This window comes from Carcharodon carcharias, chromosome 21 (genome assembly GCF_017639515.1).
Source record: "Carcharodon carcharias isolate sCarCar2 chromosome 21, sCarCar2.pri, whole genome shotgun sequence".
In the NCBI taxonomy this organism is placed as follows: Eukaryota; Metazoa; Chordata; class Chondrichthyes; order Lamniformes; family Lamnidae; genus Carcharodon; species Carcharodon carcharias.
The window spans coordinates 73,275,909-73,420,087 of NC_054487.1; the positions used below are offsets into that span (position 1 = coordinate 73,275,909).

Consider the following 144,179-nt stretch of genomic DNA (forward strand, 5'->3'; position numbering starts at 1 on the left):
GGCTTGGGCTGACAAGGCAACTAACATTTGCATCACATAAGTGCCAGGCAATGACCATCTCCAACAAGATAGAATCTAACCATTACCTCTTGGCATTCAATGGTACTACCCCCACTATCAACATACTTGGGGCTACCATTGACCAGGAACAGAACTGGACTAGTCATATAAATGCTGTGGCTACAAGAACAGACGAGGGTCTAGGAATCCTGTAGCTAATAACTCAACTCCTGAGTCACCAAAGCCTGTCCTCCATCTACAAGACACAAGTCAGGAGTGTGAGATGGAATACTCTCCACTTCCCTGGATGAGTGTAGTTCCAACAACAGTCAAGAAGATTGACACCATCTAGGACAAAGCAGCCACTTAATTGGCACCACATCCCCAAATATTCAGTCCCTCCACCACCGGTGCACAGTGGCAGCAGTGTGTACCACCTACAAGATGCACTACAGGAATTCACCAAGGCTCCTCAGGCAGCATCTTCCAAACCCATGACCACTACCATCTAGAAGGACAAGGGTAGCAGGCACATGTGAACACCACCACATGGGAGTTCTCACCAAGCCATTCACCATCCTGACTTGGCAATATATTGCCTTTCCTTCACAGTCACTAGGTCAAAATCCTGGAACTCCCTCCCTAGCAGTACTGTGGGTGTACCTATACCAAATGGGATGCAGCGGTTCAAGAAGGCAGCTTACCATCACCTTCTCAAGGACAAATAGTGGATGGGCAATAAATGCTGGCCTAGCCAGCGAAGACCACATTCCATGAATGAATTGTTAGGGGAAAATTAAAAATGCTAAAAGAGAACACTGTGAGAATTTATTGAATAACGCTTAAAATCCTAACAAACTTGATTGAATTTTTTGAGGTGACCAGGTGTGTAGATGAGGGTAGTGCAGTTGATGTAGTTTATATGGATTTCAGCAAAACATTTGACAAGGTCCCACATGGGAGACTTATAAAGAAGGCAAATTCACATGGATATAGGTTAATTTGATAAGGTGGATTCAAAATTGGTTTAGTTGTAGGAGGCAGAGGGTGATGACAGAAGGATGCTTTAGTGACTGGAAGCCAGTGTCTAGTGGCGTACCACAGGGATCTGTGCTCTATTATTTTTCATTTATATAAACAACATAGATGGCTATGTGGGGGGTAGGATTAGTAAGTTTGCAGATGACACAAAGATTGGCTGGGTGGTTAACAGTGAGGTTGAGTGTCTTGGGCTACAGGAAGATATAGATGGAATAATAAAATGGGCAGATAAGTGGCAGATGGAATTTAACCCTGAAAAGTGTGAGGTGATACACTTTGGAAGGAGTAATTTGACAAGGAAGTATTCATTGAATGGCATGGCACTAGGAAGTTCGAACAAAGGGACCTTGGCCTGTGTGCCCATAGATCTCTGAAGCCTCTTCTGCACTGTGATTCTGTGATTCTGGCAGACATGGCTACTAAGCATATTAAGAGTTGATGATTACCAGATGAACACTGCACAGCCTTGAGAGTCAGATTAGAGACACAAGGACATAATTTAGATTAGGTGTACTCCCCTCTCACATAGGGAAGGGGGAGATGGTTTTAGCTTGGATATGGGAAGACACCCAATGGACTAAGATGGGGCTTTGATGAAACATAAACAGTGTTGAGCTGTGAGAACCAAGATCTTTGCGTACGTGTTTTAATTTTGATTGGATGATATAATTATGTATACATCCTTTAGAATAATTGGTTAGCAAAATCACATGTTTATGTACTCAATAGGATAGTGTTAACATGGAACCTGTGTGTCGGTTACTGATTGGATGTGTTAAAATGTACTCAAATGTATTATGATAAGAAAAAGTACAAAAGTAATGAAATGTAATCAATCTGGGAGCTGGGTCTTCATTCTTAGGGATGATTGCAGCTCCCTTGCATATGCTTGAATAAAACTGGATAAAGGAAGCCTGGGTCTCTGTGGTCGCTGTGTGAGTGGGGATTGTAACTTCTCCTCTCCAACTGGCCTATGTGGTAGTTGCAGGATTGGAAGGGGCACCTTCTTCAGAATTTAAAAAAAATTCTAACTTTTCCCAGTTCTGATGAAAGGCCATCGACTTGAAATATTAACTCTGTTTCTCTCTCCACAGATGCTGCCAGGCCTGCTGAATATTTCCAGTGCTTTTTGTTTTAATTTCAGATTTCCAGCCTAGGCAGTATTTTGTTTCTCCAATAATTCTTAATGCCTGCTAAAGAAACTTTCTAACATTGCAAGGCAAACATTGGAAAACTAGCATATCATCGTCTGTTTTCTCTTTCATAGCAGATCGTTCTACATAACTCAATCTGAGTGGAGATTCCCCTTCCTTTACATTAGGAATGTAAGCACTCATATCAAACAGGTTGAGAGATGTACAAAAAAATAAAAGAATTTTTAAATTGGCCTGTACAAAGCAAACAATAACCCAGCAGGTGCTGGAAATCGGGAGTTCGAAAAATAATAACAACAGGTTTCTCAGCGTGAAAAAACACATTAACATTTAACTGGGGCTTCTTAGGTGTAAATCAGTGGGAATTCAAGATTAAAAGGGAACGAATAGGAAACTAGATGAAAAATAGCAAGAATAGTGGTTACTTGCCAGGGGAGAGGTGCATGGGTATAGGGAAATGCTGAGTAGAGGTTTTTTTTTTAGTGGATGAATCTATATTAGATCATATTCCAGCCCATAAACATAACATAACCAACTACATAATGCACTACATGTGCAAACATGTTATTTTCATGTGATAACAGGAGCATAACCATGCAACTGCTCAGGTTATCCTGCTTCCAGATTCATTTACATATTGTCAGGAAGATATAATAATTTTCGTAAATGTTATTAGAATTTATTGTAAAGTAGGATAATAGTGGGGTCTATGTGTGTGCGTGTGCATGTCTGTGTGTGTCTTAATTGAATTAAAGGCAGTGGGTCTGAAGGCTTTGATATAACAGAAGATAAACTAGGCTTGAAATGTTAAGTGTTAAGCAGGTAAACATAGAGGGAGTTTTAGGATGTAAGGTTTAAAGGGAACATTTGCACTTTTAAATAAACCAGAACAGCTTGAATTTTAAAAAGGTGAAATGTTATACCGAGCCAGGAGAGGTAAAGAAACAGTGGGCAGAATTTTCCCCCTGTTGGGGGGGGGGGCAGGAAGTTTAAGAGTGGATGCGCAGAGGTGCGCCTCCAATCAGTGCCCTCAATCGGGGGTGCGCCGCCATTTTAAGTGGGCGGGCCAATTAAGGCCCAACCAGCGTGTTGTCCGCACAGAAGTGCTATGTGCTCCCTATGTGGGCGGGGGGGGGGGGACAATTCCCTCAGCTGAGAGTGTGCTCTTTCGTGCATGTGAGAGAAAGAGTGCACTCATCTCCCTGAGACTCAGTGCTGCCTCAGGGAGATCGGCTGTATATTAAAAAAGGTGAAAAGTAGAAAAAAAAAATTCCCTGACATGTCCCCTCCAGTTGGGACATGTCCATCACTTTTAAATACACTTTAATTACATTTTTTAAACCTACACGAAACCTCATCCCACCCTTTGCAGCTCCAGCAACTGTGACATGACCGAGTCCAGAGGCTCATCATCTGACTCAGACTCAGCAGATTTCAGGCCTCCAGCAGTCCTCCAAGAGTTGGAAATTTGGGAATTCTCTGCTGCCGCCTGCTGTGGATCAGGCAGTGTGATGCACTCAACAAATTGTGACCCCAAGGCTACTCTAGAACTAAACCCCATCAATACGTGTGTCTCTGCGCTAGTGGAGGGTGTGGGTGAGCACTGTGATGGGTCTTCAATTAGGGTGTCATCAGATTCTTCTTCTGAGATGTCTTCAGGGCTTGGGTCGAGGATCTGGCTTGTGGACCCCCTCGGCTGCTTCCCAGACGTGCCTGCTAGAGCAAGGAGAGACAATTAGTGCATGGCAGGAGGTTGCGGAATAAGGGAACTGAGTGATAGCATGGTTGTCTGACAGATGTTGCACTGCTGGATCCTCACTTGGTTGAGCACCACCAACCTCACTATCAGCACAGGAATAGTCCAGATTGTCACTGACCAGCTGGATGGCTCTATTTTCACTCTGTGACTCTGAGGTCAGGCATTCCCCCACGAGTCTGCGACTTTTCCCTTTTGCTGTGTGCCAGCTTGTCCTTCATGAAGACAGATGGAGAGTGTGTAAGCAGGACGTCTGTCATGCCAGATGGTAAGGATGCCTGGCATGTGCGGGTTGTGAGCGATGCCATAGACAGGACGAGGACATGATCTGCAGGGCAGGTGAAGGTGTGTGTGAGATAGTGAATAGTGATGTCCCTTGAACTGGCAGTGAGTGAGATCCCTGTAGATGTGTGATTGGGTTTGTAAGTCTGTGAGTTGAGAGTGATGAGAACAGTGACTTACCCTGACAAAATGAAGGAGATCATTCATCCTCTTTCAGAATTGAATGGCTGTCCTCTTTTGCAGTGCATTGCCACTGACCATTGCTTCCCATGCTGGATTTGTTACCTTGCTTGCTGGTTTACGCCCAGAGTGGGATTAGAGGACCTCACGACAGGGCTCCACTGCATCCAGTAGGCGCCAAGGGAGGCATTGCTAAATTTGGGGGTAGCATGTTTCCTCCCTTTGGCAGCCATGACTTTGCAGCAGCTTCCGATCCCTCAGAGAGAGCTAGCTCTGTTCAGGGGCGCCCTTTAAATATGGTGCCCGGATTACTGAAGGCCTGAGGTGACGGTAGGGTAGGGCAAATCAGCGGCCAGCCCCCCAGCAATCCGGTGTATTTCCCAGGAATGCATTATTAAAGAGGAGGAATGCACCAGGAATAGGACAATACGGGCGCAAAAATCCACCATTGCGGCCGGCGGGGAAAACACCTTTTTCCTGCCCACTACGCACCTTCTGCAAATCTGTGACGGTTCCGCTCATTGTGTCTGCTACAGATGCACTTGAGGTATCCTTCAATTTCTGATGATCGGAAACTTGGAAAAGTGGTTAGTGACTGGGAGAAAGTTATCGCCATAGATTGTGAATAAATCTGTTGTAATTTTAAACCAAGGGTACAATGGAACTTCATTAGGGTGTAAGGGTTCTTTGAGTTAATGTGACTGGTCTCCCTGGCATACTTCATACTTCCTCACTGTCTTCTCAATATTGTTGTAGATCTCTGGCCAATATGCAGTGTACCTTGCCAGGTGTCTTGTTCACTGTATGGCCATACACTCCTGGTTTGACTGTGACAATATGTGATGAAGAGCTTTGGGTACAAACACCTGTTTTCCCTTGAAAATCAAGCCTCCAGAAATACCTAGTTCATCTTTGAATAGCCAAAAACGTCTGAGGGTATCTGGCCCTTGTGCATAGTAAAGGGCCAACTTTCTACAATAACTCTCCATAATACTTCAATTGTGGATCGTTTGCTGTTTCCTCCTGAAGCTGGTTGCACTTTTGCTGACCAAAGTTCATCAGATTGAGCTCGAGTACATCTTCTATGTTGATGTCTTACACCGTCTTCTTGCAGATCTAGCGAGACTTCCACAGTTTTTTTCTGAAGTAACCATTTTCCCACCAGGTTTGTAATGGACTTCACAGTCAGAGCCCTGTATTTTTACCAGATGTCATTGCAGTCTGAGTGGCACACTTGCCAGCAGCTTGTGCCAAATCATTTCCAATGGTTTGTGGTCAATTTCCGCAATGAATCATTTACCAAATAGGTATGTGTGGAACCTTGTGACCCAGTCCGGGAGTCTCACACTCTATGTTCAAATAATTGGATTGTGCTTACGATAGACTTTTGGAACCTAATGCAATTAGTGTGCTATTTTGCAATATGCATGTTCCTAACCCGTTTTGAGATGCATCAACCTCTAAGATCATGTCCTTTCTTGGGTCATGGTATTGCAAAACATATGTCTCTACTGACAATGCCTGTCCAAGTGACTCGAACACATGTTGATGGTCCTCCTGCCATACATATGGAACATCCTTAGCAGGTCTCTGTCCTCTATTGTTGCTTTCTACTTTTCTACTTCCTTTTACCAGTTTTGCTTCCCTCAAATCTGAGCTCCCTCTCAGGTTCTCAGCCCCCTGCCAATCTAGTTTAGACCCTCCCCTGCGAGGGTGTTGGTCCTGGTCCTGCTAAGTTGCAGCCCATCCATCTAGTATAGGTCCCACTGGCCCAGAAACAACCCCATTGCCTCAGAAATCTGGTGCCCTCCCTCCTACATCTGTTCTTGAGCCATGCGTTCAATCACTCAATTCTCTTATTTCTATGCTCACTAGCACATGGAGCTGGAAGTAATCCTGAGATTATTACTTTGGAGGTTCTGCTAATCAATCTCCTTCCTAGCTCCCCAAAATCTGCTTTCAGGACCTCACCCCCCTTCCTACCCAATACATTGGTACATACATGGACCGCGACATCTGGCCGTCCACCCTCCCTCTTAAGAATGTCCTGCAGCCACTCTGAGACATCCTTGACACTGGCACCAGGGAAGCAACACACCAGTCTGGAGTCATTTCTACTGCGACAGAAAGTCCTGTCTGTTCCCCTAACGAATCCCCTATCACTACTGGCCTTTCTCTTCTTCAGCCCTTCCTGTATAGCTGAGCCACCTGTGGTGCCATGACCTTTGCTTTGGCTCCACTCCTCTGAGCATCCAACTGGCACACTGATTATTCTTGGCCTCTTCTGCTGCGATTGGTGTCTTGGTAATCTCATGGTCACAATGTTGCGTTTCAAACATGCCGGTAACCCTGGTATTGCCAGTCCGATCGTGTCCATGCAGACTTGCCGTAGCTACATCACAATGTCAATGTACCTATGCAATGAATGGGTGACCCATTGTTTGCAGTTGGTTTGTCTGTGGTAGGTTATATCATTGATTTCCAATGATCCAGTTACATATCCTTCAGGATTCTGACTGGTAAGATATTTGTACTCACTCCCATGTCAACTTTGGCTGTGATCGTGTGTTTGCCACTTTTCTTTGGGCATATGATGTCGACAGTAACAAAAACTTCCAACTAACTTCACCTACACATTGTGCCACATTGATGATGTGGAAAGCCTATTCATTTTCCAGTTGAAGATCTTTCTGCTCTGCATCTTCACCTTGGTCTATCTCACCGCTAATCTTGTGTCTGTGTTTCTGCTTATGTGGGTTTCTGGCACATTCGTATCTTATCTCTGGCCGCACTTCCAGAACCAGATTCCCTGCATAGGTTAGCCCAAATTTCTTTTACACCTCATAACTTAGAGATCTTGAAATGCAGGACAGCTTTGTGCAGCAAATCTCACTTCCCACATGACTTGCTTGCTTTCTATGTCCTGGCTACTGTGCCAATACTGGTAGCTGCACCTAATTCTTGCAGGTGTTGTTGCCCAACTACAATGGCTTCACATTGCCTGACATCTTTTAGCAATGTGCCAATGCCGTGACATTTCTCTTTCTGTAAAGGATCTTTTTTGAAAGTTTTAATTAGCATTAAAGCTATGACCAGTTCCATTATTCGTTCGGACAACTCAGCTTCTGAGAATTCACGGTCCTTGCCCTTATCACCTCAACTGCTGACGAGCTATTGACTGATTCTTGTTGCTGTTGTCTATAAGCCATTAGCTCTGAACAGTGCATTCTAAAGTTCACCTTTACGTGAAACTGATCTTCCAGTATTCCAGGGACCCAGGATAATGCTCTGGGGACCCAGATTCGAATCCCACCATGGCATATGGTGAAATTTGTATTCAATAAAAACCTGGAATTAAAAGTCTGATGGTGACCAAAAAAACCATTGCAAATTGTTGTAAAAAAAATCATCTGGCTCATTAATGTCCTTTAGGGAAGGAAATCTGCCATCCTTACCTGGTCTGGCCTACATGTGACTCCAGATCCACGGCAATGTGGTTGACTCTTAATTGCCCTATGAACAAGGGCTGTTAGGGATGGGCAATAAATGCTGGCCTAACCAGTGACACCCAGATCCCAGGAACAAATTTAAAAAAATGTTCCATAGCTTGGCAGGATCCTTCTGATTCTCCTCAGACAGGCCCGAAGTGATGACCCTGTGCAACTCCTCTTTTCCAACGGCTATCTTTATTTTCAACGCTTGCTTATCCAGTTCCATGTTAGATAAATCTAAAAAGCATAGCTCCATCCTTTGTTTAAAAAGCCTAAATTCAGATATGAGGGTATCTGTGCCCTCCTAATTCATGTTGGGGAATTTAATGGTTATCTTCCCTGATGTTTCCTGTCTTTTAGGAATGTTGCTGATGTGTCGGGAATTTGTATCTTCCCAATTCCATGGGAGATTTAGCAATGCAGCTGCTGCGTGTTTTTTATTCTTTCCCTCTTTTTTTTGTTTGCTGGATCTCGGGCTGTTTCGCACGCTTTCTGACTTTTGTACGGGGATGGCACCCAAGGGGGCCGCGATAGCCCTACAGCTTGCACCTTCAAACTCAAAACTGACTACCTGATTCATCATCAATCCGGCTACCTCACAAATCAGATACTCACTATTCTTTGAAACACCATCTGTGAGTGCCTCTGCCTCTTGGCGTCTTGAATGCATATACAGCCTTCATCATAAATACCACACAAAATCATGTCTGTGGCTTTTTCCTGTGAGCTTCAAATCTTCATCATCTTGTCTAAGAGCTGCTGATCTGACTAAAGGCTATTTGGTTAGGAAGACAATAAAGATTTTTTTAAGAAAAGCATCCTCTGGGAACTATGAACTACTGGAACACTTGAAATGTCATGCTAAGGAATAGAGTTAGTCAGGGGGATGACCAACGTGCGATGCATTAGTTCGAGTGGCATCAAGTTGTTTTACTGCATTTATCTTGTAGTGCAGGGAGATGATTGGGGCCTCTTCCCCTCGGGGAATTAATAATGATGGGAGAGCATAACAGTCATAGATTGGAAACACATTACCGTCAAGAAAAACGTCCCTCTCATCTAAACATTTCCAATCAGCAAAAGGGGAATATTGCAAGCTATTGCTCAAGTGGAAAGACCTACAGCAATAAGAATACGTCCTTCATGATTAAAACTTGCACACTGGGCTCTAGATTTCCAAGCTAAATTCTAAACATAAGTCTTGTAATGAAGCTCAGAGCAGATTAAAGTACATTTATTGTAAATGAATTACCACATCACCAATATGTTGTCTTCATGTAAGTGATTCCTATTAGCAATAAATTTCAACTGAAGCCCAGCCAATTCAAGTTATTTGACTTTTTTTCTCATTACTTTTTAATTGTTATCTGTAAATCAGACTTCCATTCCATATAGATGTTAAGAACTTGGGCAGAACTTAATGATATACTTGAAGAAGCAATGTTGTTGCATTAAATATTGGCTAATTAAACAATTAATCACAGTTATTAGAACTATATACTTTACACAGAGTGCTTTCTTCCCTCTTCCCTCATCAACGTACCCCTCACCCCAGGAGTTTCTGATGTTTCACAAAATGGACTGGTCTTCATAGAAATCCTCCAACACACCAACTAAATTCTCTACGGTGTCCACTATAAGGGTTGCATGAAAAAAGGTTACACATAACCCAAGAGGATCTGTCCACTCAGTGAAAGATTGTACATCTGGGATGAGAAAGGCCACTTAGTCCATTCATTCCTCCTTCATATTAAAGCTTTTAATGGGAATACCTTCAATCGAAGCCATTCTTGCTCTGTAAAACACTATCCCACCTATGACTCAGTTTTAGTTAAATACTCTATTACCTTTTGAATGATCCAATTGAAAAGCACAAAGAAATACAAATTAAACTCATTCCAGACTAAGAAGTCCTTCAGCCAAATTTACATTATACGAATAACTGGCTGGCTGTGTGCATGTTCCAGACAATACAATGGTGGGTTTAGTCTCCGCATCTAGCTCCTTCCCAGTTTTAGCACCCAGCATCATTGCATTCAAACTTATGATTTAAATGTTGGAATTTCAGATCTAAACCAAGTTTGAAAAAAAGTGTACAGTAATTTTCATTTTGCAAACTTAATATTTAATGATACGAGACTGGTTATTTGACAAACTAATTTTCTGTTGCATAATTTTTGAAGTCATTATATGCGTGTGGCTTTGGTTGGTGTGTCCTGCATCACTAGCCCTTTTGCCCTTTAATCTCTCCTGTCTTTCACCTTCCTTTCTGCTCTTTTTACAACTCTGCATCCCTTTTCATTTGCTTCAAACCCGTTGCATTTCTGACTTTTTCCAGTTCTGACAAAAGGTCACAGGCCTGAAATGTTAACTCTATTTCTTTCTCCACAGATGCTGCCTGGCCTGCTGAGTATTTCCAGCATTTTTTTTATTTCTAGATATCCCTTTTTGTGTTTAGTGTCTTTAGTGGGTTAGGGTAAAGCTCGAGTTAGTGAAGAATTAATATTAGTGCAAACAAGTGTAACTCAAATGAAAATAAGATAGGCATTTAAATACTAACTGCATTTGAAGATACTAATAACTGATATAGCTAAGTGATTAATCACTAATTAATTAATCTATAAAGCTAAATCTACTTAATAAATCTAGACCTCGAGTGACCCATTAACTCAAGGACAAATAAATTTTAAAAATTGATTAAGAAATAAAGACATGGCAGTCCTCTTATTATACTTTCTGTGCTTAATTCTATATAGAATTGAATATTCTCAGTTCCTGACTGAGATGCGCAATCTGTTTGTTGGAAGAGATACACTATTGCTTTCTCTGCTCATATTCACAACTGATCCTCTGTAGAGGGTGCAATGAAGGATCTCCAATAACTGCAAGTTGCTGTGCAAATGGGCAACTATAAGTTTAATGAATAGCAAATGCTGTTCCTTCATTGTTGACCACAAAATTCCATGCCAAATTCACACTGAATTCAAAATCCATGCCATGCACACTATTTGCTTTCACCACTGGAAACAATGAAACTTACTTTCAAAGGCCACATGATTGACTTCATGTTATTGAACTCTTATTTGCAGGATTTCATCGGCTATTGCACAGTAAATTAGGGTATGCACTGCTTGTACATAGCAATTTTCACAAATGTACTGCAAAATAGTTCAATAAAACAGATGACAATCATGCTCCAAAAGCCTTGAAAGCATACTTACTGTCTAATTATCATTTTGCAACTCTATGTGACAAAATAGAAATGGCACAGGCATGCATCATTTTATTCTGCAGCTCACAAGAGCCAGCCCCCAGCAAACACTCTGACATCTGAAGTAATAGATTAAGATATATACACTTTGAATGCATTTGCGGCCTATGATGTAGCATGAAAAGATAAAGATACTGCATGCTACAGCATTTATTAGGCGGTAAACAGCTTCATCCTCAATATATAACAAAATCCAATTCAGGAACTAAAATAAGTCATTATTCAGGGTATTTGAGAATGTGTTAATGTATGGTTCAGCAGTTCTAAGTTTTGTTCTCAAAGCTTTTATAGCTTGATGTATTGTTAATGGAAAATTATAAATGCCACTTCCCTTTGTTATATGGAGAACTAGATATTCTTCTCATTAAACTTTAAAAATGTGAAACTTTGCTCATGCATTTATTTTCTTGCCTTCATCACATGCAATTATCTAAAGCCACTTTCTTGGAATACAGTTTCTACTCCCAGCATGATGACCTCTACTTCTCTGGGGAAGCTTTTAAAAACCTGTTGAAAACAACGCAAGAGTCTTAGAATCAGTATTTCAAGTATTTTCTGACCGACCTTCATTTACCTTCTAATGCCCCAATGATTATGTGGATTCCATTCATCCAACTGTACTTTTAAAAACTAAAGTTATTACCTTGTTGGAGTAGTGTTCTTAAGTTTTATTCGTTTGCTCCAAGACAAATCAGGCCTATATCGCTAAGTCCCACAGGCAATAGTTTTGAACATCAAGGCAACCCTTTGTAGCATTACCACAAGGAAAGGGCTTTCATTTTCACTGTTGTGTTTTTCCCCCTAAAAGGGACTGACTAGGATAACGGGTTGTGCTTTGAGATTGACTCCAGGAAGAAATTGCAACAGAAAATTTGCAGTCTTGACAAGCCTTTCTAACAATGCTGGGGAATTGCGGAAAAGCAGAAGACACACTGAGCAAGAATGAAGAGTTACTTGCTTCCACCACTGTCCTTATTCGCATGGTAACCGCAGGGGGAAACCAGACATTGGGCAGAATTTAATTAAGCCCAGAGGAGTGAGCATGATGGAGGGGTGGGGTAGGCGTGAGAATACTCACCTTGGATTCCTGGCATCAGGAGAACTGTCCCCAATTAAGACGGGGGCAGGAAGGGTCCGATGCAGGAATCACACCTGCTGGCGACAGGATGTCAATTAGGCTCATTAATGAGCCACTTGGCACCAATTATCCCTGATTCCATCAGGATTTAATGGTGTCTCAGTGATTAAAAATGACCCGCACACAGCTCCCCTATGTCTCCTGAAGGCTGCCCAGCAAACCCTGTCAGGGAAGCCAAGGACATCAGCTGACAAATGTATGCAGTCTGAAACTCCATGGGGATATTGCACTTTAGAATTGACAAAGGAATTTGCAGCTGGATTGAAATACCTCATTAAAGAGCCTGCCTCTCTAATCAGAGAGTTAGTGAAGCCTAAACAATTTACATTGTATTGTAGGGTGGCCGAGTAGTACTTCACCTGCTATCACCATCAAGGGTAGCTTTGCTGATTGGCTTCCATAATGGACAGTTACTCTGTTTATGCCTTTTACTTGAATGTCTTCACCCGTATATGTTTTTAGCTTGGCGGCTTTTTCTTCTATATTAATTGATGTTCACCACTATTCAAATATCTGAAGGTATATTCCCCAATTACTGCAGTAGGAGCTCCCTCATCAAACTTCAAATCAAACCGTGGGTTTTGCACCCAAAAGTACTCAAGAGGATTTCTCGCCTCTTCTCTTCCCCTGTAATCTCATTCTCTTGAAAAAAGAATGTGAAGCATTCTATGCAATGGGACCAATCATCTGTAGCTGGTTCAAAAGGATTAATTCTCCCAAATTGTGGCATTTTGAGAGAGGATAACTTCTTCAATTCTAATGGAGCTTGCTACTTGCAATCACTGGGCAAGGTAAAGTGTCAATTTCTTTTTAACTTGATTTCTTCTGTTTACTCCTGTTTTATTCTTGTCACCAGATTATTGTAGGGTGGCTGAGTTGCACTATTAATGACAGAGTTGAACTGCAGACACTTCTTGGGTGGAAATGCGAAGTTTATTTACAATATACTCAGCAGCAACTACACGTGTGCTTTCAACCCCAACTCTAACTCTACACTGACTGCTGAGGTAACCCACACTACTCTCCTATTGGTTACTACAGATCATGTGACTTCCTTAAGTATTATTCTTAAAGGTACATTACACACTAAATTAAACCATAATTACTGCACACTGACTCTATACTTGTATTGTTAACGCACTTCAAGGATGGTGCAGGGCAGAAAAGAAAGAAGTGGAAACCTTCATCACCAGTACTATTAGGTCATGTCATTAAAATAAACAAGGATCATGAACTGTTCACAATTATCAAACACGAACATTCTTCATGTGCAGTCTCAGGGTCAGGAACTGCAAGCACTGAGAAAAAATGGTACATAGATCAAAGAAACTTTGTTACTTCTACATCCCCGCTGAAGGCACTGACTCCTGTAGTTTTCGTGGCCCCAGCCACTCTTCAAGAACCTCAACACTTCCTTTTATCACAAACAGCAGATTTTGGCAAGATCCAGTCTTCAGATACGAAAGACTGACCAGACATCACTGCATTGCATTTAATCCCTTTAATTGCCTCAACTTTTCAATGCTACTCCATCTAAAGGTATGCTAATTTTAATTACTAAATATACCTTTTAAATCTAAAACAAAAAGAAACTTATCAAATTAAATCATAAAATTGTTCCTGGTGTCCACTAGGCACTCTAGTTCCTCCAGTACCTATTAACAATGGGTCGGAGATTACCGGCAGACATACACCACGAGCTCTCTCTCCCAGGATACCCGAGTGCAGGCAACGTCTTCTGTTGCGTATTTTAAATTCTTTTCTCAGGCTTGTGGTGATTTAATTCTTCACTAAAACTCTCTGGTGCCACTGTCTGTTTACTTGTGGTATTTAGAATTTCTCCAAAGGAGCTAAAAGGCAGAATAGGATCCAAGATGCATAATGTAAAGATGGGGCAAGAATTGCTGAATTTAGAACCACTTTACAAAAGGATGTTACACCATCAAGATTTTTTAGTTTTTATTCATTCACGGGATGGGGGCATCGCTGGCTAGGCCAGCATTTATTGCCCATCCCTAATTGCCCTAGTGAAGGTGGTGGTGAGCTTCCTTCTTGAACCGTTGCAGTCCATGTGGCTTAGGAACACCCGCAGTGCTGTTAGGGAGGGAGTTCCAGGATTTTGACCCATGACAGTGAAGGAACGGTGATATATTTCTAAGTCAGGATGGTGAGTGACTTGGAGGGGAACTTCCAAGTGGTGGTGTTCCCATGTGTCTGCTGCCCTTCTCCTTCTAGATGGTAGCAGTCATGGGTTTGGAAGGTGCTGTCCCAGGAACCTTGGTGAATCCTGCAGTGAATCTTATAGATGGTACACACTGCTGCCACTGTGCGTCGGTGGTGGAGAGAGTGAATGTTTGTGGATGGAGGTGCCAACCAAGCAGGCTATGTCCTGAATGGTGTTAAGCTTCTTAAGTGTTGTTGGAGCTGCACTCACCCAGGCCACATGGCTCTGAACCATCTTCAATGAAAAAAAAATGAATAAATGTACCAGCCTAAGCAAGAATGTGAGTGTGTTGGAACAAAGCAAGCAGAGAATAGGTGAGGAAATCAGGTCAGAAGTAGGTGACACCATTCTTCTTGCTCAAAAAACCTGAATACTATTGGGAGGGAGGAAGACTGCATTCAATAATTCTAGGTCTCAATCTATGGCTGAAGTCCTGAGAAAAAAGCCACAATAAGGTGATGTTTTCATTTCAACATGACAAGGATGAAGGGGGCAGGAAAAGTTGGGGGGATAGAGCAAGCAACGGATAGTGGAGATTGGAACAACACTCAGACAAGGCCTGATATTAATAAAATACAAGTTACACAAAGGACCCTGGATGTAGGACAGGTTCACCAGCATAGGTATTTAAGTTTTATTCCAAAAGTACAATGTACTGTCTGCACAAATAGGGCAAAGAGTATTCAACTATAATATCTTCCTACTAACTGTAGTCTAGGACAGGAAAAACTGCATATGCCGGGTACAGAAGTAGTACAGCTTTAACAATACAGGAGGAGAGAGACACACAAACTCATGAGGGCTAGGGACAAAAAGAGATATGAACAAGGAACAAAGGGGAAGAGGGTTAGATCCTTGAGAGATAGCTGAATTAGTAGAAACCGAAGTGTCCACGTAAGAGACAACTACAGCAGAAAGTAGTAAGAGCAATCTGGATAAGTAAGTTGATAGTTTTGTGGAAAGTTCATTTAGTGGTAGCTGGTTCCGAGCAGTGTGCCACCAGACCCCATCAAAGATTCTAGGAGATATCCAGGAAAATGATAACTGATCCATCCCAGTGCAAATGTCATAGAAAAATCATACTGATGATTGTGGTGTAATCAAAAACATTCAAGGCAATGGATTATTTTAGGGTAGCAAGGTGAGTCAAGATCTCAGGTGGCAGCCATCCTTGCCCTTTTGAGTGTTTCTCCAGGCCCAGGTAAGGGTCCCATGCTCAGGATTACGAGCCATGGCCAACGCCGTGGAACCAAAGAATTTTTGGTGGTGATGGTGGAAGAGCTAGAACATTGAGGGACAACCGTTGCTTAGAGGTGGAGGATCCACTGGGAAGAGGATTGTGTTTCCTTCAAGCATACATGAGGAAGGCAGTGGAAAACCACCTCATGCTTTCTTTTCCCAAGTCATATTGCTCATTGAAATTGAAAACGGAGAGCCCTAGGAACAACTGAAGAGGAAAGCACAAGACTGCGAGGCATGGGGAAGTGAGTAGAAGACCTGTCGTTAGGCAGACCACCACTACAATGGGTCATTTGTCAGCAAACAGCAACTTCCATCATACAAAGTGTCCATGTCAGGGCAATATGGCAGCCATGGCGTCTCAGAAAAAGCTAGCGTAAGCAATGTTCGAAAATGAAAGAAAGATGGAGTTAGGCAACAATAGTTTGGAATTGGGTTAACTTGGAAGATAAACATCTGGAGGGGGAATAGGCTAACCCAGTGATCAATATATTGTAACTAAGGGCCTCTTGGTAATTTTAGCATATTACCCCTTGCACAGCATGGATAGAAATATTTCCAATCATCACAGTCTGCCATGCAAGCGATCTTTTTCGCAATCAAATATTGTTGAGGAAAACACCAAACTGTACTCGCAATGATAGAAGAACAAGAGGGCAGGAGGGTGCACTTGAACTGACAGTGGCAGAAGAGTCAAAAGTAACCAGTTGAGGAGCAGATTTTCAGAAACCAGTGACTCAACAATCATATGAAGGCTGGTAACTGACTCAAAGTTCTGGCAAGCTTGTTTTTCCAGGATATCTGAGCATGAGTCAATGCTTCCATTGACCTAGAAAGAGGCCATAACTAAACAAACACCGTCATGTCCAAAACGTAGCCATGAATCACCAATTACAATTAGGGAATTATTCTATCTCAGACTCCAATGAATAAACTGAACACATAATCCCAGGAAATTACGCTTGGCCTCCCGCCAGCAGATTGGCGGGGTGGGTGGGTGGTGGGGCTACACTCTAGGCAGACTTAGAGGCTCTCCTAGTTATATCGCCCTATCCTTTCCATGCACCCCTAGTGGTGACCTGGCTGCAAAGGCCTTTTTTTAAAATTTAAAGTCAAAAACATTGACAAGCGAGCACTTCCATTTTGAAGCACCCTCTCCTCATTTACCTTGAATGGTATCCTGCTGTTGCTTTCCATTTGGAGAGCTTCCTATTGGTCCTTGTGTGTAAAACCTGCCCATCATCACTGGATGGAGAGACCACCTTCTGCCAGCAATTGGTCAAATCAGGGAAAAATCTTAGGTTGAGTGACTGTTTCCCCACAAAATGCAGGCTTCTGACCCTCATTTGAGTCTGACATACGAATTAGGAACAGAAGTAGACCCCTCGAGACCGCTCCACCATTTAATAAGATCATGGCTGATCTGATTGTGGCTTCAATGCCACATTCCCCGTTAATCTTTGACTCTGGGGTTCAAAACCCCACAGAAAACATATGAACATACAGAATTAGGAGTAGGCCATTTGGTCTGCGAGCCTGCTCCACCATTCAATAAGATCATGGCCTACCACTGGTAACCTTTCATCTCCTTATTTATCAAGAATCTATCTACTGCTGCCTTAAAAATATTCAAAGACTTTGCTTCCACCACCTTTTGAGGAAGAGTGTTCCAAAGACTCTCCACCCTCAGAGAAAAAAGTTCTCCTCATTTGTTTTATATGGGCGACCCCTTATTTTTAAACAGTGACCCCTAGTTCTAGATTCTCCCACAAGAGGAAACATCCCCTCCACATCCACCCTTCAAGGCCCCTCACGATCTTAAGGGTTTCAATCAAGTAAAAATCCTGTCCCTACTCACTGCTGAAAATTGAGCAAACCTTATCCTACATTATCTCCTCCTCCCTTTGCCTAGCAACATTTGGTCGCAGCTCAAGTTTCACTTCATTATTAGAATCCATAACCTACTTCAAAATTCCAGTGTTGTACTATACTAACAGGGTTGCTGCATGTTAAAGCACATGTTCACTGAGGTCACATCTGCCAGTTCATGTGGAAACTGAGTTAACATGGCATTATTTAATTCACTTAATATCCACGATAACACCCTCTCAGACAATTTCAAAGTATCAACTGTTCATTAAGTTCACTGCTATTTGTGGGACCATGCTGTGCCTTAAATAGTTGATAGACTTGCCTGCAGAGCAGCCAGTAAGCTTGACTGATTCATTTGTAGGGATCTGCAATGTGATAAGCTCGCAAGTTTACAATCCTTTAACCCCTCTCCACAAACAGCAATCAATTGTCAAGATTTTCAGTTTCATATTTGGCAACAACAGTTAGTTTTCGCACAGCGAGCTTATCTAGTGGCCAGTTAACCTGTTTAGTTTTGGGTGGGAGGTGGGGTGGGGGTGTTGGTGTTGGTTGTCAGGGGGATTGGTGACAAACACGCCAGTAAAACTCCCCAGCTCCTCTTCCAAAATTACCCTTTTTTATTGCTTGATGGGGTGAGAGTGTCAATGGCAAAGCCAGCATTTGTTGCCCAACCCAAATTGCCCTTGAACAGAGTGGCTTGATAAGGCATTTCAGAGGGCAGTTAAGAGTCAAGCACATTGCTGTGGATTTGGCACCACATGTATGCCAGAACAGGTAAGGATAGCAGATTTCCTTTCCTAAAGGAGGGCATGAGTGAAACAGGGTTTTTCACGACAATCAATGATAGTTCCTTCTTCCGTCATGATTTTAGCCACCTCGCAAACCACATCCATCCATGATGGTAAATTGCACAAGTGTGACATTTCATTCAAAACATAAAGGGTGCAAAATTCAGCTCCAGCGTGCCATTTGCTTTGGCACTCTGGCTGCCGGCTTCGTAGCAAAATGGCTGAGGTGCTCCTGCTTAGTTTTGGCATGAGACATTACAGCAGACGTTACATGTGCACCAAAAGAATGCAACATGTAGATCGCAAAATCAGTCAGATGATCCGAAGCCAGACCTGCCATTTTGGGCTTCACCCTTCTAATTAATGCCATTTCAAGCTCGCACAGCTGAACATGCGTTCAGCAGCGTGAAGGATGCTCCACCAGTGCTATTTACAGGAATCATCAAGAATTTGCTCTCAGTTGCTAACTACTTTCTACTGGCTCTGTTTGAGTTTGTGGAGGTACTGCGTGTTTGGAGGAGTTTAAAACTGTTGGCAGTGTCTAGAGGGGGTGATGCTGCATGTGGGGAATGTGTTGCTTGTGACAGTAAGGACTCAGACAGTAACGCTATATTAGTAATTCTCCTTACACCGCAGGATGAGGGGGGTATGGTACACTGGTATGCTGGCAGAAAATAAGATGACAAGCTGCTCATAAAGGGAGGAGGAGTAGAGAATGTTTTTCAGCAGGAAATCTTACCCATCTAGGATACGAACATACAAAATAGGAGCAGAAGGAAACCATTTGGCCCCTCGACCTTGCTCAACCATTCAATGCGATCATGGCTGATCTGAGTTTTGAATTCCACATTTCCATCTACCACCAATAACCTTCGATTCCCTTACCTAATAAGAATCTATCTACCTCTGCATTAAAAATATTCAATAATCCCACCTCCAACACCTTCTGAGGCAGAGAATTCCAAAATCACAACTCTGAGAGAAAAACTTTCTCCCCACCTCTGTCTTAAAAGGGCGACCCCTAGTTTTTAAAAAGGTGCCCCCCCCCCTGTTCTGGACTCACCCACATGAGGGAACATCCTTTCGGCATCCACCTTGTCAATATCATTCAGGATCTTGTATACTTCAATCAAGAAACCCCTCACTCTTCCAAGCTCCAGTAGAAACAAGCCCAGCCTGTTCAACCTATCCTCATAAGACAACCCACTAATTCCAGGTATTAATCTAGTAAACATCCTCTGAACCGCCTCCAACGCATTTACATCCTTCTTTAAATAAGGAGACTGAAACTGCGCACAGTACTTCAGATGTGATCTCAACAATGCCCTGTATGAGTGGAGCATAACATCCTTACTTTCATGTTCAATTCCTGTTGTAATAAAGGATAGCATTCCATTAACCTTCTTAATTACTTGCTGTACAAGCATACTAACATTTTGTGACTCATGCACAAAAACACCTAGATCCCTAGATCCCTTTGCACCTCGGGATTCTGCAGTTGTCCTCCGTTTAAGTAATACTCTGCTTTTTTATTCTTCCTGCCAAAGTGAACAACTTCACATTTTCCCATTCCATCTGCCAGATTTTTTCCCACTCACTCAACCTATCTAGATCCGTCTGTAACCTAATTATGTCTTCTTCACAACATACTTTCTTACCTTTGTGTCATCTGCAAATTTAGTTACCATGCCTTCGCTGGCCTCATCCAAGTCATTGATGTAAATTGTAAAAAGTTGAGGCCTCAGCACAGGCCCCTGCGGAACTCCACTCATCACATCCTGCTAATCAGACAAAGATCCATTTATACATACTCTGTTTTCTGCCAGCCTGCCAATCTTCTATCCATGCTAACAAGTTACCCACTACACCATGTGCTTTTGTTTTCCACAATAATCTTTGATGTGGCTCCTTATCAAATGCCTTCTGGGAATCTAAGTACAGCATGTCTATAGGCTCCCCTTTATCCACAGCACAAGTTACTCCTTCAAAGAACTCCAATAAATTGATTAAACATGATTCCCTTTCACAAACCTAAGCTGACTCTTCCCGATTACCTTGGGTTTCTCTAAGTGCCCAGCTATAACCTCCTTAATGATTGATTCAAACACCTTCCCCACTACAGACAAACTGGTCTATAAGTTTCCTGTTTTCTGCCTACCCCCAACCTCCCTTCTTGAATAGAGGGGTTATATTTGCTACTTTCCAGTCTGATGGAACCTTTCCAGAATCCAGTGGATTTTGGAAAAGTAATGCCAACACATCTACTACCTCATTAGCCACCTCTTTTAAGACCCTAGAATGAAGTCCTTCAAGTCCTGGAGACTTGTCAGCCCACAGCTCCATCAGTTTGCTCAATATTGCTTCCCTAGTGATTGTAATTTCCCCAAATTCTCCCCTCCCTTCCATCTCTTGATTCACAGATATTACTGGAATGTTACTTGCATCCTCTATAGTGAAGTATTAACTCCGCATTGTCACTCTCTAAAGGACAAACGCTCACTTTGCTTTTTTCCTTTTTAGATACCTGTAGAAACTCTTGCGATCCATTTTTACATTTCTAGCTAGATTCCTCTCATACTAATTTCTTTCTCCTAATTAACCTTTCAGTCACTCTCTGCCATCCTTTATATCCTGACCAGTCATCTCAACTGCTACTTATCCTTGCAGTTATATGCTTTTTCCTTAAGTTTGCTTTCCTTAATAATAAAAACAAAAAAACTGCGGATGCTGGAAATCCAAAACAAAAACAGAATTACCTGGAAAAACTCAGCAGGTCTGGCAGCATCGGCGGAGAAGAAAAGAGTTGACGTTTCGAGTCCTCATGACCCTTCGACAGAACTTGAGTTCGGGTCCAAGAGTTGAGATATAAGCTGGTTTAAGGTGTGTGTGTGGGGGGCGGAGAGATAGAGAGACAGAGAGGTGGAGGGGGGGGGGGTGTGGTTGTAGGGACAAACAAGCAGTGATAGAAGCAGATCATCAAAAGATGTCAACGACAATAGTACAATAGAACACATAGGTGTTAAAGTTAAAGTTGGTGATATTATCTAAACGAATGTGCTAATTAAGAATGGATGGTAGGGCACTCAAGGTATAGCTCTAGTGGGTTTTTTTTTATATATAAAAACCCACTAGAGCTATACCTCGAGTGCCCTACCATCCATTCTTAATTAGCACATTAGTTTAGATAATATCACCAACTTTAACACCTATGTGTTCTATTGTACTATTGTCGTTGACATCTTTTGATGATCTGCTTCTCTCGCTGCTTGTTTGTCCCTACAGCTACACCACCACCCCCCCCCACCTCACTTGCTTTCCTTAACTTTAGTTAACCATGGATGATACGTCCTCCCCTTAGAATTTTTCTTTATAGTAGGAATATACTTATTCTGAAATATCTCCTTAAATGTCTGCCACTGCTTTCCTATCGATCTATCCCCTAGTCTAGTATCCCTAGTACTTCAGCTAGCTCAGCTTTCATGCCCGCATAGTTGCCCTTAAGTTTAAATAACTAGTCTTAGGCACACTCTTCTCCCTTTCAAACTGCGTGTAAAATTCAATCATACTGTGGTCGCTGCTACCTTGGGGTGCCTTCACTGAGGGCATTAATTAACTTTGTCGCATTACATAATACCAAGTCTAATATAACCTGCTGTCTGATTGGTTCCATAATGCACTGCACAAAAAAAAATTCTCGAAAGCATTTTATGAACTCCTCACCCAGGCTACTACTGCCAATCTGATTTTTCCAGTTTGTGTGTAGATTAAAATCACCCATGACTATTACCATCCCCTTATCACACACACCCAATATATCTTCTCGTATGTCTTGTCCTATATCTTAGTTACTGTTAGGGGGCCTGTAGCCCACTCACACCCAAACTAATTCTACATCCTGATCTCGCAAACCAAGGTATCCTTTAACTATTGCATCAACGCCATCTTTGATCAACAGTGCTACCCCTCCACCTTTACCTAGCATCCTATTCTTCTTGAAGGTCATATACCCCTCTATGACTGAACTCCCTTCCTAACAGCACTGTGGGAGTACCTACAACACATGGACTGCAGCAGTTCAAGAAGGCAGCTCACTACCACCTTCTCAAGGGCAACTAGGGATGGACAATAACTGCTGGCCCAGCCAGCGAAGCCCACATCCCGTGAATGAATATTTTTTTAAAAAAAGTTCCTGACCCAATCCTGGTCATCCTGTAACTGTCTCCATAATAGCTATCAGATCATATTTATTTACTTCAACATGCGCTATCAATTCATTTACTTTATGATGAATGTTGCACACATTCAGATACAGAGCCTTTGGCTTTGTCTTTGTTATCTTTGTAGCATCTAATCTTCACTACTGGTGTATTCCTAGGTTTTATCTCTCATCCTGTTTTTCTATGATCCTCATTTCCCATGTTACCATTATGGTCCCGCCACCTTGATTTGCTACTCTACCCAAGCTTGATCCCAAAAGCCCCTTGCTTCGTATAAAGCCCTCTCTACTTCCCTAACTATGTGATTCGTTCATAGCCCAGCGCGGTTCAGGTACAGACCATCCAATGGTACAGCTCCCACTTTCACCAGTACTGGTGCCAGTGCCCACAAACCAGAACCCACGTCTCCCATACCAGTCTTTGAGCTATGCATTCAATCCTCTAACCTTTCTTGTCTAATGCCAATTTGCATGTGGCTCAGGTAATAATCCAGAAATTAACACCTTTAAGGTCAGTTTCTTAATTTGGTACCTAGCTTCTCATGCTGACTATGCAGAACCTCTTTCCTTGTCCTGCCTATGTTGTTGGTACCTACATGGACCATGACAACCAGGTCCTCCCTCTCCTACTGCAAACTCCTCTCCAGCCCCTGAGCAGATGTCCCGAACCCTGGCAGGTAACAGCCTTCTGAACTCTTGCTCTTTGCTGCAGAGAAGAGTGTCAATCCCCCTCACTATACTGTCCCCTATACCACTACATTCCTGTTTGCTCCCCCATCCCTGCTTAAATGGCTTCCTGTACCATGGTGCCATGGCCAGCCTGCTCATCCACTTTGCAGATATCGCTTTCGTCCACACAGGTTGTGAGCACTTCAAAACTATTTGACAGTTGCAGAATCTGAGGTTCCTCCACTACTGTCTGCTCAGTCCCTTTACATGCCTCACTCATGGTCACTCCTATCCCTCACTGCTGCCCCATTAGACGACCCTATTCTAAGAGGTGTGACCGTTTTCTGGAATAACATGTCCAGACATTTTTCCCCCTCCCTTGCGTTGCAGTGCGTGCAGTTCAGCTCCCAGATCACTAATCCTGATCCAGAATTCCTCTAGCTGCTTGTACTTTCTACTGACGTGCTTGTCATGGATTGCCTTGGTGTCTAAAAGCTCCCACATTCCACAGCTGTAACAGAGTGTGTGATCTTATAGAGCACTTCTACCTCTGCCTAGACCAGGGACAGTAGGCTCAACAGCTCTGATTCATGAAGGAGGTGGCCACAGAACTCTGCCACCGCTTAGAACCAGGCTTGCAGCCTCAGAGCAGTGTAAGAAAGGTGCTGCCAGAGGCAGCAAAGGTGACCATGGCCCTCATTCTTTACAACCAAATCCTTCCAGACTGGAGCAGGTGACATAGCTAACATCTCCCAGTTAGCCATCAACTGCTGCATCAAAGAGGTGATAGAGACACTTAATGCTGCGATAGGGGACTTGTGTTCTCTCTGAACAGAGAGAAATAGGGAGAGCACATAATGGCAAGCTTCCCATATGGTGCAGGGTGCCAACGACTGCAAGTGCGTAATTTTGCTAGCACCTCATCTCAATGTTGATATGTGCCAAAACTGCAAAGGTTACCAGTTAATATGCAGTTGGTGTGCAATCACACTCACCCACATTATGCTGATGTCAGCTATCCTAGCAGGAGTCATGATGCTTTCAATCGCGTCAGTCCACTATTCCGTTACTATTTTATCCAAATCAAACCAGAGCATGGCTGTTGGGCGATGATGACTTTCAGCTCTGTATCTGCCAAAGAAACCCCTCCACAACACATGTGGCCACCAGACACCAGAAAGAGGTGCTGCCATAGGGAGTATCATCGAGCAGATTATTGGGGTGCTTAAGCAATGCCTCAACCACTCTGAAGAAGTCTTGCAGTGATCTTCAGAGTTGGAGTATTACTCATGGTGATCTGGTCATTGGCCATCATAAGGGCACAGCCCTTGCCACCAGTAAATAGTGCTGAAAAGAGACATGATGCCAAAACTTTTCATCTTGAACTCATCAAGACAAATGCAAGAATGCCAAAATTCAAACAAGCACAACAATTTATACTACAGAAAAGAGGAATGCTGATTAGTTGGGAGGTTGACTATGATTGGCCGAGCCATTGCCATGGTGAAAACAACAGAAACTTTAGGCACCCGAAGCTCCTGGTAAGTCAAAAAAAGCTGCAAGACTTGGACATATATCTTGTTGGCAGAGAACAGGTCCTTGTGTATGAATGTACGTTGCTTAGAACATAAAAAATAGGAACAATAGACCATTCGGCCCCTCGAGCCTGCTCCACCATTCAATAAGATCAAGGCTGAACTTCTTGTCTTTCGTTTGCCACATTCCCATCTAACCCCAAAACTTTTGATTCCCTTGCCTAACAAGAATCTATCTACCTCTGCCTTAAAAATATTCAATGACCCCACCTCCACCGTCTTCTGAGGCAGAGAATTCCAAAGCCGCACAACCCTCTGAAAGAAAGTGTTTCGCATCTCGGTCCTAAAAGGGCGACCCCTAATTTTAAAACAGTGACCCCCAGTTCTGAGCTCACCCACAAGAGCGAACATCCTTTCGATGTTCACCTGGTCAAGACTGCTCAAGATGTTGTATACTTCAATCAAATCACCCCTCACTCTTCTAAACTCCAGTGGAAACAAGTCCAACCTTTTCTCATAAGATAACTCACTCATTCCAGGAATCAATCTCTGAACTGCCTCCAATGCATTTACATCCTTCCTTAAATAATGGAGGCCAAAACTGCACACAGTATTCGAGGTGTGGTCTCTCCAACGCCCTGTATAACTGAAGCATAACATTCTTACTTATATGTTCAATCCCTTTCGTAATAGGATAGCATTCGATTAGCCTTAATTACTTGCTGTACCTGCATACTAACTTTCTATGACTCATGCTAGAGCATCTAGGTCCCTCTGCACCTCAGAATTATGCAGCTGTTCTCCATTTAAGTAGAATTCTACTTTTATTTTCTTCCTACCAAAGTGAACAACTTCACATTTTCCCACATTAAACTCCATTTGCCAGATCTTTGCCCACTCACTCACCTATCTATATCCACATGCAACCTCATGTCCTCTTCACAACATAGTTTACCTATCTTTGTGTCATCTGCAAATTTAGTTACCCACCATGTCTTCACTCCCCTCATCTAAGTCATTGATGTAAATCGTAAAAAGTTGAGGCTCCAGTACACACACCCATGGGACTCCACTCGACAGATCCTGCCAATCAGAAAAAGACCCATTTATGCATACTCTCTTTCTGCCAGCCAGCCAATCTTCTATCCATGCTAATATGTTAGCCCCCCTACACCATGCACTTTTATTTTCCATAATAATCTTTGATATACCACCTTATCAAATGTCTTCTGGAAACCCAAGTACAGTATGTCTACGGGCTCCCCTTTATCCACTGCATGTGTTACTCCTTCAAAAAAACTCCCAATAAATTGCTTAAACATGATTTTCCTTTCACAAAACCATGCTGACTCTTCCCTATTGCATTGAGCTCTAAGTGCCCAGCTATAACCTCCTTAATGATCAATTCTAATAACTTACCCGTGACAGACATAAAGCTAACTGGCCTATAGTTTCCTGTTTTCTACCTCTCTCCCTTCTCAAATAGAGGGGTTATATTTGCTATTTTCCAATCTGAGGGAACCTTTCCAGAATATAGCTAATTTTGGAAAATTAACACCAGTGTATCAATTACCTCATTAACCACCTCTTTTAAGGTCCTAGGATGTAGGACCCGGAGACTTGTCAGCCTGGAGCTCCATCAATCAGTACCGTTTCCCTGGTGATTTCAATTTCACCAAGCTCCTTTCTCCTTTTCACCTCCTGATTTGCAACTATTACTGGAATATGATTCGTATCCTCTATAGTGAACACAGGAGCAAAATATTTGTTCATTTCTTCCGCCATTTCCTTATCTATTAACTCCCCATTGTCACTCTAGACGACCAACATTCACTTTACTTACGCCTTTCCTTTTAAAGTAGTTTTTACATTTCTAGTTAGCTTCCTCTCATACTGATTTCTTTCTCCTGATTAACCTTTTAGTCATTCTCTATGTTCTGCGCAATCATCTGTGCTGCTGCTCATCTTTGCAGAGTTGTATGCTTTTTTCTTAAGCTTGATGCTTTCCTTAACACCTCTAGTTAACCACAAATGGTGGGTCCTCCAATTAGAGTTTTTCTTTATAGTAGGAATGTACTTATTCTGAGTACTCTGAAGCATCCCCTTAAATATCTGCCACTGCTTCTCTACTGAGCTATCCTCTAGCCTAGTGTCCCAGTTCATTTCAGCTAACTCAGCTGATTGTCTTAAATCGGTTGTTAATATAGCCATTAGCACACTCAGGATTGTTCAGCAAGTTCTGCCCAATCACAGAATCACATCTAACACTAGACGTTTTGTTGAGTTTTGCAAGTGCAGGCTAGTTAAGTATGGTCTGTATTCTGTCTATTATGAACTGAAGGAAAATGTTGTTGGATTTGATCAATTGCTGGGACATGTGACCTACATACTTGGCATCACACTGGCACTGAAATTCATACATAATATTGTTCGTTTGTGCAGTAAGCAGAATGTCCTCTTGGACTGATGGCAGCACTCAACTGGAACATATTACTTGCGCAGTCACTGTATTGTAGCAGAGTGAAACAGCTTGCTTAACCTGTTCAAATTTATGAGATTCTTTGCCTCTCCAGACCATTGTTCACTATGCATTGTGGAAACTCTCTAATGGGCCAAAGACTGCCACTTTCAGACCCAAAAAGTGCTGAATCTACCTCAAATTACCCTGGAAAGGCATACTATCTCAAAAATTCTACATTGAGGGATTCCTAGTCTTAGGAGATCTGTAAAAACAAAAAAACTGCGGATGCTGCAAATCCAAAACAAAAACAGAATTACCTGGAAAAACTCAGCAGGTCTGGCAGCATCGGCGGAGAAGAGTTGACGTTTCGAGTCCTCATGACCCTTCGACTGAACTTGAGTTCGAGTCCAAGAAAGAGTTGAAATATAAGCTGGTTTAAGGTGTGTGTGTGGGGGGCGGAGAGATAGAGAGAGAGAGAGGTGGAGGGGGGGGGTGTGGTTGTAGGGACAAACAAGCAGTGATAGAAGCAGATCATCAAAAGATGTCAACAACAATAGTACAATAGAACACATAGGTGTTAAAGTTAAAGTTGGTGATATTATCTAAACGAATGTGCTAATTAAGAATGGATGGTAGGGCACTCAAGGTATAGCTCTAGTGGGGGTGTTTTTTTTTTAATAATGGAAATAGGTGGGAAAAGGAAAATCTTTATAATTTATTGGAAAAAAAAGTAAGGGGGAAACAGAAAGGGGGTGGGGATGGGGGAGGGAGCTCACGACCTAAAGTTGTTGAATTCAATATTCAGTCCGGAAGGCTGTAAAGTGCCTAGTCGGAAGATGAGGTGTTGTTCCTCCAGTTTGCGTGGGCTTCACTGGAACAATGCAGCAAGCCAAGGACAGACATGTGGGCAAGAGAGCAGGGTGGAGTGTTAAAATGGCAAGCGACAGGGAGGTTTGGGTCATTCTTGCGGACAGACCGCAGGTGTTCTGCAAAGCGGTCGCCCAGTTTACGTTTGGTTTCTCCAATGTAGAGGAGACCACATTGGGAGCAACGAATGCAGTAGACTAAGTTGGGGGAAATGCAAGTGAAATGCTGCTTCACTTGAAAGGAGTGTTTGGGTCCTTGGACGGTGAGGTGAGAGGAAGTGAAGGGGCAGGTGTTGCATCTTTTGCGTGGGCATGGGGTGGTGCCATAGGAGGGGTTGAGGAGTAGGGGGTGATGGAGGAGTGGACCAGGGTGTCCCGGAGGGAGCGATCCCTACGGAATGCCGATAAGGGGGGTGAAGGGAAGATGTGTTTGGTGGTGGCATCATGCTGGAGTTGGCGGAAATGGCGGAGGATGATCCTTTGCGGAGGCTGGTGGGGTGATAAGTGAGGACAAGGGGGACCCTATCATGTTTCTGGGAGGGAGGAGAAGGCGTGAGGGCGGATGCGCGGGAGATGGGCCGGACACGGTTGAGGGCCCTGTCAACAACCGTGGGTGGAAAACCTCGGTTAAGGAAGAAGGAGGACATGTCAGAGGAACTGTTTTTGAAGGTAGCATCATCGGAACAGATGCGATGGAGATGAAGGAACTGAGAGAATGGGATGGAGTCCTTACAGGAAGCGGGGTGTGAGGAGCTGTAGTCGAGATAGCTGTGGGAGTCGGTGGGTTTGTAATGGATATTGGTGGACAGTCTATCACCAGAGATTGAGACAGAGAGGTCAAGGAAGGGAAGGGAAGTGTCAGAGATGGACCCCGTGAAAATGATGGAGGGGTGGAGATTGGAAGCAAAATTAATAAATTTTTCCAAGTCCCGACGAGAGCATGAAGCGGCACCGAAGTAATCATCGATGTACCGGAGAAAGAGTTGTGGAAGGGGGCCGGAGTAGGACTGGAACAAGGAATGTTCCACATACCCCATAAAGAGACAGGCATAGCTGGGGCCCATGCGGGTACCCATAGCCACACCTTTTATTTGGAGGAAGTGAGAGGAGTTGAAGGAGAAATTGTTCAGCGTGAGAACAAGTTCAGCCAGACGGAGAAGAGTAGTGGTGGATGGGGATTGTTCGGGCCTCTGTTCGAGGAAGAAGCTAAAGGCCCTCAGACCATCCTGGTGGGGGATGGAGGTGTAGAGGGATTGGACGTCCATGGTGAAGAGGAAGCGGTTGGGGCCAGGGAACTGGAAATTGTTGATGTGACGTAAGGTGTCAGAGGAATCATGGATGTAGGTGGGAAGGGACTGGACAAGGGGAGAGAGAAGGGAGTCAAGATAACGAGAAATGAGTTCTGTGGGGCAGGAGCAAGCTGAGACGATCGGTCTACCGGGGCAGTTCTGTTTGTGGATTTTGGGTAGGAGATAGAAGCGGGCTGTCCGAGGTTGGGCGACTATCAGGTTGGAAGCTGTAGGAGGGAGATCCCCAGAGGAGATGAGGTCAGTGTCGGTCCTGGAAACAATGGCTTGATGTTCAGTGGTGGGGTCATGGTCCAGGGAGAGGTAGGAGGAAGTGTCTGCGAGTTGACATTCGACAACATTCCTCGTTGCAGTCCTACTCCGGCCCCCTTCCACAACTCTTTCTCCAGTACATCGACGATTACTTCGGTGCCGCTTCATGCTCTCGTCGGGACTTGGAAAAATTTATTAATTTTGCTTCCAATCTCCACCCCTCCATCATTTTCACGTGGTCCATCTCTGACACTTCCCTTCCATTCCTTGACCTCTCTGTCTCAATCTCTGGTGATAGACTGTCCACCAATATCCATTACAAACCCACCGACTCCCACAGCTATCTCGACTACAGCTCCTCACACCCCGCTTCCTGTAAGGACTCCATCCCATTCTCTCAGTTCCTTCGTCTCCGTCGCATCTGTTCCGATGATGCTACCTTCAAAAACAGTTCCTCTGACATGTCCTCCTCCTTCCTTAACCGAGGTTTTCCACCCACGGTTGTTGACAGGGCCCTCAACCGTGTCCGGCCCATCTCCCGCGCATCCGCCCTCACGCCTTCTCCTCCCTCCCAGAAACATGATAGGGTCCCCCTTGTCCTCACTTATCACCCCACCAGCCTCCGCATTCAAAGGATCATCCTCCGCCATTTCCGCCAACTCCAGCATGATGCCACCACCAAACACATCTTCCCTTCACCCCCCTTATCGGCATTCCGTAGGGATCGCTCCCTCCGGGACACCCTGGTCCACTCCTCCATCACCCCCTACTCCTCAACCCCCTCCTATGGCACCACCCCATGCCCACGCAAAAGATGCAACACCTGCCCCTTCACTTCCTCTCTCCTCACCGTCCAAGGACCCAAACACTCCTTTCAAGTGAAGCAGCATTTCACTTGCATTTCCCCCAACTTAGTCTACTGCATTCGTTGCTCCCAATGTGGTCTCCTCTACATTGGAGAGACCAAACGTAAACTGGGCGACCGCTTTGCAGAACACCTGCGGTCTGTCCGCAAGAATGACCCAAACCTCCCTGTCGCTTGCCATTTTAACACTCCACCCTGCTCTCTTGCCCACATGTCTGTCCTTGGCTTGCTGCATTGTTCCAGTGAAGCCCAACGCAAACTGGAGGAACAACACCTCATCTTCCGACTAGGCACTTTACAGCCTTCCGGACTGAATATTGAATTCAACAACTTTAGGTCGTGAGCTCCCTCCCCCATCCCCACCCCCTGTTTCCCCCTTCCTTTTTTTTCCAATAAATTATAAAGGTTTTCCTTTTCCCACCTATTTCCATTATTAAAAAAAAAACACCCCCACTAGAGCTATACCTTGAGTGCCCTACCATCCATTCTTAATTAGCACATTCGTTTAGATAATATCACCAACTTTAACTTTAACACCTATGTGTTCTATTGTACTATTGTTGTTGACATCTTTTGATGATCTGCTTCTATCACTGCTTGTTTGTCCCTACAACCACAACCCCCCCCCCACCTCTCTCTCTCTCTATCTCTCCGCCCCCCACACACACACCTTAAACCAGCTTATATTTCAACTCTTTCTTGGACTCGAACTCAAGTTCTGTCGAAGGGTCATGAGGACTCGAAACGTCAACTCTTTTCTTCTCCGCCGATGCTGCCAGACCTGCTGAGTTTTTCCAGGTAATTCTGTTTTTGTTTAGGAGATCTGTTCCTGGATTGCTGGCTTGCTTACTTTATCACCTTCACCCTGTGCTGGGCAGTAAGACAGCATCAAGTACCTGGCAGACAGGAGGCGCTAAGATCATCTCTTCCTTTTTCATTGTCAACCTTTACTTCTCCAGTTGCTTAAACCTCCAGATCAGATTCCAGCTCACCAGGTGCTGCTACAGAGAACTCAAGGGCAATCTGTTTGGCCGGCAGAGGAGAATTTACTGCAGTTTTTAAACTAGTTGTCTGGTGGACAGAAGTAGCCACATGGCATCAAACCCCAACCCCCATAGCAGGCAAATACCTTTGCAGATCAGAGAGGAAACCACACTCAGCCAGAGAAATCAGCTACCCCTTACACCAGGCACTAGTTATTGGGGGCTAGGAGGAGGCACCAGATGACAACCCTTGCTAACCTTTCCATTGAGGGAAAGCAAGTGACGAAGAAGAGTCCACTCAAACCTACGTCTGTCCTGGCACCAATTACCATTTCCACCTGAACGGTTGTGTTAGTTAACATTCAAGCTTGTTTTAGAAATACTTGATTAGCACAGAGTTAGCTAGCACATTCTGTACTAGCAGAAAGCATGGCACTATTTTTCTCATTGTAAAAACTGACAGCCATGAGTGCATTTTTTTAATGCCTTCCCATTAATATTGCATGATTATTCATAATCATCTTGCTGTAGAATACTTGACAAGGCTGCTATCATGTTTTATCCTGATCTCCACAATTACCTTGAGGAATTGTTAGCTCATTCTATCGTCTGGCTCACTTAATAGATGGTCCACTGGCTGACATTATTGCTGTGTGGAATTGCTAAAAAGTAATTTTTTCAAAATTCAAAATCCTTTTCTTACTGAGCAGGCAAAAGCAGTTACAATGGAATGGAAAATAAAATGTGTTAAGTACATTAAAACAGTCATTCTGCTTAGTGTTTGTACATTTCAAATTGACATTTGACATATGATGCAGTCTAACTGAAGAATAATGCTCAGTTACAAATCTCTCAAATTGGGATCCTTCCTGCATGTTTGTTTCTTTTTACTTGCATAAAATAATTGCCAGGACAAGTGATAATATTAGACAAAAGTTCCTGAAGCCAAGTTTATTTGCATTATTTTGACCAAGTCTCTCTCTCACTCTGAAATGCATAAGAACTCTCACAAATCTGTACATGGAAATATAACAAACGAAAACAGGAAAAAAATAATCAAAATTGGATTTAATTTTCCAAGGAAACCCTAATCAAGAAAAGCCAGGAATAAAAATCCCTACAACAAAAATAAAAAAGAGCGACTTGGTAGCTCAAGCAGTCAATATCTTACACTCAATCAGTTCCCTCAAGTCCCAAAATTACCTCTTTTGGCCATGTTCCACAGTCTCATCTGGGCTTGAGACTGAAGACAAATGTAGTTAAATTTCCAAAAACATATCTCCTCATGGCTGCTCAGTGGCATCATCTATAGCGATAAAAACTATAAAGCACAGATGATCCATCCTTACCAGCCAAGAAAGGAAATGGCTCAGGAGAAATACTGTACATACATGGGACAAACTTTATATTAAATAAATTGTAAAATGTCAGCTTAGGGAATTTGGGTAAATCAAGGTACAAATTTTGCCCTTTACTCTACTTATTTCTGTGCCAGAGAGATGTTTCAAACACTGTATCTGCTCTTCAATGTTTTAAGTGGTCCTTCTTCAACTCCTGATTTCTGTAGATGATCAAATAAATCTTTTACAACTGGAAAAAGGAATCAGAAGAAAAAATTAATCTTTTGCTTTATATTGATATTCATTAAGCACTGGCACAGTTTATGCACATCAGCAATAGCACAAAGGACAAAAGATATTACAGCTTATGAACTAGTGCAATTGATAAAGTGTTATAATGAAATATTAATCACATAGAACAACAATGTATTTAGACAGAGCCTTTAAATGCAGACAAATGTCCCAGGGCACTTCAAAAATAATTCTCAGGTTATTAGTATCGCTGGCAAGACCAGCATTTATTGCCTTTTCTAGTTGTCTTCAAAAATGAACATTATTAAAAGGACACTTGTGAACTAGTTAGATTCTAGTCAATCAGCTGAGTTTTACGACACTCCCACAGTTTCACGCTCATTTTTACTGATGTCAGCTTTTTAAAACTGAATTCAAATTCTAAAGCTGTAATAGTGGGATTTGAACTCATGTTCTCTGTTACTCGACCAATAACATAACCACTATACTGCTGTGCTATTAGCAAAGGCATAAGAAAATAAAACAGATGTTGGGCGAAAGTTGATAAAATTGAGGGGTGGCCAAAGTTTGGCAACTACTGCAACAATACTTTGATTCTATGTAATTTCTACAACACCTTTGATTTGTCTACCAACTAACAGGATAATGCTGATCTACTAAAAGCAAATGGCTTCAAATGATTGACACAATATGCAAAGGCAGAACACAGAAAACAACCATGGCATTGAATAATACAAGATCGGGTGGGCTGAAGTCCTAAGCCTTGTTCCTGTGATTTCCCAGTTCAGCAATTAGAATTATTTCTATTGCACAGCAAAGAAATGAATAAAGTTAGGCTATTGTTTTTATGTTGGTCATACAGCACTATCAATCTCAGGTCAGCTGTGAAGAGCATAGGCTCTTACAAGCTGCACCTCGCTGCTACCCATCCTCTGTGACAAGTTCTTTTTAAATTTGTTCATGGGATGAGTGTGCCGCTGGCTAGGTCCCTAACTGCCCTTGAGAGTAAAGAGCTTTGCATACGGCACAAATCCTCAACCACCTACCACTTATTGTTTTAGGACAGCACACGCAGGAGCGCCTGCTTTTTCACAACTTTCACAATAGGTCCATGCATTCCTTAAAACCATGTAACACCATTTCTGAAGCTACATTCCACAGTGCTTGATTTTAGTGCATTTTATAGTTATAATGCAAAAAAGTGCCATTAGGTCCAAACAAAAAAAGATTGCTATCTAAAGGTGAACAAAACCAAAGTAATTGGTCTGTTTTAAAGAGTCTTCTCATTCTTACTCCTCTTTTTATATATGAGTGTGCAGTTGATTTCTGGCCCTCTCAAGTCCTAAGTCTTTGACTGGGCTCTTATGCAATAACGTGCTTGGAGATGCTAAAGCCCAGAGGAAAAGGCTAGGATCCATGTGAGCAAACTATCAAGGGAGATGCCAAAGTTAGCAGCACATCATGCATAGAATTGTAATTGTAATCAGATCATATATTACTGCAACTGAACCATAATGACGGCTTCTTAAATTGTAGTTGACTAACTATAGCTTACCTTTTCTTTCTGATTCCGACATAAACATCACTGCCATATCAAACCTTTTCACATTTGCCAAGTTCCTTAGGATATCTAGAATAAGGGAAGGTTCTTCAAACCTATAAAATGCAATGCAAGAGGTACAAGGTTTTCTCAAGTTGATTCATCATAGTGATTAGAACCTAAGGAGGATATAGTAATATTTCTCTATCAAATTAAAATTTTTCAATGAACTTAAAAAGTACTTGATGATTCCATTAGAATGTTGTTAGAAATCAAAGATTTTTTTTTATTCATTCACGGGATGTGGGCTTCGCTGGCTGGGCCAGGATTTATTGCCCATCCCTAATTGCCCTTGAGAAGGTAGTCATGAGCTGCCTTCTTGAACCACTACAGTCCATGAGGTGTAGGTACACCTGCAGTGCTGTTAGGAAGGGAGTTCCAAAATTTTGACCCAGTGAGAGTGAAGGAACGGCGATATATTTCCAATTCACAATGGTGAGTGACTTGCAGAGGAACTTCCAGGTGGTGGTGCCCCCATATATCTGCTGCCCTTGTCCTTCTAGATGGTAGTGGTCACGGATTTGGAAGGTGCTGTCCAAGGAGCCTTGGTGAATTCCTGCAGCGCATCTTGTAGATGATACACACTGCTGCTATTGTGCGTCGGTAGTGGAGGGAGTGAATGTTTGTGGATGCTGTGCCAATCAAGCGGGCTTTGTCCTGGACGATGTCAAGCTTCTTGAGTGTTGTGGGAGCTGCACTCATCCAGGCAAGTGGGGAGTATTCCATCACACTCCTGACTTGTGCCTTGTAAGTGGTGGACAGGTTTTGGGGAGTCAAGAGATGGGTTACTCATTGCACGATTCCTAGCATCTGCCCTGCTCTTATAGCCACAGTATTTATTTGGCTAGTCCAGTTCAGTTTCTGGACAATGGTCACCACCAGGATGTTGATAGTGGGGGATTCAGTGATGGCAATGCCAATGAACATCAAGGGGCGATGGTTTGATTCTCTCTTGTTGGAGATGGTCATTGTTTGACACTTGTGTGCCTTGCCACTTGTCAGCCCAAGCCCGGATATTGTCCAGGTCTTGTTGCTTTTGGACATGGATTGCTTCAGTATCTGAGGAGTTGCAAATGGTGAACATCGTGCAATCATCAGCAAACATCCCCATTTCTGACCTTATGATGGAAGGAAGATCATTGATGGCGCAATTGAAGATGGTTGGGCCGAGGACACTACCTTGAGGAACTCCTGATGCCCTGGAGCTGAGATGACTGACCAACAACCACAATCATCTTCCTTTGTGCTAGGTATGACTGCAACCAGAGAGTTTTCCCCCCCGATTCCCATTGACTCCAGTTTTGCTAGGACTCCTTGATGCCACACACTGTCAAATGCGGCCTTGATGTCAAGGGCAGTCACTCACTTCACCTCTGGAGTTCAGCTCTTTTGTCCATGTTTGAACCAGGGCTGTAATGAGGTTAGGAGCTGAGTGGCCCTGGCAGAGGTGTCAGTGAACACATTATTACTAAGCAACTGCCACTTGATAGCACTGTTGATGACTCCTTCCATTACTTTACTGATGGAGAGTAGGCTAATAGGGCAGTAATTGGTCGGGTTGGATTTGTCCTGCTTTTTGTGGATAGGGCATACCTGGGCAATTTTCCATATAGCCGGGTAGATGCCAGTGTTGTAGCTGTACTGGAACAGCGTGGTTAGGGCATAGCAAGTTCTGGAGCTCAAGTCTTCAGTACTATTGCCAGAATATTGTCAGGCCCCACAGCCTTTGCAGAGTCCCGGGCCTTCAGCCATTTATTGATATCACATGGAGTGAATCGAACTGGCTGAAGACTGGCATATGTGATGCTGGGGTCCTTCGGAGGTCCGAGATGGATCATCCATTTGCACTTCTGGCTGAAGATTGTAGCAAATGCTTCAGCCTTATCTTTTGCAATGATGTGCTGGGCTCCTCCATCTTTGAGGATGGGGATATTTGTGGAGCCTCCTCCTCCAATGATTTGTTTAATTGTCCACCACCATTCACGACTGGATGAGGCAGGACTGCAGAGCTTAGATCAGATCCATTTGGTTGTGAGATCACTTAGCCCTGTCTATCACTTCCTGCTTATGCTGTTTGGCATGCAAGTAGTCCTATGTTATAGCTTTGCCAGGTTGACACCTCATTTTTAGGTATGCCTGGTACTACTCCTTGCTTGCCCTCCTGCACTCTTCATTGAACCAGAGTTGATCCGCTGGCTTAATGGTAATGGTACAATGGGGGATATGCTAGGCCATGGAGTTATAGGTGTGGTTGTATACAATTCTGCTGCTGCTGATGGCCCACAGCGCCTCATGGATGCCAAGACTTAAGTTGCTGGGACTGTTCGAAATCTATCCCATTTAGCACAGTGGATGCCACACAACATGATGGAGGGTATCCTCAATGTGAGGGTCGTCACTCCTACCGATATTGTCATGGAAAGATGCATCTGCGGCAGGCAGGTTGGAGAGGATGAGATCAAGTATGTTTTTCCCTCTTGTTGCTTCCCTCACTACCTGCCCAGTCTAGCAGCTATGTCATTTAGGACTCGGCCAGCTCGGTCAGTAGTGGTGCTACCGAGCCACTCTTGGCGATGGGCATTGAAGCCCCCCATCCAGAGTACATTCTGCACCCTTGCCACCTCAGTGCTTCCTCCAAGTGGTGTTCAACATGGAGGAGCACTGATTCATCAGATGAGGGAGGGCAGTACATGGTAATTATGAGATTTCCTTGCCCATGTTTGATCTGATGCCATGAGGCTTCATGGGGTCCAGTGTCAATGTTAAGGACTCCCTAGACAACTCACTCCCGACTGTATACTACTGTGCCACCACCTCTGCTGGACCTGTCCTGCCGGTGGGACAGATGTATCCAGGGATAGTGATGGTGATGTCTGGGACATTATCTGTAAGGTATGATTCCATGAGGATGACTTTGTCAGGCTGTTGCTTGACTAGTCTATGAGACAGCTCTCCCAATTTTGGCACTAGCCCCCATATGTTAGTAAGGAGGACTTTGCAGGGTCAACAGGGATGAGATTGCCATTGCCTCGGTGGATACTAGGTGGTCCAACTGGTTTCATTCCATTTTTGTGACTTTGTAGTGATTTGATAAAACTGAGTGGCTTGTTAGGCCATTTCAGAGGGCACTTAAGAGTCAACCACGTTGCTGTGGGTCTGGAGTCACGTGTAGGCCAGGCCAGGTAAGGACAGCAGACTTCCCTTCCTAAAGGACATTAGTGAATTAGATGGGTTTTTACAACATTCGACAATGGTTTCATGGTCATCATCAGACTTTTAATTCCAGATTTTTATTGAATTCGAATTCCACCATCTGACGTGGCAGGGTTTGAACCTCAGTCCCCAGAGCGTTACCCCGAGACTCTGGATTACTAATCCAGCGACAATACCACTGCGACAATTGAAAAAAATTCAGTACATCATAACCTCTATAAATTGCAGCATCTCACTTCATTAATTTATTCAGTGCTGTATAAAATCAATAAAGCTTTCCTTTCAAATCCCCAAGAAATAGAACCATTGGAGGTCTACTGCAGTGTCTTGTGGGGTTAAGGTTAATATTCTGATTTAATGGCCACATTATCTTTTCAATTTAAAATTGTACTTAGTTATTCTAATTTTTTCATGAAAGGCCTTAGAATAAGTTACTTTGGTCACTGGGAATTAAAAGTGTAAAGGTTCTATTACAGTGTGAGCAAGACTTGGGAAAAACAATAAAACTGTACATCAACATGCAAAGTGTGTGGTAGCTATACATAATTTACAGGAGATGGTGCAAATAAATACTAAATTATATATTTGAGAAGATCTGAAGTGACGAACATTTCAGAGGGATTCTCCATTGATCAAACCAAATAGAGTGTGTAAGTGAACGGGGTGGGGGGTTGGAAGTGAAGATTTAAGGCATTTGAGTATAGTTATTTTCACAGGCGAATTTTGGTGTTGCACTAGAACTTCTATTACCTGCCTTCACACAACCAGGAGTAGTGCAGGATAAAGCTGAATTTGAATAAGATTTCTGTGAAACACAGCATCTCAGGAACAACACCCTTGATACCAACTTCACGAAAAGCTTTCTACTGCATTTCCATATTACACACCAAATATTCTTGTGGTCTCCCTAGAATGACACTGCCAATGTAATGTTATATTAACGACAGCTGTTTCATGTAAATTTGTGTCCTTTTCAAGGTGGACAAATAAAATGTGAAAACTCACATGACTGGAAAATTTCAAAATGCATTTTTTTAATGTAATTTAAAGAAGAAAAACATAGCAGAAGAAAGCAACAATAATTGTCTGGAAATGATCATTCCTAAAACTGTGAGCTTCTTAAGTTTCTTTTTATGGCTTCAACTGCCCTTGTACTGTGCAAAAATACCCTACAAGTTCATTGCACAAGGACTAGAATAGTCCCACAAGTTGAATTTGACACTCATTAGATTCTGGCTTATCAAGCATAAAAATAAAATCTGCACCTGCTTGGATATTCTGAAACATGGGCCCGAATCTTCGGGTCAGCGTGCTGGGGTGGGCCCCGCTCGTCAATGTGTAAAATGGCGCGTGGTGGCGTCGGGCATCATTCCGATTTTCAGTTCGGCAGACCTGCGCCGGAGTCAGCTGTGCACTCACCAAACTGTCAAAGGTCTATTAAGGCTATTTAAAGGCTGATTAAAATACTTAACGGAGCTGCTTGTCCAACTTTAAGGTTGATGGGCAAGCGAAGAGCCCAGGTGGCCTTTGCACTTATCATGAAACCTCATCCACGGGAGGGAAGGGGTTTCATGAAGTGTTTATAAATTGAATAAAACTTTTTATTAAAGTTCATTGACATGCTCCAGCTCATGTGACACTGTCATGAGGTGACATGTCTTAAAATTTTTTCTTTATTAAAATTTCTGACAATCAAATTAATCTCTCGGAGGCAGCTCTATACCTCGGAGATTTCTGCGCTCTTTCACGCGCATGCGCGAAAGAACGCAGGCCCCGGCTCAGTCTAACCCCCCCCCCACCGCCCTGCACAGGGAGCGCACAATAGTTCCGGGTGCACGCCACGCTAGGCGGGCCTTAATTGGCCTGCCCACATGAAATGGTGGCGCGCAGCCGATTGCAGGCGGCAATTGGCTGTGTGCCCACTCCTGCTCAGCCCAACGGGGAGAAAATTCTCCCCATGGAGTATCTTGGTACCAAATAGAAGAAATAATCCACGGTTTAGTTTAAACTAATTGATAAATGGAACAAGTACTGCAAAAAAATGTACATGTAACTTATGTATGATTAGGAGTCATATCACAAACATAATTAAAGTTTTGAAAAGATTTTGAAAATCACATTTTGACTTCAGCCCTTCACTGCCTGGCTGAAACATTGGTCATTTTCTACAGTCACTGTGGCTCAGCTTTATTGAAAAAAATCCAACTCCGCCTTAAATTTAGTTTTTAAAACAATAAATCTTCCAAAACACCAAAGCACTGAAGATGCCCTTTCTGGTCATACATTTAAAATTTCTTCTTGCCATTGAAACTCTCAAAAAAATCTTTACAAACGTATATTAAAATTTTGCCCATAACAGGCATAAATAGGACATTTTCCCCATTGTGCTTTGCTGATACATTTCTACGGTCATAAAACCACTGACTCCCAACTTAACTGGAATAAAAAAAAGGTGATCTGATCAATAACATCAAATTACCAACCAACCGACAAAATCGCACAAGACTGTAGTATTAAAAATAAGGGTGTGCCCATTTACTGTTGGCTTTTTATACCACCTGATTATTCAGTGACAAGAATTCCAATAGATGGAATGCACACATCAGAAACTGACCAAGGATCTACAGTGAAGTTCAAGAAACCAGCTACCAACTCGGAACAAATGGCTAAGTTGGTTCTTGAAAGTGCTTTCTTTGATTTAGTTGCTGCAATATTAAACTATGCATCCATTTAGTACAGAAATTTTTGATGTCATCATTGAAGTGTTTATATTATCAGCTTTGAAAGTACAAACAAAATTAATGTACGAAAGGATACTGAAGCATCCACCTTTGCTTCTGATACAATATCTTTGCAACTTTAATGCTGTTCCAATTAACATTTACATCCGGTAAATGTATTTTTAAACTGTGCCATTTAAGTCTGTTGAATATTACTTTACCAAACAAACACTATTTATAGTGCGACTAAACTGGAATATTCCATCACATTTTGAACCAGCTGGACAAGCATCAGCTCACAGTAAAGTCACCATGTGGCTAATTTTAAAACATGATGTGCTGGAGGCAAGGAGCTGCCTGGGAACTTTTAAAATCAGGTGTAAGACTATCTCCTAGGGTGACACTACACTTTTTGGTACCAGGGCACGGGAAACCCATTGAGGCCCAACTCACAAATTACAAAGCTGCTTCTATATTAATTTCCATAAAAAGCTGCTTTGTAACAAATTTAGAAATATGATAAAGTTTCACATTTTGGGCAATGAAATGCCAATGACAGATGATAAATATAGGCTCTTAAAGAACTAACCTGGTTAGTGCAGAGTAAGCGCAATGATTCATATTGCCTCGCAGCAGGAAAGGTTTGGAAAGCTGCACACTCATAAGAATGAGCTACAACAACTTTAATTCATATAGTGATTTTAACATAGAAGATTGCCCCAAGGAATGTTAGAATAAGCACAATCAAACAAAAATGGATGCCAAGCCAACGAAAGAGATATTACGATGGATGCCTAATAGCTTGGTCAGAGGTGGTTTTTCACTACAAGCAGGTGATGGCAATACTATATCAAGTGAAAAGACAATATTCAAATAAATCGTCAAAATTCACTGCATTTTCCAATTATACATCTTCCTTCATTAAGCTTCGATATCATGTGAATTGTGAATCGTCACATTCACTGTCTAAGGACAGTAAACTATTCTCACTGGTAAACATGAAAACCTAAATATTGCTTACCTGATATATGAACTGTGAAGGATTCTTAATATGTGATTTAAAATGTCAGGTTCCAAAGATTTTTGAAACAGTTGTGGATAAAAAGAGGGCTCAATTTGCTATTCACAGGAGCAATAAAAACAAGAAAAAAAAAATCAGAATATTGTATTGGATAGAACATAAATATTTGCATAAGCTCTAAAACCAAGACTTCTATTGGAATCTGTTAAAAGTTATGGTTTAACTTTTAAGTTCAAACCATGCTCATGGAAATAAAAGTTTACCAATCGACACCATAAAGAAAACACCTGCTAACTTGATAGTTCCCAAAGTTTATCTCATGGGCAGCTTAGTCCTATAGACCAGGTTGACCGAAGATCTAATATAAGGTCCCTTGTTAGGGACTCTCTAATTCTGATTGCAATTCAGTAACTACTCCAGAAAATGTATATGGTGGATGTCAAATAAGGTTTGGGCTGTGCTGTGCCAGGACCTAGCACACTCAAACTCTTCGTTAACTTTCCCCTGCCTCACTACTCTAATTCCAGAGTCTTCTTTTCTATTTCTTCCTCTTCTGCCAGATGTTTTATTTAGATTTTAAGGAGTAATCTTAATGTCCCCACCCACTGCACAACTCTGGCTGCTACTGGCCAATGTTCACAATCAAGGCTTACATAAAAATTTTGCTTTGGGAATGGAGGTACCTGAAATTCCATGCATAAAAACCCATCACTCAGTAGGATATAGTGATAAAGAGCAACCATTATCCATAGATCTAATCCTGCAAGGGATCAGGAAGAGGAAAGAAATTGTGAAGCAGGGGGAAAAAAAACTGCCTGATTAGTTATTCAGGTAAACAGGTTATTCACTTTTGGATATAAGGTCTAGTTCCTTCAACCCATCCAGTCAAAGCAAAAATTCGTGTTCATAACAGTGTTATAAGGTGTATTTTCAAAATGAATTAATGAAAATCATTAAATTGAATAATTAAGTACAGACAATTATCAAACACAATATTAAGGTTACTCCTTAAAATCTAAATAAAACATTCAACAAAAGAGGAAGAAATACGAAAGAAAAGACTTTGGAATTAGAGTAGTGAGGCAGGTGAAAGTTAAGGAACAGTGTGAGAGACAAGTCTTCAAAGGGCTTTTCAAAGCGGGGATGGAAGTGATACCTGACAACATGGAGATGTTGGGATGAAAGATTCCCAGGCAGCTGAGCTACTGAAGATAAAGGGGCAGCCACTGACTGAAAAGAATGAAAACGGGAAGGCTCCTGTCAGAGGAGCACAGGATGTGTGCGCAGGAATATGAAGTAGGAAGAAATGGATGAGATTTGTAAGGGCAAGACTCGTGGAGGCAATTGAAGGAGAGGATGAGGATTTTCCAAGTCTGCGGCACAGGGTGCTTGGCGGAGCTTGGTATGATTAAGAAAACACAGTTATTAAGTGTTTTGGTTTTTCAAATTAATTTGCTTCTAGGACATCATTAAGGGGAGCTTTAAAGCTCTGAATAAAACTACAATATTTGCTGCACTCATCAACCAGTATTGGTACCGCTTGAGCCATAAGAACATAAGAAACAGGAACAGGAGTAGACCATTCAGCCCCTCGAGCCTGCTCCGTCATTCAATAAGATCATGGCTGATCATCTTGTGTTTCGATTTCCACATTCCCATCTAACCCCAATAACTTTTGATTCCATTGCCTAACAAGAATCTATCTACCTCTGCCTTAAGAATATTCAATGACCCCCGGCTCCACCACCTTCTGAGGCAGAGAATTCCAAAGTCGCACAACCCTCAAAGAAAATATTTCTCCTCACCTTGATCCTAAAAGGGCAACCCCTAATTTTAAAACTGTGCCCCCTAGTTCTGGGCTCACCCATAAGAGGAAACACCCTTTTGACATCTACCTTGTCAAGGCCCTTCAGGAACTTGTATACTTCCATAAAATCAACCCTCGCTCTTCTAAACTCCAGTGGAAACAAGCCCAGTCTGTCTAACCTTTTCTCATAAGACAACTCACTCATTCCAGGCATCAATCTAGTAAACCTTCTCTGAACCGCCTCCAATGCATTCACATCCTTCCTTAAATTAGGAGACCAAAACTGCACACAGTAGTTCAGATGTGATCTCACCAATGCCCTGTATAACTGAAGCATAACATCCTTACTTTTATGTTCAATCCCTCTCGTAATAAAGGATAGCCTTAATTACTTGCTGTACCTACATATTAACTTTGTGACTAGTGCGAAAACACCTAGATCACTCTGCACCTCAGAATTATGCAGCTTTTCTCCATTTAAATAATACTCTGCTTTTATGTTCTTCCTGCTAAAGTGAACAACTTCATATTTTCCCACAACTCCATTTGCCAGATCTTTGCCCGCTCACTCAACCTATCTATATCTATATACAACCTCATGTCCTCTTCACAACATACTTGCCTACTTATCTTTGTGTCATCTGCAAATTTAGCTACCATGTCTTCACTCCCCTCATCTAAGTCATTGGTGTAAATCATGAAAAGTTGAGGCTCCAGTACACATACCCATGGGACTCCACTCGACAGATCCTGCCAATCAGAAAAAGACCCATTTATGCATACCCTCTTTTTGCCAGCCAGCCAATCTTCTATCCATGCTAATATGTTAGCTCCCCCTACACCATGCACTTTTATTTTCCGTAATAATCTTTGATATGCCACCTTATCAAATGTCTTCTGGAAATCCAAGTACAGTATGTCTACGGGCTCCCCTTTATTCACTGCATGTGTTACTCCTTCAAAAAACTCCCAATAAATTGCTTAAACATGATTTTCCTTTCACAAAACCATGCTGACTCTTCCCTATTGCCTTGAGCTCTTCTAAGTGCCCAGCTATAAACTCCTTAATGATCAATTCTAATAATTTCCCCACAACAGGCATTAGCTAACTGGCCTATAGTTTCCTGTTTTCTGACTCCCTCCCTTCTTGAATAGAGGGGTTATATTTGCTACTTTCCAATCTGAGGGAACTTTTCCAGAATCTAGCGAATTTTGGAAAATTAACACCAGCGCATCAACTTTCTCATTAGCCAGCTCTTTTAAGGCCGTGGGATGTAGTCCATCAGGACCCGGAGGCTTGCCAGCCTGCAGCTCCATCAATTTGCTCAGTACCGTTTCCCTATTGATTTCAATTTCACCAAGTTCCTTTCTGGCATTCACCTCCTGATTTGTAGCTATTACTAGAATGTTTATTATATCCTCCATAGTGAACTCTGAAGCAAAATATTTGTTCGTTTCTTCCGCCATTTCTTTATTATCTATTAACTCCCCACTATCAGAGGACCAACACTCGTTTACTTCCCCTTTTCCTCTTTAAGTGCCTGTAGAAACTCTTGCTAACCGTTTTTATATTTCTAGCTAACTTCCTCTCATACTGATTTCTTTCTCCTGATTGAACTTTTCGTCATTCTCTGCCATTCTTTATACTCTGTTCAATCATCTGTCCTGCTGCTCATCTTTGCAGAGTTGCATGCTTTTTCGTTAAGTTTGATGCTTTCCTTAACATCTTTAGTTAACCGTGGATGGGGGGTCCTTCCCTTTGAATTTTTTTTTATATGAGTGTGCTTATTTTGAATACTCTGAAATAACCCCTTTAAATGTTTGCCATTGTTTCTCTATTGATTTATCCTCTAGCATAGTTTCCCAGTTCATTTCAGCTAGCTCAGCTTTCATCCCCACATAGTTCCCCTTATTTAAGTTTAAGATACTAGTCTTAGGCTCGCTCTTCTCCCTTTCAAACTGGATGTAAAATTCAATCATATTGTGGCTGCGGCTACCTAGGGTGCCTTTACTCTGAGATCATTAATTAATCCTGTCACGAAACACAGCACCAAGTCTAATATAACCTGCTCTCTGGTTGGTTCCAGAACATACTGCTCTAAGAAACTATCTATCTCGAAAACATTCTAAGAATTCCTCACCCAGGCTACTACTGCCAATCTGATTTTTCCAGTTTGTGTAGATTAAAATCACCCATGATTATTACTTTTCTCTTTATCACAGGCACACAATATTTTCTCTTGAATACTTTGTCTTACACTGTGGCTACTGTTAGGTGGCCTGTAGACCACTGCCACTAATGACCTTTTCCCCCTATTCATCTCCACTCAAAATGATTCTACATCCTGATCTCCTGAACCAAGGTCATCTCTAACTATGGCACCAATGCCCTCTTTGATTAACAGTGCTACCCCTCCACCTTTACCTAGCTTCCTATTCTTCCACAATGTCACGTACCCTTCAATATTAAGGGCCCAATCTTTGTAATCCTGCAGCCGTGTGTCTGTTATTGCTATCAGATCATATTTATTTACTTCAGTGTGGACCATCAATTCATTTATTTTGTTACGAATGCTACTTGCATATGGATAGAGAGCCTTCAGTTGTCTTTTTGTTACCTTTGTAACATTTAGGCCAGAATCTTCGGGTCGGTGAGTTGAGGCGGGTTCTGATGTCACCGTGCGTCTTTCAGATCTTCAGTTCGGCGGGCTCGCACCGGAGTCGGCTGCGCACCCGCTGAACTGTCAAAGGCCTATTAAGGCCATTTAACAACTAATTAAAACACTTAACGGAGCTGCCTGTCCAACCTTAAGGTTGGCAGGCAGGTGAAGAGCCCAGGCTGCCTTCGCATCTATCATGAAACTTCACCCATGGGCAGCACAAGGTTTCATGAAGATTTAAAACATTAATAAAAATTTTTAATAAAATTCACAGACATATCCTAGCTCATGTGGCACTGTCAAGTCTTTAATTTTTTTTCCTTTATTAAAATTTTTAAAAATCAAAGTAATCCCCAAGGCAGCTCTGTGCCTCAGAGATTTCTGTGCTCTTTCGTGTGCCCCAAATCAGCCGCTTCCTCCTGCCTGTACAGGAAGCGCTCAGCACTTCCAGGTGCGCATCACATAATATGGCAGTGCGCAGCCAATCACGGGCGGCAGTCGGCTGCATGCCCGCCCCAGCCCAAACACCCAACAGGGAGAAAACTCTCCCCCTAGTCTTGGCTGTTGATGTATTGTTAGGTTTTTTCTCTGTCTTTTCCTGCCATTCTCTGACCCTCATATTAATATTTTGCTCACCTGTCTTCATTCACATGAATTGCTATCTCTACCCAAACTTGGTCCCTCATCCCTCATTTAGTTAATCCACATAAGTTTAATCCACATTATCGTATGAAGGTTTTAACCTCACTAAGCCAAAAGCAGCAAATTCCCAATGTTGGAATGAGTTTGAAATGAAGATATATGAGCACAAGCATATTATGCAGGTCAGTGCTCATCTCTGCTGCCAATGGCAGTTTCATGGCAGTCCGAAATTTTAACATAAGATCACACAGAATTAGGGGTAATATAATTAGCTTGGATAGAGGGTTGGCTAACCAACAGAAAGCAGAGAGTTGGGATAAATGGGTCTTTTTCTGGATGGCAAGCTGAAACTAGTGGGGTGCCACAGGGTTCAGTCTTTGGGGCCCAACTATTTACAATCTATGTTAATGACTTGGATTCAGGGATAGAAGGTACTATAGCTAAATTTGTAGATGACACCAAAATAGGTGGAAAAGCAAGCTGCAATGAAGAAAGAAGAAGAAATTTACAAATGGATATGGACAGGTTAGGTGAATGGGCCAAAATTTGGCAGATGGAGTTTAATGTGGATAAGTGTGAGGTTATCCATTTTGGTCAGAAGAATAAAAAGGCGACTTGTTATTTAAACGGAAAGAAACTGCAGAATGCTTCAGTGCAGAGGGATCTGGGTGCCCTCGTGCATGAATCGCTGAAAGCTAGTATGCAGGTAAGGAAGCCAAATGGAATTTTGGTATTTACTGCCTAAGGAATAGAGTATAAAAATAGGGAAGTGTTGTTGTAACTGTACAAGGCATTAGTGAGACCGCACCTGGAGTACTGGGCACAGTTTTGGTCCCTTTACTTGAGGACGGATGTAGTTGCATTGGAGGCAGTTCAGAGGAGGTTCACTAGATTGATTCCAGAGATGCGGGGCTTATCTTATGAGGTGGGATTGAGCAGTTTAGGCCTATACTCACTAAAGTTTAGAAGGATGAGAGGAAATCTAATTGAGGTACATAAGATGCTGAAGGGGATAGACAAAGTAGACGTGGGGTGGATGTTTCCCATTGTGTTGCATTCTAGAACGAGAGGCCATAGTTTTAGGCTAAATCAGAGATGAGGATGATTTACTTTTCTCAAAGGGTCGTTAATCTGTGGAATTCACTACCTCAGAGTGCAGTGGATGCCGGGACACTGAATACATTTGAGGAGGAGATAGACAGATTTTTAATTCTTAACGGGTTGAAAGGTTATGGGGAGAGGTCGGGAAATTGGAGTCGAGACCGAAATGAGATCAGCCATGATAGTATTGAATGGCGGGGCAGGTTCAAGGGGCTGAATTTCCTACTCCTGCTCCTAGTTCTTATGGACACACCACTTAACATGCACACCAGGAAGCAGCCTCCCTTAGCTATGTGTTTCCTATGCACTTGAACATGAAACACTCTAACGCCCAGTATTACAAAAAATTAACATATACAGAGGCATATAATTAAATTGGTGAAAGGTGATGGAACAATCAACCAGTGTAATATGCTGCTCAGTAACTGAAGTTTTATACACAGAACGTAATAAAATTGACAAGTTGAAGAATCAAAAATTTTAGCCAGATTGGCAGCCAATTCAGTTCTACTGTCAACTCCAAACTGCAGCAACCTAGTCCCATTTTCCTCTACCTTTCTGCAACACTTATTTCTTTTCTTCAATTCCTTATCAAACTTCCTTTTAAATTGGATGGTGAATTAGCTTCAACAACCACTTGTTGTAATGCATATGAAAAGTCTCTGCAATTAAAAAACCCGTTATACTGGAGTACTAATCATAAATTTGCGTGCAATTATTACCTATTGAGTACAATTGTTTACTGTTCACATTCACAAATCTCTTGTAATTTTGATGTGCTTCGGTAAGATCACCCTTAAGTCTCTTCAGGAACTGATCTTTATCTTTCAAATACAGATACATTTCTTGAAATAATTACTGTTGGAAGATATTTTAAAGTTGGAATGGGTATACAAAACCCAGTTTAATAAACTGATGGATTAAATGCTTCTAAATTTACCTTCAAATATTTATGTAACACCTCTGGATAATTCTTCAGTTTGCGGAGATCTGCTTCGAGTTGAAAGGAGTTGGCGGGAGCATGTGGGATAATCACAGAGTGGGAAAACAGAGGTGCTTTAGCTTTCATGTCTGCCAAGCTCTCTACAGCAGGAGTTTCAGCTTTAACTGATTGCTTCTCTGACACACCAGAATGTCCTCTGAAACAGAATGACAGTTTTATTGAGTAAAACTGCTTGGAAATCAATACAATCTGTTAAACCCATATCACCAGGTTTCATACCACTCAATTTAGCTTCATACTTAAAATATTTCAAAATAATTGAAAAAATGTCAAAATAATTGAAAATGATAATCACTCGTGGATAACCTTAAAGGAATGCCTGTTGCAATCAGAGTCCCACGTAGGTGGGGGTTAAAGACACAAAGATAGACAATGATAAAATAGATCCAAGGAAAGAGGGGAAGAAAATAATAGTTGGTTTGACACTGGTTTACACTATTTGTTTGGTTTTGCGCTGACAACTATAGTCATGCAGGGGAGAGAGGTTGGAAGCCAAAGCTTGTTTGGTTAGTCATCTAAGTTATGGCATATGAACAGATTTTAACATTAATATCTAACCAAATGCAGCATTGAGTTGTAGCATACAGATTCATGTCATGAGTCTCTGCTGAGTAAGTTCCTAACCTCATTGTGAGTAGAAAAGAGGAGAAAAAGCAGCAGGCAAAAATAGGAGCCACCCTCCTTGATATTTAAAGCTTTCTAATGTTAGCCCGAAAACTGCATTGGTACAGCCCAGTGGTAGGCTCCTGGCTGTGCACTCAGCAACGAAAGCACAAGAATACATTCAGAGCTAAAAAAAGGGGAAAAATAGAAGAAAATAAATTTGAAAGACAAGAAAGCAAAAAATTATTACACTTAGCCATCTTTTTCAAATATATTTTTTTAGTACCTTCAAATTCCTGCACATCTGCTACTGTTGCTACTAAAAGTGCAGAAATTCTGCAAGTGCAACAGACGAGAGTTTATGTTCAGACAGCACACATGCAAGCTTGCAGAAGCAAGCGGGTACGGAACATGAGAAGAGTATGAGGATAAAGCTTAAAAATGAAGCAGAACACATAGAAGGAGAAAGCATTCGAAAGCATGTATAGGAGTTCATTCACTAGGATGTGAACCAGACATCATTGGTTTGCTTTAGACAGGCATGATGACAGTTGCCCGAGCAGTCAATCACTGCAGGGGTTCCTCAGAGTCCTATCCTAATCCCAAGCATCTTCAGCTGTTTCACCAATGTCCTTCCCTCCATCATAAGGTCAGAAGTGGGGGTGTTCACTAATGATTGCAGTGTTCAGTTTCATTTGCATTCCTCAGATAATGAAGCATTCTGTGCCTGCATGCAAAAAGACCTGGCCAACATTCAGGCTAGAGCTGATAAGTAGCCAGTAATATTTGCACCATGCAAGAGAGAGGATGTAACAATCTTCAGCAAGGGAATCTAAGCACCTCCGCACTCCCTTTAGTAGAATTGCCATGATCAATCTCAACCTTACCTTCCCCCACCCTCAAATCAACATTCTGGGGTTCATCACTGACTGGAAACTTAATTGGGCCAACCATATAATTACTATGGCTACCTCAGGTCAGGGGCAGGGTATTCTGTGGCGAGAAACTTAACTCCTGACTCCCCAGAGTCTTTCCACCATCTACAAGGTACATTGGAGTACTCTTTACTTGATGGGTGCAGCTCCAAAAAAACCCAAGAAGCAGGATACCATCCAGAACAAAGCAGCATGCTTGATTGGAAACCAATTAATTGCTTTAAACACTCGCTCCCTCTACCACCAGCCCAAGCGCTTGGCCTAAATAGCCAAGTGGTTATGGTACTGGGTTTGTAACCCCAAGATCAAGAGTTCAAATCTCACAATGGCAAACTATGAAACAATGTAACTTCATATGAAACAGATGGAAACGGGTTTGTACTCGAAAGAGTTACCACAAGTTGCTGGATGATTTGTGCTTTAATAATGGTGATTTACCACCAGCCCAACATGGCTGCAGTGTGCACCATCTACAAGGTGCACTACAGCAACTTGCCAAGGCTTCTTCAACAGCACAACCAAACCTGGGACTTCCAAAACCTAGAAGGACAAGGGCAATACCACAAGCTGCATGGTTTTCTCCAAGTCACGCAGTATTCTGACTTGGAAACATACACTTATAGTATACACTGGTCTTTCATGGCTGCTGGACAAAAATCTTGGGATATCCCTCCCTAACAGCACACAGACTGCAGTAGTTCAACAAGGCAGCTCATCAACACATTCTCAAGAGAAATTAGGGACAGGCAATAAATGCTGGCCTTGCCAACAGCACCCACATTCCATGAATAAAATGAATTTAAAATATAGCTGCTTTATCCTAACACATTGGCATGGAGGATTCAAGATCACCAACGGGTTGGTGCGAAGGTCAAAAACAATCAGACATCTGTGTTATGACACAGCAGTTGGTGAAGGCTGAGTTGTTTAAATCCCAGATGGAAACTTGAAACAATTGTCATAACCTATATTTTCAATTGGTATGCTTGAGATGCAGCTCTGAATTCAGGAATAAGACCACCTAGCCTTGAGGTTCTTTTTGATATAAAATTAAATTAAACATTTATTAATTTACAACAAATTAAACACATACACATTTCTACAAATTACTATCATAATAACTTTTAAACAAATCCCAAAATTAATCATTCCCAGGTAAATATCAACCAAGGCAACTGTAACTCAGACTTTAAACAGACACCAGGCAAAGTCCATTTGGCCTTACAAGTTCAAAATGAGGTTGCTTGCAATTTGGTTCCTTTGCTGACACAGTTGTAGGCTTACAGGTTGGTTAGATCTTAAATCCCTCTGACCTGCACACACACAAACTCCTATCTGTTTATACCTAGCTTTCCCTTTGAATATAAATTTTCCATTATATCACTAGACTTATAATGTTACGTCTCCTAACAATAATATCCTTTCATTCCACCAATTTTATTAGTACGCTGAAAGAAAGAACACATTGCTTTGCATCTTCTAGCTAGGTGCAACATTTTACTCCCAATTTCAAATGCTTTATTCAACAAATGCAAATTTACACTTTACTTTCTATCCTCCTTACATTTATCTAATTAACATCTCAAAACTACTATACATCAAAGCACCCAGACTAGCTGGCTTTAATCCAGTTAAGACACACACAGTCAAACACAGACACAGACCCCAGTGCAACTCCAGTTTAAAAATAATTTCCAATAACATTATAGACATTAATATCTCTTCATTACATCTTCAGTAAAGCAAACGATGGACTTAGAAAGTATCTGGTAGAAGAGGATGCAATTTTTTCTCAAAGTAGGCATTAAATATTTTTATGGCATACAGTTCCTGGCAAGTTTTCGATTTTTCGTAAGAGATATGTAAGAGGGCAGGGTAGGTAAATATGGGGAAGGACAGGGTAAATATGGGGAGAGTAATGTTAATATATGCAAAGGCGAATGGCAATGAGATTACCCACTTCGTAATCAGCAAGTCAAGATTTTTGCTTTGTGTGCTGCATTGGAAATGACAGTTTGGATGATTTAAGTCCCTACTGACGTCTTGGTGATGCATATGAGATAAAAGCAGAGGTGCAAGGAATTATTTTTATTCATTATATACAATGTAGCTGAAACAAGGAACAAAAATCAGACTGAGCTAAATCCCCTTTGGAGCTATACATCTCTCAAGTATAGTTGATTGTGTATCCTAATAAAATAAAACTCGAGTAGATTGTTTTAAAAATCAACTCTCATATTAATTTCCTAGAAGAAGAGAAGCCTTGTATAGTTGGAAGACTGCATTAATTTTAAGTGCCACCACTGGGTACTTTAAATGCAATACTCAAAAGACACAGCTTCTGATCACAGAATGCAACAATATGCTTCACATTTGTTTAAAATAGAATTTTAGTTTCTGAAGTAATTACCTTCAACAGAAACCTCAAAAGAAAACTATTTCAGTAACAGATATATTGAAATGGATTTAATTAGATTGGTAAGATAATCTATATAAATAACATCATCAAATCCAGGGAAACTTAATACATTACTGGCCATTTCATTGCAAATCCAAAAGTAATTCCATTTTAAGACAGGGTGGTCCTTTGGTTCTAAATCCATCAGAAAAAATAGTTGGTAATAGCGCTGATGATCAGCCTGAAACATTAACTCTGTTTATCTCTCCACAGGTGTTGCCTGATCTGCTGAGTATTTCCAGCATTTTCTGTTTTTATTTCTGATTTCCAGCATCTGCCATATTCCACTTTTTGTTTGGTATTACGCTGCTCAGTAATCAAGAACAAACAAAAGACTTAAATTTATCTAGGCCTTTAACAAGTGTCAAGATGATATAATTCTCATAATGTTATTGGAATTTATTGTAAAATAAAGTAATAGTGGGATGCGTGTGTGTATGTGTGTGAGTGAGAGTGAGTGAGACTTAACTGAATTAGTCTGGGTGCTTTGATCTAAGAAGAGGGGTTAGGTTTGAAATGTTAATTGGGTAAACATGGGGAAGGTTAGAAACGTAGGTAATCAAGGGAACATTTGCAGTGTGAAATAAGCCAGATCAGATTGTTTTCAAAAGGGGGGCAGGGTGAAATGTGTCATCTAGCCAAGTGACGTTTAGAAACAGTGTGCTTATTTTTCCCAAAGATTACCAGTAGAACTTAGTGCTAGGAGAGATTTTTATTATCAGGGAGATAAAGTCCAAAGACATTGTGAAACAATGGTACTTGCATTTAAAGAGGAAGATATGTATAAAGAAGGGAAGATCTTAAAAGTGTGAAAAAGCCTTCAGCCTTTACATCTCAAGCTGCTGTCTTCAAAAGCCTGAAGTAAGAAAACTCAGTTTGAATTCGACTTGTTCAGGGTATCATGTTTCTTTTAAAATCTATATGCTTTATTATTGCTTTAATGAAAGTGTAACTGGGAATTAGATTGATCAGAGGATTTAGAATTATCATACTAGCAATTTGCAGATCTATGCATATATTTAAAATAATTTTTCTTATACAAATTAAAAATCAATTGTGACAGTTATTTCAAGTTTCCCTCTGGGATTTGAGAAGTTCAGCATTTACCATCAGCTGTGTCAAAATACAAGAAAGCTAAAAATAGAGCCTGATAATAGATTATATAGCTTTGTTTCAAAAGAAAATCTTGTCTTATAATTAATAAAAAATGTACCTGCAATCAGGGTGCACAGTTCTCGCTACCAAGGTAAAATACGCAAAAATTCTGATTGAGTACGCTAGCATGGAAACAGATAAAAATTAAGATATTTGGTTCTCAACAGAAGTTGCAGAGATCTGAAAGATGGATCAAATCCTAAAACATGGAATTAATTGTTTTATCTTTTTCCTTTTTTAATAACTCATTAAGAAAATTTGTTCATATTCTACCTTATCACATTCTCAAAACATTCCAAACCCTCACATTCTGACTTTTTTTAAACAAGAAAATACAGCAGCCACATCACCTACAAGATTTCGCAAACAGCAAATAAGATGAATAACTAGTTAGAGTGCTTTTGCAGATGGTGGTCGACGAAAGAAATGTTGACGAGATGAGTGAGGGAACTTACTACTCCTCTATATACAGCTATGGTTACTGCAACATCCATCTGAATCACTGGAAAAGGCATTTGGGCCTTTGTTTTAATGGTGTCTCACCTGAAAGATGGCACCTCCATCAATGCAGCATTATCTCAGTTGTGAGTATATATTTTTATTTGTCAGACTGTTGTAAAGAACATATCTTTTTGTTTTCTGTTGGACTGTAGTAAAATTACAATGGCTGTAGCTGAAAAACATGTCCACTGGAACAGGATGAGAAATATATACAACGTTGCAGTCCAGGAACAGAGTGTGCCATGAAAAAGAGGATGGTGCCAGAAAGAAGTCTCAGACCAAGGGAGCTGCCTGACAACAGCATTTTAATTGGCTCCTGACCAGGTGAGCATGTTTTGTGCAAGTGCAGCAAATGGCTCCTAGCCTGAAAGGAACAAGACCTAAAACCTCTTTCTCCTGTGTGGAAGATTCCAGTAATTGCACAACTGGTTTTTCTCCTTATATCTCTATAACCTGCTGTCTCTCTTCGAAATCCCCTGTCGAAATGCAAAGGGGAAAACTACTGTTAGAGACATTGAAAGACAAGTGCTCAACCAATGAACTACAGACAAAATGCTAGTCCACCTTGTGTCATCAACAAGAACTGAAAGGAATTTGGAAGACATCGATCAAAATCATCCATTGAATCCTATCTATTGAACTGTTTTATTCCACCCTTAAAATCCAAGTTTGTGCGTCTTATATGGTGTGTGTGTGTGTGTGTGTGTGTGTGTGTGTGTGTGTGTGTATATGTGTGTGCGCACGTAGAGATTTAAGGGGGTAGAGTTTAAGTTATAGTGTTAGAAGTCAGCAGTTCATATTTCTTTCTTCTGCCACTAGTTAAAGACAATTTGTTGAATTAACAGTTTATTACTTATCAAGTTTACAAACCTGGTGCTCGTATTCTGTTAATCTAAATTAAACAATTAGGTAGAATTGGGGCAATCTGGTGGCTTGATCAAACTTTTCACACTTGTTGCGGCTTGGGGAATAGTGGGGCTTGATATTACACACTATCCCCAGTGGGTCGTGACACAGTCTGGTACTCAAGTCTCATCCTCAATTATGTGCCCAAGATCTAAATCAACCTTTTAGCACAGAAGTGAGTATGCTAACAAACTAAACCAGGTTGAAAGTACTCTGGTGCAGCATGTTGCTGTACTATGAAGGATTCTGATTTAAAGTTAGGTCACAGATCAGCCTGATCTTATTGAATGTCAAAACAGGCTCAAGGGTTAAATAGTCTACTCCTGTTTCTATAATTCCCTAACTCACTAGTACCTTTGCTACCTTGTGAGATTCTGAATTTCCACAGGCAGGAATGTGCCTGGGATAGGGAGTCACTAGGAATATGTACATATAGTTCCCAATGGTTAGTTACAGAACATGCACCAGCTAAGAGATGTAGGAAACTGAAAGACAGGAAAAGAGTTTCTCAGAGACTAGTGTACATGCAAAATCCTTCTTTCCAATGACATTATGTAAAAATGTATCTTTTGCTTTTAAACCACATTGGTTCAAAAAGTTTTGTTATTCCATATTCTCTAGAGATATCCCAACAGAATGAAATATAAATAACAAAGCAATTTATACATTATGAAGACTGAAAATGCTGGGAATACAAGTATATCAACATGTTAAGTTTTCATTTTACAAATGAGGTCCATCAGAAAGTAAAAAGGCAGGCAAAGAGTTTTTTGAAAACAGTTTTTGCCTTAGATTGCAGTTTTGAGAGCTACTCAAAACCAAAATATCCAGACTAAACAATGCTGTATTGAAAAAAATTGAATGAGTGACAGTGAATCAAAAACAAACTCTACTGAAAATTGTATAGCAGCATTATTTATGACAATTAATTTGCAACTATGCACCATAGTATTTACGTTCATTGTCCTATCAATTGTCCTTTGCTTAAATCAACAACTTACAATATTGTACTAAAATATGCATATTTTCCAATTAAAAATATATATTTCATTCAATGTTACTTAGCTGCATATTAAAATGGTAGCAAAATCTAAAACCATATAGGAAGTTGAGCTGGAAATTCTATCAATGTGCCTTTACAGGGAAACTGAATTCCCTACAAGGAATGCTTTTGATTAGAGTAGCCATTCTTCCAAAGTTCAAGAGGCAGAAAAAGAAATTGCGCCTTGATAAAGTAGCACAGACATTAAACATTTTCACTTCAAGTGCCAAACCAGTTTATGTGTTTAAGTATCTTCAGTGGAACTTGAGCCACTCAGGAGTTTCTGACTAAGGGAAGAGGCATTGCCACTGAGCCATTTGCTTTGCAGCGTGGTATTGCAATAAGCACATTGTTAGAAGGAATCCTGCAGATTTGCTTTAAAAAAAGAACCTACATCATTTCTTAGAAATGAGTGGTTACGTGTACACTGAACTATAAAGAATAAAAGTATAGCCTCCAGTCCTTTAGGTGATCTCTACCAGGGTTGTAGTCTAGTTGCAATGGATGCATTACTATGCAAGGTCAGGATTTCCAAGATGAAAAGGGAGTAGGTAGGCAGGTTAAAAGACTACTAGTGTTGTCACAACACTACTACTTCACTGGGAAAGCACAAATGGAATCAGGTAAGTACAAAGTCCGGTTCAGCTATGACAACTATTACAAGCAACTGCCTTCGTAATACCCTCTCTCAATGGCTCTTGACAAACATGAAGAATGGCCATTTGAATGAGAAACTGGGGAGAAAGGTAGACCAATACCTATTGAACTTCACACCAGCAAAAGCTGCTGTCTTTAATATAAAGACCTCAAAAAATATAAACTGTACCGTAGTTTTTTTAATGGAGTTATCAACATACCTCTCTTCAACTTTAAGTATTTTGGCACTAGGCGCTTCAGCAGCTGGCACAGAGGAGTCACAATGGGTGATTTTTTCCTGAATCTTGCTGGCCTCTTCTACAGGTGGTAACACAGATGGCTGCTTCACTGCAAGATCAAAAGGGAAACTGACTGCAGCTGCCTCTGTCTTAATATTAGTCACTGTATCTCCAACTTCTTCAATAGCAACTCTTATGAGGGGTTTCTTGAAAAGAACATACAAAAAAAAAGACAAATTAAATGTATGGTATTATGATGAAATTTGGTCAACTAAGAATTCAACCTGAACATACAATGAAAATAATTTTCCCTACAATTACTAGAGGAAAGATTTTTTCACAGTGCAATGATACAAGATGTTGAAATTTTTGGCAAAAATATCCAACTCCTTGTTATCCTCGTTATCCATTACTGCAGAAAAGTCATCTCAATTAATTTCAATCACTAACTCTATTACATCTTCATGGAATTCTAATTTATACATCTCTGGTTTAAACTGGTGGTTCAAGTTTCTAGTGATACACTGTCTACCTCCTTTAAGCTCCCAGGACAACTTGTTTTAGTGTTTCAAAAGCCATCTCCAGGCATGTTGTAAAGTATTGAAAGCATGTTAATTGAAAATATTAAACCAGTACAGTACACATTATTAATTCACACATAAATGCTTCTCACATCAATTTCCTTCCTCAGCAATATTTTAATAATGATATTTGAATGAAACAAATGTTTTACCATCAAATGACAGAGTATTTTTTATTGGTGGTTCTATAAATGCATCTCTTTGCAGAACAGACTCTGGGCAGCAGAGTGAACTGCCATAGTTTTGGGACAAATGAGTTGCAAGTTGTAAAATATTGCATGATCAGGTAGACTTCCAGCAGGTTTAGCAAAGATACACGCAAGAACATAAGTGATAAGAAATAGAAGCTAGGGTAGGCCATCTGGCCCTTCAAGCCTGTTCCATCATTCAATTAGATCATGGCCTTTCTTTCACCGCAACGCCACCTTCTTGCACTATCCCTATATTCCTCAATTCCCTTAGTACCCAAAAATCTGTTGACCTCTGACTTGAGTACACTCATTGAGCATTCACACCTCTCTGGGATAGAGAATTCCATAACCCTTTGAATGAAGTTATTTCTCCTCACCTAAGTTCTAACTGTCCAATCTCTCCTGAAACTGTGACCACATATTCTAGATTTCCCAGCTGGGGGAACTTTTTTTCCGCATCTACCCTGCTAAGCCTATTAAGAATTTTAAATGTTTCAATTAGATCACCATTCATTCTTCTAAACTCCAGGGAATATAGGCCTAGTCTACTCAATCTCTCCTCATACAATAATCCCCTCACCCCAGAGACTAGTCTTGCGAATCTTCATTGCACTCACTCTCTCTGGCAAGTATGTAATTTCTTAGTTAAGGAGACAAAGGTTGTACACACAGTACTCCAGATATGGCCTTACCAAAGCCCTGTATATTTGGATGAAGACTTCTTCATTCTTAGCCTCCAATCCCTTTGTAACTCTTTCGAGTACAAACACGTTTCCATCTGTTTCAGATGAAGTTACATTGTTTCATAGTTTGCCATTGTGAGATTTGAACTCGTGATCTTGGGGTTACAAACCCAGTACCATAACCACTTGGCTATTTAGGCCAAGCCCCCAATCCCTTTGTACCAGAACGTAACATACAATTTACCTAATTGCTTGCTGCACCTGCGTTCAAGGACAAGCTGGTGCCTTCGAATGTAAACCTTTCCCAGTCTATTTTATTTTAAAAATTTTCCAACCAAAGCGGTAAACTTCCCACTTCCCACGTTGTATTCTATCTGCTATATTCTTGCCCCCCCTCACCCAGCCTATCAGCATCTCCGTGCAACCTCGTTGCATCCTCAATGTTTACTTTTCCATCTAAATTTATAAAATCAGCAAATTTGGATACGTTACACTCAATCCCCTTATCTAAGTTATTAATACCTCTCATCTAAGTAATTAAAGACTGTAAACAGCGGAGGCCCAAGACTGTAAACAGCTGAGGCCCAAGTACTAGTCTTTCAAGTACCTTGCTAGCTACAGCCTGCCAACCTGAAATATCCTGTTTATTCCTATTCTGTCCATTAACCAAACCTCAATGCTAATATATTACCTCAATCAGCATTCCTTCCAATCGTTTTGCAGTATATAGCTTTTTCATTTCAGTGTCTGGGCCTTTCAAAGTTTTTGCAGTGCCTCGCATGAGTGGTAACTTAGAAGGGCCGGCTTCCGCTCGGCCTTGCATGGGAATTTCCAGGTTGCCCAATCCCATGAGCAGTCACTCCGTTTGCCCTATACATCATTTCCTATATTGTCAGGTTACATTTGCTACCTTCCAATGCTTGGGAACTGTTCCAGAATCTAAAATTTCAGGCAGATTAAAAACAATGCATGCATCATCTCTGCAGCCAACTCCTTTAAAACCCTAGGTTACAAGTCATCAAGTTGGGGGGCTTTTTCACCACTTAACCCATTAATTTCTTCAACACCATTTCTTATACTGATTTAATTTCCTCATTCCTGCTATACCCTTGGTTCCCCATTACGTTTGGAATGTTTTCTGAGTATTACTGTAAGTATTCTTTTTAATGTCTCTGCCATTTCCATATTCCTTATTATAATTTCATCTGCCTCGATTGGATCAATTTATGCTCACTAATCCCTTTCTATTTACATACCTATAAAAAGATTGTAAATATATGTTTCCCTTGCTGATCTACTCATTCTCTTCTCTTTCCTTATCGATTTCTTGGTCTGCTTTCGCTGAATTTTAACATCCTCCCAATCCTCAGACTTATTACTTTTTGACAAAATTTTAAGCCTCGTCCTTTAAACTAATACTATCTTTAACTCCTTTTGTTAGCCAAGGTTGAACTGCTTTTTTTTTCCTGTAGGGACTGTGTGTCTTAAAGGAATGTATATTTGTTGCAAATTGAGTTAATTGTTAAATGCTAAGTATTACTTGTCCACCGTCATAACTTTTAATGTAGTTTCTCAATCTACCTTACTCAACCTGCCCTACGTACCTATGTAGTTTGCTTTGTTTAGATTTAAGATCCTAGTTTTGGACTTTAAGATCATTTTCAAACTCAATATAAAATTCTTTGGTTCTATGGTGACTCTTCCCTAGAACTCCCTTTACTACAAGGTTATTAATTAAGCTTTTTCTTATTGCACAATATTGTGCTAGCTCCAAAATAGCCTGTTCCATAGTTAGCTCCTCAATGTATCAATCTAGAAAACTAGCACATACATTATAAGAACTCATCCTCCACACTGCTACTATAAATTCAGTTTGCCTAGTCTATAAGATAATTAAAATGGCCCATGATTACTGTATGACCCTTTTACATATGCCTCTAATTTCCTGATTTATACACTATAACTACTGTTAGGGGGCCTATAAACAACTCCTACCAATGTTTTCTGCCCCTTGCTGCTTCTTAGCTCAATCTAAAAGGATTCTCCTTCTTGATTATGAGCCAAGATCCATTCTCTCTACTGTCTTTATCCCATTCTTTGCTATCAGTTCTACCCACTTCCTTTTTCCTATTTCTAAAATTTAAGTATCTTGGATTATTTAGTTCCCAGCCTGGGAATGACTAACTCTCCAACTATCCTGATTTCCAAGTGGAAATTGGTGGATAGTGAGGCTAACTCAGCAGCGCAGGGGAAATGTAACCTATACGTCACTCCGAACCACTGAATTTCTGATTTCGTGGAGGGAAATGCAACTTTCCCTCAGTACATGGGACTTTCAATTAACTAAATGTGAAGAGATTTGCAATGCACCAAAAATAAGCTTACTGACAGAAACTAAGTTAAAACATATCCATTTCTAGCACAGAAAATTGGATCCAAAATAAATTATTGCTGTAGCTTTTGGCACTGAAAAGGACCTCAGGCTGAAAATGAAGGACTTCCTTGGTATTTAGCGCACACAAGAATAATTAAATATGAAGGACTAATTATGAGCCTATTTTTAATGTTCAATTAGTTGTGCTTTTGTACTACAAAAATTTCTACGAGGATTGTGATTTTTTTAAAAATGAATCAAATTATTTTGTGATTAAAAATTTTAATCCCAGGGAAGGAAGACAGGAAGGGAAGGAAGGAGGAAACAGATATTTGAATTTCTATTAACGCCTTTCACGGCCTAAAACAATCCATAGTGCTTTACAGCCAATTAAATACTTTTGAAGTATAGCCACTGTTGATTTGTAGGAAATGCCAATTTGTGCAAATGAGATTATTGGTTTTAGCATGTTTTAGCTGAGGGATAAATGTCAGCCAGAACATCCATGAGAACTCACTAGCTTTTTTACCCCCAAATAATGTCGTTAATTATTTTATGTCACCCGAGATGGCAGATATGGCTTTTTTAACGTCACAATAAAACTGGATCATTCCTTCAATACTGTATTCTTTAGAAAGAGACTTGAGCTCACAGCCTTTTGACTCAGAGGAGAGTGTCTACCATTTAGCTAAAGCTTACACCTTACTTTAGGTTTTAATTGCATATTTAATTGATAGTCCTTTAAAAGGGGTTAATCATTACTATTAAGCTGATAGAGCAGAAAAAGAAAATAAGAAAGATGATGAATGTTTCTTGGAATACTCAAGGGCAGGTGCCAAGACCTTTGCCTCCATTTTACTGATATTCAATGACCAACGTTTTGTTTCTACCTCCCTCTTTTGCTAAAAGCTGTAAAGGAATCAAGCTGTTGTCAACAAAGAATGTGACTGTCTGCACCATGAGATTAGGCCAGTTGTCTCTAATGTAAATTAATATGTAATGCATTGAAAAAAGGAAGCTCCTCAAAATGAATGTGGGATTACCAGAAGTTAAATGCAATTGACTAATAGTCCTATCAATAATTCCAACAACCAGTGCCCATTGTACAGATTTCCAATTCACAACAGCATTAGAAGAGTGTGCTAACATTAGTGTTAGAACAATGTGTACACACAAACATTAGAAAATTCAACAAGAAAAGATCACTGCCGACAAAGGTCACCCATCTAGTAGTACCAACTCTCTTGTTAAACATCACCAGTCTTATGTCTCCACTTCACAGGTTTACCATAAATCGAGTAGTCATTGTTTCTAAATTTTCTTCCACCAATTTAAATTTGCCATCTCATCCTAATTTCACTGCTTAACTTGAAATAATATTTTAAGTTTCCATTATCTATACAATTCAGTGCACTGTGCATCGCTGCAAAGTCAGACTCAATCACTATCTTCTGGAATGCAAAGTTAAAGCTTCTTTCAATTTTTTCTTAAAGCCTAAATCACTTACAATTGGGACTAATCTTGGTGCTCTTCTCAGTACCCTCTCTAATGCATTTGTGTGTGTTAGCTTTTCAGTTTTCAAACATAGGTGGCCTGGGTTCAACTCCCTTACTGAGAGTTTGCTTAATTCATGTTTGCTGAGGAAAGTCAGAACTTATTAATGCCATCTACAAAGTATTTAGAATTCACAAAACACAGTTGTATTTTGTAACACCAATTCTATTTTTCACTAAATAATGGGAAAATAAAACCTCCGAACAGATTTGCCTCAGTTTGGGTCGTGGTTGATTCAAGTTTAAATGCAACGCATGTCCTTCTAATGAAACTTATAAAATCCTAATTTCTTCTGTTTTCCCCATTCATCTTTCATATTAGATTTTGATTTCACAAGTGCCAATCACCTTGGAGTATATCACTCAAGTAATTATTCTCCAGGAGGATCTGGGTAGCATTTATCAGTTGTTCAACTGATCAATCAATGTAGGCAAATCAAGCACAACCCTGTCCTTACCAGCTGTCCGTTTATATGTTTTTCAACGAACAACAGTATTCTAGATTGGAAACCCTAGCCTAGAGATACAACCAACTCCTCAGCAGTAATGTGATTCAGATTTGCAAGGTTCAATTCACCTGCTGCTGCTTGGCCTTTGTAAATGTCAGCTGAGTTTCTATAATCACGAAGTTTGAAAGAAAAAAACCATTTCAAGTCTTTCCTACCATTGCAAATGCTATAACAGCAGTATTACAATGAAGACAAGAGAATTACAAAGTCTAGAACAGTCTCTACATCTGCAAGGACGACTACAATAAAACTGCAGTTTCCAGCAGCAGGGTAAACTTTCCACATTAGTTTTAACAAAAGACAAGCACTATGGGTTTTTGCAATAAGCAGCTTTGTTTGTTGCAAATTGGATACAAGATGATTCAACTATAAATTTAAGCATTGTGTGTCTCCTGCCAACGCAAAATGGTCATATGCACATGCGCACCAGTCCGCTGCACCCAGCCTGCCTGAAAGCCTTTAAATGTAAATACGTTTATTGATATGAAAACAAATATTGCTCTGGCCTTTCAATAACATATCCCACTTTGTTATGCAGTACAAGGGAGAAAAAGAGGACAGAGTGAGAGACAGTGTGAATTAGGGCTGTGAGACACAGGCAGTCAGACAAAGTATCAGTTCTAGCAAATATTGTAAAGTCTTGTATCAGAGACAAACAGTACTAATCTCACATTTGGACAGTGCCAGTGAGTGATTAAAAAGCCCTATATTTAACCTCTCGTCTGTTGCAATCTCTGCAGATTTCATAGAAGTGGAATAGAACTGGAAATGTTGAGTCTGTAAAACAGTAAACATGGTGGAGAACTGCATGTGCGGCATTGGCAGCAAACGCAGCCAAAATTATGACACAAAAATGTGAAGCAGATTGCCATTACTGTGTGAAGTCCCCCAAAATGCAGCTGGAGAGAAATATCAGTGTTGACATGTTAACTTCTAGTGATGAACTTGTTAACTTCTAGCAGTGAACAGGGTTACCAAGGCATTTTAAAATGTAAGCATTAGCATTTAAAAATCAGGACTAAAAATGCAAAATATTAATTTGACTGAATCCACTTTATCTGAAGTAATGAAGATGAATGGTTTTTGACTTTAACATTGAAAGGGACCACATTGCAAGATGAAAGACACTTCTGGCATTTCACCACAAAAGATCAGTGCAATACCAATTACTTCAATGAAAAAGTTGTTCTGCAAATGTTTGTGTTACCTAGCAGCACAGACAGTATACACAAATAAACTGATTTTTACACAGAAGCAAATCACTGTGGAAGATTTTTTTTTAAGTAGTGAATCTGCTAGCCCCAGAGGACACGGTTGTGAAATCACTGGGCTCCATGAACCAGCTGTTGTCTTTGGTTGCAACTCACATTGGACACTGTTGCTCCAAGATGGAATTAAATTCCGTATTCCAAACGGGAATTTCTGGTCTTATGATAAATCATAAATTCTTACTTGCAGCAGAGTGCCCAATCTGAAAAGATGCAGTATCAGGAGGTGCTGTGCCCATAAGCAACAGTAGGTCACTAAGAAGATAAAGTGCCTATGAACTTTGTGGTGACAGAGTGAGTAAGCTTGAGGGAAAGTACCCCACTAAACTAACAGCAGAAAGGAGAAAAGGAGCAGAGATAAATGTGAGAGGAAGAGAAGAGAGATAGGTGGGGGAAAAGTGGGCATCTTTGGGAACAGAGCTGTGAGGGTTGGAGAGATCTTAGTTGTTAAATGGTGGAGTGCCTTTGAAGAGGAATGGATGTTAAGGTAGCTTTTGTGGATATGGGGGAGTGAACCTGAATAGAAAAAAAATATCTCCCTGAAGGAAGCTAATTGTTGAGATGGGTTTGGGTATGGTAGTCTATTGAATGCAGAAAAACCCCACTATTGTAGATTCTTAAACTAAAAAGTTATTACGACAAAGTCAACCATGAAGTTGGAAAAAAAAATTATGTAAAAATTAAACTTTTTCGAAGGGAGCAGACCCATCTCCTAAAACTGTGCCATTAATGGACACCTGCAGTTTACAGTTGAATCAGCATTTTCAAGAATGTGCACAATTCTAATTTTGCTGCCTCATGTGATCAGGCAATTAAAAGAACAGCCTATATATGCTTTTCATAACACAAGCAACACAAACAATTGCAATGGTGAGCCTTGGGTTAACGAATGAAAATTAGTTGTTTATTTTGGGATAACGGGGAGGAGGAAACACATACTTTAATTAGCACTCAAAAGCCTACTGGAAATTAATTAAATACAACTGCTTTGTGGCCTGAATTTTTCCTGCGTCTGGCGGGCTTGGTGGGAGTGGTTACGGACCCAACCGCGATTGGCTCCATGCCGCCATTTTACGTGGGCGGGGCAATTAAGGCCCGCCCAGCGTAAGACGCGAGCGGTAGCACTCAGCACTACTTGTGCAGGCTGTCGTGGGGCAGGGGGAGAGGAGAGGGAGGGTCAGGGCCAGCGCTCTTTTGCGTACATGCAAATCAATCACTTCAATCTCCAAGGCACAGAGCTGCCTCAAGAAGATTGAAGCGCCTTTGAAATAAATAAATGCATTGAAAATTTAATTAACCATGTCCTCTCATGTGACTGTGTCACTTGAGATGGGACATGTTTTTATATTTCAGAAATTTTTAAAAATTTAATTCAGAAAAACTTTAGGAAACCTCATGCCGCCCGTGAATGAGGTTTCCTGAAAAACATGAAAGCCACTTGACCTTTTCACCTGCCCACCAGCCTTAAGGTTGGATGGACTGCGTAAACAATGACACTAATTAATTCGTTAATGGCCTTAATAGGCCTATTAGTTATCGGCGGGCATGCAGCCGACTCTGGTGCATGCCCGTCGAACAAAACATCGTGAGACAATGCAATGACATCAGAACGTATCATTTTACGAGCTGGTGTGTCAGGCTAGCCCCCGCACACCGACTGAAAAATCCTGGCCTGTAAGTTTTTTCTATTTCTAACTTGCCTCGTATCAGTCAAAATAGTTTATACATCTCAACATTTTTCAGCTTGCATAAAACAAAAACCTAGTCTTGTATTTCAAGAATAAAAGAAAACTGTCTGGAAAAAAGGGTGCATCATGAAGGGCAACTTTAAAAATAAATTTTTGATGGACTATTTCAATGTTGGTTCGCTTTCTATAATTCTCAGCAATTTTACTTTGATTTGCTCTGCAAGCTGTGCGTAGATGCTTTATACTTCCTGTTTGCAAAACTGAAAATAAATAAAAGTTTAAATTAATTTACGGTCAAGTTCAGGAGACACCAAATTTGGTCCATGTACATACAGACCTTTAAAACTAAACTTGGATGGTTCAAGACTTACAGTAGATCTTTGATGTGGTGGTTTATGGATTGGTTTGATTAGTCTCCGACTTTCTTTGCTTTCTGAAGATTTCTGCTGTGTGGTGGCCTCTGGCAAAGCCAATTCCTTGAATGTGAAAAGATAAATATGTTAAATTCACCTTGCCAATCAGTTGGCTTTTTACAACAATCCCAAATTTTCATGGCCATATTTTCTGATGCAAGCCCGGTATTTATCAGATACGTTGAATTCAACTTCTCAATGTGCTCTGCTGGGATCTGAATTCAAACTTGCGTGTTGCTAGCCCAGTACTGTTCCCAGGAGGCTGTTGCGCAATTCTGTGTCTTCTGCCATACACAGAACTATATTTATCTTTTTGTAATTTCGTTTCAGCCAACCTACCTTGTATGCTCCTGTACAATTCCATAAACAAAAAATCATTTTCACCATTATAACTAAAGGCTTGACCAATATACATCAACCTCTCAATCTGCCAACTTGGGAATTCAAAGTGAATTAGTCTACTATGCTCAAATAAAAATCTTTCCTTTACATGTTTCTAATGAATTTGATGCATTATTATAATTTTCACCAGTCAACATCTTATATTTATATAGCACCTATAACATAATAAGCTGTCCCATTATAAAACAAAATATGACATCAAGCCACATAAGGAGATATTAGGTCAGATGACCAAAGCCTTGGTCAAAGAGGTAGGTTTGAAGTTGAAGGGGTTTTTATCTGCTCATTATGTTTAGCTTTTCTCCGCCCTGTCCAGCCATTTCGAATTGAGCATCCTATTTCCCTTCTGATGAAACAGCTTTAACCTTATACTGCTGCCTGTGCTCATCCACATACACTCCCCAGGGCAGTTACCTTAAAATATAATGATAAAATTGGCAAAAATGATCCTTTTCTTATAGATGAAACTGGATTTTATTTATATAAAATTTTATTTATATTATAAAATGGTGGGGCAGAAGTAGGCGTATCTTCTGCTTCTGCCCAGTCCCGTGGCCCCACAATGATTTAGCATGAATCATCTTGAGGTGAGACTTGCGCTCCCATCCGGGGAGAAAGTCCAATCAGATAGCTGGCAGCTCTTTGGTCCCAGCAGTGCCACCGTGAGCGGTGGTCACTGCTGGGATCGCCAGCAACGATTGCTGCTGGAACCAGATGCCAGGGACGAGGCTGCCAGCCCCCAGCAAGGGGTCAGGGGAGGGAGGGGGAAAATCGGGGACCTGGGAGCCAAGGTGGATAGGGCAGGGGAAAGGCAGGGTTGTTTGAAGCATGGAGGGGAGTTCCTATTGAAATAAGGGTCTCGTAAAGGAGGCAACACACCCCTTTACCACCTGAGGCCCAAGCAGTGTTACCTGGTGGGTTTTCGACCCATCACTAGCCTCAGCCCACCACCTGTGAAATAGTAGCAGAGGCTATTAATTGGTCATTTAAGGACCTCATTCGGCACAATGACAGGCAGGCCACCTGGTGCCTCCCCTGCTGCCGAAAAAAACAGCAGTGACAGCCAGTAGGGGCAGGGAAGTGGCATTTTACAGCACCACTCCCACCCCGCCCCCACCCGCTTGCAAACCCAATTGGGAGCGTGAAATTCTGCCTACAAGCTCTAGAGTTTTAAATATGTCCAATAGATTTTTAAGGTCGTTCTTCTTTGCTCCTTATTTTACATTAACAGATGCTGCTCCAAAATGCTCTTATTAAATGAGTTTGTTCTCCCATGTAATCTTTACACAAGGCAACTGAATACTGTCATATTTACCTTGTTTATTTTTTCAAGTTCAGTTAAAGCTTGCTTGTTTCCTGGTTCCAGCAACAGTACCATTTCAAAATCTAACACAAAAAGATAAAGAAAAACCAAAAGGAAAACAGTTAAAATTACTGATTTCCAATAAAGTCGAAGGCATAACTTTGTTTGTTTGTTCGTTCAGCACATGTATAAATCAGATAAAAGCAAAAAACTGCGGACGCTGGAAATCCAAAACAAAAACACCTAGAAAAACTCAGCAGGTCTGACAGCACCTGCGGAGAGGAACACAGTTAACGTTGAGTCCGTATGACTCTTCAACAGAACTAAGGAAAAATAGAAAAGAGGTGAAATGTAAGCTGGTTTAAGGGGGGGCGTGGGACAGGTAGAGCTGGATAGAGGACCAGTGATAGGTGGAGTTAACCAAAAGATGTCATAGACAAAAGGACAAAGAGGTGTTGAAGCTGGTGATATTATCTAAGGAATGTGCTAATAAAGGTACAGATAGCACTAGTGGGAGTGGGTGGGGGGAAGGGATCGAAATAGTCTGAAAGGCAAAGATAAAACAATGGATGGAAATACATTTTAAAAATAATGGAAATAGGTGGGAAAAGAAAATCTATATAAATTATTGGAAAAAAGGGGGATCGGAAAGGGGGTGGGGATGGGGGAGAGAGTTCATGATCTAAAATTGTTGAACTCAATATTCAGTCCAGAAGACTGTAAAGCGCCTAGTCGGAAGATGAGGTGCTGTTCCTCCAGTTTGCTTTGAGCTTCACTGGAACAATGCAACAGGCCAAGGATGGACATGTGGGCATGAGAGCAGGGTGGAGTGTTGAAATGACAAGGGACAGGGAGGTCTGGGTCATGCTTGCGGACAGACCGAAGGTGTTCCGCAAAGTGGTCACCCAGTCTGCATTTGGTCTCTCCAATGTAGAAGAAACCGTATTGGGAGCAGCGAATGCAGTAGACTAAATTGAGGGAAGTGCAAGTGAAATGCTGCTTCACTTGAAAGGAGTGTTTGGGCCCTTGGACGGTGAGGAGAGGGGAAGTAAAGGGGCAGGTGTTGCACCTTCTGCGGTTGCATGGGAAGGTGCTGTGGGAGGGGGTTGAGGTGTAGGGCGTGATGAGGAGTGGACCAGGGTGTCCCAGAGGGAATGATCCCTACGGAATGCCACCGGGGGGGTGCTAAAGGGAAGATGTGTTTGGTAGCGGCATCATGCTGGAGTTGGCAGAAATGGCGGAGATGATCCTTTGAATGCGGAGGCTGGTGGGGTGATAAGTGAGGACAGGAGGGATCCTATCATGGTTCTGGGAGGGAGAGGCAGCTGTGAGGGCGGATTCCTTGTTCCAGTCCTACCTTAGTTCCTGTTGAAGAGTCATATGGACACGAAACGTTAACTGTGTTCCTCTCCGCAGATGCTGTCAGACCTGCTGAGTTTTTCCAGGTATGTATAAATCACTTGGGTAATGGTAATTAGCCATAGTCTACAAAGGACCATGAACATCTTCCTCCATCAGAGAGAAACAATTGGTTATATAGATTGAGGGGGCGCCACTCTGTAAGCCTGGGGCAAGGCGAGGAGGCAGACCTCCGTGAACTACCACAGCAGGTATAGGGGTTCAATATCATTCTGCACGACAGGTGATCCACCTAGACTGCTGAGCTCCCATCATTCACAGACAAACATTTGGCCCAATATTAGTGAACAGAATAAATGAAGCAAAACATTACCTAAAATAGTTACTAAACTTACATGAAACATTGCTTCAGGCTAGAATAACAAAAACAAAGTCATTAAAAACTTAAGAATAACAGTGAACACCACTTTTTACTTCAACCATTGGTCTGAGTATAATATACAATGTTCATAAAATATGGTGCATAGAACCAAGATATAATCTTTCTTATTAGAAGTGCAAAACAATTATTCACCTGAATGATTTATCATGCATTTACAATTATAAGCTGATTGTCTCAGATTATTTCATTAAGTGCTCAAATAGTTTAAAAGGAATACATTTACAGAAAAAGGTATGAATGCTTGTGAAGAGCCAAGGGGGCATCCAACTCTTCAAAATATAATCAGCATTTAGGCTTTGGTAAGATGAGCTCTGTGCATGTGTCATTCCACATACATATCAGTCTACTTAGACTACATTTGACAGCTGTGTTAGCAGGGAAGTACACAAAAGCCTCTGCCAGCCTCATTACTCTCAAAATTATACCAATTTGAGGAACAGATGCAGTATAACAATATTCATTTTAGAGCACTTTTCCTCCTCCGAATATATCTCCCAACCCCTCGCCCCGATCCCACCAGCCTTCAATATAAACTAAAACCAATCCCTTGACTACCTGCTGGTTTTTGTTCAAGGTATAAAGTTACAAATGCCACACTATTTTCTCCAACTGATTTTTTTTTTAAATTCTGTTCTGCACACTTTGTACCAATCTCACCTTCTTTCGCTTCCTTCATCTTTCCTAGGCACATTCGGGCAGTTCCCCTTCGTGCAAATGCTTTGGAATAAGTATTATCCAACGAGATTGCCTGGCTACAGTCAGCTTCTGCCTCTGCAAACCTGAAATAAACATAACTGACTCAGAACTGTCATGAACAATTGGCTCTGAAAACATACGGCTCTCATTAACATTACATTAGGAACATACTACATATGCCAAGGTATTCAATTTCAGCATATTTCATTTCCATATTCTGTATGCTTATAGTCTTGATCACTTTGCAATGACCCATGTGCTTTGTGGAAAATCTGTAATTTCTTTCAGGGAGGTCCCTTTAAAGGCCAAAATGAAATTGCGACAATTTTGACTTGGGGTAGTAATCAGTTTTCCTGGGGATGAGGTCAGTAGACTTCTGAGAAATGCTCATGTGACCCAAAGTTGCTATTGGGATGAAAGTCAAAAAGCAAAGGGTAAATACACAGCTAACTGCAGATCGAACTACCTACAGTTCAGAACAGATCCTGGTGAAAAGCAGAGAGAAAACTCAGACAAGAAAAGGGACTGTGTTACGGTATGTTTTATACAGCTGGAACGCACAGTGAGCTTAATACAGAGAAAGCAAGGATTATGGATGGGCCAAAATCCCCACTGCTGTTATCACAATTTTGCCAATGCCAACCAGACATTTCAGAAGTCGGAGAAAGGGGTCTCTGGAGATTCTGTGCCACTAAGACTGTCGTGAACCTAGCTAAGGAGGTTCTGCAGAAGTATACTGTTTGGGTGTCGACTTCGGATGGAACACAGCTGCCAGTGAAAGCGACTCACTGAAGGGGCAAATCCATTGAATGGGAAGTGAGAAATCCTACATACCAGAGGTGAAGTCAAAAAAGACTGTTGAGATTGCACATGGTGCCACATTTATGCCTGTAACGATATATGGCATATCTTTGTTATAACAACTATTTAAAGTGAAATTTACCTTTTGATTTAAGTATCATTGCCTGTTAAATAATGTTTGAATTATGCTAATTTTTATTTGATTGTTACAGTAAAAGTTTTAAGTGAAATTCTATCCATCCGTATTCTTTCTGTTGGCACCATAGCTTCCTTTCTTTTAAAATGTGGATGGTTTCTACAGGGATAGTGAAAGCTTGCTAAGGCACAATTTATTGGCATGTTTTATGAAGTTGGAAATATAATCATAATAGACTTAAAACTACAATAGAATTCAAACAATAACCTAGTAACCATCATGGTCCCACACACTTGGCTTCGAACTACGGGTAGCAGTTAACACAGTTATCAGAGAGCCCCACATTCCCTCCTTTCGGAAACAAAGTGCCCATCAGGTTTTTAATTAGACAGTGGTGGCCTTCCGGGGGTCAAGGAGCTGCAGGGGCAGAAATCCCACCTGCTGATTGCACTGGTCAATCATGGGCTGACAGCGACACTGGTGGAATTGGCAGCTGCCAGTAATGCACCTCCCAAAGGCCCAAGATCACTGAGGGACCCCAGGCCAAAGGGGGTCAACCAGCAGGTATGGGGAGGGAATGGGGGAGAAGATTGAGGAGGAGGGGGTGGTGGGAAGGGGTTCAGCAGCAAGAGTAAGGGTTGGCTCTCAGTGGGCCACCACCTCGGCACAAGCAAACCTGACAGGCTTTTGCTTTTCAGGTTTCCCGCACGGTGAATTCCACGCCTGCCGACTGTGACTCCCCACCTCGCAACCAATTTAAGATTACCAGTCGGGCTCACAATGTGGCTCACTTGTGTGCTAGAAGCTACATATATTCACGCCTGGGGCCCTATCCTTTGCAAACAGAAAGAACATGTCCACGCATCGCACCTTTTTCAACTAAACAAAAGCTTGGGGAACAGCCAATCCCTGGTTCATTCCCTATGGCAATGGCTTGACCACAGTTGACCTGCCTGGTTGAATTTAAACAAAAGCTGGTGCACGCTCCATGGCAATGCCTCTACCAACCAATTAGCACACACTTCTCATGCAATACAAATTGTTGTTCCCTTTGAGATTTGGTATTCTTGTGAATCTGTTCTGATGAGTGCAAGATGAAAAGCTTCAACAGTAAGTCTCAATTTTCAGCAATTATCTAAATTTTGGAATTCCAAATTAGAACAAGGGTTAATCAGGCACAGATAGAACTTATGTCAGTGCTGATTCAGACACACACTTAACACTGTTTCCTTTCCACATCCTCTTCCAAAACAGACTCCAATTGCAACTTGTATTAAAAAATGGCTCAGGTGTTGTACTGACTTACATGTATGTTACACCTGGTTAAAGAGCTGTTAGTAAATAACCATTCAAAATTTGACAGTATCAGGTGTCAATAAACTATAATTTTGCAATTTAGAAAGCCTTTACCTAAATTGTTACCAACACCTCAGTTATATAATGCTATTGTACTTAGATGAAGGTCAACAGTTAATATAGGTGCATTTGGAAATGTCTTATGTTCAACTAAACATCGGTTATTTTAATAATAATGATTTCAGCTGTAATGAACATAATATGGAATATTAAATACTGAACATTTATATTGAACAACTGAAGGATGTAATTTAATTAAAATTCATTTGATATATAATTAATTAAATTCAGTGATACATTGCACCTCCAAAACAAAAAAAAAAACTTACTTTTCAAGTTTAATACAAGCCATGGCCCGGTTTGCTGGTAAAAGTGCATTGGTGCCATCTGCTGCCATCCCTCTGGTATAGCATTCAATTGCTTCTAAATACTTTCCTTCCTTAAAGTATTCATTGCCCTGTAATGAAAGCATTAAATTTAAAAGAAACTGAAAGCTATAAGATTTATAAGACCATTTTTTAAAACAGTGGGAATGGGCAAAAAATACATTAGATCAAACATTTGCATGATTTAAAAAAAAATTGTATCATAGTTGACACTTCCTAAGGATGCTGTTAAATGCTATAACTCTGCCCAGGCTTTCCCATAACTTCAACTGTCGTGACAGGGTCTACGGACACTATGAGGGTAGATTAGTGGAGATGGATTACACTGTGCATTTATGATTTGTTTTATATTACTATCAGCCTGAAGCCAGCATAAATTATTTGATCTCTGTACCGGTATAGATTTAGCACTCATGAATCAATTTTTTCCAATGCAAATGAGAAAAGGACTTGAATTTATATAGCGCTTTTGCTGACCACCATACATCTCAAAACTCTTTACAGTGAATGAAGCACTTTTTGAAGTGCAGTTACTGTTGTAATGTAGGAAACTCAGCAGCCAAAATGCAAACTCCCACAAACCGTGCAAACTCCCACAAACCGTGCAAACTCCCACAAACCGTGCAAACTCCCACAAATCGTGCAAACTCCCACAAATCGTGCAAACTCCCACAAACCATGCAAACTCCCACAAACCGGAAGGTGATCATGACCAGATAATCCGTTTTAGTGATGCTGATCGAGGGGTAAAAATTGGCCAGAACACCTGGGATAACTCCCCTGTTCCTCTTCTGAACACAGCCATTGGACCTTTTACATCCACCTGAGCAGGCAGATGGGATCTCCGTTTAAAGTCTCATCTGAAGGGCAGTATTCTTTCAGTGTAGAACCAGAGGGTCAGCCTTTACTTTTGTGCTCAAGTCCTGGAATGAGACTTGAGCACCTTGCAACTCAAAGAGGGTCTGCTGATCCACAGCTGACAGTACACCAAACTTCAGCCAATGTCTGAAGGGGCAGTGCCCTAAAAGTTAACTGTTTGTCTCTCCACAGATGCTGCCCTGCCTGACCTGCTTAGCATTTCCAGCATGTTCTGTTTTTATTTCTGAGCTAGCTAATCTACATCAAAAATGCAGCAAAGCACAGTCATGATAGTGGCCTAACCAGTTAGCTCTAGCTGTATTTGCATCGGATTCTGACTGGCATTTTGAACCTTTTTAATTATAAGGCACAGACATACCAAGTCTTTCTCAAAAATTGCCTGCTGTTTCGCCTGTGTTCCAGTCAGTTTCTTTTCTTCGTTGGTATCCATTTCTTCATATTTGTTCAATTGACTCTGATCTTTACCACATTGTTCTGATGCTAGAGCCTGAGAAGAAAGACAAGTACATTTAGTACATTAGCAGAAATTCACACATAAAACAATAAAAATACGACTATTCAAACTGGGACTGCCAACTCTAATTAAAATTGTCACGAGGGAAGGAGAACAGTTGAGAAAACTGGGCTGGTGGGGCCTGTCAACGGTCATCACCCCTCCACTCATGGAACCACTCTGCAATTAAAAAGAAATTGTTTATATTGCACGGGCATCAGTGACACTGAATACTCTGACATATATATGAATGTGTGTTCTTGGTTGCAACAATGGAAAGATTCAATTGCCAATATCCGTGAGAAAGTGCTTTTCTTCTTGAACGACTTGCAAAGCCACAGGTGACATTAAAAGCGAATCAAGTGGTATCAAACTGAAACCCTATGAAGCAAGATGAATTAAGAGTGGCCGAATTGCCTTCCATGAAGGAAAATAGTGAGCTCATTTGTTTCATTTTGTACAAAATGTCATGCCAGTCCACAAATGGCCAGCTTTATTGAATTGAATTTCACAGTTTGATTTGGAGGGATTGAACATGAACCCTGGGTTTTTAGTATTGTCATTACGATTATATTAACATATCCTTCTAAATACACATGGATAAACTGCCAAGGGATGCACTTTGGACAATAAAGAGTGATTAGTGGTGACCTTTACAACTCCATCTTATCGTTGTACCTTCAGGTTAGTAACTTACCAGTATAGCCCAATAACTTTATTCAGTTTACTTTTTTTTTTTAAAAATTAGGACCTCAAGGACAGTTGGGACAACTTTTAAAACATTTAAGTTCCCTGAGTGGGGAATGTTTAGTGGGCAAAAGCAGCACCCAGAGTAGTATTAAGCTGAAGAGACCAGGTCCTCAATTTTCAGCCTATGTCAAATTAGCTAATGTCAGCCAGGACAACAGCAGTAGTGTAGTGAAGTGATTTCAGTGTCCTAGGTCACAGAAAATAAAACGGACAAGGATCTCCAACTCACTAAACATCATTCAGCTTCCTTTTAAAAACTGTGCATGTGGATGACAGGTAATACTTAGGATTGGGCTCAGCTGATTCTTATACAAGTTGATCATGAAAAGCATGTGTAAGAATGGAAAAGAAAAATAATGGGCCCAATAAATGAGGAAAAGATAACATCCATGTAAGCATTTTTGCATTCCGAGAACTGCAATACAGCGACATGCAGAGCGATGCAAATACATTAGTTTGGCCTCTTCAAGTATGCAGCTTGGCCTAAATAGCCAAGTGGTTATGGTACTGGGTTTGTAACCCCAAGCTCAAGAGTTCAAATCTCACAATGGCAAACTATGAAACAATGTAACTTCATCTGAAACAGATGGAAACAGGTTTACTCAAAAGAGTATCAAGAGTTCAAGTATACAACAAAACCAGGGGAATGCAGCAACTCGAGCACCCAGGTTTCGGCACCCACTGACACCTGAACCTAATCATTAATGCTCATATAAAATCAGTGTGCAACTCAAATTCTGATGAAAAGTCACAGAAATGTTAATTCTGTTTTCTGTAATTCTCTCCACAGCAGATCTGGCAGCATCAGGGAATGAGTATTTCCAGCATTTTCTATTTCTATTTCAGATTCTTAGGGTACTACATTCAGTCCATTTCCCCCACCCCATCATAATTCCTTTAAATAACTGCAGTTTACCTACCCTTAAAGCAACTACTTATCCATTCACAGTTGTTGTCTCGAATTTTAAGCTTAAAAACAGAACTTCACTGTATGCTTTAAAATCCATATTTAAAATCCTCACATCAGGGCAACAGATGACTTTTGCAAACGTACCAACTAATCATTTTTGACAAGTTTAACCTTCTTCAGTTTCGCAGTGCTCACAAGAAAAACTAATTTAATTACAGGTTAACTACATTAATTTTTTAAAAATGTACGCAATAGAATGCCTTTCCAAAGTAGATAGATTGGGCAGAATTTTTTGTCCCATGGGTGGGCGCGCGCCCTTCCAAACCGGGAGCAAAACAGTGCGCGGTGACATCAGGCGAGCGTACCGGTGCCATCACACACACTCGCGATATTTCGGTTGGTGCGTGCACGAGTGTCTGCAGCGCGCCCTCCGACAATTAAGAGGCCTATTAAGGCTCTTAAGGAAGTAATTGAAAGGCTTTTTTCACTGCCCGTCCAAGCTTATGGTTGGCAGGCGGGCAAATAGGCCAAGCGGCCTTTACATTTTGTACGAAACCTCATCCACGGGCGGGGTGAGGTTTCCAACAGTAAATAAAAAAAATTTAAAATTTAACATGTCCCTCGTCATGTGTCTGAGTCACGTGTGGGGATGCATTTATATCATTTGTAAAATATTTATTTTTCATTTTAAAATTCTTCAGCTCCCTTAATGTAGTTAACCTGTAATTAAATTAGTTTTTCTTGTGAGCACTGCAAAACTGAAGAAGGTTAAAGTTGTCAAAAGCTTTCAGTGTGCGCTCCCCCGTACATGCGCTGACTTCAGCACTCGCGCTCCTCCCACTCTGGCAGCACTGAGGCTCTCAGCGCGCGTTTCACGCTAGCTGGCCGTTAATTGGCCAGCCAGCATGAAATTGTAGTCGGAGCCTAATTGCGGACAGTGGTCCGTTTCATGGCTGTTCCCAAGCCTGCCCGCCATGCCCGCCTGACAAAGGGAAAATCCTGTCCAATGTTTGAACGAAGGAATTACATTTTTACCTCATTTACTTTTCTGAGTTCATTCTGTGCTTCAAAGTTTTGTGCATCCAAGCTTAACACCAGTTCAAAATCTGAAGTGTTGAGAGAAAGAAAATGATCAGTAGAAGCCTAAAAATGTCCAAGGACTGTGCAGCTTTTTAAACAGATATAAAAATTAAAATCTGCATTTATTTTTCAACAGAAAGCAATGAGTACTTCAGTCCTCAAATGATTAAATGGTAAATAGAATCAGGAAGAGCTTTACAGCACTTCCAATCTTCTTCAAATCTATTTAAAACGACGAACCTTCTTTTGCAGCTTGAAAGTTTTTCAGTTTCATACGAGCAGCACCTCTTCGAAGATAAGCTTTCATGAAGGACTTGTCCAGTGCAATAGCTAAATTGCAATCTGATTCTGCAACGGCATACCTATCAGATAATAATTAGTTATGCTACAACTCATTCCACAATTTGTTTCTTCACAAAAAAAAAATCAAAAAAAAATGCAGCTGTGAAGTGATCCTGCTCCCAAATGTCACCACGATGCAACATGCTCAATTCCCTATGCAGCAAGTTCCTAATCTCAGTCACAAAATTAAAAAGGATTGGCGCACAGGACGAAATCATCTAAACAGGAAGGCAAAAGGAAAGAAGCATCTCATCATTGCAGCAACAACACTGACAACGATCTTGAAGCAGGTTAATGGTGCCACATAAGAAAGAGGCAAGAGGGAAAAAACAGAAATAACAAGCAAAAGAAATGAATTTAAAAGAATAATTCACAAAATTAGAAAAAGGGAAACTTATTTAGCTCAAAAGGAAAAAAGCTTTCTTGAAATTATCTGGCCCAATAACTAGAAATAATTAAATGCATCTCTACACTGTCTTTAACATAATAAAAATTCTCAAGATGTTTTCAGAGATGAAAACAAATACCAAGCAGTAACAGAAGTCTGGAAAATTGAAGAGTGCTTTACAAATTTGGGCAGAATTTCTGATTTACTAAATCTTGTCTCATTTACTTTACTGGCTTAATGAGTTAATGACGACCTCTGACCTGGAAGCAGTACAGCAGTAATTTTTTTTTAAAATGTCTGTGGAATCTGTAATTGTTTTTAAGAATATTTGAAAAGGACTTTTAAGAATTTGCATCATTGGTAAAGGGGTCAATTGTACCTTTCTTGGATATTAAGAAATACTGGTCCAAGAATACTGTGGCCTGGCAACCCTTGACCTGGACACAGAACCAGCAGGAAGCTAAGATACAGAAAAGCCATTTAGCTGGCAGACAAATATGTGCTGCAGATAAAAAGGAGAGCTACAAGGAGAGGAGGTGGAGGGTGAAGGCACAGATGAGACACAAAGAGAAAGCACAGATGGCGGCAAAAATAGAGAACACAGTTTTTGTGAAGAGAAGCAACAAATCACTTTCAGGAAGTCAGTTTTTCTGTTTGGCAGACAAGGAGACAGGAGCTCTTGAGACAAGGAGACAGGAGCTCTTGAAGGCAATGAGCGAGCTGGGTAAGAAAATCTAAAACCTGGAAAACTGCGTGAATAGCTTGGAGGTGCTAATGAGACGTGTGTTTTCCCAAAGTGGTCAAATCATAACCAGGGGTGTTGTTGGTTGGTCGGCTGAAAAGAAACTGTGGAAAGCTACACCATCAGGATTGTCATGACCCAAGGGAGAGAGGGTTCATAGAAGTGTGTCTTGCTGGTGATAATTGTACTTGTGAAACTCGAAAGTGTAAGTTATTGTCAGATAGGATTCCTGATCTACCCTATTGTGGAACTGTGTAGTTATGTAGTGCCACATTTATGCAGAGTGTGATACAAATGTTTGTGGTTGCTAAGACTTCTGTTGTATTGATTATTTAAAACTAAATTTAGCTTTTTACTACAAGTATCATTTGCCTGTAAATTATTTTGTAATTTGTGTTGGTCCTGATTCCTGTTAAAGTAAAAGCTAAAAAAGTGGAATCTTGTTGATAATTTATTCACGAGGGTTATTTAGTAAATTTGGTTATTTTGATTTAGTTTCCTCACTGTAATTGTAGCAATTATGTACCTCAAAAAGAGATGACTCAAAATATGCCTGAATAGATAAGTTTTCAACGTAAACTAAAAGGTTGACAGAGCGGTGACAAGGTAGAAGAATTCTAGAGAGAATTCCAGTCTGAGTTTATAGCCATTAATACTTTTTTTTTGGAAGTGTAGTCACTGTTGTAATGTAGAAAATGCAGCAATTTTCACAGAGCATGGTCCCACACAGACAATGTCCCAAGACTGTTGAAGGTTTTGTTTGACAAAGGTGGAAATGAGGGAGGGAGAAATGCAAAAGGGGCAATAATGGCATGAACCGAGAACACATACTGCCACATAAGGTTGCAGAGATTGGGGAGTAATGGAGGGGTTGTTAACAAGAGCAGCAATTTTAAATTGAATGTGTTGGCAGATGTGGATCAGAGTTCAACTAAAGCAAAGGCAACGGAAACTGAAATTGCTCAGGGACATAGTGCAGGTGGAAGAGTTTTGAACAAGATGGAATTCACATGGCACACAATTAGTCAGGAATGGTGAACACTGAAAAAGTAAAGGCTGGAGTCAAAGACTTGGGGCAAAATTTTCCTAGAATTGCACTAAATGCGGTAGCAGGTGGGTAAAATGGAGTCCAAATCGCTGAAGAAAATGGTGGTTTTCACGCCGTATCTTCCCGAGCTCGCCTCATTATTTATGCATTCCCAAGAAACACGCCATTTCCATGGCAGACGGGCTCTCATTCACCCGCTCACCATCACACCGGCTGCCATCTTAAAAAGACAGCCGCCAGCAAAGCACTCGTCAACAGCTCACCACCACTGTCCACAAGACATGGTCAGCAAAGGCATATTTTCCATGGAAGCTACCAGTGGACTCGGAAAATTCTGCCCTTGAATGAGGATTTCACCTAAGCAAGCCAAAGATGCAAGATGACAATTCTGAGAGACCTCTATGCTTCAATATTTAAGCAAACGCTCTCAGGAGATAAGGATTTCAACATTAGGGTTCAATACGCATAGTCTTAATCAACACTATGCACTTGCATATAACTACATCGGAAATTTTTAATTTTATGGTTTTCAGAGATTTGTATAAACTATAAAGCATCAGCATCAGATTACCAGATCAAAATGTGCCTGAATGCACCCTGTAGCTAAACTAGTTATCAACTAGTATGAACTAAGCTGCAATGGAAATTAATAAATGGCATTAAAATACAAGCATTAAAATAAAAGCAGATGCTGGAAATCTGAAATATAAAACAGAAAATGCTGGAAAAACTCAGGAGGTCTGGCAGCATCTGTAGAGAGAAAGAGAGTTAATGTTTCAAGCCCACAGATAGCACATTCTACTTATACTTCAATAAGAAAAGTTGCGCTTCATCGAATAGCCATGTGGAATGCAAAATATTTCTTTAGAAAAAAAGTAAAATCCTTCTTATAAGGGTACGCACTTTAATTGGTATACTTACTTTTTTATTTTTAAGAAAGTCGATGCACGATTTGTAGGGAAAACTGGGTTATATGGATCCATTGTCATGGCCCTGGTATAACAGTCTATTGCTTCATCATATTTGCCTTCTTTGAAGTAATTATTACCCTGTCAAAATCAAGTATAATTATCATCAGATCTATTCGATTCACTTAAGGGAGGATAACAATATGATACTATCTCCACATACGAGGTTAGGGCCAAACTGGTTGAAAGTATTCATTCACAACAAGATGCTAACTGCAACTTAGAACTAAGGTCTTTCTGTTAACTTCTAACCCCAAAAGAATCAGTTAAGAATTTTACAGTGTCAGAAAATACAAGATGGACATAATAGAAAAGGTTCTGAACAATTTAGGGGCATTACAACTTTTAAAAAATGCAATCCCTGATAGCGTGGTATTGTTTGCCCAACACATTTCTAACATTACGTATCATAGCAGGAAAAATTGCACTGGGAACTGAAATTCTATGTTAAAAGATGCTCAATTTAGACACAACATTATAAACAGTGATAAAAACAAAAAAACTGCGGATTTTGGGGTCATGAGGACTCGAAACGTCAACTCTTTTCTTCTCCGCCGATGCTGCCAGACCTGCTGAGTTTTTCCAGGTAATTCTGTTTTTATTATAAACAGTGAGTGGTTTCAAGATTCTAAAGGTTCTGGGACTGTAAGTAGTGATGTAAACAGCCCTAAAAAATTGAATGATTGGTTATCACATTGCTGTTTGTGGGACCTCGCTGTGCAAAATGGCTGCTGTATTTCTCACATTGCAACAGTGCTGTCCAATACGCTCACCACACCTGGTGAATCAACCACAAACAAGTGTCAATTTGATGCTATTCATTTTCAAGAGTCATATGATACTGGGTTATGTTAAAGTTGCAGTAGTGGGTAAAGAGTCTCTTTATGGGGAATGTGGAACATTCCTTGTTCCAGTCCTACTCCAGCCCCCTCCCACAACTCTTTCTCCAGTACATCGATGATTACTTCAGTGCCGCTTCATGCTCTTGTCAGGACCTGGAAAAATGTATTAATTTCGCTTCCAATCTCCACCCATCATTTTCACATGGTCCATCTCTGACACTTCCCTCCCCTTCCTTGACCTCTCTGTCTCAATTTCTGGTGACAGACTGTCCACCAATATCCATTACAAACCCACCGACTCCCACAGCTACCTCAACTACAGCTTCACACCCCCCGCTTCCTTTAAGGACTCCATCCCATTCCCTCGGTTCCTTCGCCTCCGTCGCATCTGTTCTGATGATGCTACTTTCAAAAACAGTTCCTCTGACATGTCCTCCTTCTTACTTAACCGAGGTTTTCCACCCACGGTTGTTGACAGGGCCCTCAACCATGTCCGGCCCATCTCCCGCGCATCCACCCTCACGCCTTCTCCTCCCTCCCAGAAACATGATAGGGTCCCCCTTGTCCTCAATTATCACCCCACCAGCCTCCGCATTCAAAGGATCATCTGTCGCCATTTCCGCCAACTCCAGCATGATGCCACCACCAAACACATCGTCCCTTCACCCCACCCCGGCAGCATTCCGTAGAGATCGTTCCCTCCGGGACACCCTGGTCCACTCCTCCATCACCCCCTACTCCTCAACCCCCACCTATGGCACCTCCACATGCCCACGCAAAAGATGCAACACCTGCCTCTTCACTTCTTCTCTCCTCACCATCCAAGGGCCCAAACATTCCTTTCAAGTGAAGCAGCATTTCACTTGCATTTCCCCTAACTTAAGTTTACTGCATTTGTTGCTCCCAATGCAGTCTCCTCTACATTGGAGAGACCAAACGTACACTGGGCGACCGCTTTGCAGAACACTTGCGGTCTGTCCGCAAGAAAGACCCAAACCTCCCTGTCGCTTGCCATTTTATCCCTCCACCCTGCTCTCATGCCCACATGTCCGTCCTTGGCTTGCTGCATTGTTCCAGTGAAGCCCAACACAAACTGGAGGGACAGCACCTCATCTTCCAACTAGGCACTTTACAGCCTTCCGGACTGAATATTGAATTCAATAACTTTAGATCTTGAACTCCCTCCTCCATCCATACCCGCTTTCCGTTTCTTCCCCCTTCCTTTTGTTTTTTCCAATAATTTATATAGATTTTTCTTTTCCCACCTATTTCCATTATTTTTAAATCTATATCTTTTATGCCCTGTTAGCCTTTCCACCCCAACCCCACTAGAGCTGTACCTTGAGTGCCCTGCCATCCATTCTTAATTAGCACATTCGTTTAGATAATACCGCCACCTTCAACACCTCTTTGTTCTTTTGTCTGTGACATCTTTTGATTATCTGCTCCTATCACTGCTTGCTTGTCCCTACAACCACACCCCCCCCAACTTCTCCCCACCCCCCCACCACCACCACCACCCCGCCCACCCCACCCCCCCCCCACCCACCCCCACCTTAAACCAGCTTATATTTCACCCCTCTCCTAATATTCACTCAGTTCTGTTGAAGGGTCATGAGGACTCGAAACGTCAACTCTTTTCTTCTCCGCCAATGCTGTCAGACCTGCTGAGTTTTTCCAGGGTATTGGTCTTGTTTGCTGATAGTTTAAAACTTCAAAAGATTGTATATGCTTTCTTATATCATACATATTCTGTAGCAGGTGGCGAATTTGGTGACCTGACCGCACAAATTTGGCGAGCATTGAAATCCTATAGCACAACACTAGATTACAACAATGTCTACACTTGAAAAAAAATAGCTGTTCGCTGCTTTGGGACCTCCTTACGTGATGAAAGGCACTATATAACAGGCAAGTATTTAGTTTCTTTAGCAGTTAACTTTACATGCTAGCACCTTAATGAGCAGTAATGAGTAATCCCAATTAAAAACACTTTGAAATGTTTTGGGAAGCTCCTCCCACACCCCCCCCTCCCTGATGATCAAGAACCAGAGTGAGCCTTAGCCGGGCAAACTGAAAGGAGTGCAACACCCACTACATGTAATGATGGTAGAGGCAATACTAGTCTTTCCTACCACCTCCCAGCTCCTCAACTCAACAGAAAATCTGAAATATTAAATACCACCTGCTGTCAGCCTACTGCTGAACCCTGGCAGATCACCTGACTGAAGGGGCCTGGCCAGATGACCTGTTCAGTGATTCCTTGTCTAGCCTTGGTTCATAGTAGCACTCTGGCTTCTCAAAAGGTTGCGGATTCAAGTCCCATTATTGAACATAAAATCTAGACTAGCACTTCAGGGTTGTACTGAGAAAGTGCTGCACTGTCAGAGGTTTTGGCTTTCAGATGAGATACTAAATTGATGCACTTTGAAGTGGCATAAAACTTTCCATGAAACTATTTTGAAGAGCACAGTTGTTCTGCCTCGTATCTTGACCAATATTTATCCCTCAAGGAACATCACTAAAAATGTCTGTCTACCTAGTAATTATCTCATTACTGATGTTAGTGTGTACAACTTTGCTGCAGCCACTGCCTACATTACAACAGTGACTATTTCATCAGCTACAAAGTACATTGGGACTTCCCAAGGGTGTGAAAGGCTGTGTACAAATGCAAGTCCTTTGTTTCTTCTTTCTTTCTAACTTAGTTATTTTCAGGAATAAGCAGATTTTCAACACTTAAATGACATAGTCCCTCTATGTAGATCAAAGGCTGAATGCTGGTTTGTCACTTCAGGTTAAGTATCATATCAGCATCTGAGTTTGCCAAGAATGACCAGTAACTGACACCGACAGGTCCGCCAAGCAAAGTTTTTCCAGATCCATTAAGAAGAAAATCGGTGATCAGATATTCCTATTGAGGAACAGCATTTGCGAGGAACAGCATTTGCAAGGAACACAGCATGGGAAAATGCAAGTCCGTGATTTTCTGTCCAGTTCCTGGCCTGGGCTCCGTGAGCCTCACTTGCAGAGTTTCCTTATGCGTGTTCATTATATTATGCTTAATTAATAATGTATTACTTTTTTTTAAACAAATGATTTTATAGGACTTTTTGTTGTTGTTCCATCCTAGAGAGGCGTTTAGTGTTAAAAGGGTCTAAGTAACTGCAGCAAGTGTAGATTCCATTCACTTTTTCAAAAAAAACGAAAACTAATTTGTAATCCTGATTTACAATAATCTTAAAAGTATTCCTAACAGTTGAAATATTCTGGAGCAATGTAAAGCAAACATGCTTGACATTATATATGACATTCATTCAGCAGAACTTCATTTTACCCTGCTAGCTGTTCACGTGATCGCCGAGTGATCTGTGTAACATACCTTTTCTTTCTCCAAAAGAGCTTTCTCTACATCTATTTCCTCATCTTCTGTGTCCGGCTCCGAAATGCTGTCATTTTTATCCAGTTCTTCCAGCACTTTGTCCTAATGTAAAAGGAGAAATGCAAGATGAATTTAATCCCAAGTGTAGTTAATGTGTGCTCCTTTTACCTTATTCCTAGAGTAACTTAATTAAAACTAAGCTTATAAATATCAAAACATAAATCTTTTTATAGCAGGGTAACTGACAACTTCAATATCATTTAAAAAAACTCCTTACAAGAATATCACAGTTTGTGGGTATCTGGTATTTTATATTCCAAATATCTCAACGCATAAATGTATTATGTGGTGTGGCACTGACAAATTGGGTCAGGATAATCTCAAGTTTGATCCTTGGCAAAGCCTGAGCTAACTTCAATTTAAGGGTGAAAAGTCTGGGTCTAAGACTAGTGTCTTAAACTTAAATAAAGGCCATTACAAGAGTTTAAGGACAGAGTTGGCTAAGTGAACTGAGAAAGTAAGTTAATAAGTAGGAGATATTCTGCAACTCTCAATAAAGATGTATTTTATTAAGAAAGAATGACTCTATGAAAGGGATGCACCATCCGTGGTTAACTAAGGAAGTGAAGGAGTATCAAATTGAAAGAAACTGCTTACAATACTGCAAAGATTAGCTGTAGGTTGAAGATTGAACAGATTTTAGAAATCAACAAAAAACGATTAAAAATTAACGAGAAAGAAATTAGAGTATGAGAGAAAGTTAGCTGGAAATATAAAAACAGACAATAGGAGTTTCTACAAGTATTTAAAAAAAGAGTAACCAAGGTGAGCACTGGTCCCTTAGAGGGTGAGAATGGGGGATTAATAATGGGAGACAAGGAAATAGCAGAAACATTGAACAGGTATTTTGAGTCTAGTCTCACTGCAGAAGACACAAAAAACAAACATGAATATTTGAAAATCAAGAGGTGAAAGGAAGGAATTTAAAACAATCACAATCACTTGGGAAAAGGTATTGGAAAACTATCAGAACTAAAGGAAAGAGTTGACGTTTCGAGTCCTCATGACCCTTCGACAGAACTTGAGTGGATTCACTCAAGTTCTGTCGAAGGGTCATGAGGACTCGAAACGTCAACTCTTTTCTTCTCCGGCGATGCTGCCAGACCTGAGTTTTTCCAGGTAATTCTGTTTTTGTTTTGGATTTCCAGCATCCACAGTTTTTTTGTTTTTACATCAGAACTAAAGGGTGACAAATTCCTGGACCTAATGGTTGTCATCCAATGGTCTTAAAAGAAGAGGCTGCAGAGAAAGTAGATGCATTGGTTGTGATCTTCCAAAATTCCCTAGATTCGGGAAAGGTCCCAGCGAATTGGAAAATCACAAATGTAATACTTCTATTCAAGAAAGGAGGGAGGCAGGAAACAAACAATTATAGGCTAATTAGCCTAACATCTGGGATAGGGAAAATGCTAGAATCCATTATTGAAGAGGTAATAGCAGGAAATTTAGAAAATCATAATACAAACAGGTAGAGTTAACATGGTTGTGAGAAAGGAAATTGTGTTTGACTAATTTATTAGAGTTATTTGAGGAGGCAACAAGCAAGGTGAATAAAGGGGAACCAGCAGATGTGGTGCATTTGGATTTCCAAAAGGCATTTGACAAGGTGCCACATCAAAGGTTGCCACACAAAATAAAAGTTCATGGTGTATGGGGTAATATATTTAGTATGGATATAGGATTGGTTAGCTAACAGGAAGAAAAGAATAGAGGATAAGTGGGTCATTTTTGGGTTGGTGAGACGTAACCAGTGGAATGCCACAGGGGTCAGTGCTGGGGCCCCAACTATTTACAATCTATGTTAATGACTTGGATGAAGGGACCTAATGTACGGTAGTTAACTTTGCTGGTGATACAAAGAAAGGTAGGAAAGTAAGTTGTCAAGAGGACATAAAGAGACTACAAAGGGATTTAGAAAGGTTAAGTGAGTGGACAAAAATTTGGCAGATGGAGTATAATGTGGAAAAATGTGACCTTGTCCACATTGGCAGGGAGAATAGAAAAGCTGTACGTTATTTGAATGGAGAGTGATTGCAGAGCTCCACTGCAGATCTGAGTGTCCTGGTACATGAATCACAAAAAATTGGTACACAGGTGCAGCAAGTGGTTAGGAGGCAAGTGGAATGTTGGTGTTTATTGCAAGTGGAATTGAGTATAAAAGTAGGGAAGGGGTGCTACAGCTATACAGGGTTTTAGTAAGACCACATCTGGAAAACTATGTACAGCTTTGGTCTTCTTATTTATGGAAGGATATCATTACATTAGCAATTCAGGGAAGGATCATTCCACTGATTCCTGGGATGAAAGGGTTGTCTTATGAGGAAAGGTTGAGCAGGTTAGGCCAATACCCAATGGAGTTTAGAAGAATGAGAGGGGATCCTATTGAAACACAAAAGATCCTGAGGGGACTTGACAGCATCGATGCTGAGGGGATGCTTCCCTTTGTGGGGGAGTGTGGAACTAGAAGACAGAATTTAAAAATTAGAGGTCTCCCATTTAACTGAGAAAAGGAGAATTTTTTTCTCTGAGGGTCATTAGTCTGTGGAATTCTCTTCCCCAGAGAGCATGGAGACTGGGTCACTGAATATATTCAAGGTTGAGTTAGCAGGATTTTGTCAACGAGAGAGTCAAGGGTTATAGGGCAGGCAAGTGGAGTCGAAGGCAAAGTCAAATCAGCACTGATCTTATTGAATGGTGGAGTATGTTCGAAGGGCCGGATGGCCCACTCCCTTGCATTCTTGTGAAGCATCAGATCTGGGCTCCGCATTCCAGGGTTGGAGGATGTGGAGAACGAGGAAGGTAAAACAAGGAGTCAAAGTTCCCAATCTGTTTATGGCAAGATGCTTTAGAAAAGGCACCATCTCAGTGACAAATATAGCTTTCTCCCAATGTCACTTATCATTCATTCCATGGACTCAGTTCAAAATGGATAGGTAGGGATATAATCCCAAAGACCCTGCAAGGCATGTGGAGATGTTCCCAGGTAGCCCCCATCTCATGTAGAAAGGGGGAGAAGGTGGTCTAGTGGTCATGTCACTGGACTAGTAATCCAGAGGCCCAGACAAATTCTTTGTGGACATGGCTTCAAATCCCACCACGGCAGCTGCTGGAATTTAAATTCAGTAAGTAAATTTGGAATTGAAAAGCTAGTCTCAGTAATGGTGACCATAAACCCATTGTCGATGGTGTTAAAAACTCATCTAATGTTGCTTAGGGGTCCTTCAATGCCCTTAGGGATCCTTACTTGGTCTGGCCTGCATGTAACCACAGACCCATAACAATGTGGTTGACTCTTAACTGCCCTCTGCAACGGTTGAGCAAGCCACTCAGTTCAAGGGCAATTAGGGATAGATAACAAATGCTGGCCTTGCCATCGACACCCACATCCCAAGAAAGAGTAAAGGAAAAAAGAAGCATGAACACTAGACTAGTTTTAGTACTGGAAAACATATCAAATCTTTTCATTTTTGTACTCATGGCAGAAGAGTGTTAAAAGTTCTGTAATAAAAAAGACCCAGCAGTATTACTTCTTGGTGCTGTTTATTTATTTTATAATTTTTATTTTACTGTCTAAATAAGTTTAATAAAAGTTGTCTGCCACATAACATATCGCACTGAATATACAAATTAAAAGGGGACCATCTCCATGAAAGGATTTGCAAAACAGCAGGAGAGTTTGGCAAAACCATGAAACAATAATGGAAATTACGGTAAAATACATCATTGTCAAATACATACTGAAAACTTACCACATCAAATTTTTCCCAAGACTTATAGTCATAAGATTTTATTCTTGTTGCTTTATTTTCTTTGTTCTTCCTATTGTTCCGTGAAACAGTCTTTTTATTTGTATTTTTCTTATAATTTCGATTTCTTACAGGTGGTAGTGTCTGTAAATTTTAAAAGTACAATCAGCCACATTTAACCAAATACAGAAACTCTATTTATTCTACACCTGTTATATTGATGCAATGCCACTTTGATTTCACATTGGTATATAACTACAATATAACTCAGACACGAGACAATTCCTAAAGCTCTGAGAGAGCAAGCATCCTATCTGCTTTTCATAGAGTTGTTAAATTTAACCAGTACTTGGATAACAGTGATAAACTCCTGTTCAGCGGATAAGCGACCCACACAGAATTGCCAACATGGCTCAACTCTCCCAGGGTTGGATGGCTAAAGGAAGATACCCCTAATCATAGCATCAACTAACACAAGGTCAGGGCAAAGTGAATTTTCTTGAATATATTAGCGATACTATAAATATGGGGATTTGCAGCTTCTAAAACTGTCAATGGTACAAATGTAGTGCCACAGACTGTCACAGATATGGAAAAGTCCAAATAAACAGTTCTGACATGTGTAGCAAAGTAATAACTATATCTTGACAATTTAACAAATTAGGTAACTGCACCCTTATTCAAATCAGTTTACGCAACACAAAAGATAATGTACCAAGCATCAGTTGTGACTCAGTAGTAGCACCCTCACCACTAAGTCAAAACTTAACTCAAACCCCAATGACTTGAGCACAAAATCTGACACTTCAACACAGTAGGGAGAGAGTGCTGCACTGTCAGAAGTGCCATTTCTCAGAAGCGACATGACATTGAAGCCCACCTGCCCTTGCAGGTGACACAAAAGATCCCATTGCACTTGTTACAGAAAGAGCAGGAGGGGCTGTGCGTGCTTCCTGGCCAATGTAGTAACGTCAATCAAAAAATATTTTTTAAAAAACAGAAAAATAACCTTGTTGTATGAGCGCGCTCGCCGTGCACACCTTGGCAACAGTGCTTCTGTTCATTACAATAGGGGCTGCATCTCGCAAGTCAGTCATTGTCTGTTAAAGCACTTTGGGATGTCCTGGAGTTACCAAAGGCGCTACATAAATGCAAATTCTTTCTTTTTAAAGCTATGTAATGGCCGGGGATTCGGGGTGGGGGTGAAGAACAGCAAAAAACATAACTGGTCAAATAATATGTAAGCAAAATACTGCAGAGGCAAGAAATCTGAAATAAAAACAGAACATTTGGGCAGCATCTGTGGAGAGAGAGAGAGAGAGAGAGAGTTAACGTTTCATCAGAGCTGGGAAACGTGATTAACTTGGAGTTAATCCTGAGAGACAGGTTTAATAACCGCCAAGTGAAGCTCTGAGGATCAGGCTGGAGGAGGAGGAGGAGGAGGAGGAGGACAGTGAAGGGGCCTGGTTGCCCCACCCCCCCCCCTTGCCCGGGTTACCCACCGGGTCCAAGGCCGGGGCCTCGCCGCTCTGCCGCCGGAGCTCGTCGTCCTTCTTCTTAATGTCTTTCTCCCAGCCGTCCAGCTCCCTCATGAAATCCCGCAGCTCCTCCGACTGCTGCCGCACCTGCAGCTGCAGCTCCACCGACTTGTTAAGACCCGACATGGTAGCCGAGCCTGGAACCTTCTCCCGGTCGCCGGGCCCGGGACCCAAACAGCACCGCGCGCCGGCGGAAATACCTCACCGACAAGTGCTGGGCGCCCTCTTGGTGAGGGGACGAGGGGCGCCATCTTGGTAAAGGAAGGATGTGGCCTTCTGCAGAAACCGACACAAGAATCACCAAAACAAAACCAGAATTACCTGGAAAAACTCAGCAGGTCTGGCAGCATCGGCGGAGAAGAAAAGAGTTGACGTTTCGAGTCCTCATGACCCTTCAACAGAACTAGGTGAATCCAAGGAGAGGGGTGAAATATAAGCTGGTTTGAGGTGGTTGGGTGGGGGAGAGGGAGAGAAGTGGAGGGAGGTGGTGTGGTTGTAGGCAAAAGCAGTGATAGGAGCAGATCATCAAAAGATGTCACAGACAAAAGAACACATAGGTGTTGAAGTTGGTGATATTATCTAAACGAATGTGCTAATTAAGAATGGATGGTAGGGCACTCAAGGTACAGCTCTAGTGGGGGTGGGGGAGCATAAAAGATTTAAAAATATTTTAAAATAATGGAAATAGGTGGCAAAAGAAAAATCTATATAACTTATTGGTTAAAAAAAAAACAAAAGGAAGGGGGAAGAAACAGAAAGGGGGTGGGGATGGAGGAGGGAGTTCAAGACCTAAAGTTGCTGAATTCAATATTCACTCCAGAAGGCTGTAAGGTGCCTAGTCGGAAGATGAGGTGTTGTTCCTCCAGTTTGCGTTGGGCTTCACTGGAACAATGCAGCAAGCCAAGGACAGACATGTGGGCAAGAGAGCAGGGTGGAATGTTAAAATGGCAAGCGACAGGGAGGTTTGGGTCATTCTTGCGGACAGACCGCAGGTGTTCTGCAAAGCGGTCGCCCAGTTTACGTTTGGTCTCTCCAATGTAGAGGAGACCACATTGGGAGCAACGAATGCAGTAGACTAAGTTGGGGGAAATGCTGCTTCACTTGAAAGGAGTGTTTGGGCCCTTGGACGGTGAGGAGAGAGGAAGTGAAGCGGCAGGTGTTACATCTTTTGCGTGGGCATGGGGTGGTGCCATAGGTGGGGGTTGAGGAGTAGGGGGTGATGGAAGAGTGGACCAGGGTGTCCCGGAGGGAACGATCCCTACGGAATGCCGACAGGGGGGTTGAAGGGAAGATGTGTTTGGTGGTGGCATCATGCTGAGTTGGCGGAAATGGCGGAGGATGATCCTTTGAATGCAGAGGCTGGTGGGGTGATAAGTGAGGACAAGGGGACCCTATCATGTTTCTGGGAGGGAGGAGAAGGTGTGAGGGCGGATGCGCTGGAGAGGGGCCGGACACAGTTGAGGGCACTGTCAACGACCGTGGGTGGAAAACCTCAGTTAAGGAAGAAGGAGGACATGTCAAAGGAACTGTTTTTGAAGGTAGCATCATCGGAACAGATGCAAAGGAACTGAGAGAATGGGATGGAGTCCTTACGGAAGCGGGGTGTGAGGAGCTGTAGTCGAGGTAGCTGTGGGAGTCGGTAGGCTTGTAATGGATATTGGTGGACAGTCTATCACCAGAGATTGAGACAGAGAGGTCAAGGAAGGGAAGGGAAGTGTCAGAGATGGACCACGTGAAAATGATGGAGGGGTAGAGATTGGAAGCAAAATTATTACATTTTTCCAAGTCCCGACGAGAGCATGAAGCAGCACCGAAGTAATCATCGATGTATTGGAGAAAGAGTTGTGGAAGGGGGCCGGAGTAGGACTGGAACAAGGAATGTTCCACATACCCCATAAAGAGACAGGCATAGCTGGGGCCCATGCGGGTACCCACAGCCACACCTTTTATTTGGAGGAAGTGAGAGGAGTTGAAGGAGAAATTGTTCAGTGTGAGAACAAGTTCAGCCAGATGGAGGAGAGTAGTGGTGGATGGGGATTGTTCGGGCCTCTGTTCGAGGAAGAAGCTAAGGGCCCTCAGACCATCCTGGTGGGGGATGGAGGTGTAGAGGGATTGGACGTCCATGGTGAAGAGGAAGTGGTTGGGGCCAGGGAACTGGAAATTGTTGATGTGACGTAAGGTGTCAGAGGAATCACGGATGTAGGTGGGAAGGGACTGGACAAGGGGAGAGAGAAGGGAGTCAAGATAACGAGAAATGAGTTCTGTGGGGCAGGAGCAAGCCGACATGATCGGTCTACCGGGACAGTTCTGTTTGTGGATTTTGGGTAGGAGGTAGAAGCGGGCCGTCCGATGTTGGGCGACTATCAGGTTGGAAGCTGTGGGAGGAAGATCCCCAGAGGAGATGAGGTCCTCTGGAGGAACAACACCTCATCTTCCGACTAGGCACTTTACGGCCTTCCGGACTGAATATTGAATTCAACAACTTTAGGTCTTGAACTCCCTCCTCCATCCCCACCCCCTTTCTGTTTCTTCCCCCTTCCTTTTGTTTTTTTCCAATAAATTATATAGATTTTTCTTTTGCCACCTATTTCCATTATTTTAAAATATTTTTTAATCTTTTATGCTCCCCCCACCCCCACTAGAGCTATACCTTGAGTGCCCTACCATCCATTCTTAATTAGCACATTCGTTTAGATATATATCACCAACTTCAACACCTATGTGTTCTTCTGTTCTGTTGTCTGTGACATCTTCTATCACTGCTTGCTTGTCCCTACAACCACACCACCCCCCTCCACTTCTCTCCCCCCACCCACCCCAGACACACACACCTTAAACCAGCTTATATTTCACCCCTCTTCTAACATTCACTCGGTTCTGTTGAAGGGTCATGAGGACTCAAAACGTCAACTCTTATCTTCTCCGCCGATGCTGCCAGACCTGCTGAGTTTTTCCAGGTAATTCTGTTTTTGTTTTGGATTTCCAGCATCCGCAGTTTTTTGTTTTTATATAAGAATCACCAACGCAGTTCAACTATCCCACACCTGAATGACTCAAAGGATGCAGCTTTTTAGTGATAGTACCTGTTCACAAAAAGTGTCTGTCCTTATCCCAATGCATTAGTGATGTTTTTGCGGCTTTGGCTCTGTTAATGGCAGAAGAGTGCAACCAGACTCAGAGTTAGGCAGAGAGATCAATTTTTATTAAATAAAATAAGGACATTTCGACCTGACTGGGGGTGGTGGGTGTCGGGTGCTGGTGACCATCAGAACAGGGTGGGTGGGTGTGGGCTGAGACCGTGAAAGCAGGGCTGGGGGGGTGGTAATGAACATATGAACAAGGAGCAGGAGTAGGTCATTCAGCCGCTCGAGCCTGCACCAGCCATTTAATAAGATCATGGCTGACCTGATAGTAACCTGAAATCTGCATCCCACCTACCCCCGATAACCCATCACACCCACCCCCTTGCTTATCAAGAATCTATACACCTCTGCCTTAAAAATATTCAAGGGCTCTGCTTCCATCAATTTTTTAGGAAGAGAGTTCCAAAGACTCACAATCCGCTGAGTGAAAAAAGTCACCTCATCGCTGTTTTAAATGGGCGGCCCCTTATTTTTAACCAGTGATACCTAGTTCTAGATTCGCCCACAAGAGGAAACATCCTCTCCACATCCACCCTGTCAAGACCCTTCAGGATCTTATATGTTTCAATCAGATCGTCTCTTATTCTTCTAAATTCCAGTGGATACAAGTCTAGTCTGTCCGACCTTTCCTCATAAGACAACCCACCCATTCCATGTATTATTCTGGTAAACCTTCTCTGAACTGCTTCCAAAGCATTTACATCCTGCCTCAAATAAAGTGAACAAAAGTGTACACAGTACTACAAATGTGGTCACATTAGTGCCCTGTACAACTGAACCAAAATCTCACTATTTTTTAATTCAATTCCCCTCGCAATAAATTATAACATTCTATTAGATGTCATAATTACTTGCTGTACCTGCATACTAGCCTTTTGCGATTCATGCACTAAGACACCCAGATGCCTCTGCACCTCAGAGCGCTGCAATCTCTCACTATTTAGATAATATGCTTCTCTTTTATTCTTTCTGCCAAATTGGACAATTTCATATTTCCCACATTATACTGCATTTACCAGATCTTTGCCCTCTCTCTTAACCTATTTATTTCTTTTTGTGGCCTCCTTATGTCCTCTTATGTTACTTTCCTACCTATTTTTGTGTCATCAGCAAATTTGGCAACCACCCCATCCATCCCTTCATCCAAGTCGTTTATATACATTGTAAACAGTTGAGGTCCCGGCACTGATCCCTGTGGCACACCACTCGTTACATCTTGCCAACCTGAAAAAGACCCATTTATGCCTACTCTCTGCTTCCTGTTAGCCAGCCAATCTTCTATCCATGCCAATATGTTACCCCCTACACCTTGAGCTTTTATTTTCTCAATAACCTTTGAAGTGGCACTTTATCAAATGCCTACTAGAAACCTAAGTACACTATATCCACTGGTTCCCTTACCCACAGCACGTGTTACTCCCTCAAAGAACTCCAACAAGTTGATTAAACACAATTTCCCTTTAACAAAACTATGTTGACTCTGCCTGATGAACTTGAGCTTACTCAAGTGCCCTGCTATAACTTCTTTAATAATAGCTTCTAACATTTTCCCTACTATAAGGGCTGGGGGGTGGGTGGGGGGGGGGGGGCGGTGCTGCAGTGGTATGCTTGGTATAATAACAGAGGCTCAGTCTCCCACAGACTATCCTAGAAATAAGAGACAAAAGGCATCCCTTAAGGAACGTAGGTCAAAATGAGGAACAATCCCCATTATCTGTACTTACAGGACAGTTGGTCACCCATAGGGAAAGCCCAAATAAACATTCTTCAGAAACCTACAGTAAATATTAGCTGTATTAATATATAGTGTTGCAGGAGGTCACCAGTAACTTGGCTTAGTGCAAAGAGGAGAAGAGTCAATTCTCTTAACTCTAAATTCACTTTATTCATGTCGTTAGATCATCTACATATAGCTTATATGTCTGGTTAAATACAGACCTGCAGTTTACAGCAGGTTATAAAGTTTTATACCCAAAACTAGGATCTAAACGCACACCCACTAGGTTTCTCTGACACTCCCTGAGTGGTCACAGAATATAAAAGCTAATACCCGAAAAGGAGAGCTGACGCTGGCCAGGCGTTCCGTTCTCTCTCTCTTGCGTTTCTACGTCGCTGACGTAGGTTCTTCCGCTTCTGCGATGGTTGGTCTCCGGAGTCTCGCTGCTCCACACCCGAAATCCTTCCAGTATTGTACAGAATCTTATCTCTTCAAGCTGTGCTGTCTCTCTCCCGTTGGTTTAGGCCTGCTTGCCTGATCTGTGGCATATTCTCATTGGCTCTGTTCCAAGACATGCAGGATCACCTCGTTCCTCCTTTTCTAAATAAGGACTCATAACATTCCCTTTGTCTTCAAGACACTCAGCTACTTTAAAACCTGTTCTAGCCAGGTTAGCCCAGTGACTGGACTCAGGTTTCAAAAGTTGTTCAGGCCAGTGACTGGACTCAGGTTACTTCAGGTCAAAAGTTGCTTTTGCCTGTGTCAGCAGTTCAGCTGCAGCCCCTGGCCAACATCTCCCCCCTTTTGATCCAAAGATATTTACTTATCTTAGGATCATTATTCTCCCTTTCTGTGTACCACTCCTGAGGTTGTTATTTTCCCCCAATGGGCATGTTACATCCGCGATATATGGTTATATAAAAATATAAAAGAAAAGCATATATAAAATATACTTCACACCGTACCTTTATATTGATAATCGTTTCTTCTATTTCATTATAGCACTAACATTCAATCGGTGCAAAATTTCAATTTTCCACCTTCCAAGCTGATATATGTTGAATATGACAAGTATTAAAGCACGTATGATCACAACTACAGCAGCATGTGATAAAATCCTGACCCATGGATGTATTTGAACATTAGATCCCCAGTTCCAAAACTTATCCCAGAACCCGGGGTCCCGTAGCAGTTCCTCTGCTTTACCAGCATGAGTTCTAATTATTTTAGTATGTTTAGTCCATTGATGAATTATCTCATTGGCTTTGTCCGCTATTTGCGTCCAATCCACAGTCAGGTGCGGAATAGGTGGTAGTTCAGTAGGAACATATTTCCGCAGATCTTGGTCTATATTGGTACTTTGGACTGTGAGGTTTTCATTTATTACCATCCTCGTTATTGGCCTAGGCAGAACTTGTCCACCGATAACCAGGTCTAAGGTCACATTGTTAATGGCCACATTGTGTCCTTCCAGAGGGCACTGTTTCCATCCTTTGCTATAGCTCGTAGCTGCTGTGGCTATGTAATACGTTTGTCCCACAAGGTCATATTGTAAAAAAAAAGGACTGGCTGTTAACAGGCAGAATGGACATCTCTGGTATGAGTTGCTGCCCCAGTCAATATTCACATAGGTGTGGTCCCAGTGGACCATAATTTTACCTTGACCGTCGCTCCCCGATGGCGCTCAATGAATGGACACACAAATCAACTAATAATTTCTCCCTCTGGGATTACCGGCAATGTCACCTCTAGAACTTTGTTGCATGAAAACTGTACTCCCGCTCCCTCCGGTATACCCAAAGTTTTTCCCGCGCACATTAACCCATCCATTCCCGTATAATACAAATTTAAGTCCTCTCTTTTCCCTTTGTTGGTTCAGACTGTCTTATTCTGCAGAGCAAAGTTGTTCCTGTTCTCGGGATATCCCTCCTCCATAGACACTGCTTCAGGCACATTCGTTCATTGTGACGGCTCCGAGGTAGGTTCAACCGCAGTTCTGATGATGGTCAATCCGATAGCAACAAAATGCATTACCCCCTTCATTTTAGGCTGGACCTGTAATGAGCAAGTGTAATTTCTGTTCTTATTTACAGTTTCTTTTCAGTACTATTTTAAGTCCAGTCTCTCCATATACTGAACCAGACCGTCCATATCCTGTTCCCAATTTGTTTCAGATTCTAACCGTCCATTTCTTCTAACCCACTTATTCCCCCTCTTTGTTTTATTTTTCTTTTGTTTTTTCCCTGGATTTGCCTTTGCATGTGAACGGACAGTATCAAATTTGTTTTCAATCACCTCCTCTTTGATCTGTAGCTGGTCCTGTTCTTGATCTCCCTGACCTTTGGGATTCGGAACGTTGTTAGCATCAAGCAGCACATGCCAATGGTGATTATCTTGTTTTTCTCCCACTAACTTTAGCTGATTAACGTGATACCAGCCACTCTCATCTGGTGTCATTAATATCTTGTATACAGATGGGCTAGCTTTATCTACTATCTCATTGGGGCCAGCAAACTTTGGATTCAAGAATGAGATGGATTGATATACTTTAATCATTACTCTTTGTCCGGGGCTCAACTCTGTTGGGCTGGCTTTTGTGTTGAAATAAGCCTTGCTTTGCTGTTTCTTCTTTCCCTGTTGGTAAGCAGCTACATAATTTCCTTCTTTTACTGTTTCTACTAGCTGTTGTACCCATTTTTCTGATATAATGTGGTCTACCTCGGGTTTGGACAAATCCAAACCTACTAACCCCTCCATTCCCCTCATATCCCTTCCTGTCATGAGTCTATAAGGAGTGTAGCCTGTTGATGAAGCCACGGTATTCCTGATTATCATCAGCACATAGGGCAGAACAACCTGCCAGGTTGTCTTGTGCTGCTGCACCATTTTGGCTATCATGTTTTTCAATGTCCGATTAATTCTTTCCACAATTCCACTAGACTGTGGTCTATAGGGTATGTGGAATCTCTGTCTGACCCCAAAAAGGGTCATAACATCTTGCATTACTTGGGCTGTAAAATGTGTTCCCTGATCCGATTCTATGCTTCAGGGTAAACCCCAAAGGGTAAACACCTTCTCTAATAGAATTTTTGCAGTAATTTTGGCTATGTTTGTTCTGGTCGGTAAAGCTTCCACCCATTTAGTGAAAGTGTCCACTATTACTAGAATATACTTGTATCCTCCTGGAGTGGGAGGAAGGGGCCTTATATGGTCTATCTATAAATTAGTCCAAGGACCTTCTACTGGTCTAGTATGTCGGAGGGCCCCTTTCCTAACATTTCTCAGGGTTGTGTTGTGCACAGATCAAACAATTCTTGACATAATGTTCCACGTCACCTTTCATTCCTGGCCACCAGCACACCTCCTTTATCTGATCCAGGGTGCTCTCCCTCCCTTTACGTCCCCATAAGTCATGGTACCAGTGGATAACATGGTTTCGTCCCCTCTCTGGCACCACAAATTTTCCCTCACATAAAACCACTCCATCTTGAATATAGACCTCCTTGTGCCTTTTATATGTGTCTGACTCTGCTCCTTCTATTAGTTTTTTCAATTCTCCATTTTTCTTTTGCTTCTCCGTTAAATCCATTACTTTGACCTGCTTCTCTTTCTGGCCCCCGATTTCCCCAATCGGTGGCTGCCATTCCTGTCCACTTACAGCACCTCATTTGGCTAATACATCAGCTTTCCTGTTCCTTTCGGGAGATAGTTTTGAATGAGCTTTCACTTTTGTGACCCCCAATCCTTTCCCCTATGCTTCTTCAAAGATGTACCATAATAGTGGGGACGAAGGAAGGGGCCTTCCATCCGCTGAGACAAATCCTCTCGCCTCCCATAGGGGCTAATGTTCTCTGAGGCTATTACAGACATACATGTTATCAGGGTATATGACAGATATAGGCGAAAAGTATTTCTGGTGACCAACCACATATGCGACGGCTGCTAGTTCTGCTGCCTGCGCACTCATGGTTTTATGTAATTTCAGAGCCACACTAAATCTTTCCTGTCCGTGTTCATCCTCCATGTATATCGCACAGCCAGTTCTCCTCTCCCCACCCTGTACTGATGAAGAGCCATCCACAAACATTTTAAAATAGGGTTCTTCCTTTCCTGTTTCCTTTGTTTTTCTACTTTCAGGCCCCGTCTTACTCCCTCCCTTTTTCTTTGATACAAATGGGACCTTGGGGTCTTTTGCTATCATCAATTGATACTCATGTTTTTCTCCCTGATAAATTAAGTTATCTGCTAACATAGTGGTGGTTTTTACCCCCTTTATGGTTATATTTCTCCCTTGCAGCAACATTGTCCATCTAGCAATTCTATTTTGGCAAACTGCACCATCCTTAATCCTTTCATCTAACAGTAGCTGTACAGGGGTGTGTTCTGTTAATATTGTAAGTGGGTTTAGTCCCACTATATAGGTAGAATGCTGCACTACAAAGACAGCTAGCAAGTGTTTTTCGCATACCGTATACCCCTGCTCTACTGGTGAGAGCATACGAGAGGCGTACAGTACTGGTAGTAATTTCCCGTGTGTCTCCTGTAATAGAACTGCTGAAAGGGTGGTGTCTGTGGTAGCCACCTCCAATGAAAACGGCTCAGTTGGATTTGGGGTCTTCAGATCAGGCGCAGCAGGTAGTGCTTGCTTTAGAACAGTCATGGCCTGGGTGTGTTCTGTTTTCCACTCCCAGGCCACATTCTTTTTTAATAATTCCATTAGCGGGGCCGCTTTTGTGGCGAATCCATCAATGTGGTCCCTGCAATATCCCACCAAGCCGAAGAAGGACCTTAACTCTTTTACATCCTGCGGAACTGGGAGTCTGCCAACTGTCTCTATCCTTCGGTTGTCAATGTCCCTCTTCCCCGATGTCAGAATCATTCCCAAATAAGTTACTTTTTGTTTCATGATCTGCGCTTTTTTAGGGTTAATCTTTAATCCCAAGTCATGTAACAACTGCAGTAATTCATTTAGCAATTGATAATGTTCCTTTTTGGCTTTAGTTTGTAGGAGTAAGTCATCTATATACTGCACTAGACATTCATGCCTCGAGAATCTTTTTAATCTTTCCCTCAGCCGTTGGTGAAATATGGATGGGGAATTGTGAAATCCCTGTGGCAGGGCAGTCCATGTATATTGCTGTCCTTGGAAAGTAAACACGAATTTATATAGACATTCTTTCTCCAGTGGAATAGACCAAAAACTGTTACTTATGTCCAAAATTATAAACACTGCACATCCTCATTTTGTCGAACTACTGTCTCTGGACTAGTTGCTACAGTAGGGGCTGTTAACGGACTTTATTTAATTCTCTGTAGTCTATCGTTAGTCGCTAGCTACCGTCGGGTTTCCTCACCGGCCAAATAGGCGGGTTGTTAGTAGAAGCTATTGGTCTTAATATCCCTTGCTGCAGCAGGCTCTGTATCACCTTCCCTATCTCTTCTTCTGCTTGTTTTGGGAAACCATACTGCTTTTGAGGTTTGGGGTCTGGATCTTGCATACACACACTCCTGGTCATTTCTCCACAATCATGTTTATATTGGGCGAATAATATTGAGTTTTGTGCGATAATGTGTTGTACTTCACAATCGTCACTCATTTCTCCTGGTTCTATCCACATTTCCCCGATTGTGCATATCCTGCCCTGATATTCCCCCACCGGGACGAGTGTGTGATTTATACTGCCTATGCCCAAAGGCACTTGCCAAATCATACAATTAACAGGGTCAAAACAGAATCCCGCTTTGGCATATAGTCGCTCCCTAATAAATGTTCTTGTTTTCTGGGTAATTTGATAAGGACCACTGAATGCTCTATCACTATGTCTCCCACACCGACTTCCAATGGTACACTCACATATCCTACTTGCGAATGCCCTGGGAATACGCTTAGAACAATTTTGTTTTGAATATTCCAATCTACGTAATTGATCTGAGTGGTGGTAACGGTGATGCGGGACCCCCCTGTGTCCCAAAGGAATGTAATAGGGCAGCCTCCAACCCTACAATTCACTAGGGGTCTCCCTGTGTCATCCACCGCGTGTCATACACCCATAACGGAGAGACCTGAGACCATCATTGCAGTTCGGGGTACAACCCGGAACTCGGTGGTATTTCTATCATGTCACACTGAGGACTTGGACTATTCGGCCCTTCCACAGGTAGGCTCTGGTTTCCTCCCCGACCTGCATTCTCTCGTCTCGAGTTTGGGCAGTCCCTTGCGAAGTGTCCCTCTCGGTCACAGTTATAGCATCTGGACGCCTCGCCCTGAGTTCTCCCCGTTCCCGAGAAGTTTCCTTTTCCTCTACCTCTTCCCACTGTCTGATAAGCTGGAGGGGGTTCCCTCTGAGTAGGTCCCCTCCCTTCATTTCTCCAGGTTGTCGCCTGATTCTTAACAGGCATTCCTCTGTCCCTTGATGCCTTGGGTAGTTTTGGTATTTCCCTTTCCCATACTCGAACCATCTTCCTAATTATCCAGGGCTCTGCATGTGTGTCATCAGTGGGATCAAACTGATCTAATGCTTTCCTCGACTCCTCAGTGCCATGCGACACTAGCGTTCTCAGCCATCGGTTCCTAACCTCTGGCTGTAAATTATCCCTATATAGGCCTGTGCCGTAGACCCCTTGAAACACCACCCAAATGCGAGCTGAAAATGCAGTGGGGTGTTCATCTTTTGTTTGATAGCATTTCATCAGCGCCTCCACTAGGTCTCCTCAGTTATTTCCCATGATAGATAATACCTGGTTCTTTAAGGCATCATTTGTGCCTCTATCAAGTTTTTGTTCCTCCGTTAGGGCAGAATGTATATGTGGGTGTAGGCACATTAGAATTAATTTTCTTTCCTCAGCATCGTCTAAGCCGTGTACCCTTCTCTGTTGCCTGACTGCTAGGAACAACTCCCTAGGATCATCCTTGGGCGCACACGTCCCAGTATCTTTCGCAATATCCCTCAGTTCTTGTATCCCGAGTGGGGTGGAATATGCCATATTCGGGCTGGCTGGCCCCTGGCCATCTGCCCCTACCTGTGCTCTAGTGGTTACAAGGGGGGGACCATTGGGGCAGACGGTTTTTCCGGCTCTGGAATATATGCCGGCGGTGGATCCTCTGGTGGAGGTTCCCTGACACCGCTGCTGTATCTATCTGCCCCGTCTGCTAAATCATCACAATCTATATCCCCTTGACCATTTTCTTCATCTCTTCTGGGTGCAAAAGCACACAGTGTGACCCTCTGTGCAGCTAGCTGATCTTGCAGCTTCACTATCAGTTTCTGGCACTTTGTGTGATCACCAGTACTGCTCCTCTTTTCCTGAGCTGCTCTGTGAATCACATTCATAGCAGTTTTTAAATCACTACATTGTTGTTTCCATCCCTCCACCTCAGCTTTAGCTGCTTGGGCTTCTCCCTCTCTCTTACTCTTTTCATTAGCCAATTTTTCACACTGTAACTGATATTGGTTCATGTGCATCAAATCCGTACTTCTCTGTCCCTTTAAATCAGTTACCTTCTCATTAAGGCGGGCTAGCTCCTCACGGAGTTTTTTATTCTCTCCCTCTAGTCTGTCCCACTCTCTCCTAGCCTGCTGTCGGCATTCTATCCATTCCTCAAATAAACATCCGATTGCTACGGACTTCTGTACCTTTTTGAATTTCTTATCTGACATCTTTGTGGAATTCTCCAAAGGGCTTCCCCAGTGGGTTTTCTTTTGTCACCAATGTGACCTGCGTACTCCCGGTATTGCGGCCGCTTCCCTATTACGTATTTTTGAAGGAGTCCCTTCCAGTCGAAACAGTCCAAGTCCCCGGAGATTCCCTTTGATTCATCATCTTATGTTAACAGCTGTGAATTAATCGAAACTCCTGTTCCATGTGTACTTTGCCAACTCGGTTCGGCTCGAGTCTCCCGCTGACTCAACAGAAAGATTTATCCTCAAGCCACCGGAGGTCACCAGTAACGGTTATTGGCTTAGTACAAAGAGGATAAGAGTCAATTCTCTCTTAACTCTAAGTTCACTTTATTCATGTCGTTAGATCATCTACATATAGCTTATATGTCTGGTTAAATATAGACCTGCAGTTTACAGCACGTAATACAGTTTTATACCCAAAACTAGGATCTAAACGCACACCCACTAGGTTTCTCTGACACTCCCTGAGTGGTCACAGAATATAAAAGCTAATACCCGAAAAGGAGAGCTGACGCTGGCCAGGCATTCCATTCTCTCTCTCTTGCGTTTCTACGTCGCTGACGTAGGTTCTTCTGCTTCTGCGATGGTTGGTCTCCGGAGTCTCGCTGCTCCACACCCGAAATCCTTCCAGTATTGTACAGAATCTTATCTCTTCAAGCTGTGCTGTCTCTCTCCCGTTGGTTTAGGCCTGCTTGCCTGATCTGTGGCATATTCTCATTGGTTTTGTTCTAAGGAATCACCTTGTGCCTCCTTTTCTAAATAAGGACTCATCACATTTCCTTTGTCTTCAAGACACTCAGCTACTTTAAAACCAGTTCTAGCCAGTTTAGCCCAGTGACTGGACTCAGGTTTCAAAAGTTGTTCAGGCCAGTGACTGGACTCAGGTTACTTCAGGTCAAAAGTTGCTTTTGCCTGTGTCAGTAGTTCAGCTGCAGCCCCTGGCCAACAATAGATTGATATGTTAATATATATTACAGATAACTGCAACCTTAAAGCAGTTCAAACAACAGAAAAGGTAATTCAGCAAATAGCTGTGACTTAGTTGTAGCATCTTCAAGTTAAAGTTGTCCAAACCCCAATCCAATGACAGAGGCAGAGCTGCACCATCAGAATCCCCTTGTCTTTCAGATGAGACAAGGCCTTGCCTGCACTCTCAGGTGGACATAAAAGATCCTTCAGCACAATTTCCAAGAACGGCAAGGGAGTTCTTCCCAGTTCTCCTTGTCAATATCAAGCCCTCAACTAACACGGATATCAATATATGGAGCTCTGCTTGTACTATCCAGTTCCCTTTATACTTCCTTTGACAAATATCTAGTTCATGGGGCATGTTAATATTTTAGAAGTAATGTTTAGTTCTGAAAAGATTGTTGTTGTGAAGTAAGGTGACTAAAATGCTGGGCTTTAGAGATTGTCAGAGCACCTAAAAGAAAATGGCATTTCAGAAGGTTACCTGTGTTGTGATCACTTTGACAAACAGACCACAGGAGTCTCGGGTACAGGTCACGATCGTTTATTCGAGCAATTGCAAGGGGAGAACCATCTCAATGCAGCTTGAGATAGCACTCTGCTAAATTACAAGTGTTCAAAATATTTATACATTATTGGTCACGTACAAGAACAGTTTCCAGATTCCGATCTCATCAACATATAGGTTTACATTAAACAGACATCTCTGGTAACAGGTACATGCATCGTATGTCCCTATTTTTCAACCAGGCAGAGACCTTCCCTCTATCTAAACTAGGACCATCTGTTCTTCCCCTATCTGTGGAAGATCACACTTAATCTTGGTTGCTATTGCCAATGCTCTGACTGCAGTCCGGCTCCCAGGGCCTTTGCAGGCCCTAAGGCTGTGCAAGGTTCATCTGGTAACCTTTAACTGCCAATGTGCTTGGAGATTTTAAGTAATTCACTCCCTTTCAATAAGTTCTTACTGTACCCCTATATTCCCCCCTAACACCTGTGTTTGTTTAATAAATTCACAATAGAAGGGATGGAGCCACAAAACAGCAGGTGGGCTTCCTGAACTGGAGGCCTGATGTCTGCACTACTTGCTAAGAAGTGGATTCCAGAGAGATGTTTTGTTTTGGGAGTTAGTATTAAATTAGTTTAGAAGCATTCAGTGAACACTGAAAGTCTATGTCATCATGGAGATGAGTGGAGTTTAAGAAGGTTTTCTGGTTTCAGTTTATTTGAGTATGCTGCAGCAGGGAAAGAGGCCGGATACTGAAAGGGTGCTGCTGTTAGCAGGCCCCAGGCATTTAAGGTTCAAAGAAGTCCTAGGAGCTACCGGTGCTGCTGAGGATGATAATTAGAACCTCTTATGTTTCATACCTCAAAGAAAAGCCATGGGAGCAGTTAGCAGGCTGCAGGCAGTTAGGGCTCAGTGAAGTCTTGGGGAGGCAAGAAGGTAGCAGAAGGTCACTGGTTCCTGCCAGGCAGTTAGGGCTCAGACAAACCCTTGGAGCCACTTATAGCTTGGTGCAACCAGGAGACTGGAGTTCAAAGTGTTCAGGGGCAGTGCCAGTTTAGTGAAGGTAGTCGGTTGCGAAAGAGTTGGAATTGTACCCGTCAGAGGCTAGGAATCGTGTGATGAGTGACTCAGCTCCTGACTCCCCAAAGCCTGTCTATCATCTACAAGTCACAGGTCAGGAGTGTGATGGAATACTTTCCACTTCCCTGTATGAGTGCAGCTCCCACAACACTCAAGAAGCATGACACTATCCAGGACAAAGCAGCCCACTTGATTGGCACCACATCCACAAACATCCAGTCCCTCCACCACCAATGCACAGTAGCAGCAGTGTGTACCATCTACAAGATGCACTGCAGGAATTCACCAAGGCTCCTTCGACAGTACCTTCAAAACCCACAACAACTACCATCTAGAAGGACAAGGGCAGCAGACACATGGGAACACAGCCACCTGGAAGTTCCCCTCCAAGTCACTCACCATCCTGACCTGGAAATATATCGCAGTTCCTTCACTGTCAATGGGTCAAAATCCTACAAGCACTGAGGGCGTAGCTACACCGCATAGACCACAGCAGTTCAAGAAGGAAGCTCACCACCACCTTCTCAAGGGCAACTAGGGATGGGCAATAAATGCTGGCATAGTCAGCGAAGTCCACATCCCATGAATGAAAAAAAATTGGAAGTGGGAGAACAGCTTTGTGAATCCCGTGGAACTCAACCTCAGGAGAAGAGACTGACCATGGGGAAGTGAACAGTCTTTGAGGCAGTCCAAGTTGGAATGGCTTTTGAGAGAATTCAAAGGCTTCGAAAGTATCTTTGAAAGTGAGGAGTTGAAATCCTTCATAAGGCAGACAGAATTTTAACGAGATTTTGTGACTCACAGTGGCCACTGATATCTGGGTGAGTGACTGAGAAACCTGTTGGATCTGACTTGATTGCATCTGGCATTCAATGTGCAGTCTGGTGTGTCCGACCATAGTTTGCCTGTTAATTCATATTAACCTCATGTTAATTCTGAATGTTAGAGTGGAAGATAGCTATTGTAGATTGCTTTACCTCTAACTTTGTATAGTAATGTTTGTTGTGTTTGTTCACTATCTGGCAATCTTGTGTCTTTATTCTCTTAGTAAGGACCTGGGATTTCAAACTTTGCTTACTTTAAACAAACAGCTACTGGTCTCTAACCAGATCAAAACATTCCTCATTCCAAAGCTGTCAGCATTTGTTCTCTGGAGAATTGCATAGAAAGTAGGATGTATAAGACTAAAATGAATGAGAGAAAGAGAGAGAGAGTGAGAGACAAAGGTGGGTTGGGGAAAGGGGGGGGGGGGGGGGTGGGGGGGCGGTGTGTTGTGGGTGCAGGGGGAGACCAGAATAAAAGGTGTAACCCTTAAATTAGTGTTAGTTTTTTTCAGAGATTATATCATGAAGCACTTCTTTATACAAAAAGTAGTTGAAATCTCAACTCTTCTCTCAAAAAACTATGTTCAGTTTGGGGTCAATTGAAAATTTCAAAATTGAGATTGGCAGGTTTTTGATAGGCAAAGGAATTTTGGTTATGGAACTAAGGCAGGCAGATGGAGCTAAGATACATAACAACCATGGTCTAATTGAATGACAAATTTTGTGGTAAATGTGCACAAATCAGTGAATGCATCAGGACAGGTCAAGAGAACAATTAATAAAGTGTACAGATCCTGGGCTTTATAAAAGGGGCATACAGTAAGAAAGCAAGGAAGTTATGATAAGCCTCTATAGAGAACTGATTTGGCTTCAACTGGAGTATTGTGTCCAGTTCTGGGAACCGTATTTTAGGAAGTGTCTGAAGATCTTAGAGGTGGGGCAGAAAAGATTCACTGGAATAGTTCCAGGGATGAGAAATGTCAGTTATGCAGATATATTGGGGAAGCTGAGGCTGTTCTCCTTGGAGAAGAGAGGGTTGTAAGAAGATTTGATAGAGGTGTTCAAAATCATGAAGGAACTGGACAGAATAGATAGAGAGAAACTGTTCCCATTGGTGGAAGGATTAAGAATCAGAGGACAGTGATTTAAGGTAACTGGCATAAAAAGTAATGATGACATGAGAAAAATCCTATTTTAGACAGTGAGTGGTTAAAATCTGGAATACACTGCCTGAGAGTGTGGTAGAGGCAGTTTCAATCAAAATTGTGGTAGAGGCAGATTCTTTCAAAAGAGAATTCATTCATTATCTGAAAAGGAAAAAAATGCAGAACTATGGGGAAAAGGTGGGGGAGTGACACTAAGTGAATTGTTCTTGAGAGAGCCAGTATGGAAATGACAGGCCAAATGGCCTCATTCTGTACTGTAACCATAGTGAGTCTATAATCCTACCAGGCTTGAAGGGCTAAATGGCCTACACCTTTTCCTATGCTGCTCGACAGAGTGCAGATTGCTTAAACACATGTTCTTAGGGTGTCAGCAAGTTATCCTGAGTGACAACTTCTGTCAAATTTGACAGATGGTTATATATAATTAAATGTTTGTCACATTTGGAAGTATAATTCCTCTGTAGGGCAAAATTTAGCAATTGGCTTGTATGTTAAGACAGCAATCAAATAGCCAGTTCACTTAACATGAACATAAGGCCATAAGACAGAGGAGCAGAAATTAGGCCATTTGGCCCATCTACTCTGCTCTGCCATTCAATCATGGCTGATAAGTTTCTCAACCCCATTCTCCTGCCTTCTCCCCGTTACCTTTGATCCCCTTACCAATCAAGAACCTATCTATCTCGGTCTTAAATACGCTCAATAACCTGGCCTCCACAGCCTTCTGTGGCAATGAATTCCATAGATTCACCACTCTCTGGCTAAAGAAGTTTCTCCTCATCTCTGTTCTAAAAGGTCTTCCGTTTACTCTGAGGCTGTGCCCTCGGGTCCTAGTCTCCTACTAATGGAAACATCTTCCCCACGTCCACTCTATTCAGGCCTTACAGAAGTAAGTTTCAATCAGATCCCCTTGGGGCATGTCGTAGAAAATGTTGAAATTTTCAATTGATCCCTAACCTGAATGTAGCTTTTTGAGAGAAGGATTGAGATTTCAACTACGTTTTGTGTAAAGAAGTGCTTTGTGATATAATCTCTGACAAAATCTAACTTTAATTTAAGGGTAACACCTTTTATTCTGGTCTCCCCCTGCATCCACTACCATGCTCCCCCCTCCCAACCCTCCTTTCTCTCTCTCTCTATCTCTCCTTCTCTCATTCATTTTAGTCTTATACATTCTACTTTCTCTGCAATTCTCCAGAGAGCAATTGCTGACAGCTTTGGAATGCATATAAAGAAGGATGTTTAACTCATGAAGAAAGCACATAGAGAAACTATTTGGTGAGGAAATCCAGAACAAGGGGATATACACTTAAAATTAGATCTACTGTAGTAAAGTGCATAATCTCAAAAATCACAATATTCAGCTGGTTGAGGGTTACATGGTGTAGACAATGAAACATCCCTAGGGAAAGAAAATTTATGCCTGCCGCACAGTATGTCCACTTTTAAAAATTACTACTTTACCACTGAAGACTGGCACATAAAGGAACATCTGGTAGTAACAACAACATGGTACAGGGACAGGCAAAATGGGCCGAATGACCTCTTTCTGTCCTGTCATGTTCTATGATACACAAACAGTGCAATTTATAAAAACAGAAAATGCTGGAAAAACTCAGCAGGTCTGGCAGCATCTGTGGAGAGAGAAACAGAGTTAAAGTTTCCAGTCCGTATACGGACTTGAAATGTTAACCCTGTTTCTCACTCCACAGGTGCTGCCAGACCTGCTGAGATTTTCCAGCATTTTCTGTTTTTATTCCAGATTTCCACATCCGCAGTAATTTGCTTTTATTTCAGTGCAGTTTATATACGGGTTCAGTGGTAGCAATTGTGGGGTTCCAACAAAAGAAAGCAAAATGCACGAACAGTCCAGGCGGAGTTTGAAAGACGAAATGGGATTTCAGTGAAAGTCCTGATCAATTTTTTTACAAGATGGCTCCCAACCCAGCATGCCCCGCTGCCACTCGTCATCCTGAAACCGCTCTATCTCATCGGCGCTAGGTGACGTCACTGGATCACGTGCTTAACCGCCGCCAATCATAGCCCAGAACATCATTCAGTTACACCGCACGCGCATTGGATATCTTAATTTAAAAATACTTTAAAAAAAATCATTCTTTTCAAAGGTAGTACTTTAAATGATAGGGCCGATCTAATACATAACACACCTATAATTTGGTGTTTTGTTTTAAAATTCCGGGGCAGGTTTGACCTTTCACCCTTTCCTTCAATGGCGGCAGGTGCTCGATTTCTGTGGGGAACCAATTAATCGAATCAAATCTCAGCGATGGATAAAGGGCAGGGCAAGGAGGAGGATTACGGCTATGGTTTATTTCCAGAGCATCAGACAGGCAAACCAAAGAAAGGCCTGTTGGCGGAAAGCATTTTAACTTTCAACCACAAGTGTCGGGTGATGCTGCAAGTGGCCCTGGATACCAGTGAGTGGAGAGGGAGAGCTGAAGGGGGAGGGGGAGGGACAGGGACTTGGGAACGAGCAGGGGTGGAGAGGGAGTGGGGGCTTGACCCCTGACCCCTGACCATCACACCAGTAGTACATCATTCCAAATTCCTACCCATACTACTACTCTCCTATCACGGGAAAGCTTACAATGGGAATGCCTAGTTTGTCTCTCTATCCTTTACCAAGTGGAGAAATGAGGGATGGTGCCTCCTGCAACAAGTCTTGAGGCTGGCCTGATGCGTTCCATGTCCGGGACTTGAGGCCACAATCGCACTTTGTCTTCTGCTTGCAGAGCAGGTGGCTGCCCTGTCCGTGCCCTTTCTGGATTCAGTTGAGCATCAATTCTCTTTGAAGGAATTTGAAGTCAAGGATCTCTACTGTTGTGTCAGCGATGAGATGTTGTTTCCTTATGTTACATGCATCCCACCATCCCATCAATCTGAATAGTGGGTTGATACTAGCTGCATGTTACTAAACTTTTTTTTTAATTCTCCTTTTCACCATAGATGCCCAATCCTTCTATACTTCCATTATCTATCAGGACAGACTGAGGGCTGTCCACTTCTTCCTTGAACAGAGGCTAACCGGCCCCCCTTCATCACCACCCTCTTGTCTTGCTAAACTTAATCTAACATTGAACAACTTCTCCTTTGACTCCACTCACTTCCTCCAAATAAAAGGTATTGCAAGGGAACCTGTATGGGTTGTAGCTAAGCTTGTCTTTTCGTGGGACATTCCTTGTTCCAATCCTACTCTGATCTCCCCCTAAGTACTTTTCCCAGTACTTTGATTTTTTAAACGTTTCCTACTCTCACCCCATACTGGAAAATTTAATTAACTTTGCATCTGATTTCTACCCTTCCCTCAGCTTCACGTGGCTCATCTCCAAATTGTCCCTTCCTTTTATCGACTTATTGGTTTCTCCCCAGAAATGGAGACAATTATCCAAACTCGCTGTTTGAAAGGGTGGTAGAGTCAGAAACTTTAGGGGAGATGGTGATGCAATTGTAATGTCACTGGATTAGTAATCCAAAGACTCAGGCTAATGCTCTGGGGACATAGGTTCAAATCCCACCACGGCAGCTGGTGGAATTGAATTACGTTAATTGTCACATGAGCGGGACATGTTCATAATTTTTTTTATTTTTCTACTTTTTAAGTTTATAACACCTTCAGCGCTCTCCCTGAGACAGCACTTGGTCTCAGGGAGATGTCTGCTCTTTTACGCGCGTGCGCGAAAGAGTGCACTTTGACAGTTGGGGAATCCCCCCCCCACCCCTGCACAGGAAGCGCATAGCGCTTCACATTGGGCAACCCGCCCACTCAAAATTGCGGCAGGGCTCGTTTCGGTGGCGGCGATTGGCTGCCGAACCGGTGGGGCCCGCCCACCCGTCAAGGGCAAAATTCTGCCCAATATGAATACAAAGAACAGCTTCTCATCTTTCACTGAGGCATTTTACATTTTGCAGCCTTCCGAACTTAACATCGGATTCAGGTCATAACCTCTGGCCCCACTTTTTCTGACAGTAGCTGTTGGTAATGATTCCACTTTTACCATTTACACCTCCACGAGACCCACCTTTTGTTTCTTTACTATCCTATTACCATCTCCTTTCATCTTGTACCCACCGTCCCCTTTACTGTTTAATCGCTCCTGCCTTCCACCTTATTACACACCTTCTCTCTTCTTTCCCCTTACCCTTACCCGTTTTTTCTGCCTCAGTACTTGCTTCAAACCTGTTATATCTGTAGCTTTTTCCAATTCTGATGCAAGGTCAGCGACATGAAGAGTTAACTCTGTTCCTCAACAGATTCTGCCTGACTTGCTAAGTATTTTCAGCATTTTCGGTTTTTATTGCCTTGCCAACTTTCTGTGAAATGAGTTTCACTCTCTAGGTAGAGGGATTTGACCTTATTTCCGTATTGAATTTAATAGTAACTCTCTCTTCTATTTATGGCCCCTAGTTTCCCATTGGTGTAAATGTTACCTTCTAATACTAATCCTGATTTCAAACTACTGGCCCTTACTGGTAAGCTTAACATCAAGTTGTGTGACATCAGTAGCAATTTTTGATCTTGGTGCCAACCTTAGTCCTAATATCAAACCTTCCTTTAACCTCTAACTCCAAAGTACAGATCATAAACCTTATCACCAAACCACATTTTGTCAATTGTACGGTGGCATTATTGATGGCTGTTGTCAACAATCGGTCCTTTTTTTTTAAGGAACCTTTTAAAGTAATTATAATTGTCCTGAACACAGCTGATGTGGTCCTGTTTTATCAACTATGGGTTAAAGAGATTGTAATGAAACTGGAGGAGAAATCGGCTTATACAAGTCACTGAGCATAGTAGCTTGAATTGAAATTAACACATACTTTTGGGTGACATGATCACCAGCTCAATCTGGGTTAATGTCATTTGTAGATGACCAGTGAGACAGTGTGGTGAGTACTTGTCAACTCACTTGCAATTCTTTCGGGTTAATAATTCTAAAATAGTATCATATTGTGAATTATTTCGAAGTGCAGTAACACTGTTCTGGCCAACTTGAGATGAACGACCAACTAATATGTGTTCTAGGGTTATTGCCTGAGGGAAGAATATTGCAAGGAATGCAGGGAAACTCCCTGCTTTATTTAAAGAAACTATCTAGTTGTATGGATCTTTAATGTTCCACCTCAACTACTGGAACAGGGAGAATGGGACTTCAGCTTAACATCCTATTCAAACAGCCACCAATTATGCATTTAGCAGCTCCACAAGTCTCTGCAGTTGAACCAGCTACATTCTAGCAAAGTGAGAGGATGGGCCAAGGCCGCTTTGAGATACTTGTGATGGTATGATAGCAAACGATAGTATGGTATGACTATCACTATTTACATAACCCAATCCACCCCTGAGACTTAGAAATAGCTGAGTAGCTCTGTGTACCAGCAATTTATTTCCCTGTAAAATGAATCTATGTTCAAAGAACCTTAGAGGAAGCTTGGTTTGACGGGCTGGGGAAAGGGAGGGATGTGGCATAGGTAACTGAACGGATGATTTCAGGTTTTATTGACAAAGTAGTCCATGAGCTCATTGCACCTGGAGGAGGTGAGGGGGCTGCTGAGAGGTGTTTAGGAGATGCTCAGTAGTTAGGAACAAAGGAATAGGCCATTCAACCCCTTGAGCCTGTACTTTCACTCATGGCTGATCTGTATCTTGACTTCATCTACCCACCTTGGTTCCCTAAACCTTTATACCCTTGCCTGACAATCTATCAATCTCAGTTTGAAATTTTGAATTGACCACCACTGCCCACACCACCCCAGCCCCCCTGCTTCAACAGCATTTTCAAGGGGATTTCCACTCCCCACTATGTGAAACAATTCTTTCTGACATCATCCCTAAATGGCCTAGCTCTAATGTTAATTATCCCACCACCAGAAATTTCTCTGTATCTAGTCTATCAACTCCTCCGATCATTTTAAATATCATAATCAGATCATCCCATATTTAAGGAAACAAAGGCATAGTCTATACAAATTTTTCTCACAATTTATCCCAGTGCTTCCCAAACCTTTTCTTGGTGTGACCCAATTTTAATGCCTCAAACTTTGTGACCCCAGAGTGAAAGTTTGTGGATATGAGGGGCAGATAGTCTTTAGTTCTTGGTGGAGGGGGAACAAGAGTTGAGAGTGGGGGGAGTTCATGAAAAGGCAGGCTTTCTACAAAAAAATTAACTCATCTTTTCTTAGGCTTTTTTTTGCAAATGGGAGGACTTAGAAGGACCTCAGCTGTCAGAAATCAGGGTAGCCACTCCTATCTGTGAGCTTGCAACCCCAAAATCCTCTCTCACCCCACTGGGTAGTCACAACCCACAGTTTGGGAAGCCCTGATTTACCCCTTTTAGGCCTGCTATCATTCTGGTCAATCTGTGCTGCATCCCTTCAAGGACAAAGAGAAAGTGGGGCTAACTTTGCATGATGCAAGGATGGTCGACCAATTGTGGACTATAACTGTTCAAATCTGCATCCCTTGGTCTTGAGGAAGTGAATATGGTGGCTGTACGTAGAGGAATGACCAGTATTGGAGAGAATAAGGGGACAAAAGTATTGACTTAAGGTCCAGGGTATGACTGGGCAGATCATCTGCAGAAGTATTGTAGTAAATGGTGGGGGAGGTGGTGGTGTTAAAAGCAAGCCAGTTGGGTGTTTGAAAGTGCCATTATAAGTGACTTAGGGGATAGTTTCAAATGCAAGTACCAAATCAAATCCATTGAAACACTTGGTTCTCTTGCAACTTCACCCTTGGCTATTTGAATGTCATCCAAAGTCTACTTATGCTAGTCCATTTTTTCTTGAGATATAATAGTTATATGCAATTAATTTTGTCTGCCATTGTTCCTGCTGTATTTGTAGTTCCTAAGGTTCTTTTTTAGAATCAACTGTAAATTTGATCAATTTGTGTTAACTTCCTAATTCCAAGTTAATGATCAGTTTGAATACACGTTCAACATTGTAATCTGATTTCTGCAGGTCCATATGCAAAACTTCTGGTAGATGCCATGAAAGGTTCAGGATGGTAAGTTTAATCTTCCAAATTAAATTGTTGTTTACACCCATCAAGCTCTTGTATGTCTACATTGTTTTAAACTTACACTGATATTTGCTTTTTAACCATTGTTTATGACTTATTAAGTTGATTCTGTTTTGTTTACTGTGCAAAAGCACGGGATTGCAAAGAGACGGGAATGCAGATTAACTGTAGAATGCATATCTTCAAGGAACCATGCAGAAAATAAAATTTGTATGGCAAAAATGCTCCAAAAGCAGTTGTTAGTTCCTGATTGCACTAGAGGATTCTTTATCCAGCCTCCATTCTGAAAAGAAACTGCTGTGTTTAATTGCTTTGAAGTTACTGAGCAGCTGTCATCCTCGGAAGGCATATGTAGGTGGTGGCATTTAAAAGGAGCAATGGGAGGCCATCTGCTCAGTTTATGTGTGATTCAATACTACCTTATCACCTGTATATGTTGCGGGATGGACGTCATCTGCACAAACAGTTGTTACTATCTTATTCAGACTGCATGTTTATTCTTTCCCTCATTCTTTTTAATGATAAGGATTCCTTTTATTTAAAAAAGGACATGGTTTAATGGTATAATATAATACTGACCGGGAAAATCCATTTAGGTTGTAACTTAATTCCTGGAGGAGCTGAAGAAAATCTCTGCCGTATAATAAACAAAATTACTCAAAATGTTGTCATTTATTTTCTCCCTCCATAGAAATTGCATGGGTCGAGAGGAGCTATAAATGGTTGCACAGAATAGCTACCCCCACCACCTTTTCTCCTGATCGTCACTTGCTTAAAAATGTTTTAATTTCTAACACCTTCCAGATCTGATGAAAGGCCGTCAAGCTGGAAAATGGGGCCAGATTTTAACCCTGTGCAAATGCGTGGGTTTTGAATAAGTTAAAATCTCACCCATTAATTCTGTTTCTCTCTCCACACATGCTCCCTGACCTGCTGAATATCTCCAGTACTTCCGTTTTTATTTCAGATTTCCAGCACCCACAATGTTTTGCTTTTCCTTTGGATGACTATAGCCAGAACAGCTAAATGATATTTACAATATTTTGTCTTCAGCACTGTTTATAAGGATCGTCACTTTTCCTGTGAAGATTGTGATGGGACAGTCAGTGGAGGTTTTGATGCTGAAATATCACAGGTGGGTCATGAACCTGATATCATATTCTGATGCAGCACAGAAGGAGGCTTTTTGGCCCATCATACCTGTGCTGGCTCTTTTAAAGAGCTATCCAATTTGTCCCATTTGCTCCTCCTTTCCCCATAATCCTGTAAATTTTTCCCCTTCATCTTTATCCAAATCTCTTCTGACTGTTATCATTGCCTGAATGGGGTTGGTGGAAGCAGATTCGATGCGTTTAGATCACAGCAACTCGCTACACAAAATAAAAAGTTTCCGCATGTTACCTCTGGTTATTTTGCCCATCACCTTAAATCTATGTCCTCTGATTACTGACCCTTCTGCCACTGGAAAGTTTTCTTTTCTTTTCTCTACCAGAATCGTTCACGATTTAAACATCGCTTCCAGCTCTTCTGTTAACCTTCTCTGCTCTAAAGAGAACAACCCCGGCTTCTGTAGTCTCCCCACATATCTGAGGTCCCTCATCCCTGATACCATTAAGGCCTTGGCATCTTAAAAGGAAAGTAAATGTTGGCATTTACATGAAACATGTGTTTCAACACTCGTAACTATAATTTTGACATTTTACATACACATTGTTGGCATTGTCTAACAAAGGAGTGGTGAGTTGCTGAGATGTTGTTATCTCCATTTAGCCGCCTTCTTATGAGCTGTTAGACTTCTCATCTTCCACCAGATGTGACTTTGTCTGTGGCACATCCAAATTTGTTTACATTTTGTGGGTCCAAGTATATATTTCACAGAAATATCGAAGGTAACCATAATTCCTTTCAACTTACATAGAGTAGAATCTTGTGGAGGTGACAGGGGTTTTAGCTACCACTGGAGAGCCGATGAGAGCCCTGCATTGTCTCTTTTTGTGAGGGTCTGCCGCATCAGGCACTTGATGGACCAGTGGTGGCCTTTCCCTGGAATCAAGGACTCCATGGGCAGACGTCCTGCTTGCTGACAGCTGCTAACTAGTCGGAGTCTGACAGCTCTACTGAACGGCAGTGTTACCAGGGAGGCAGTGGCTGCTACCGGCATGATGCTCACCTGAGGTCTTGGATTGCCACTGGATCCAAGGCCAGAGAAGAGTGGTTACGGGGGGGGGGGGGGGGGGGGGGGGGGGGGGATCGTCGGGTGGAAGTCACGCGGGCGGGTGAAAAAAGGTGTCAACAGCAAGGGCAAGGGATAGCTCTCACCAGGCCCCCTTTCCCAATGCTGGGTCCGTTGATCAGGCACTGTGTTTTTTGAATGAGGGAACCTCTCCTCACCCCCTGAGCCTGCAAGCCAACATGCCAGAGTTTGTTTGTCATGCTCCCTGCATAACTACCACCTCCGCCTGCCTGCCACTGAGTTAATACCAGCAGCGGTGGGATGAGATCCTTAAGTGGGCATTAATTGGGCACTTAATGGCCTCAATTCGGGATGGGGTGGGAACACCGTCCATGGGCCTTCCCACTGCATACTTAATTGGGATGCAGGCAGGAAGGCAGCTGAGTTCCTACCTGCCACCCTCCCATCTGATTAAATTCCCCCCACCACAAGATTCTGCCCAGAGTTTCTCTTGTTGTAATGTGATTAATAACAACCTGGCAACCTGTTTCGTGTAAACAGGTAAGATACAAGTTGGTTTTAAAGTAGGGTGAGGGAAGAAGCTTGGGACTCGCAATGTCTAATTGTATGAAAATCAAGTTGGTGGCACATGTCAGCTAAACAGCCTCCTCCCTCCTCTTTCCCCAAAATACTGGTTCTGACTTTTTCAGAGGGCAGAGGCTGAGCTGCTGATGGGCACTCTTGCACAGTGCATCCCCATTATGTAACATAATGCTGAAACTTGCTTTTAAAAATACCTCAAGGTAGGTATTTCTCAGTACACAAGTTTTAATGAACTGACCAAGGATTTCAAGAGATGCTCCGCTGGTATTTTAGCAAATTCATTAACCTGTTTCCTTTAAATTGAATCTAGAATTGATGGCCTCAAGCATATTAGTGCCAAATTAGTGTAACATGGAAAGAAAAAATATAATTTCCTTTTGTGAAATTGAAAAATCAAAGTAGTGATAGATATGAAAATTACTTCACATGCTTCATAACACTCACAGGTTCAAAGCATTTTCGGAACAACTCAGACTTTGTATTTCAAGTTTTTAATGTACTTTATGCTTGAACATGGTGGGAATTAGTTATTTATGCCTCTTTCTGCAGTACAACATGGTATATAATGAAAATTCAGCACTTCTCCTCATTTCCAGTCCAGTACACTTTCAAGTTAAAATAAATGTACATCCTAGATAAAACGAAGAAAGGAAATATCTCTAGAAAAAGGGGTTTCACATTAGTGTGAGAAGACAGCCTTGAAAGGACCTTGTTGGGTATTGCTGTAAGCTGATTAACAGCAAATGAATCTCTCATAAGTGCAATGAGCATACTGTAATTTCAAGCCAAATAAGTGTCAAACTTTACAAAAGCTAAGTGATTGCCTTGTGGATCACCTCTGCCAGTCTACAAATATGACCCCAAGCTTCCAGCTGCCTGTCATTTTAATTCTCCACCTTGCTCCTACTCTGACCTTTCTGTCACTGCTACAGACTTCTAATGAAGCTCCACACATGCTCAAGTAACAGCATTTCATCTTTCACCTGGATATTTTACAGCTCTCTGGACCGAACATTGAGTTAAACAATTTTAGGTTGTAACCTTTGCCCCTGTTTTGTGTGCTTTTCTTTGCTGATTTTTTTTTTCTCTCATTTCCTTTACTTTGCTTTCTGACAGCATCTATTCAGAATCCTGCAATTCACTCCTCCTCTAGACTCGTCTTGTTCCTTTACTTAAACCATTGCCACTCCCTTTGGCTTTGCAGCATGAGCCTTTTGTTATTTATTTTCTCTTGACCTCAACCACATTACCGATCTTCCCTTTTGTTCTTCCTCCAACTTTCCCATCTTTCACGTGTTGAAGATCTATTATGTTTCTAATTTTTCCCAGTTTGATGAAAAGTCACAGACCTGAAACATTAACATTGTTTCTTTCTCCATAGGTGCTCCCTTACCTGTTGAGTATCGCCAAAATTTTCTATTTCAAGTGTCAAAACTTTATCGGAATTGCTTGTGACTTTGAATTCCTCCATCTCTTTTTTTTGATGTGCAATGGTTCACAAATACTCCTCATCCATTGCTGATTTTCTACATTAAAAACTGAAGAGCATACAAACTGAAGAGAATTACAAAAAATAAAAATGGTAAACTTAGATTTACTACCTCCTGAGATGGACAGGTGATGTCCCACTTCCATTCCATAGAGGCCACCAACTGACATGGAAGAGTAGGCTAGGGATTTCTTTTTGATTTAATTAAACTGAAAATCATAGAATTTACAGCAGAGAAACCGGTCGTTTGGCCTGTCCAGTTTGTGCTGTACCCAAGCCTCCTCCTACCCTACTACATGGAACCCTAACAATATTCTTGTATTCTTTTTCACCCTTTGCTTCCCCCAAAATGCACCATGTTAACAACAGTGAAGTTATTGATGATAACTGACAAATTATATATGTGCAAGGAAGCAAAACACTCAAAGTTTACAGCTGCAACAAATCAATTTGTTTCTAGTATTTATGATTTTTAAAAGTAAGTAGTGGCCATTTTGACTTACACATCTGATTTACTTCACCCTCCTCTTAATTCTGTCACTGGTTATAATCAATACACCAGTATCTTTCATGGTGCTGCAGAAAATGCAAAAAAATCAACTGCATTTAGTCCCCCACGAGGTGGAACATTCTTTGTGGTTATTGGTAGCTGACTCACTTTGGCTTTTGTCTGGATTTCACCAGTTGAAGAGCCTCCTAACAGTAGTTTTACAGTCGGACAGATTTTCAAAATTATTGGAACTTGTAATAGTTGTGATGGACTTTAAACTTCATGTAGACTGGACCAATCAAATTGGCAAAGGTGGTCTGGAAGATGAGTTTGTCGAATGCCTTTATGACAATTTCCTGGAGCAATATGTTGTGGAACCTACTCAGGATTAAGTTGTTTTGGATCTAGTATACTGCAATGAGGCAGGTTTAATTAGCAATGTCATAGAGAAAGATCCACTTGGAAATAGTGATTATAACACAATTAAATTCCAGATTAAGTTTGAAAAAGGCATACTCCAATTACAAAAAAAGAGTGTTATACCTGTGTAAATGATTTTGTTCAAGTTTGAGGGGAGAGCTGGCTATGGTTGATTGGGGAAAATAGACTTAAATAAACAGTGGGAAACATTTAAAGAGACAAGTCAAAATGATCAATAAAAATACATAGTCAGAAAACAAAAACTCAGTGAGAAAGATCTATCTGTGGCTTACTAAGGAGGTTAAAGATAGTATTAGATTAAAAGAAGGAGTTTTTACAAAGAATATCAATAAATCTGTGGATTGGGAGTGTTTTAGAAACTAGCAGAGAGCCACCAAAAATTTGACAGAAAGGGAAAAAAATAGAATTTGAGAATAGACTAGCCAGCGATATAAAATCAGATTGTAAGATCTTTTGCAAGTAGATAAACAGGAAGAGTGTAGCTAAAGTAAACGTCAGAAGCAGAGACAGGAGAAATTATCATGGGGGAATGAGGAAGTAATAGAGACATTGCCCAAATATTTTGTACCTGTCTTCACAGTAGAAGACCCAGCTACATGGCAGAAATAGAGGGAACCTAAGGGACTAATAAGAGTCAGAAAATTAAGGTGATTAATAACAGCAGAGAAAAAGTATGGAGAAACTCGAGGGACTAAAATCCAACAAATCCCCAGAACCTGATCATCTGCATCTTAGGGTTCTAAAAGAGATAGAGGAATAGCAGATGTCCTGGCTATGATCTTTCCAAAATTCTCTGGATTCTGAAATGGTCCCAGCAGATTGAAAGTTAGCAAATGTAATACTGCTATTCAAGGAAGAAGGGAGAGAAGAAACTGGGGATTACAATCCAGTTAGCCTGACACCTGTCATCGGGAAAGTGCTGGAACCTATTATTAAGGAAGTTGTAACAAAACACTTAGAAAAACATAGTATGATCAGACAAATTTATTAGAGTTTTTTGGGGCTCTATGTAGATGTAGTATACTTCAATTTCGAAAGGACACTCCATAAGGTGCCACACAAAAGGTTATTAGGTAAGATAAGGGCTCATGGAGTTGGGGGTGATATATTAGCATGGACAGAAGATTGGCTAGCAGCTAGGAAGCAAAGAGTAGGCATCAATGGAGCATTTGCAAGTTGGCAGGCTGTGTCTAGTGGAGACCTTTAAGGATTTGTGCTGGTGCCTCAAGTATTTAGAATCAATGTTAAAGACTTAGACTAAGATGTAGTATGTATGATTTGACAAAATCTCTAAGGTGGTCATGTATTCATAATTTAAACTTGGACACCACCAGCGAGGTAGGCTGAGATTAAGGTTCAGAGTGACTCCCTGAAGACAAACCACAGGAAATGTGACACGCCAAACACAGACTGGAAGAAAAATAGACCTGAAAGAATTGCCTAAGGAGCAATCTCAAGTAATGGCATTGTTCCCTTCGAATGGCAAAGAATACAGGCAGCTAAGCACGGACCCAACTAAATCAGGCAATTCATCATTGCCCACACTGGAAAGCCATGCAGGTCTGCAATTGGGCGCCATAACCACATTAGAACCGTGCAAGAAATTGCCATCTTTAATAGCAATGAGAAACCGATGATGTTCTTATCTTCACGGTGTCTTCTCCTGATCTGATTAACTCACTTAAAGAACACATGCTTTTAAATGCACGCTGCTGGCCAGTCCACTTACTTGATTATTAAAATATGTCTTTGGGTAACTTGGTCTTTTATTGTAATAAGTTCATTGCATGGAATTTGAAAGCTTTTTAACTTAGCTTGATTTTTGTACCTTGAAACTTCAGCTACATTGTGTTACACTTTTCGCATTTTTGAACATCGACAACATTGCCATGGATTACAATTTAAAAGTCCAGAGCATTGTATGGCATGTAATAAAGGGAAATTTTCTAACTAATAATTTAACAAATTATCATACCATTTCACAGTATGCTTGTAGACTTTGTATCAAATCTTTCTTGTGTTCTTGAATTCAAGATTGTTTTATGCCAGAATAATATCCACCAACAACAGCACATGAATCGGGTGGTGACCCACGAGTTAATACATACGTTTGATCATTGCCGTGCACACGTCGATTGGTTCCACAATATAAAACACCTTGCCTGCTCAGAGGTAAGATATCCCTGGGGAGAGCAGGGTAAAAATCTGAGGGTATGGTAGCTATTATGAAAAGTATCTGATCATACCTGGATTTGTTTCGGGGCTGAATTTGTACTTATCTGACCTATTAGGGCCTGGTAAGTCAAAGCTGTGGGAAACCTAGAATTTGGGACTCCCCCCAAGGGTGTCCATGACATCACTGAGCTGTTCTCCGCCCAGAGGCCAGCCTAGTTCATTGGCTTGCCTTTACTTCAGATGGGAAGCTGTTCGGTGAAGGCCATGGGTACTGGGAGAGGACAGTGTCGATGGAGAAGTAGGGGGTGGATTGGGGGTTAGTGAGTTGGGTCCAGTTGGGGAGTGGGGTTGGTTCAGAGTTGGGTATGTGTGAGAGTTGGGGTAATGGGTGGATTACCAATCTTGAGGTCAGGTGTGTTGGGGGCACGGGGAAGAGAATTGGAGGCTTCAAGGTGGAGAACAGAGGCCAGGATGGAGGATCAAAGGTTTTGTGTGGGGGGGGGGGGGGTGGCGGGGTGTTGGAGCCTGAACAGGGGTGTGGGGATTGGAGGCTGGTGGACGTGTTAGAGGGCATCAGCATCCAGGGTTTAGGGGAGGCTGAGGGTTGGGGGCGGTGGACGGCGGGGTGGGGGGGAGTTGTAAGGGTAAGTTCATCAGAGAAGTTGAGGTGGGGTTGGAAGCCGTGGGGGTGAGGGAGGTCGTGGGAAGGACTTGATTGCAAAGGCTGCTCATGCGGGCAGGCAGGATTCAGCATATAGCTCCTGAATTTGCCTTCCTTGAACAGATGGAACTGGGGATCTGGAGTGCACCATCACCTTCAGAAATGTCATTTTAACTTGAGTGGCTTGAATTTCCTTTAACTTTTTTTGTTACAGGCTATTAGGGGCACCCCTTATAAAGGGGAGCATTTAGTTCCTCTTAATTGACCAACCCATGTTTGAAACAAAAAATACAGAAATTTGAACTGGTAGCAATGGGATAGTACTACTGTATAAATAGGCACATCTTAAGGTTAATTAGAGGCTAATTACTATTGGTCAGGAAAGTTTGTTTGAAACAAAATGTGACATAGCAATGCCACCTTTCCTTCAGATATTGGAAAAAAAAGGGAATGATTCTTGGCTTCCTGTTGGTCTAGATTGGTCATTCCTAGGTTTCTATTCCTCTTGGGGAGAGAGCAGATTATTAAAGCGGGGGGAAAAACAGCAAGAATGGACTCGCTCTTTTTTAAAACAGTTCCTTGTTTGGTGCTAAACTTCCTTATCCACTGTTTTGAGTATGTATGCACTGAGCATGAGCAAATGTGAAATACATTTTGCAAATGTGATATTTTGACAAATGACAGTCATGTCAGGTGCTAGACTTCTATTATCTGGATGTTCATATGGATTGACTTTTACACTTTCAACAGATACGAGCTGCCAATCTCAGTGGTGAGTGTACCTTTGGGAATGAATTGTGTAGATTCAACTTTGGCCTAAAGCAACACCATCAAGTGAGTATGAAAATACTGTGTACCACTTCGCACATGTGCTGCGAATTTCATCAGAGATTTTCCTGATCAGTCGTTGTAAGTTTGGCAGAGCTCATTTGTCTGCTAATCCTATGGTTATGGTGGCCAATGGGGAAAATCCCCATGGAAAATCATGCCAATAATACTTAAATAATCCTTGGCATCTATCCTTTATTATGAGAGGGATTGAACATAAAAGTAAGGACGTTATGCTTCAGTTATACAGGGCATTGGTGAGACTGCACCTTGAATACTATTTGCAGTTTTGGTTTCCTTATTTAAGGAAGGATGTAAATGTATTAGAGGCGGTTCAAAGGAGGTTTATTGATTGATTTCTGGAATGAGTGGGTTGTCTTATGAGGAAAGGTTGGACAGACTGGGCTTGTTTCCACTGGAGTTTAGGAGAGTGTGGGGTGATTTGATTGAAGTATACAAAATCCTGAACGGCCTTGACAAGGTGGATGTGGAAAGGATGTTTCCTCTCGTGGGTGAGTCCAGAACTAGGGGGCACTGTTTTAAAATTAGGGGGCGCCCTTTTAGGACAGAGATGAGGAGAAATTTTTTTCTCTGAACGTTGTGCAGCTCTCTGCCTCAGAAGATGGTGGAGGCAGGGTCATTGAATATTTTTAAGGCAGAGGTAAATAGATTCTTGTTAGGCAAGGGAATCAAAGGTCATTAGAGTTGGATGGGAATGAGGAATTTGAAATGCAAGATCATCAGCCATGATCTTATTGAATGGCGGAGCAGGGTCGAGGGGCTGAATGGTATACTCCTGTTCCTATTTCTTATGTTCTTAAGTCTAGCTTTTAAAGTTTACACTCAGTAATGAGACAATTGCAAGGGGTTAAATGTGTACATTCTTCCCCTTATAAAAGAGTGTTCTAAATGAACTGTATTCAACATCTACATTTAGAATGCTCTTATTTTACCACATGTATTTGGCCTTGGCAACAGAGAAGAGAAATTTCATGTCCACTTTTGTCTGTTCATCTGGTAACAAAGTTTAATGATCGATCCAAGCTTAACAGTCTAACACATACTTATCTTGTTATGTGCCATAGTATTAGGGGGAAAGCAATATATTGCATATAACAATATATTATATTATACCTGTATTTAAGAATAAATGGTGGCACAACACAATGGATATCATGTAGCCTAATCAGAAAAGTGGTGTCAAGTAGTCTGGCTGCTTGCTCTTTGATGGAGAGAAGGATGTTTGCTTTGTCACCCTTGGCCACTCTTGCACACCTTCTGAGTATAGGGTAGAAAAGCAGCATGTATGCTGGTCAGTCGGTAAAGTTTCATGCTGTACAGGAGTAGCATCACAGCTGTGTAAATTGCCATGTTCTTGAAGGGGAGGGAGCATGAATCCACAAACTTTTAAGTTGTTTAAACATAGATGCAATTCCGTCTAAAATAATACAGGACATTTACTCCCTGAGAAAAGGGACTAATTTCACCTTTTTGTTTGCGCATTGTATTTTTCTTAAATTTTGCTGTATAATTATCACAGGATTGGTTTAAAATAAGATTCTAACATTAGCCTCTGCTTTTCTACTCAGAAATGTGTGCGTGAGCGAGCCCTTCGTTCCATACTAGCCGTTCGCAATGTCAACAAGGAAACTGCAGAGAAAGCTGTCGATGATGTTTTCGATACTTGTTTTAATGATCATGAACCTTTTGGAAGAATTCCATACAATAAAAAGGATGCAAAACACGCATATAGGGATTTTCAAAACCGGAATCGATATTACTCAAATCTTTGAGAAAATGCCAGACCTCCAAATAATTGTGTGACAATAAATTTGTAATAAAGGTTTATTAACAAGTCATAGTTGCTAAGAATCAATCATTGTTGCATTTTACAAATGAGAGATTTTCCATGAATACCTTTTCAGTCAACCAGTTAATAGAAAAATGTAAATCATTTGCAGTTTGTTTTGACATTGTCAGATTTTTGTTAATCTGTTAATTTTACTCATGTAGTTTCATTTTGTTGTGTTCATGTGCTTTTTTTTATATATACCATAAAATAATTTTACTAGATAAATTAGTCATATGATTGAAAATGACTTCAAAGGGCTTGCACTTTTACAGTGCCAATCCAAACAAACTGCTATTGCTTTCTCATGTTAATATAAACTTAACTAGTCATTACATTGTTCCTTTTCAAAGTCAAGCTCGAAAGTTCAGCCAGCTCAATGAACAATTGTATCACAAGTTGTGGTTATTGAACCAGGAACAAGGAAACAAGTCTGTTTCCCTGGGCTAGCTGCATTAAGTGGGATCACTTTGAAGCTGCAATAGGCGTCCAACAATTCATACAACTGCAAGTGGCCAGAGTTTTCACTCCTGCTTATTTCTATACCTCAAGTGTGAACCTGGACACCCACTCAATGTCCAGACACACCAAAGAAGAATGATTGTTCTGCAGGACACCAGAGGGTTGTCAACGCACATGAAGAATGCTTCAGCATAAACAGCTGTCTATTTTAGAGAGAGGACGAGGTGCGGAAAGAAAAATATAAAACCAGTGGATCAACTTGCATGAATTTATATTTTGTAGAAATAGTGAATAAATATAGACCTTTTGGACATAACACCAACTTGGAAGGGACAACTGCTTTCCATCGTATTAATACTGTTATTCTGCCAGTTTGCAACTTATTTGCCTATATCTTAGGTTAAATTATCTTATATTGTGCAGAGCCAAAAAAAATAAATAAATGTTTCTGTCACATATGCAGTTAAAATAATTTAACTATATGTGGATGAGCATATTACCAAGTACTGACAACAAATCTGCTCCAGGAGAAGTATGTATAGGTAATGTTATTTATGACCAAGCAAATGTACAATTCAAAGAAATACAAGAATATTAAAGTGTATTTTCCAATCATTTGGGATTGATTTATTAGTGCATCAAGTACAGTAATTATGCCACATACACACACACACACACACATATATATATATATATATATATAATATCTCAGGTTGCAATCAGTGGTTACTTGACATGTTAGAGGTGTAGAACATGTAACTTCATAACTAATATCTCAATGTGTATATATAGTTTTGATTAATAGAGTTCCATGTCATTTTCTGGTATTTCCATTTTACTGTTGGACAGAAGAGAAGCAGGTTTTTTAAAAAAATGTAAACATGACCACTCATTCTATAAAATTGTGTATGTGCTATGCTGTTTTATTCTCTTTTATGGGTTTCCAGTTTGTATACATTTTCATGCAGTATTTATTTTTCCTAATAGCACAGACAGCAGCATAAAGGGGTGATTATCATTGAACTGCTGTGTATATGCAAAATGAACAGCTTTGTAGTTACCCATTGGGACGATGATAAGATCATCATTCATACCTTAAGGATATGCTGATCATCTAACTGAGAAAAATCACTGAAAAATAGGGGATTTCATACTCTGAAAAATCATGACCTTTCCTAATTTCACACAATATTACTGAAAAGAGAGACATTGTGGAAGCTTTTTGTCTTGCACTCATCAGGACAAATGCAAGAATGCCAAATTTCAAACAATCACAACAGTTTATACCACAGGAGAAAAGGGTGCTGATTGGTTGTTAAGTCGACTTTAGCCAAGACATTGCCATGGAAAAAGCAACAGGGAACTATAGGTTCCCTAAGCTCCTTGGTAATCCAATAAAGTCACAAGGCTTGAACATATTCCTTTTGTTCACAGAGAATGGGTCACGGTCAATGCATGTATGTTGCTTCTAGCAAGCATAAATGAGCCATGTAACAAGCTTGACAATTGGTTATTAGAGTAGCTATTTGCACACTTAGGGTTGTTCAGCAAGTGCTGCCCAATCACAGAATCACGTAACAGTAGACGGTTTTGGGTTTCACAAGTATGGACTGGTTGAGTACAGTCTCTACGTTGCGTATTACAAGCAACCGAAGGAACATGCTGTTTGAATTGATTGGCCAATTGCTGAGACGTACGGCCTACATACCTGGCATCACACCGGCACTAAAATAGATATGCTAAGTTTCTCAACTGTGTGGTAGGCAGAACGTCTTTTTGGACTGACGGCAGCATCCTGTTAGTGAAACGTACCACTTATGTAGCCACTAAATAGTAGCAGCATGATCAGCTTGTTTAAGCTGTTCAAATTTTTCCTTGATACTTTGTCTTTCCAGGGTAATTTGAGATAAACCAGGTCTTTTCAGGCCTGAATGTGGTGGCCTTTGGCCCACTTGCAAGTTTGCATGATACACAGTGAAAAATGATCTGATCTGGATAATGACTGTCCTGCTTCCTCTGAATCCCATTTCCTCAGCCAAAATCAGGCCCCAGAAGTTGCTGTCATTTTTAGTAGAGTAATAATGGTGAATGCTAACAGTTTGACTGCTGCAAAATCCAGACATATATGATCAGAGATCGAATATTCCATCTGCTGTAAGTTTGCCATCTCAGCCCATCATATTCCAGGCATTAAACCTGCCCATTCATATTTCTGCTTATGCTCACTTGGTTCAAATTTCATATTTGTTAAACAGCAATAAATTCCAATTAAACAAATAAGGAATATACCAATTGGAAGGAGGAAAGCCTGGTGCATTAACACCCAATGAAAAATTGCTGACATATAAAAATTTCCAATCAAAGCTGGCAGTCAGCAAAATCTAGCAATTGAAATAAGACAATAGCAATTAGTGAGGTCACAGAATCACACGGTACAGAAGAGGCCCTTCGGCCCATCGAGTCTGCACCGACATGTGAGAAACACCTGACCTACCTACCTAATCCCATTTACCAGCACTTGGGCCATAGCCTTGAATGTTATGACATGCCAAGTGCTTATCCAGGTGCTTTTTAAAGGATGTGAGGCAACCTCCCTCCACCACCCTCCCAGGCAGCGCATTCCAGACCGTCACTACCCTCTGGGTAAAAAGGTTTTCCCTCACATCCCGCCTAAACCTCCTGCCCCTCACCTTGAACTTATGACCCCTTGTGACTGACCCTTCAACTAAGGGGAACAGCTGTTCCCTATCCATCCTGTCCATGCCCCTCATAATCTTGTACACCTCGATCAGGTCACCCCTCAGTCTTCCCTGCTCCAACGAAAACAACCCAAGTCTATGCAACCTCTCTTCATAACTTAAATGTTTCATCCCAGGCAACATCCTGGTGAATCTCCTCTGCACTCCCTCCAGTGCAATCACTTCTTTCCTCTAATGTGGCAACCAGAACTGCATATAGTACCCCAGCTGTGGCCTCACCAAGGTTCTATACAACTTCAACATGACCTCCCTACTTTTGCAATCAATGCCTCAATTGATAAAGGCAAGTGTCCCGTATGCCTTTTTCACCGCCCCACTAACATGCCCCTCTGCCTTCAGAGATCTATGGACACACATGCCAAGGTCCCTTTGTTCCTCAGAACTTCCTAGTGCTATGCCATTCATTGAATACTTCCTTGTCAAATTACTCTTCATACTTTTCAGGGTTAAATTCCATCTGCCACTTATCTGCCCATCTGACCATCCCGTCTATATCTTCCTGTAGCCCAAGACACTCAACCTCGCTGTTAACCACCCGGCCAATCATTGTGTCATCCGTAAACTTATTAATCCTACCCCCCACATAGTCATCTATGTCGTTTATATAAATTACAAATAATAGGGGACTGAGCACAGATGCCTGTGGTACACCACTGGACACTGGCTTCCAGTCACTAAAGCATCCTTCTGTCATCACCCTCTGCCTCCTACAACTAAGCCAATTTTGAATCCACCTTATCAAATGACCCTGTATCCCATGTGCATTTGCCTTCTTTATAAGTCTCCCATGAGGGACCTTGTCAAATGTTTTGCTGAAATCCATATAAACTACATCAACTACACTACCCTCATCTACACACCTGGTTACCTCCTCAAAAAATTCAATCAAATTTGTTAGGCATGACCTCCCTCTGACAAAACCATGCTGACTATCCCTGATCAAACCTTGCCTCTCCAAGTGGAGGTAGATACTCTTCTTCAGAACTTTCTCCAATAGTTTCCCTACCACTGATGTGAGACTCACTGGCCCGTAGTTCCCTGGCTTATCTCTACAACCCTTCTTAAATAGCGGAACCACATTAGCTGTTCTCCAGTCCTCTGGCACCTCCCCCATGACTAGAGAGAAATTAAAAATTTGGGTCAGAGCCCCTGCGACCTCCTCCCTTGCCTCCCTCAGCAGTCTGGGACCCAAATCATCTGGACCTGGAGATTTGTCCACTTTTAAGCCTGCCAACACCACCAATACCTAGTCACTCCCTATATCAATTTGCTTAAGAACCTCGCAGTCTCTCTCCCCGAGTTCGATACCTTCATCCTCATTCTCTTAGGTGAAGGTGGATGTGAAGTATTCATTCGACACTCTAGCGATGTCCTCTGGCTCCACCCATAGATTGCCCCCTTGGTCCCTCATGGGCCCTACTCTTTCCCTGGTTATCCTCTTCCCATTGATATACTTATAGAATATTTTGGGATTTTCCCTACTTTTACCAGCCAGAGATTTCTCATATCCCCTCTTTACTCTCCTAATTGCTTTCTTAAGCTCCACCCTGCACTGTCTGTACTCCACTAATGCCTCTGCTGATTTGCTTCCCTTGTACCTGCTAAAAGCCTTTCTTTTCCTTCTCATAGTAACCTGAATATCTCTGGTCATCCATGGTTCTCTGGGCTTGTTACTCCTTCCTTTCATCCTAGAGGGAACATGTTGAGCCTGTACCCTCCCCATTTCCTTTTTGAATGCCCCCCACTGTAGGTTTCCCCTTAAGTAACTGTAACCAGTCTACCTTGGCCAGATCCTGCCTTATTTTACTAAATTCCGCTCTCCCCCAATCCAAAACATTTTTTTGCAACTTGTCGATTTCTTAGTCCATAACAAACTTAAACTGTACCATGTTGTGGTCGCTATTGCTAAAATGCTCGCCCACAACCTCCTCAGCCACCTGTCCAGCTTCATTCCCCAGAATTAGGTCCAGCACTGCACTGTCCCTTGTTGCACCCTTTACATACTAACCTAAAAAGTTCTCCTGTACACATTTCAAGAAATCCACTCCATCCAAGCCCTTAACTCTATGTCTATCCCAATTAATGTTGAGAAAGTTGAAATCACCTAATATAATTACCCTATTGTTATTGTCTTTACACACCTCCACAAATTGTGCACATATTTGCTCCTCAATTTCCTGCTGACTATCTCGGGGTCTATAATGAAAGGTACTTCAAGAAAAGCTGCCATCTTGGATTCTCACTGAGGTAAGAGTATTGAAAATAAAATTTCTAAAATGGCCAATGTACTTATCACAGGATAATTATTATACATATCTATTTAAGATAGAATTTTCTGGATTCCAAATGCCTCAAGTGCTAACCAATGGAAACCACTGAGCAGCCAGACTTTTATGTTTATGACACTTCCCAAATCCATCATTCTTAACAAAAGAGACTCAAGAAGTTGGAAATCCTAAGCTCCCAGTACACTTTTGCACCCATAACTCCCAATTTTTCTAAATATATGATGGAAAGAAAAGCTGGCTATTCATAAAATTAAGTTAATTTGAGTTAGTCATACAGTAGTGTATTCTGAGAAATAAGTCTTTGAGTAATCACTCCAGGAATGCTGGATAATTTTTAGATCCCAACTCAAAGGCTGCCAAGTTGTTCTGATGAAGAGAATTTCCGAATGCTCTAATTTAAAAGATGGTGGGAGCTGATTCCTTAGGTGCTTTGAAAGGGGAGTGGGGCAGTTACTTTTATACAACATTATGGTCAAAAAGATGGGATGTGGGACTAAGCATGACTGCTTTTTTCAAGAGCTAGTATATCTGGTACTAGAGCTAGTATATTGGATGGTACTTGAGGCATTTAGAATTCTCTTGTGAATATAATGACACTTTGATTGTTTTAGAAATTTTATTTCCAATAACTGCCTTAGCTCAGAGAGAATCCAAGATGGCAGCTTTTCTTGGAGCAGCTTATCAATTGCTATTGTCTTCTTTTCAATTGCTAGATTTTGCTGACTGCCAGTAGTTCAGTCTGCAATGTTCAGAAAAGGCTGCAGAGGGCGCTTGAATGCCATTCTGCTCACGGAACAAGATATATTGCTGATTAACACTACTGAGATACTGCACCCACAGAAACCACTTCATTAGGCCATCTATACTGCATAGTCATTATGAAAAACATGTCTTGGGAATAAATAGAAATTTAATCAACAACGAAATTGGTACCATAAACTTGTCATAAACCTGCCCATAGTAAATACAGTGGTACTTTGCACTGAACTAAATGCAATGACCTTAACTTGTAGAATCATTTTTATTATTACAAAAACATATAGCATAGAAAGAGGTCACTCACCCCACCTTGCCTATGCTAGCTCTTTAAAAGATTGGTCATGTTTAGTCCCACATCCCATCTTTTCGATCTTGATGTTGTATAAAAGTACCTGTCCAAATCCCCTTCAAAAGTACTTAAGAAATCAGCTTCCAACAACTTTTAAATTAGAGCATTCTAGATTCAGGAAAATCGTAGTGAAAAGAATTCTCCTCATCTCCTCTCTAGACCAACAATTTTCTTTTTCTTTGTGATGTCATGTTACCCGAGAATGAGAGGAGACCAAGCATTTATTGCATTTTACTGTCTGATAACTCCTCCTGGACCATGGACCCACCACTGAACATCAAGATTGTATTTTAAACAGAGTCATTGACCTCATCTCCTCTGGAGACCTCCCCCCCATACCACCACCGCCCCCCTCAAACCCCATAGCCTTCAACCTCATAGTCCGCCAAACCCTGCACACTCCATATCTGCTTCTTCCCCATGAGACATGAACTGTCCTGGTAGACCCATTGTTTCAGCTGTCCTTGCCCCACAGAACTGATTTCTTTCTAATTTGACTCTACACTTTCTCAAGTTATCTAGCTTCTTCCCACCTACATCTGTAACTCTTCCAATGCCCTCCCATACTTTAACAGTTTCCTGGCCCAAACCATCTCTTTTTCATCATGGATTCCAAATCCCACTCCACATTCACCTCCTGTCTTGATGGTCTGAGGGCTCTCCATTTCTTTGAATAGAGGCCCAATGAAACCCATCCACTGCCTTTCTGAACTTGATCTCACATTGAACAGCTTCTCTTTTCACTCCACGTACTTCCTCTAAAATAAAAACTGTTGCCATGGGAATCCATATGAGTCCTAACTATGCCTGTCTTTTTGTGGGATATGTGGAACATTCTTTGTTCCACTCCAATCAGGCTCCGTCTCTCACCTCTTTATCTTGTACATTGATGACTGCATAAATGCTGGTTCCTGCTCTCAACTCAAGCTGGAAAACTTCATCAACCTTGCTTCCATTTTCACCCTTTTCTCACCTCCATGTGGTCCATCACTGATTCCTACATTCCTGTCCTCAACTTCTCTTGCCACTTCTCAAGATGTTCTGTTGACCAATATCTACAATAAGCCAACTGACTCCCACATCAACCTTAACTACACTTCCTTCCACAATCCCCCACCCACTTTCTGAAAGGACCCTTATACAATTCACCCAGTTTCTCTGACCCCATCACAGCTGTTCTGACAAGTTCATACAAGTGCTTCCAATATGTCTTCCTTTTCTTTGACTAAGGGTTTCTCTACATGATGTTCACAGGACCCTCAACTGTACCTCTGCCATTTCCCACACTTCTGTTCCCACCCTTCCCCTCCTTCCCAGAACAATGATAATGTTCCCCTTGCCCTCACCTACTACCCATTGGACTCCATATTTAATAAATCATCCTCTGCCATTTTCATCACATCCATCATTCATTCATCTCCCCCTCTTCCTTCAGCATTCCAAATGGACCATTTCCTTCGGACACCCAGGTCCGCTCCTCAATCACCTCCTCCCCTTCCTGGCACCTTCCTGTGCAAGTGCAGTAGACAAAGCACCTGCCTTTTTTTATGAAAGCGAACTTATCTTCTCAGCAAGAGCAAAGGTTGGGAACTCCAAATCCTGACAGACCTCGGAGTTTCTGCGCATGCTGGGGCCAGAAGCTGGTCCCAGGTTAGTTAAGTTAAAAATATAGGAGCAGAGAAAGAGGCTCCAATCAGGGAAAGGGCTGCGGCTGACAGACCTTAAGTGGAGAGGACTCAGGAGAATCCCTGGCAATTGAAGAGGGCTAAGGAGAAAGCATAAATTTGGTGACTCCGTGCTGCAGGGTATTGGGGTAAAGGTATCCCTTTGGAGCATTAGTGACCTGCTCTGCGCAGCCAAATAGCTGAAAGTGTGCTTGTGAGTTGGTGCTTAAGTGCATACTCAGGAATCCAGGGGAACAGAACCTTTGGAAACAAGAGTGAAGTGCTGCAAGGTGGGCCATCATTGATGCTGTCTGACTTGTAGTGACTTTTGGAGAGAATTCCAAGGTTAGATCTTCGAAGAGGAAGACTGGAGTCCCTCATGAGAGAGATGGATTTTCAATGAGGTTGGTTGATTCACGGTATTAGCAGACGTCGGGATGGTTGTTGAGAAATCTGTGGACTCTGTCTTGGTTGCATTTATTGTACAGTGTGATGTATTTGACCACCGTTTTCCTGTTAATTCACATGTACCTCATATTTACGCTGAATGTTAGATGTTGTCAATTATTTTATCTTTCCGACCTTGTCTAGTAAAGTTTATTTTTGTTCATTCAAAACCCTTGGAATCTTGTGGCTTTCCTCTCTCGGCAAGTGTCTTGAATCTCAAACATTGCCTACTTTAAACAAAATGTTATTGGCTCCCAACCAGATTCTACCGAGAACTTGGGGGCCTGGATCATAACACCTTTTACCTCCTCCCTTCTCACTATCAAGGCTCCAGACACTCCTTTCAGGTGAAATAGCGATTTACTTGTACTTTTTGCAATTTAGTAATATTGTATTTGCTGCTCATGGTGCGATCTCTGTTTTTTGATACACCTTTAAAAAGTGTGGTTATGTTTCTAATGCACAGCAGTGTAAGAAATGTGATGTGACACACCACGTGTCTTCCATGTGTTGGTAGTCTGAAGAAGGTGCCTGTACAGTGAAGACATGTGTACGTGCATAGCCAGCTTTGAATAAAGAATCCATGTTACTGATCCCGTTTTGAGTAGTACTTGTCTATAGTCGTAGCTCTCACAGAGATTGAGAAAAGAACAATCTCCTCTACACCGGGAGACCAAAGGCAGTCCTCAAGCATGAATCAGAGTTCCGATCACCTATCATTTTAATTCTCATTCCACTCCTATCTGATCTCTTTGATCTTGGCCTCTTAGCCTGTTCCAATGTAGTTTAATGTAACCTCAAAGAACAGCATCTTGCCGTTCAATAAGAAACTTTACAGCCCATGTGAGCTCCAGTCTGAATTTAATAATTTCAGATTATAACTTCTACCCCCTTTTTTAATGGCAGCTGTTGGTGATGACACCTCTCTTAAATCCATCTTTTATTTCTTTATTTGTCCCATTACCATCACCTTTTGCCTTGCACCATTATATTTTTTCATGTGTTGTTTTCTGTTTTACACTCTATCACAGTCTTTCCGTTTTGTTCTTACCCCTCCTTGCTTTTCTCTGCCTCTGTATTTGCCCAAAAGCTGTAATGTCTCTAAATTTTTCCAGTTCTGTCAGAAGGTTATTGACCTGAACCATTAACCCTGTGTCTCTTCCCCCAGATGCTGCCCAAGCTGCTGAGTATTTCCAGTGTTTTCTGTTTTTATTTACTTTACTTACTTGCTCAAAATTGGCATCTACTTAAGGCTTCATATTTCCTGCTTAATTCATTTCACTATCTTTCTTAACTCTCCTCCTAAAAGCTTTTTCTTCCTCCTGTGAAGCAATTTAGGATTCCTCCTTTGACTTTAAAGGCATTTCATACATGGATATTATTATTATAATGGTTCATGAGAAACCATTTTCTCTACTTTAGACAAAAAGACATGCTGCTTCTTTTTCCTTTCAGTGCTTAGGAAGGTTGAATTTAGTTTGAACTTATGTTCTAAAATCGTCATCCTCTTATGTTCAAAAATCCTACCTGAGTCATAAATACAATTTCAGTCTCTAAGTGTGGGGGCGTGTGGTGTGTGTTCTGGAGCAGTGAAGGTGTTGCTGCAATACCCCGTACATTAGTATGGATCTGAGGTGACTAATTCACACCTGACCTTGGTTTAGTAAGCAATGGCACAGTTTTACATTTTCAACTGCCAAAACCCGTGGCTTCAGTAACTGTAATGTCAGGCCTCTCACAGCCAGGAAGCTCCCACCAGTCAGCATCTAGTACATTAAAATCTTGTTAAACACTGACACAGACACCAGAGTTTACATGAGAATCCACTGTTCATACTCCTTCTGGGTCTTGCAACTGATTTGACAGGCTGATACTATGAAGTACAAAAGCGTTTCACATGCCCACCTCTCCACAGAAGTCTTCCGATTTTCAGTTTCTCCATTGCATGTGTTGGATCCCGTACACTGGTTTGTTGGGGCTAAAGCATCTGGGATGCACGCTTGTTTCGGGGTGACCGAGTTAGTACTAAGACAGGAGAAGATCAGTAGACCATTCCTGGAAGAAACACATTCTGTTTATTTACAAAAGGAACTCAGCAGCTACACTTGTGTGCTTACAACTCAAAACTCTGTCTTCTCTCTTCAAACTCTAACTCAAGACTTCTCTACAGAAGTAGCCCACGCTATTCTGCTGTTGGATATCAAGATCATGTGATCTTACATTACAACACTTGTCTTAAAGGTATATTACACATCAAAGTACTACATCCCTCAGAAAAACCTTCTCCAATTTAAAAAAAAATCAAATTATTTATACAGAGCAATAATTTACCAAGTCAGTCTTTCTGGGCATTTCCTTCTGCACGTAAAACATCTCAGTTCTACAGCTTCTGAAGTTTGATTTGGAACCTCTCTTACTGTAGTCATCTGAGCATCTGGCTCTTCAGTGGGCACCTGTAAATCTGTTTCTTCAACTCTTTTAGGTACAGTAGGCCCTTCAAACACATTTGTAGTCAGCTGAGTTCTTTCAACAGGAGATGTTGATTCAGACTCAAACACTGGTAGAATCATTTCTGAGTATTTAGTTTCTCCTCTTCCTATATGATCCATGTGTCTCCGTGTGACTTGATCTTCCACTTTCCTGTGGTAGGAAAGAGGTCCTGTTACTGCACTTATTTCACTAAACAACCATGCTGGTCCTTCTCTGAAATCTTTCACAAATACTTTCTGTCCTGACTGTGACAGTCATGTCCAATTTTCTTACTTCCCTGCCTTCTTTCCACCTCCCACCCCACCCAAGTTTGGCATAATTAGGCTCATCCTCAATCAAAGACAGCATTTCATCAACAATTCTGTTGTCATATGAGGGGTTGTTCTATAATGGAAAAGAAAATGTGCTAATTTAGTCGCTATAGAATTTCCAGATAATTTCTTCATACCGGATTTGAACATCTGAACTGCTCTCTCACCGAGTCCAGAAGGGTGGTATGGTGATGTTTTGACCAATACCATTGAGGCTTATAAATCAGTTAAATTCAGCACATGTGAATACTGTTCCATTGTCTGATACTAGCGTTTCAGGTAGTCCATTAAATGCAAAACATTGTCGTAGTTTGTCAATTGTAGCGGAAGATGTCGGCAACCTTACTTCACATACGTCCATTCATTTTGAATGAGCATTGACAATAAGTGGAAACATTGTTCCCATAAAAGGTCGCACATAGTCGATGTGTAACCAAACCCATGGTCTTCCTGGCCACTCCCAGGACTGTAATGGAGCTGTTGTAGGTAACTTTTGCACTTGCTAACACTACATACAATCTCTCACTAAGTTTTCTGTTTCTCCATTCATTCCTGGCCACCACATATAGCTACATGCTATTGCTGTCATTTTGGAAATTCCAGGATGTGAAGTTCAGATAACAATGGCTTTCATCCTTTTGGAGGAACAGCCACTCGAGCTCCCCACAATAAAATAGCTTCTTGGCTGGTTATCTCGTATCTTCTCTGTAAATATGGTTTCATTTCATAAGATTTTTGTTTTTGCGACCAACTACGAAGAACTTGATTTCACACTTTGAGTAAGACTGGGTCTCGGTTGGTCCAATCTTTTATCTGTCCAGCACATATCGGCGATGAGTCCAGGAAGTTCACTAATAAAATTAATTCTTGAGGAATTGGAACATCCTCATCTTTTACTTGCAAGGGTAAATGTGCATTTATGTAAATGTGCATCTGCGTTTGCAATTTGACTTCTGGGTCTATAAATAAAGTATACTCATAACCTGCCCATCTTTGTACTCTTGCTGAGTCTATAGCCTTGTCTTCACCAAATAGTCCTAATAATGGCTTGTGATCCATTATGATAGTAAAATGACCACCCTGTACAAATTGATGAAACTTCTTAACACCAAAAATGATTGCCAGGCCCTCTTTTTCTATTTGACAGTACCTTTTTTCTGCAGTACTGAGTGTTCTCAACACATATCCAATAGGTTGTTCTGATCTATCAACCACTCAATGCTCCCACCCCATAAGATGCATCACACATTAATATCAGCTCTTATTTTGTGTCAAAATGTACTAGAAGTGTGGATGATTGTAATAACTGTTTCACTTTTGTGAAAGCTTCTTGTAGTATTTGCCATGACCATCTCTGATTTTTCTTGAGCAAGTGAATTAGTGGTGCCAGGTCTGTTGAAAAATTAGGCAAGAAGACTCCATAATAATTGATCATCCCCAAGAATGGCTTCAGTTTGGATGTATTTTTTGATGCTGGTGCCTCTCTAATGGCTGTCACCTTTTCTTCAACTGGATGTCGGCCTTGTGAAACTACCTTGTGACCTAGATAAGTTACCTCTTTCACCTGGAATGTGCACTTATCCGTTTTCAATCTCACTCCAACCTGCGAAAAGCGTTTCAGAACTTCTTCCAAGTTCACCAAACATTCCTGTTCAGTGAGTCCAGTCACGAGAATGTCATCCAAATAAACTGCAATGTGGGGCAGTCCCTGTAGTGAACTTTCCATGGTTCTTTTGAATATGGTGCAAGTTGAAGATACGGCAAAAGGTAAACAGGCGTATTGATACAATCCCTTGTGTGTATTTATGGTGACAAATTTCTGGGATGCCTCCTCTAATTCAAGTTGTTGGTAGACACGACTTATATTTGTCAGCTCCACCTGCCAGTTTAACGTATAAGTCTTCAACTTTAGGTATGGGGTGTTAATCCAATTTTGCCACTTATTGACTGTTAATTTGTAGTCCCCACATATTTGAATGCTTTGGTCAGGTTTGAGAACAGGTACAATTGGTACTGTCCATTCTGAAAACTGCCCTGGGTGTATCACTCCCAGTTTCTTTAATCTGTTCAGTTCAGCGTCGAACTTATCCCGCATTGCTTAAGGTACTGGTCTTGCCTTCATGAATCTTGATGTTGCCTCTGGAGCTACATGAACTTTTGCTTGTAGCCCCTCAATTTTTCAAAGTTCTTCCTTGAAAACTGAGGCATATTTTTGTAGTAGCTCTGATAGCCCATTGGTTCTCAGTTGGAAACTGGTAACGGTTCTTTACGGGGTTCACTAAGTCATCAAAACTTTTCGAGTCTGGGGCACTGGGTGCCAACAGATTTCAAATTAATCCATATGTCTTACTCCCACATGTGAACAAAAGAATTGGGCGCCTCTTCTCCTCCCCAACAATGTCATTTGCCTAGAAGAAATACATGAGGCGTTCAACATAGTGAGGCCAATCATCCGAGATTGGATCAAACGGCTCCACTCTTCCAAATTGCAGCATGCTCTGAGGGGATTACTTCGACGATCAGGAAGGAAATTTTTCTTTACTTAAAACTACCACGTGAGGTACGGCCTGATTTCAGTTCTTCTGATTCTCCTCGTTCTTTTTTGCTTTGTGCCTCATTTTTTTGTGTCTTTTCTTGCTTGTTACTCTCATTGCCAGTTTGTTGGATCCAGTGTCCTGGTTCGTTGGGCTAAAGGATGCAGATTGCACGCTTGTTTTGGGGTGACCGAGTTGATACAGAGACAGAGAAGATCAGTAGACCATTCTTAGAAGAAACACATTCTGTTTATTTACAAAAGGAACTCAGCAGCTACACTTGTGTGCTTACAACTCAAAACTCTGTCTCCTCTCTTCGGACTCTAACTCAAGACTTCTCTACAAGATGTAGCCCGCGCAACTCTGCTATTGGGTATCAAGATCATGTGATCTTACATTACAACACTTGTCTTAAAGGCAAATTACACATCAGGTTACCACTGCATGTTAAATGGATTAAAAGAACAGTAAACACAAAAGAATACATTTCACTTTCAAAATTGAAAGAAAAAAATAACGTCTCAATTTATTGTTTTATCAGCTTGGGATGGGGATAGATGCAGGAAGATGCAAGGAGCAACTTAGTTTTAGGTCTGAAAGATTTGGCTGTCAAATTTGCACTGTGCCCCAGAAATTGGATTAAAATGGGCGCCCACTGATTCAATATGCCAAGTGACGTGCACACGCTCAGTTTGCTCTCGAAATGTGCACCTCACTATATTGGATAATACTCCTCTTTTGGCATTCAGGATATGTGCCTGTATGGCTGATTGCATGTCCACACTGGGCACCTAACACCTGCTTCAAGCTTTTTTGCAAAATTGAACAGTGAACGACATACGCTATGGTCAGTTTCTTCAGGTGTTTAAGTCAAAAGCCCTTAGAGGGACAAGGGGAGAAGGAACATTCTTTCCGCCTCTAAATGGACTGTTTTTCTTTATGCTTTCTCTCAACTACATCAGGTTCCACTTCCACATCTACACACTTTAGCTACCTTGTGCTTTGTGTCTCACTATGTCTCGATTCCTCAATCACACTCCGGTAACCTCCCGCAAGTGGGTGTCTCTGGGCTGTGAGGGAGTGGGTGAACAATGAGTTGGTGAATAGCTGCCAGGAACTATATATTCAAGGTCTTCAGCAATGTTCTCCACTTGGCTGCAACCTCTGGAAGAGTTTAGTGTACTCGAGTAGCATTCTATCTTGGGTAGCTGCTGTGTGGATTTCTTATGGGGCAAGCAGTAACTACTGAACAGCATCAAGAACATATAGCAGTGTTTTAAAAATGGTACTTGTTTTTATAAACCCACTGAAACGATCCCATATCTCCAACTGCATTTGCCAAAGCAGAACGGAATTCAATGATTGCTGTTGCTTCTTCGTCATGTGGTGTCACCTTGCTGGATGTGGGAGCAAAATTTGACACTGAACCACATAAGGAGATATTAGAATAAAAAACAGAAAATGTTGGAAAAATTCAGCAGGTCTAACAGCATCTGTGGAGAGAAAGATGGAGTTACCGTTTCGAGTCCATATGACTCCCCTTCAGAGCTAAAGAAGAAGAGTCATTCAGACTCGAAATGTTAACTCTGCCTTTCTCTCCACAGATGCTGTTAGGTCTGCTAAGTTTTTCCAGCATTTTCTGTTTGTGTTTCAGATTTCCAGCATCTGCAGTATTTTGCTTTTAGCTTAAGGAGACATCAGGTCAAATGACCAAAAGCCTGGTCAAAGAACTTGGTTCTAAGTAGTGTTTCAAAGGAGGAGAGAGAGAGGCAGAGAGGTGGGGAAGTTTAGGGAGGAAATTCAATGGTTAGGGCATAGGAAGCTGAAGCCATGGCCACCATTGGTGGTGGAATGAAGATCAGGGATCTGCAAAAGAACAGTAACGGAGGAGCAGAGAGACCTCAGAAGGTTGCAGGGTGAGAGGATTTTGAGGAGATGGGAGGAACAAGCTGTGGGAGGATTTGAAAACAAGGCTGAGAGCCAGTATAGGTCAGTGAGCACAGGGGTGATGGGAGAAAGGGATGAGGTGCGTTTTAGGGCATGGGAGGCTGTGTGACATGTTGCAGTTTGGTGCATTTCCTACATACGGGTTCATAGCAGAAGAGTGTAGGGTTCATTGTGCCCACTATGTATCACCTCTTAGATTCAGAAATGCTATGCCTTATAAGGGAGTAGTACTGGTGCTCATGTAAAGTAATCTTTCATAAAGTAGATGCAAGTCTCTGCAGCATAAAATGCTCCGCATTTGTAAAGACTCAGCACTGCCTAGTTATGTGTGTACTGGAGCACATAATTATGTTGAATGTCTGAAGCAGAAATCTATTAACAACTGGGAATATTACAGAAACTGCAAATCCCTACAATTATTATAATCCAAATTGTTAGGATATATGCATCCCCTAAAACATTATGGTAAACCTAGGAACACCTCATTGAATGTGACATGGTTTATGTTGGGCACAATTATGGATCATTTTCAACTCCTTGCACATTCTTTCTCTCAAGCTCAAACACACAGGATAATATCAATGCTGGAAGTTGCAAAGATCAGTGGAGGGGCAGAAACAATCTAAAAATGGCATTTTCTAAAAGGATATAGAAGCAAAGAAGCTTCTTCCTCTGGAAGAATTATAGGGGACAACCTTCACCGAGGCGTAAAATGACACGCAGTGACAAGTCGGCTGCGTGCCCACCGAACTGTCAAAGGCCTATTAAGGCCATTTAACTAACAATTAAAATAATTAACGGAAATGCCCGTCCAACAGGCGGGCAGAGGAAGAGCCTTCGCATTTTTCACGGAACCTCATCCACGGGCGGGATGAAGTTTCCTCAATGATTTAAAATTTTCTCAAAAATTTTTATTGAAATTAATGCACGTGTCCCAGCTCATGCGGCAGTTTCACACGAGGGGACATATCGTTAAAATTTTTTCAACACTTTATTGAACTGTTAAAACTTATATAACTAATCTTTGTGCCTCAGGGAGATTTCTACGCTCTTTCTTGTGCATGCGCGAAAGAGCACACTCCCGACTCAGGGAACCTCCTCCCTCCGCCCATACAGGGAGCGCACAGCACTTCCAGGTGCACATCACGCTGGGTGAGCCAACACATAAAACGGTGGCGTGGACACAACCTGCGGCGCCGATCGGATCCGCGCCCTCCCCTGCACAACCACCCCGATGGGGGGAAATTTCTACCCATAGTTTCATTTGAATAAAAGAAAATAGGAGCATAGGGGGTACAAATATATCAGAAAATGCTAAGAGATAAATACAGTTTGAATGTGTTTCACAGGTGTCCTTCTGTATATATGGAGTTGTTTATGTGTGAATGTATATACTCAATAACAATGAGAAGAAAAGTCAACCTCTTCTGTAAAGAATAAATGCAGAACTCTAAAGAAGTGAATATGGTTCTCAATCATGAACAAGATTTATGTCTCCCATGGTTTTTGAATTTTGATACATGCGGCTGCAGGAGTTTAAGTATTAAAAAACAATTAGAAATATACCAGACATAATTGGGGATAGATAGCTTGCGCTGAGATTACGATTATAAATACAGCAGTGACTGATATTTAATCACACCTCCAATGTGCTTACATCTCTATATCTATTTATTTGCACATTTTTCCAAAAACACTATGTTTAAGTTTAATGTAGATTCTAAATATTGTTTCACTGTCATCATGCTCTTAGTCAAACTGCTCTATTATGAATAAGCATTCACAACTCTGTGTGCAGGGGTTAGCTGAATTAAACCAATAGGGAACATAATTAATGGCGGACAAATCTTGACCACTTCAAAAGTCTAATTGCAATTTAGTGCCTATCTGCAGATCCTTAAGATGTAATTCAGTAACAATATACATTATTATGGGAAGAAGGCTTATAGCAGCCATAGGATTTTTCATTGTCTTTAGTAGACATCATTTTGGCATCCAAAACTTGAGGTGTTGGGATCATTACAGATTCTTCAGATAGACTGAGATAACCCAACTATTTTAAAAATTTTTATTATTTATTATTTATTCCATTTGGTAATGAAACTTAACTGATACATTTCAAGCAGCATATAGCTAGGAACAGTTAGTCAGAAGAATGTACCGGTAGGGATGCTGATGGTCGAGATAAGACCTAGCATCAGGTTATATTCCCTCCTCTTTTGATCCAATGCTGCACTAATGTGGAATAAGGAAATTAGTTTGTGATAACCTTTACAACAAGCTTTCTCATTATTTCCATTAAAGTTACCTCTCGTCCATGTAGCTTTCATCATCCTTCCCCACTATTTTGTTTGCTCAAATGTGGAATGCCTCAACATTATTATTAAACTTGAATATTAGATTGTACACACTGGTGTCACTACGCACCTGTAGTGGAGGGAATGAATGTTTAAAGTGGAGGTTAAGCAAGCAGGTTGCTTTGTCTTGGATGGCATTAAGCTTCTTGAGTGTTGTTGGAGCTGAACTCATCCAGGCAAGTGGAGAGAATTCCATCACACCTCTGACTTGTGCCTTTTAGATGGTGGACAGGCTTTAG

The 144,179-nt window shown here is 41.6% G+C and overlaps 2 protein-coding genes across 4 annotated transcripts; one reads left to right on the top strand and one right to left on the bottom strand.

Annotated features, from left to right (window-relative positions):
• Window positions 1-32,526: 32,526 nt before the first annotated feature.
• rpap3 (RNA polymerase II associated protein 3) lies at window positions 32,527-90,910 on the bottom strand. 2 transcript variants are annotated; one of them, XM_041216468.1, is made up of 16 exons: window positions 90,698-90,910; window positions 89,199-89,339; window positions 85,390-85,491; window positions 81,119-81,246; window positions 77,918-78,039; window positions 77,633-77,703; window positions 74,803-74,931; window positions 73,509-73,636; window positions 70,848-70,969; window positions 68,402-68,472; window positions 66,643-66,747; window positions 57,407-57,630; window positions 48,887-49,085; window positions 41,737-41,834; window positions 34,738-34,838; window positions 32,527-33,180 (listed from the first exon to the last, which is right to left on the bottom strand). In XM_041216468.1, the coding sequence occupies exons 1-16, from the start codon at window positions 90,857-90,859 to the stop codon at window positions 33,095-33,097; spliced, it is 1,989 nt and encodes a 662-aa protein (XP_041072402.1). In that variant the 5' UTR covers window positions 90,860-90,910; the 3' UTR covers window positions 32,527-33,094. The 2 variants fall into 2 exon arrangements, with proteins under 2 accessions (XP_041072402.1, XP_041072403.1); XM_041216469.1 differs by lacking the exons at window positions 32,527-33,180; window positions 41,737-41,834 and having other exon boundaries at window positions 90,698-90,897.
• A 19,104-nt stretch (window positions 90,911-110,014) lies between these two features.
• atp23 (ATP23 metallopeptidase and ATP synthase assembly factor homolog) lies at window positions 110,015-126,650 on the top strand. Of its 2 annotated transcripts, XM_041216413.1 has the most exons (6): window positions 110,015-110,260; window positions 114,804-114,849; window positions 115,918-115,999; window positions 122,095-122,232; window positions 123,647-123,730; window positions 125,314-126,650. In XM_041216413.1, exons 1-6 carry the CDS (start codon window positions 110,110-110,112, stop codon window positions 125,515-125,517), a joined length of 705 nt encoding a protein of 234 aa, XP_041072347.1. In that variant the 5' UTR covers window positions 110,015-110,109; the 3' UTR covers window positions 125,518-126,650. The 2 variants fall into 2 exon arrangements, with proteins under 2 accessions (XP_041072347.1, XP_041072348.1); XM_041216414.1 differs by lacking the exon at window positions 115,918-115,999 and having other exon boundaries at window positions 110,078-110,260.
• The last annotated feature ends 17,529 nt before the right edge of the window (window positions 126,651-144,179 follow it).

What these genes read in the sequence shown, in the direction of transcription:
- atp23 (XM_041216413.1), top strand. Translation starts at nt 110,110, where the DNA reads ATGGATAAAGGGCAGGGCAAGGAGGAGGATTACGGCTATGGTTTATTT. An exon ending in GCCATGAAAGGTTCAGGATG is followed by an intron (nt 114,850 to 115,917) that starts GTAAGTTTAATC and finishes TTTTGTCTTCAG; the next exon opens with CACTGTTTATAAGGATCGTC. An exon ending in TTGATGCTGAAATATCACAG is followed by an intron (nt 116,000 to 122,094) that starts GTGGGTCATGAA and finishes CTTGAATTCAAG; the next exon opens with ATTGTTTTATGCCAGAATAA.
- rpap3 (XM_041216468.1), bottom strand. Translation starts at nt 90,859, where the DNA reads ATGTCGGGTCTTAACAAGTCGGTGGAGCTGCAGCTGCAGGTGCGGCAG. An exon ending in GCTTGTATTAAACTTGAAAA is followed by an intron (nt 70,970 to 73,508) that starts GTAAGTTTTTTT and finishes TGTTTATTTCAG; the next exon opens with GTTTGCAGAGGCAGAAGCTG. An exon ending in GATGAAGGAAGCGAAAGAAG is followed by an intron (nt 68,473 to 70,847) that starts GTGAGATTGGTA and finishes TTTTTGTGTTAG; the next exon opens with ATTTTGAAATGGTACTGTTG.